The sequence below is a fragment of the Callospermophilus lateralis genome, chromosome 2 (genome assembly GCF_048772815.1).
Source record: "Callospermophilus lateralis isolate mCalLat2 chromosome 2, mCalLat2.hap1, whole genome shotgun sequence".
Classification (NCBI taxonomy): Eukaryota; Metazoa; Chordata; class Mammalia; order Rodentia; family Sciuridae; genus Callospermophilus; species Callospermophilus lateralis.
The window spans coordinates 167,363,747-167,507,146 of NC_135306.1; the positions used below are offsets into that span (position 1 = coordinate 167,363,747).

The 143,400-nt window shown below is 45.3% G+C and overlaps 3 protein-coding genes, 1 long non-coding RNA gene and 1 other non-coding gene across 5 annotated transcripts; 3 read left to right on the forward strand and 2 right to left on the reverse strand.

Moving 5' to 3' along the window:
• Positions 1-13,243: 13,243 nt before the first annotated feature.
• Positions 13,244-17,583, forward strand: Tmem86a (transmembrane protein 86A). The gene is made up of 3 exons (XM_076844258.2): positions 13,244-13,400; positions 15,463-15,727; positions 16,074-17,583. Exons 1-3 carry the CDS (start codon positions 13,380-13,382, stop codon positions 16,508-16,510), a joined length of 723 nt encoding a protein of 240 aa, XP_076700373.1. The 5' UTR covers positions 13,244-13,379; the 3' UTR covers positions 16,511-17,583.
• Positions 17,584-19,086: 1,503 nt separating this feature from the next.
• On the reverse strand, positions 19,087-38,762 carry Igsf22 (immunoglobulin superfamily member 22). The gene is made up of 22 exons (XM_076846984.2): positions 38,654-38,762; positions 35,743-35,874; positions 35,383-35,519; positions 34,092-34,191; positions 33,965-34,004; positions 33,625-33,799; positions 32,894-33,007; positions 32,219-32,381; positions 31,247-31,519; positions 30,084-30,368; positions 29,224-29,348; positions 29,001-29,142; positions 28,585-28,881; positions 27,205-27,507; positions 26,174-26,347; positions 25,840-25,968; positions 24,563-24,859; positions 23,779-23,867; positions 23,389-23,581; positions 22,368-22,667; positions 21,016-21,345; positions 19,087-19,287 (listed from the first exon to the last, which is right to left on the reverse strand). The coding sequence occupies exons 1-22, from the start codon at positions 38,760-38,762 to the stop codon at positions 19,217-19,219; spliced, it is 3,978 nt and encodes a 1,325-aa protein (XP_076703099.2). The 3' UTR covers positions 19,087-19,216.
• On the forward strand, positions 36,385-36,456 carry Trnaa-cgc (transfer RNA alanine (anticodon CGC)). Its single transcript has one exon. It is a non-coding gene; the product is annotated as a tRNA-Ala (tRNA).
• A 3,144-nt stretch (positions 38,763-41,906) lies between the features above and the next one.
• On the reverse strand, positions 41,907-104,347 carry Ptpn5 (protein tyrosine phosphatase non-receptor type 5). Its single transcript, XM_077108555.1, has 15 exons — positions 104,265-104,347; positions 102,167-102,376; positions 81,103-81,179; positions 56,006-56,190; positions 55,371-55,478; positions 55,046-55,129; positions 54,374-54,615; positions 53,058-53,247; positions 50,629-50,713; positions 46,809-46,888; positions 46,509-46,646; positions 45,902-46,012; positions 43,274-43,434; positions 43,071-43,184; positions 41,907-42,692 (listed from the first exon to the last, which is right to left on the reverse strand). Exons 1-15 carry the CDS (start codon positions 104,345-104,347, stop codon positions 42,599-42,601), a joined length of 1,962 nt encoding a protein of 653 aa, XP_076964670.1. The 3' UTR covers positions 41,907-42,598.
• On the forward strand, positions 62,253-80,257 carry LOC143392834 (uncharacterized). Its single transcript, XR_013090418.2, has 3 exons — positions 62,253-63,937; positions 64,775-64,848; positions 79,517-80,257. It is a non-coding gene; the product is annotated as an uncharacterized LOC143392834 (long non-coding RNA).
• Positions 104,348-143,400: the final 39,053 nt, after the last annotated feature.

Consider the following 143,400-nt stretch of genomic DNA (forward strand, 5'->3'; position numbering starts at 1 on the left):
CTTGACATTTGCCTCATCGTGCTTCTCTGGTGTTATACTTCAGGGAAGCAAGGACTCGTCACCGGTAAACAGTGGTAATAAAATGACTTCAGCTTCGAATAATCAATAAAATAATTTGGCCTCTTTTGCGAAGGCATGTAAGTCTTTTAAGCTTCACTGGAAGGAAATACTTAAAAATTTTTAGATTTGGTTTCTCCACATTCTACTGCCATTACTCCAGCTTGGATCATCTCCAGTATTCTCTGGGCTAGTGTAACAACTTCCTGATTGTAAGCAAAAATACCCCCAAATGGGAGCAGACCTCGAATCAACAAGCTGTCTATCAAGCAGTGGAGGAACGGCACATTTTCAGGGGAGAAAATGGCAACCGGTTACAAAAGGGGTCTGTATTTTATAGGTTTTAATGAGAGTTAATCATAGCAGAATGTTTAGTGTGATTTAATCACTTGAGACTTGGGATGTGCCAGGTGGGGAGACAGGAAACTAGTTGTGCAGGTTAAAAATCTAACTCAGAAAAACAGGTGTAAAAACTCAACTTGTAACTCAGGGAAAGAGTTGTGAAAGTTTGAAACTGAATTTGTTACTGGGATAAAAATCCAGAGCCCAGAGCCTATTTGTTTGCCTTCCCCTCCAGGACTCAGTGTTACTGGGAAAGGATGAAAGCCCAGAGCCCAGGGCCTAACGTTTACCTTCTCTCTCCCAGGATCCATTGTCCTCCCTCCTCCCTGGAGGCTGTCATTCCGCTTTTCTTGGGGGCTATTATTTTCTGTATCCTTCCCTGATGATTCTCCTTTCCTTCAGTATGGACCCTGTCACCCCACTGTCCACACAGGTCACTGCTAGTTGTAACATGGATTTAGACTCTTCACTTTTCACCTGCAAATGTCTATTGGTGCAACTAAAAGCAGGATTAAAAACTTGGCATCTCTGCTTCTATTTTGCATCTGTCTCTTTTGCTTAGAGTCATCTAGGGTTTCAGGAACAGGTCTAATGATAAATATCTTGTGATAAGTGGAAACTACCTCCAGGCAACAGCAACTTTCTTATCTTCAAGGCCCTGCCTGACCAATTCTGAGATAATGATGGACAGACCACACCTGATCAAAGTTGCCTGCGTGGGCAGCTGTGCAAACCCTTCAGCTTTGCGAACCCTCAACCCTTACCCTCATTTTCCTTTATGTAAAACCTCAAAGTCATTTTTAGCCCCTCAAAGTCAGGGCTAAAGCCAAGGATTCCCTCTGTCCTCCTATTGTAGCTACACTGATTAAAGCTACTTCTTTTTTCCTTTTACTATTTCTTTTTGATTTTGGGGGCAAGTAGCCAGACCTGATATATTGGGCCCCAGAGTCAGGCCTTGGCCTAGGCCTCCACTAACAGTGATATCTCTACATGAAAATCTGTTCACTCCCTATTTGAAAACCTCACTGGTTCCCTATGGACTTCATCACAAAGTTGAAACTCCTTAGCAGGGCAAGTTCATCACAATCTAGTCCTCAAATCCACATACCTCTTCCTGCTTCTTTTCCTACCATTCTTCCTGGTATCTTAAAATCTAGACTCTCATATCCCTTCTTTGACACAACTTTAAAATCTTTGCAAAATCTACTACTCTGGTAGGCAAACGCTACTCTTTAAGCTATCATATGCCCCCTCCCCTAGGAAGCCTTTTCTGCCATCTTCCTCTGCAGGCAGCATTAATTCCCTTTGGATATTTTTTTCCTTGGTGCCAATTTATTGATTGATTCTTACTTTTGTCTCCCTCATAAGATGCACCCCTTTGAAGACTTATTTTATAACCATTTAATAAGTGCCATTATGTGCCAGGCTCTGTGCTAGGCATTGGTATTTCAAAAATTATGTTTTGTTCTTTGTGTCTGCTTAGCACCAGGCACATGCTTACTGGATGAATGGGGCAGTGAGTTATATAATACAGAGTTTCTCAAAGTTCCATGTGCATATGAATCACTTGGGGGAGCTTGTTAAAATACGGATGTTAGGGCCCCACCCTAAAGCCCTTGAATCAGAACTCCTGGGTAAAGTCTGGTCATCCATATGCTTACCAAGCTTCCCAGGTGATTATGATGCTACTTCACGGTTTGTGCACACTGAGAAGGTCACAATGTTTGTGAACATTGAGAAGCCCCAGAAAAGACCACACTTAAGTCATTCCAGGCAGATAGATAGTAACCCACTCTGAAGTTCAGTTTCTTTAAAAGAAGGAAGTTACATTCTACTGTCATGTAGAGCGTAACTACATGTCATTCTAAAAAGAACAAATTTGAAAAAAAATAAAAGAAGGAAGATACTATTTATTAAATACTATTTCAGGTGCCTTATATTTAGGTGCCTTACATACTTCTTTCATTTAGTTCCCATGAAAACTGTTGGAGGGGACTACTCATCTCTCCATTTCAAAAGAAACCGAGGCTCAGAAAGATTGTCACTTGCCTGGGAGAAATTGTTGGTGCTAGATCTAACCAGAAACTTCTGGCCTCTGAGGTTGTTTCCATGACCAGGCTGCTTCCTCACACTTGTCACAAGGAATGCCTCTTATGCCCACCCCAAAACAGGTGCTGTCCCTGATAATGGTTTCACCAGGCCTGGGAGAAATGAGAAAAGGAAATTCAATTCTTTTCAGTAAAGTCTATTTAAAGAATTGACCTCAATTCTGTGATTATTTTCTTCATTTCTTTTCTTTCTTTCTTTCTTTTTTTTTTTTTTTTCAGGAAGGAAGAAAAGTGTAACAGTGGTTCACTTTATGCTTTGACTATATCTTTGTTGGTCTAAAACTGACATGTTCTTTATTTTTTGCAACTTCTCCCTGAACTTCTCCTCCCTGATCTTCTCCTCCCTAATCTCAGGGAAATGGGATTTCTCTGAATCAATCCCCTCTTTAAAAGAAACGCTGTTCCCTGTGATGGGGAGAATCACAGCCTCTAGGCAGGAGTGCCCTGTGTTTTTCCTCTGCTAGCAAAGCAAAGCAAAGCAAAGCAAAGCAAAGCAAAGCAAAGCAAAGCAAAGCAATAAAACTTCTTTTTCTTTTTGCTTAAAACAGTGTCCTCATTACTGGATTGGCACTGGGGACAAGGACTGAACTTTCATAACAGAAAGGACTCTATTTTCTTCATTTCTAGAGTTAAAATATCTTTTATGAAGCAATGGTGGTAAGTTGATAGTTTGCTTCCTTTTTAAATTCCTTACTTAGCAAAAGTTAAAAAAAAAAAAAGAAATAAGCAATACCAGTTCAGTGTCCAAGTGTTTTTATAATTTGACTGGTTCTGTTAATTCCAGCACATGCAGACTTTTTTTTTTTTTTTTTTTAAAGAGAGAGAGAGAGAGAGAGAAGTTTTTTAGTATTTATTTTTTAGTATTCAGCGGACACAACATCTTTGTTTGTATGTGGTGCTGAGGATCGAACCTGGGCCGCACGCATGCCAGGCGAGCGTGCTACTGCTTGAGCCACATCTCCAGCCCACATGCAGACTATTAAAAAAAAAAAAAAAAAAAAAAACAACAAAAACTCTTCAACTCTGTGAGCCTGTTTCCTAAGCTGGCTTGCCCTGGAGCAAATGGAGATCACTCATAATACGTCCATATACAGGGGAGGTTCAGAAGCTAGTTGCAGGTACTGGGTGTTTTGTGGTGTAGTAATAAGAAGAATGGATCAAATGTTCAGTTCTGGGGAGGGAGGGGAATTGAACTGCTTTGTGCTTCCAACTCAACAACTGTCTTTCCTCTTCTTCATATCCTGGGAGCCATGAGGGTTGGGAACAAGAAGAGGAGTGTGGTCACAATTCCAGTCACTTCTCATTTCCAGTCTAAACCTTATCGTAGTACATGATTACCACATGCTCCCAAAGTTTGCGCTTCTCCGGATGGGAGGCAGGAAGCCGAGCTGGAATAGGAAAGAATTTGGAGAGGGCAGAGGTAAAATAAACAAGAGACCTTTGTACCGGGTGCCTCAGCTTCACTGTTATATTCTCCACTTCTGGTGCATGAGAGCAATCTTCTCAAAAACCCAGCTAGGCCTTGATGCTCCTGTCCAGTTTTTTTTTGGTCCTGGGAGAACTGGGGAGAGGAACATCATTGTGTTGGCTTCTCCAGCTAGACTGTGAACTCCATGAGGACAAAGAAACTTTGGTTTTTTTTTTTTTGTTGTTGTTGTTGTTGTTTTTAGTACTGGCAATTGAACCCAGTAGCACTCGGCCACTGGGCTACATCCCAAACACTTCCCCCACACCTTTATTTTAAAATTTGAAGCAGGAATTTACTAAATTGCCCAGGCTGGCCTTGAATTTGTGATTTATCCTGCTTCAGCCTCCTGAGTAGCTGGGATTACCGGTGTGCTGTACCACACCCTGCAGAGAAGGTCTGCTTTGTTCATATCTATGTCCCAGACAAGTCTAGCCCCATTGTAAAAGTGTAATAAATGCTAGGGACTAGGGGGTGTATTTAGTGGCAGATCATTTGCCTAACATGTGCAACCTTCACTCCCATCACCAGTGAGGTTCATCTGCTTGTAGAAAAGGGGTCTGAGCAGGGCAGATCATCTGCTGTCTGGGGAGATGGGTCTCCAAGAGGAAGACTTAGGGAGGTCTGCACCAAAATTGGCCCTTAGGCACTGAGATTGAGGAGAAAACATTTAAAAAAAATACAGATGTTAGGGCCCCACCCTAAAGCCCTTGAATCAGAAGTTCCTGGGTAAATTAATTCAGGGTCCTGGGGGGCTTGGTGAGTGAAATCCTTGAGTTTTTTTTTTTTTTTCTCTCTCTCTCTCTCTTGTCTAACTGCCTGACACTTCTCCCTTTTTGTTTCTATTTCCTCCTACTAACTTTCCAACACTGAGGAAGGAGCAACCCAAAGGTGCATGTGAGGGAACTTAGGGTGTGAATGCGGGTTGTGTAACTATGGGAACTAAGGGTGATGAGAAAGCTGAACTTGGATGACCACAACACAAGGACTTAATAAAAACACTTGGGGTCAGGTGTGGTGGCACATGCCTGTAATCCCAGCAGCTTGGGAGGCTGACATAAGAGGATTGCAAGTTCAAAGCCAGCCTCAGCAATTAGGCCCTAAGTCACTCAGTGAGATCCTGTCTCTAAATGAAATACGAAAAAAGGCTGGGGATATGGCTCAGTGGTAGAGTGCCCCTGGGTTCAATCCCTGGTTCCAAAAAACAAAAAACAAAACAAACAGACAAAAAAAAAAAAAAATGCCACAAAACCCAAAAACCAAAAAGATTTTTCGGAGCCTGGGACTCTGGAAGCTCGGGTATTGAAGGTCATCAAATCCCACATACTACAGTGAAAGGAATCCCTTCTGGCTCATTCCTGGTAATGAATCTCATTAAGAGAGCCTTAGTTGAGCAAATTTATAGTTAGAAAAATCGACTGGTGCCTCAAGGCCTGACAATGCCCCTTGTCAATCTATCCAAAAAAAAAAGGGGGGGTGGGTGGGGAGAGTAAGCATCTCGGGGTGAAGGACTGTGCTGGATGTGGTACAGCATTAACAAACTCCCCTTCAGACCACCCTTGCCAGGTTTTGTATTTTATATAAAAGGAAACTGAGAGTCAGAGAAGTTAAATAATTTGCTAAGGGTACACAGTAGATGAAAAGCCTGGACTTTAAGCCCTGGGGTGTCTGGCCCAAAACCCACAGTCTAATCAAAAAATCCATAATGTCCTCATGGATCCTGCCCTTCCTGCATGTTATCTCAGGACAGCATGAAAAATTAGCCCTCACTACAGATCTGGAAAGGTGGATTCTGCTAACATCTTTTGTCCATAACTGCTTCCAGGAACCCACCCTGCATCATGCGTCATATTGGCTACTCCAGGGCTCATTTCCCTGACCCAAATGGACTCCAGCATGACAAAGGCATTCTGGAATGGTTGTCTTCAGAGAATGGGTGACACTAGCATTTGGTATTCCTAGGTTGGTTCCTGGAAGAAGAAAGGGCAGAAGGGGCCTGTAGGGAATGCCCTAGGTTGGGGTTTGGGGTGTGAAACCTCACACAGACCATGGAGCATAGGGTTAAGAATGATAACGGGTCATGGTTCTCTGTCTGCAAAGCTTCTGGTTCACCACAGAAGAGAAGCAGAATCACTAGCTGTCACCTGTTTGGAAGGAAGAAACCAAATCACAAAAAACCACAGATCAGCTGGGCCCAGTGGTGCATGCTATAATTACAACTGGTGGGGAGGTTGCAGGAGGACAGTAAGTATGAGGGCAACCTCAGTACCTTGGACCCTGTCTCAAATGAAAAAATAAAAAATAAAAAGGTCTGGGGTTGTAGCTCAGTTGTAGAGCACCACTGGGTTTGATCCTCAGTACTACAAACAAAGCCAAAACCCACAAAACATTTGCATGAATGTGTACGTCTATGAATATGTCTGTTTCTTTCCCTGTTAGTGTACTTGGAGTTTGGGTACATGTGGGTGTAATAGATACCTCCTCAGCATATCTTTTGTATATGAGTACATGTGTGCATGGGCGTAGTACCAGGGATCAAACCTAGGGCCTCATACATGCTAGGGGAGCACTTTACCACTGAGCTACATTTCTAGGCTGTCAACATATATATATTTTTTAAATTAATTATTTTTTTTGCATTATAATTTTAATACACCATTATACAATAATTTATCATATCTCTGATTATATATAAGGTATGTTGACACCAAATTCACATCTTCATACATGTATTTTGTATAATGATGAGGGTTTCCTGTCAACATATCTTTTACCTGTGTATTTGTTCCACTTGTTCTCTTTTTTCTACCATTCCCTTGAGTGCCGTTGCCCCCTCACCCCACTGCCCCAGGAATTGGTCTGGTCCTTCTCTACTCCCTCAAGACCATTTCATGGTTAATCACATCCACAGAGCTTTCAGTAGTATGTCTATGACTTCTAAGTCTACACCGGTCTTCACTTACGGGACAGAGGTATAGATCTGTATCTATCTCCTCCCAAACACCTGCACTTGGCTAACACATATTCAGCTCGCTTTTTAACAACTCATCAACTCACCCCCACCCCCATACACACACACGGCTACCAAAACTAACCTTGTGACACCCTCAACATTTCTAATTGCCTCCCCATATTTCTAGTGATAGGGATTCTGAGAGTTGCTTAGAAGTGCTCTGAGGGGGGAACAGACACAGAGAAATTAGCTGAGATCTCTGGCAGCCAGTCTGGAAAAAGGCAAACAGTTTAGAGGTGGATTACAGTCTCATATGGGGCAATCTAAGTGAGGAGAAATTATCCTGAGGCAAAACAATAGAGGTCAGAGATGGAGGTGGCCACTGAGAAAGCCCCACAGGAGGATGCAGGGCAAGTCCAGAATGATGGTTGATTATTCTTCTGTGCATTGTCCATGTTTCTGGTATATGAGAATCAGAACAAACGAGAGAACTAAGGAACAGAAGATAATTGGCCAAGGTCAAGTCCAATTTCCTTAGTAGAACATTCAAGGGCCTTCCTGACCTGGCTCATGCTTACTTCTGTAGTCTTTCCATTTTGACTCTTCTGCTCATCCAAGTACTACAGGCACTTCTCTGAACTCAGTCTCTCTTATGCCATTAGAATTAGTATCAGTATTAGTATTGATACTGGGGATTGAACCAAGGGGTGATTTATTCCTGAGTTGCATCCCCAGCCCACCCCTCACCATTTTTTTTTTTTTTTAATTTTGAGAAAGGTTTTCACTAAGTTGCTTAGAGCCTCGCTAATTTGCTGAGGCTGGCCTTAAACTTGCAATTCTCCTGCCTCAGCCTTTGGGTCACTGGAGTTATAGGCATGCACCATAACACCCAGCTCTCGGTTGCTTTTATGTCCACATCCAATTTCCTCTGCCAATGTCATAACCTTGGTGTCTGCTTAATTAAGACCAACTCATCCTTCTAGATTTAGCCCCAGCTTCCTCAACTGTGACAGGTGCAATGAATGTTCCTGATATCTTTTTGATGTCACCTGTGACATATCTTCATACCTGAACTATTTCAGTTGCCATACTGCATCACTTGTTTACCTTCCTGTCTGTGTGAACTGTGAGCTCCATGAGGACAGTCTGTATTTTACTCAATATTTTCAACTCCAGCATTTCACACACCTATTAGATGCATAGTAAATATTTTGTTGGATGGATGAATGAGTGAAAGGGCTCAATTCTTACAGAAGACACAAACAAATACAGAGACAATTCAAAGCTGCATGAAAAAGACCATGCTAATAAGTCATTTGGGGTACAGAAAGGAAGGATTGCAGGTGGGAGGGAAAGGGAGGGGGCAGGGGATTAGCAAGGATGGTGGAATGTGATGGACATCATTATACAAAGTACATGTATGAAGACTTGAATTGGGTGTCAATATACTTTATACAAACAGAGATACAAAAATTGTGGTATATATGTGTATTAAGAATTGTAATGCAACAACAACAACAACAAAGTACATGTATAAAGGCATAAATTGGCGTGAACATACCTTTATTCAGATTTATGAAAAAATGTGCCCTATATGTGTAATAAGAATTGTAATGTTTTCCACTGCTGTCATGTAGTTAAAAAAATAAAAAAAATTAATAAAAAGAAAGGAAGGATTGCCAATTTTCAGCCAGCTCTATTCTACTCTCTGCCTCTGAAATATGCAATTCAAAATAAAAACACTGAATAGTAAATAAAATTGATTTTTAGAACAAATAAAATCTTACCCAAATGTATAAAATTAGGAAAAGCTCTTTCTTTTTGGAATGGGCTAGTGGTTTGTTGGTCCTGTATCAATCAGAGTGCTAGCATCTCAAGAATTTACCTGAATAGAATTTAATGATTATCTGCACAGATGTGGACAGGGTTAAAAAAAAAAAAATCAGTTATGGATGAAGAGGCCCTGCCACTGCAGAGAGCAGTAACCGTGCTCTGGGTTATTCTACAAAGAATCAAACAGCAGTTTTCAAGCTGGCAGTGGTTTGCCATGAGTTATTCCATTTTGTGTACAAGTGCTGAGGTAGAATGACTCTACATCTACAACCACCAAGTTAACAACCACCATCAGCCTACCACAACCTAAGAGACAAATAAATTAATCATGCAAATAAAAATGACCACCTGTGAACTTACTGAATTAATCAGAAACATATGGATGCACAGGCTTATCAAACTCATTTCAGAAAAACCAGGTCCATGAGCTTATGGAACACACCCAACCACTGAATGAAGTGACTCTCTCAACTGGGGTCCATAAAAGGAGGCACACTGACCCTGTCATCTGGTCATTTGTCATGAGCCTTGCCCTTAAAATTTCTATAGCAATTAATGTTTTATCCTCTGTCCAGGGGCTTTAGCACAGCATGGTTTCTCCAGCCCATGACAACCTGCATAGGCCCATTCCAAGCTGACATAAAAAGCTGACACTCTGACCTAGAGTAAGTTCCTGTACTTTGACAGCTCTGTGCTCTGAACAAGATCTTTGGCTCATTTGTAATCTTATCTAACCACTTTCAGTGATATTTTGCATTTATATCTGATCTCTGGCTTTGCTCTCAGTTTAGCCTCATGAATCTCTGTGGCTGCCTTAACCCTTTCTTAGCCATTCTGTAACACACACACACACACACACACACACACACATATATCATTGTGCAAAGTGTAATGTGAAACTTGAGTGTTTTAGATATTTGTAGTTAGGATTAGAATAAAAGGGCATGGTGGCCCAAGCCTATAATCCCAGCAACTTGGGAGGTTGAGGCAGGAGAATGGCAAATTTGAGGCCAGTCTCAGCAACTTAGCAAGACCCTGTCTCAAACAAGACAAAACAAAACAACCACAACAACAAAATAAAAAATTGTGATTGCCCAGTTTAGGACTATCAGGTGACCCACAGGTACTCAGTGAGCTGCCACTGTTGAAAGTGGTATAGCCTGTGAATTTATTGTTATTCAGTAAGTTCAGACATTGCGTAAAGACACATACATGTTCAGTCTATGTTAATGACATAACTAGCTCAGGACACCACCCTGGGCCTGCAGGTTCAGGAAGGGAGCCTGGAGCTAACAATGGAGGAGCACAGCTTCTAGAACTGCCAGTTTCTCAGATTGGTTCAGCAGACTTTATCTGTTCTCCTCCCATGCTCAGACTGGTCTCTGACTCTCATTAGCTGAACTCCATTAGAAGCCAGACCCCTAGTGAACCATGGTAATATATCCTATAGAACTTGGACTCCCAGGGCAGGATGTTAGGATTAGAATAAAAGAGCCTGGTAGATCTTGAAAGACCAAGAATGGATCTTGGTGAGAGTACAAATGAAGAATAACCAGCATAGAGGGAAGATGTCTCGGCTTTGTGAGTGACACAAATATATGGTTAGTTTGCCTATTGGGTAATCAAGTACTGAGTCAAACCCTATGATAGATCTCATATTTTGTATATTTAAGTATTTGTGTATGCAAACTTATTAAAATCTATGAATTAGTAGGTCTAGGGTGGGACAAGGACATTTATATTTTAAAAACTTCCCAAGGAATTTTTATAGGCCCTGCTTGTGAATCACTGGTAAAGTCCACCTTCTTTCTCTTTCTTCCTGTTTTCTTTTTCAGTGCTGGAAATGGAACCCATGGCCTCTTCCATGCTGGGCAAGCACTCTACCACTTAGCTATACTCCCAGTCCAACTGTCTCAATTTTTATAATTAGGTAAATGAAGGTTTATAGAAATGAAAAATACCCTGCCTTGGCTATTCTTGGTTTGAGAACTATCCCTTAAGTGACATTGGAGGGTGGAACAGGAAAACTGGAATGTTTGCACCTATCTTCTTGTATAAGTCCTCCATTTTCTTGATGAGGGAACTGAGACTTCAAAGATGGCATGGTAATTATACAACTAGTAAGTCACAGAAAAGGAGGGATAAATACAGTATTAAATACAGTATTTCTCTCAGTCCAGTGTTATTTACAAGCAGCACATTTTGTAGGTGTGTGTGTGTGTATGTGTGTGTGTGTGTGTGTTGTGTGAAAGAGAGAGAGAGAGAGAGAGAGAGAGAGAGAGAGAGAGAGAATACGCCAGACAGACAGACAGCAATTCTAGTCCCCCATTTTGGTAAGGTGGGTCTTCTCACAGCCCCTGACAACAGAGAAAGCAGAAAACAGAGCAGGCAGAGTTCATTGACCACAGGGTTCTGTGGTGGAAGTGCCTGTAGGGGAGGAGCCAATGGCTGTGGGTGGCTGCTTCCCATCCTGTCTGTGACAAGTCTTGACTCACACACTTAATTGCATCAGGTTCTGAATCTCTGGCTATTTTATTTTATTGTGGCATTGGAGATTGTATCATGGTACTCTTTCACTGAGCTATTTCCCCAGCATGGTAGCATACACCTATAATTCTGCAACTTGGGATGAGCAGGCAGAAGGATTGCAAGTACAAGGCCAGCCTTGGCAATTTAGCAAAACTCTTGTCTCAAAATAAAAAAATAAAAAGGGTTGGGGAAGTAGCTTAGTGGTAAAGTGACCCTGGGTTCAACCCTCAGTGCCACAAAATTAAAAAAAAAAAAAAAAAAAAAAGAAAGAAAGAAAAAGGAATTTGAGGCAGGGCCTAAGTTGTCCAGGCTGGTCTTGAACTTGAAATCCTCCTGCCTTAGCCTGCTGAGTTGCTAGGATTACAGGTATGGACCACCACTCCCAGCATGACTCTAGTTGTCAATTTTGTCACTAGCAGAGGGGTATTTCTTCTTTGAGTGGATGTCAGGTCAATAGCACAGGCTTAGTAAAAGGTGGGTGGGGCCCAGAAAACAAAGGACAAGACCTATTGTGGAAGGGGCTCACAGGAGATTTCAGTCTATGCAACTCTCCTGGGACAGTACAGGCTGAGTTCCAGCAGGAGGGCTTCCATGTCACCATTCCAGGATGATACTCCTGATGACTGCTAACTAGGTCTGGTCATTCTTTTCTCCCCAGTTCCCAAAGTCAGAAACCCAGCTTCTGCCCCTCTACTGCAGCAAGTCTGCTGGATTTAAATTTTCTGAAACCAGCAACCCTTTCCTTTCCCCATCCTACACATGTCAGGTGAAATTGGGCAGAAGCTTAGAGGTCATTCACTTATCTCACAGATGAGTAAGTCAAGGTCAGAGAGAAGAGATTCATCAAATCACAGGGCAATCAAAACTGGAACTAGATTTCAGTCCATTTAATTACCTACCAGTCTGCCCATGAGTCTGAACTCATATAGTTCCAGATGTGCTTCTGTAACTTTGGTCTACGTAATGTCAACACTAAATTCACTTAGTTTGTATTTCTGGCCAATTTAGTTTGCACGGCTCTGAATTCTGAATTCTTAAGTGTGCTCAATTCTGAGTGTCATTCCTGTTTTTTTTTTTTTTTTTGTGTGTGTATGTGTTACAGTTGTCTGAGTTGTGAGAGGTGTGTGTCTAAGGGCAATTGAGTATGACTGTTTCTGTGTTAGAATTATGGGTCTATGGGCTGCTGCTTGCCTATGTTTGTCTGTTTTTGTGGTAAAGGATAGAGGTCCAGCCTCAGCCAATTAACAAGATCTCATCTTAAAATAAAACAACAAAAAACTTTAAAAACGGCTGGGGATGTAGCTCAGTGGCAAAGCGCCCCTGGCTTCAAACCTAGTACCAGACCAAAGTAAGTAAGTAAGTAAGTAAGTAAATAAATAAATAAATAAAATTTTAAAAAGGGATGGGGGTTGATTGTGGTAGGGTCAATCCACAGTTGATGGTTTTGTGTCTATACTTTTTCAGTGTAATTGTGATTCTGTATGTGCTTGTGTATATGTTACAATTATGGGTCTATGGCTTCTGTGTACTTATATATATTCTCTTCTCATGTTGAAGGTTATGTCTGCTGACCACTGTGTGTCCATTTGGATGTATCTGTACTCAGAGTTGTATCTAATTGCAGTTGTGTCTACAGGGACTGCAAGTTTAAAGGCTGCAGAGAGTCTGCCTTTCATTGCCTTTTGTTCCTGGGTTATGAGAAAATGTCTCCAGGGCAGAGCCAAGCTCTGTCCTCACCCAGGCATTGGGGGGGGAGGGGGTCAACCTCAACGTCCGGGATGCCCAGGCTTGAGTTCGGGGGCGGGGATGGGGGCGGGGCCTGGGCCTCCAAGTGAGAAACCTCATTTCTCCAGGCAGAAGCGGGGAGGGCCTGGCCGGCATCTCCAGCAGCGCCCCGCCCACACTGCACTTCGGCCCGCTGATTGGCGGTGTCTGTGGTGACGTTGCGGGGTTCGCAGATAGAACTCGGAGCTCCCGGCGCGCGGGAGGGATTGTCGTTCACCTCCAGGCTTTGTTACGTCGTCTCCTGCTCACCTGGCCGCGGGTGTGACCTGGCCGCTGTAACCCGGAGCGGGTGCCAGCCGCGGTCGCCATGGTGTCCCCGTTCACTGTGGTGAGTGAACGAGCCAGCCAGTGTCCCGTGTGGCCAGAGCCCATTGGCCTGATGACCGGGCTGCCGCAGGCCAAGCTGTTTTGGGGTGAGGCGGGACAGGGGTCGCGCTGCGGCCGGCTTCCCGCAGCGTGAGACGGGCGTTGTCACGGCCCTATGCTCCCCAGACCAGCTGTGCCCGCCCTCCGAGCGCCCCCCAACCTCCCGCCCGCTTGCGGGAGGGAGGAAAACACTGGGCACGTGACTTGGAAGCGTGACTTTGTTGACCTGTGTGTGTCTGGCGCGGGTCGACGGGGTCGCGGCCTGGGAGAGGGAGAGGACTGCCCAGGGCCTACGGGTTCTGCGTAGGAGGACCACAGGAAGGCGTGGGAGAGGGCGGAGCGGAGGGCGACTGGGACCGCTGGGGAATCCTGTCCCAAGTTGGTCGTCTCCTCGTCCTCACGTTATAAACAAGTCCGGGGCGCAGGAGAGGACGCCCCTGAATCTAAGCAATCCTGATAATGTGCTAGGGAAGATGGGTCATTCTCTCTTGACATCGCCTCCTTTTCAGACTTTCTCAACTTGAACCTTTTTTGTGTTTCCCCACCCTTCTGTATCTAGTACTGGTCTTCCCACCTAATGCCAGTTTCTCAGAAAATATGGGACTAGGGGAGGAGGATGGAAAGGACAGTTAATGCTCTGAAAGGCCGACAAGTGGATGTTGTGAAGCTGACCATCCCTTCCAGTCTCCTCCTCTGGCCATGCCCTTATCCCTACCAGCCTTGATAAGGAAATTTCCAGGGGGTAGAGGAACTCATCTTTACTCCCTGCTTTCACCTCTGGCAGAGAAAGAGCAGGCTTAGTTAGACCCTGTACCACACATTTGCTTCTTCCTAGTCCCCTTTATCACATCTGATCCATACCCAGGTAACTGGTGGTATAGGAGTCTTGAGTGTCTCCCCAAAGCCCTGTGTTGGACAGCTCACCTAGCCAGAGACACAATCAATTTAGCAGAATGTGAGTGCACAGGGAACCTCAGCTTCTACAGATCACCCTCCAAGACCCTGAACTAGCAGCCCAAGGAATGTAGCTTGAGGGCACCCAGATGCAAAATATCTGTAGCAGTCCCCTCCTCCAGCTTGGTCTGTCCTTGCAGCCATTGGGTACAACCTTTCTTTCTTTTGCCACCCTCCCCCCTAATCCGGCTGAGACCAAGTCAGCTGCTCTAACTTCCTCCTCTCAGTTCTCCATCTCCCAGTCTGTTTGCTGGCTCCAGATCAGAAGCTGGGAAAAGAACCCCCATCCTACCCCCCCCTTCCTGCTTATTTCTGGTGTAGTTGAGTTGCACTTGTTCTCTGGGAAACAAGACTGACAGACATGCACCTTCCTTCCCCTGATACTTGAAATCTTGGTCTTTCAGGGACATTTTTCTTATTTCCAACGAATGAGTCTGTTTCCCTAGCATCCTTAGTACCTTTAGTCTAAGGCAGATAGAGTGGAGAATGAGGAGTAGACCGGCCAAAAAGGAAGAGGAGTTGGAGTGGGAGGAGGTTGTCACTGCCTACCCTCCCACATTCCTTGTGTTGCCAGACCCTAAGCCTGTGTCCTGGCCTCATTATTGAGGATCTTGAGTTGGCCAGTCTGGGTGTCTGTTTCCTACTGATTTCATTCCAATTCCAGATAGCTGGGGTAGTGCTGATGCTGGAAGGTGAGAGGCTAAAGGGGTCCCAGGGAGGAAAAGGAAGGGGACCAGAAGGAGGAGGCATGTTGGGTTGCAGAAGGGGACACTTTCTTAAAGACTGCTTGCTTTTGGCCCAGACCCAGAGCCAAGAGTAGTCAAATGGAGCCCTTTCCCCTCCTAATAAATGGAGCCTCAGGGTGATGATGGGTTGTTTAGACTCTGCTGGGGGTTGGGGCAGGCCAGACTGGGTTTCTGTATATCACCCTTCCCTGTTTGGGGTGGGATGGGGGGGTCATAGGCCTGTCTCTAGGGTGGATATCTGGGTTGAAGGTACTGACTCTGAGCCCCATTATGAGCTTCTGAACTCCAAAGCTCTGAGTGCTGCCTTTGTCCTATATCCTCCAGGTGAAGAGCGAGGGACCCAAACTGGTGCCTTTCTTCAAGGCCACCTGTGTATATTTTGTGCTCTGGCTACCCTCATCCAGCCCGTCGTGGGTCAGTGCCCTCATCAAGTGCCTGCCTATCTTCTGCCTCTGGCTCTTCCTTCTGGCCCATGGCCTTGGATTCCTGCTGACCCACCCCAGCGCCATCCTCATCTTTGTGGGGCTCGTCTTCTCTGCCCTAGGTGATGCCTTCCTCATCTGGCAAGACCAGGGCTACTTTGTGCACGGTTAGTGGTCATAGTAACTGCTGGGGGTGGGGTGGGGGGGGATCCTGGGGCTGGGGGAAAGAGGGTCCTGGGGTTGGCACGGATTTAGAAAAGGGAGCTTTTGAATGGGGGAGTTAGAGGGTTTCTGTGGTGTGGGGTCCCCTGTTGGAGGACTGCCTGATCACTAGGTGAACTCTAGTGATCAGTTCTGAAGTTCTTTAGGGGAGTGTGTGTGTAGGGGTGATCATTACCTTTGTGGATCTTCCTACACTTGTTACTTCCATAGAAAATCTGTTGGATTACTCCCCCCAATACTCATTAATTACTAAGCTTGCCTTCAGCATCCCTTATCCCCTCTTACTCCCAGGTCTGCTGATGTTTGCTGTGACTCACATGCTCTACGCCTCAGCCTTTGGCATGCGGCCACTGGCTCTCCGGACAGGCCTGGTGATGGGAGTGCTGTCAGGCCTGTGCTATGCCCTCCTCTATCCAGGGCTTTCAGGTGCCTTCACCTACCTGGTGGGCGTCTATGTGGCCCTTATCAGCTTCATGGGCTGGCGAGCTATGGCAGGACTGCAGCTGGCTGGGGCAGCCTGGCGCTGGACTGAGCTGGCAGCAGGCAGTGGTGCACTGCTCTTTATCGTCTCAGACATGACCCTTGCACTGAACCAGTTCTGCTTTCCTGTGCCATACTCTCGGGCAGTCATCATGTCCACCTACTATGCTGCTCAGATGCTCATTGCCCTGTCAGCTGTGGAGAGCCGGGAGCCAGTGGAAGACTATAGACTGAACAAGGCCAACTGAGGGACCAGGATCTGCTCACCTCCCTCTCCTAGGGCTGGGGTCCAGACCCTGGAAAGAACCTACAGGAGCTGGATCAGGATGGCTGCAGTGCCAGCCTGGGCAGTCGGTATCACTTGGGAATTGACAAGTTTGAAGGGGTAAGCAGGAGAAGGTTCTCCCTAGCAAAGCTAGAGGTTCAGGATAGTGCCGAGTACTCAGAGAAGCAGCTTCCTTTCTGGAGCCAGAATACATCACCCCACCTCTACCCCATCAGGACTGTCAAAGACCTCCTGAAGGGTAATGGTGCTCAGCTTCTTGACCCGCCCCTTCCCCTACTAGGTGAAAGAGTGTGACTTCATCTCTTATGCCTAGAACAAGTGGCAATGCTGGACGAATCCACTCCCAACTTTTCTGTTCTGTATAGTCTAGGGAAAGAGGGGAGAAATCTGTGTTGAGATGACCCAAGGTCAGGGCTTGAAGTCCTTTCAATAGGCCCATAGTTGGGAAGATTGGATGAAGATGGAATCTCCCTTCCCCTTGTCTATCCTTGTTACTTGAACAATCTCAATCTTTAAGTGTGACTATGGAGGTGAAGGGTAGGCAGGAGAGGAATTTCCTTGGTCTGGGAGCCTGTGGATATCAAGGATGAAAATTGATCCCATCTCACTCACAGGCCAGCCCAGAGCTCAGGCCCCATACCACCACCCTTAGTTCCTGTTCCCAGGGCTAAGGTAAAAACCATGCCAAAGGAAAGGGCCAGGCTGTGTGTGTGTGTGGTGTATATGTGTAGTCTGTCTCCTAGCTAGTCTGTGTGTTTTTCTGCCATATGTCTCTGCCTGCTGTCTGTAAAATCTCATAGGGAGAGGGCCTCAGGGAGCCACTGAAGGGTGCTGAGCCTGGCACCTTTCCTCCCAACATACCCATTCAGTGCTTTCCTCCCTGTCCCTCCTACACTGGGCTCCAATGACATTCTGGGGTCTTAAGACCCAAGGCACATTCAATGCAAGGGAAGGAAGGATGAGGCAACTCCATCCTCTACTGTCCAAATGAAAATAAATAAATAAATAAATAAATTAATTAAATAAATAAATAAATCAAGGGCCACTGGCTTCCCTGTTTGTCTGCCTGTGTAGCATGCACGTGCCTGTCCTGGAGAGTGGGTGGGGGCATGGTGCCAGGGGCCCTGGCTGTCCTCACAGCCTGGGTCAAAGTCTTGGCCAGGGCATCTTGGCGCCAGCCAGGCTCTCTGGTTCTGCTGACACTGTGCTAGTTGGAGTGGGTCTCCCTTCTCTGGTCACATGTGTGCATGAGGAGAGGTAGTTTAGGAGGACGGGGGAGGGTAGTGTTTGCCATTGTCCAAATTTGTCCTTGATGCAATTTCCCTATGCACAGGTGCCCAGCAATATTGGTGACCTTTAGTTACCCAATGTCCTCTACTGCTTCCTGCCTCCTCCCCTCTCCATCACAGACCTGCTGCCTGCTCCAGATGATCCAGATTTCCCTTCAAGTATTTCCTTCTTCTGGGACTTTAGGCTTGAAGTCTTTGAACAGCTGGGAGGAATGGGAATAGATTGGCTGATTCATACTTTAGACATAAAGCCCTGTCAGTTTAACATGTCCTACTACTCCAGGGGCATTTGCATTTTAACAGGTAATGCCCTAACCCTGAAGTAGAAAGGAAAGCCTTGGATGGTGGTGAATATGCCATTGGTAGAACACATTTGTGGGAATGTGATATAGAACACTCAAGTCTCATAGGTGTTGGGTGAATCAATGATATTTCAAACTAGGGTTTCATGGATTTTGTTTTTTGTTTTTGTGGTGCTGGGGATTGAATCTAGGGTCTCGTGCATACTAAGCATGAACTCTACTACTGAGCCTCAAACTAAGGATTTCTTCCCCTGCCTGCATGGTACTAGGGTTGAACCCAAGGACACTCTACCACTGAGATACATCTCCAGTCCTTTTTCTATTTTATTTTGAGACAAGGTTTCACTAAATTGCCAAAGCTGGCTTGGAACTTATGATCCTCCTATCTCAGCCTCCCAAGAATCTAGAATTATAAGTGTATGCTACATGCCCAGCCAAACTAGGGTTCTACGAGATCCCTGGTGGAGAATAGGAAGGAATAAGGAGAGGAAGAAGGCTCAATGACCCTAATTTCAAGTGCAGTAACTTAAAAGATTTTTTTCTTTTAAGGAAGGATTCTGCTGTAAAATATTTGAAACTGGATGATAGCTTTAAACCTTATAGCTTTAATAGTGGGACCCCTGGGCACCAAAGAGGCAAAGTCCTGATCCTTTCAAACCTCAGAGTGTTGAACACAGACCTATTGTGTGTAAAGAAATGGGATTGAGCAGGATGCAGAAAAGGATGAAGTCTTCAAGACTTGCCCTATGCCTGAGGGGAATGGGAGAGTGCAGTGTGGCTGTGGAGGAGAGGAAGGCAAGTCAAGGCCCAGTCAAAAGGAGGTTGGTCACTCCTTTGTGGATGGTTTTGGAGCTTGGTTCATCTTACACTTGAATCCATATTATAGGCCCCTATTGTACTCCACTCTCAGGAGTAGTAAAGGGTAAGCTCAGTGAGTTTATTGTCCTGTCCCTTCACAGATGTTTACATTGACATACACCAGAGAGCAGATTGGGCTTTGTACACTGGGGCCATGCAGAGAAACGCCAATAAGCCCCACATTACAATAGCCTCCAGATGCCTGGGCTGGGCTGGAGCTCACATCAGGTGCTTTGATTTCTTCTGTAGGTTCTCAGTGATGGATGTTAGAATTGACTTGTCATCCTTGTCTGAAAGGTCAAAGCAAATATTTGTTAGTGTTAATGATGCTAGGGGCCAGGGAAACTACAAACTGCTGGGCTTAGTTACTATGTTACTACACGGGAACTGGGAACTGGACCTTGGGACCCTCAGTCTGGGGTTGGCTAAGCAGGGCAGGGATTAAGAGCTGTCCCTTTTTTTTTTTTTTTTTTTTGGCACCAGGGATTGAACCTAGAGGGCTTGATCACTAACTACATCTCAGCCCTTTTTATATTTTATTTTGAGATGGGGTCTTGCTAAGTTGCTTAGGGCCTCACTAAATGCCTGTGACTGGCTTTAAATTTGTGATCCTTCTGCCTCAGCCTCCCCAGTTACTAAGAGTACAGGTGTTTGTCACTGTGCCAAGCAAGTGTACCAGAACTTGGAGTTGCCATTTTCTGGGGGACGGGTACTAGGTACAGGGGCACTCAACTACTGAACTACATCCCCAACCCTATTTTGTATTTTATTTAGAGATAGGGTCTCACTGAGTTGCTTAACGCCTTGCTGTTGCTGAGGCTGGCTTTGAACTCGTGATCCTCCTGCCTCAGCCTCCCTAGCTGTTGGGATTATAGGCATGCACCACTGCCTGGCAAGAGCTACCATTTTTTTCAGCACTGAATATTTAATCATGCATTGTGCCAGGCATTGCCATGTACTATTTCATTGAAGCCCCACAGCCTTATGAAATATGTGAGACAAAAGAATCCAGAAGTTTGCTACGGTTATGTGGTTGGTCAGTGGTGGCATCAGGGCCCTGGGTTTGTGTGCTTAGAATCAGAGTTAAATCATCAGGGATCTCTCTATCTGTGAAATCAAAGCTGTATAGCTCCCACAGTGCCTGCCCTGGCCTAGTTCTGTGCAGTTTAGCAGCCACTCCAGAGGCATCATTATCTCAGTGCCACTGAACTGAGCACTTGAGAGACAGAGCCAAAGGACATGGTTCTTTACCCAAGAAAAGGCATCTATAACTGGATGGAAAGAGGTCTGTAACCATGGAGACCACAACAATTGAGCACCACTCACCTCTGATAGTTGATAGAGTGACAGAGGATGAGGATGGAGAGAGGAGGGGCAGTGGGAGAGACTTGTTGGTTAGGGACTTTATTTTGAGGATCAGGGGAAAGTTAGGGGGGTATTTAAGCAAGAGGAAGCAAAGAGGTTAGTTTTTTTTGGGTTCATTGCTGGCTATGTAGCTATGTGTGGGAAGGAATGAAACATTTCCCTCTATGTGCACACATATGAGCAGAAATAAGACATGCATATGCAAGAGGGAGGGGAGCATTCAGTCCCTCTGCTGTTTGTGCCTTCCATTTGTCCTTGCCCTAGACCAATAATTTTCAATCTTGTTTGCACATCAGAATCACTTGCAAAATCTTGTAAACATACAGAGTCCTTCCTGAACCTTGCTAGAGCGATTGTAGTTGGTGAGTCTGGTGACCATCTTTTCTAAAGGTGGTCTAGGATTACCAAAGGTTGCAAACCACAGCTTACTGAAGGATCACAAACTTACATCTGCAGGGGCCAGGAACATAACAAATGATATTGAGAGGATCCAAGAGTGGTAAGAACCCTGAAAATATTTGCACCATCAGATGGCAGTTAGAATAAATAAAAAATGGTGCTAGCCAAATGAAGAGAGTTGATTAATGGCCCCAAAACTGAAATAACTGCTTGGCACCCCTGCCCCTGACAGGATGGACTCTTCGGGGCCTTACCATAGACGGTAAGTGTGCAGCTGCTGCGGTCCTTGCCAAGTTCATTCTCCACCAGCACGCTGTACTCCCCACTGTCCTTTAGTGTGCAGGTGGGAATGACAAGGGTGCATACTCCACTCGTGGAGTTGTACCAGAACTTGGAGTTGGCCGTGATGTTGACATCGCCCTTGTAGAGGGTCACTGTGGGCCGTGGGTTCCCAAGGAAGGCGCAGGTCATGGTGCAATCCTGGCCTCGGAGCACCATGTGTGGCTTGAGCGGAGTCAGGAAACGAGGTGCGTGGCGCCAGTCCTTCTGCTGGTATGGCTTCAGCTTGGTGTCCAGGTTTTCAACTGTGCAGGAGGGATGGGGTGGATGCCTGTGAGTGGCTCCCTAGCTGCCATCCCTGTCTTAGAGCTTGGAAGGCACCTGGAGACCCAGCCTACATGAAACCCCAAGGACTTGGACCAGATTCTCAGACACCATCAACTCTGGAAGCCTTGATGTTACACTGGTTCCTAAAGGCTCTACCACACTACCCCTCCCTACCCCAAGCCATTCTAGGGTTCTTTGACCTAAGCAGGTTCACAGGTTTTTATACTCTCCCAGACACCAGGAGCTTAGATGTCTTTCCAGTACCAACTCCTCAGACCTGGGTATTCAAGCTGTTATCCTGGCCTCCAACTCCCCTCCAAACTTCCCCTCTGTCATTTTAGCTTCCATTGGCTAGTATTCTGTTCTGTCCCATTTAGTCCCTCATTTCCATTTTTTTTCTGTTATCTCCACCCTAAATTTCTTCTCTTCATTCCTGCTCAGACTTCATTCCTGCTCCTCATAGTCAGTCCCCAGCCCTCACTCCTATAAGCCCCTCTTCAGAGCAGACCAAGAGTCTTTGCTCTAATCCCCTGTCTACCCAACCCTATCCCTCTGCCGTCATCCCCACCTCAAAAATAGGGTATCTACCCATCTCCATGTTTGTATCATCCCTCAAAATGCCCCTAAGATATCTTCTCTAATAAGTACCCCTAACATTGACTTTCCTCAGTGTCCCAGATATTAACTCTTCCATCTCAATGGATCTCTGATTTTGTTTATATGTTTATGGATACTGGAGATTTAACCCAGGGATGCTTTACCATCGACCTACATCTCCAACTCTTTTATTTTTTTATTTTGAGACAGGTCCTCAATAAGTTGCTGATGATAGCTTTGAATTTGCCATCCTCCTGTCTCAGCCTCCCTAGCCTCTGGGTTACAGGTGTGTGCCAGGGTTCTCCAATTTTTATCTCAACTCTTGCGTACCCCTTTGTGACCTTTATGTCATCCCCACCATCAGGGCTCCCAGATGTAATGCAAACCTCAAGCTCCTACTTACTGTGGTCCTTATTGACGAGCCAGGTATCCTTGGAGTCCAGTGGATCACTGTCACCAATTTCATTCCTGGCTACCACTCTGAAATAGTACTTTCTGCCTGGGAGCAGCCCTGTCACTGTGTATTTGTTGCTGAAGACACGCTCAGCTGCCGTGAACCATGTGGGACTGCTGGCATCCCGCTTCATTATGACATAGTGCGCATCACCATCTTCCTGCACGTCAGGGCTGTGGTTCCAGGTCAGAGTCACTGTGTTGGGGACCTCCTCAAACAGTTGTAGGTTTGTAGGAGGCCGGGGGAAATCTGGAACAATTGGAAAGTCTATCTGGGGGCTGAAGTATTATGTCCCTATCCTACCTACTTGCCCAGCCCACTGGAAAAAAGGATGAGGCACTTCTCTTCTTTGATTCATAGGCAGCAGATGTCTAGGAGCTAGACAAGACTCATTCTGAAGTGTTACTCTGACATTTAGTAGCCCTGTGACCTTGGGCAAGTTATTCTTTGAGACCCATTTCCTTATTTGCACTATGAAGAATAACAATGACTACTTGCTTCATAGGAATAATGGATACACTGCATGGCATGGAGTTACTACTACTACTCAATAAAAGTTTATCTTTTCTTTTTTTGGAGGCTTAGAGCTTATTATAAAGCTTCCTGCCCTCTCTAAGATGTCACTCCAGTTATTCATGGATTCATCTCCCTTTGTCCTTCCTGCCCCTCTCCCATTCTCTAGTCTCTCTGCTGACCATATTCTCATGTCCCAAAGCTCACCAAATAAGACTGAAAAAACTGAAACAATGGCTTGGTCCTAGCTGAATATCAACCAGAGGGGCATCGGGCCTTTGAGAACCAGAGGGGAATCAAACCTCATCACTAGGCAAAGGTGATAAAACCTTTGTAGTGTCAAAGAAAGCTTCCTTAACCTAAGGCCCACTTTCCAGCGGGAGGAGCTTAAACAGCAGTAAGCTACATTTGGAATATGCAGGGATACCTCCTGGGGCCTTCTACCTGCTGTCCATACCTGTCACATGCACGTGAATGTCATAGTGTGCCTCTCCAAATTCATTCTGGAGCAAGATTCGATACACCCCTGAGTCAGAGCGCTTGGTGCTATTGATGAGGAATTGGGAATGGTTTTTGCCTTTGGTGATTGTTTCCCGGCCCTTTGTTGTGATACCATCTTTCTTCCAGATCACATCGGGTGGTGGTGAGCCCTGGGTGGTGACAGGAGGTGGTACCATCCATCACCCAGATGGTATTTGGGAGAAGACCCTCTCAAGAAGTCTCCTGCCAGTCTAGTGCCAGGAATTGGGCAAGGGGGAACAGAGTCAGAGGCAGAGACTATGATGTCTACAATAGTCATCTTGGTTATGTGGAGGGTATATGGTGGCCAGGGTCAGCAACAACTCACAGAGAAGGCTGCATGGATGCAGAGAGCTGTCCCAGCACGAACCACCATGTGACTCTTCAGCCGTGCACTGAGGTCAAACTTTGGGGCAGCTGAGATGGAAGAGAAAGAAGTAAGGGCATGGACCTCTTTCCAGAAGATTCAGTTTAAGACTTCCCTCCAAAGCCTTTCCCAACCTCTGCTCTTTCCTGGGCCCATTAAAGGACATCAGATCTATAGATGCCCAGCAACACTGTGAAGCATTTATTTGTTTCCTGTCAGTCTCCCTCTACTACTATGTAGGATCCTAGAAGGCAGGTCTTGTGTCTTGTTTATGTCTATATCCCTGACACTGCCTTTGGCTCACAGTGGATACCATTTGGCACACAATGGGTGCTTATATTTTTCAGCTGGGGAGCTTCTGGGGTTACTTCTAACTCTGTCCAGGTACAAGGCACAGTGAGAAATGAATTTTTTTTTTTTCTCGAGATGCTGAGGATTGAATTCATAGCCTCATGCATGCTAGGCAAGTGCTCTACCACTGAGCTATAGCTATAGCCCTGGATTACTTTTCCTTGTTCTTCTCTTTTTGTTTCTGAGATGGGGTCTTGTTATGTTGTTCAAGTTGCTCTGAAACTCCTGGGCTCAAGTGATCCTCCTACCTTAGCCTCCTGAGTAGCTGGGGCTACTTTGGATAACTCTGTCTTGATTTAGCACCACCCAATTTCCCCCTGTGGGATGAGACCCTTGAGAGGAAGGTTTGGAGCTAGAATGATAGGCCTGAACCCTCAGTCCTCTCTGTCCTTACCTGGTGGTGGCATGGCACGAACCCCTTCATCTAGCTCCACAGGCTCCCCAACCCCAGCTTCATTCACAGCCCGGATGCGGAAGAAGTACTTCTGCCTCTCAGTCAGGCCCCCCACTGTGTAGCAGGTGCCTGAGATGGGGATTTTTGTGCACTTGGACCACTCCTTGCTGTCTTCAGCCCGCATCTCAAGGATATAGCCGGAGGGTAGGTCTCCTTCTATAGGCTCCTGCCAGCCCAGGGAAATACTCGAGTTGGATGAATCAGACACATGCAGTCCCTGCACCAAGCCTGGGGGTTCTGGATAGACAGACATCCAGTCAGTCCCCAACTGATCCCACTCACCCTCCCATTCATCTCCCCAACACCCTCACTCAATCTCAACAATACTTTTACTACTTCACCTGACCATGCCTACTTCCCACCCTCAATATTCCTGGGCCCTAACTTGTACCACTTCTACTACCAACTCCTATAGCTCACATCCTCAAAACTTAACCTTTCACACCCAACAACCTCCAAATTCAATTCTTTTACCAATTCAATAGTTTCATCCTTAAAGTTAATATTTAACATTCCTCACACAAATTCACATAACTCATACATTCAAGCCTACATTCAAAATGCCAACTTTTAACCATTTCTACTATATCCATTTATAGGGAGTACCATGACCTCATCTTCTAAACTCATCCTCCCAATCATTTCCCCAATACCCTCACTCAATCCTCAACATACCTTTACTACCTCACCTGAACAGAAATGTTTAAAGCTTGATAATACCTTTTCCCACACTGACTCCTCACTATTCCTGATGCTCAATCTTTATTTTCTTTCCTTTTTTTTTGGTACTTGGTATTAAATTCAGGGATGCTGTACCACTGAACCACATCCCAGCCCTTTTTAAAAAATTTTAAATATTTTATTGAACTTAAATAATTGAATATCCAGCCATTTTCCCCAGCCCTTTTAAAAACTTTTTATTTTGAGATAGGGTTTTGCTAAGTTCTCTAGGGCTTCAGTAAGTTGCTGAGGCTGGCCTTGAACTTTTGATCCTCCTGCCTGAGCCTCCCAAGTCACTAGGATTACAGGTAAGCGTGCACCACTGTGCCCAGCTGGCTTTATTTTGTGTGTGAATCCTGTCCCTCCACAAGCCTGGAAGTTTCTAATGAATGGAGCCTATATGATCTCTTCTATCAGGCTTTTCCAGGGAAGAAATTCTCTCTGTGCTTTATGAGCTAATTCCATTATGTGTTGAGGCCTGGCAGCCCCATACTCACTAACAGGATCCTTGGCTACCACTGAACTGGATGGCATACTGGGCTGTCCAGGTCCTGCCTTATTCACAGCTATAACTCGGAATTCATATTCTGTGTCCTCCAGGAGACCATCCACAGTATACTTGGTACCTGAAATGGGGAGACGAAGGGTTTATGAGTCCAGGAGCATCCCTGGAGTGAGAGGTCAAAAAGTGAGATATCTTAGAAGAGGAGGTCATGAGATGCTGTTAAAATACTCAAAAGAGTAGGGGAAAGCAGAAATTCAGAGTAGCAATGGGTCCCTTCAGCAAGATTTTCTTTGGTCCCTCTTGAGCTTCTGCTCCTAGGACCTTACCCTGTACGGGGTCCTTGTTGACTGGTACCCACAAGTTACTGCCTTTCTTTCTTCGTTCCACAATATAGCCAAGCACTGGGGCTCCCCCATCCTGGGTAGGGGCATTCCATGTGATGGTCACAGTTTCTTTGGTCACATCAGTCACTTGAGGCTGGGAGGCAAAACCTGGGGGTTCTGTGGAGCCATGGAGAGGGCAAAGGTTAGGAGAGGGGAGCACATAGACTGTTGTCCCCCCATGTTGACCTCTTTCCCCTAATAAAACCTGATTGATACTTAACTTTGGTTGTACTTTATCATCAAGTGGGGTATAAAAGGAAATCACCACTGACAACTAATGAGCTTCTGGGGTTACTTCTAACTCCAGAAGTAACCCTAGCCTATCTAGAAGTCCTGTCTAGAAGTAGGACCCAGTAATGTCTGGGTCCTACTTCTAGATATTCTAATATTTAATTGGGCTAGGGTAGAGTGCAGGCATTAGCATTTTTAAAAAACCCTATGTGATTCTAATACACAGCCAAGAATAATGATCACTGACTTAAACATTCCAATCACGTAACCCCCCACCCCCTGTTGCTACAGTTCTCATTCTACTGTCTTGACACACTGAGTCCTGGAAATCAGTTGGGAGGGGTGTAGCAAGTAATTAATTAGCAGTCATAATTAAAATGTCCATATTGTCAAGGGTTTTCTTTGGGAAAATATGAAGAGAATTTTCAAAATTATCCCTAAAGTGACATTATGTTCCCTTGGATTCTAGGATGGTATCTAGAATAGTAAAAAAGTGAAGTTAGTTCTCTGGAATTGTGCATATCTAGGTGTACCCAAGGGGATATGCTGCAGATGTGATCTGATAGGAAAAAGTTTGGAATTCCTGCCCGAAATTATGTTCTATTCTTCCTCTACAGTCAATCTGTTTCACAGGTCAGTTAGATGATCCTGTGGAATTCCCCATAGTCCAGTGTTCCTCACGGGCTGAAAGACCCCAGCCTGACCCCTGGCTGAGCCCCTGAGTACCAGGCAATCTCACTGACCTATGGGATTTCCTGCAAATACTTCGTCAGTCTCCAGGGGGTCACTCACACCCTCTGAATTGACTGCCAGGATACGGAACTGGTAGGCTTTTCCCTCTTCCACCTTGTTGGTGGAGAAGTTGGTGACTTTGCCATCCACCTCGCCTATCTTAATCCAGGATTTCTTGCCAACTGCCCTCCGTTCCACTATGAACTGTGTCACAGGTCGTCCTCCGTTGTCCTTAGGGGCCTTCCACTTCATGTGCACACGATTACCCGAGAGCTCCAGGAACTCCACTCGGCCCTGTGGAGGCTTGGGGCGGTCTGAGGACAGAGAACAGCTTCACAATAGGGCTTTGAAGCAAAGGATCAGAAGAGGCTCCTCCCACTCACCAGATATCTGGCCAGCCTGAGGCATAAATGGATTCTGAGCTTTCTGGATCTCTTGCTTTTCCCTGTGTCCATTAGCCTTCCTCCTAAGACTTGCCAAAAGAATTTGATCCTTGCCCTCTGAACCTCCTGCCTGGATAGAAATGGGTGGACTGCACCCTCTGGGAACTCTTGCTTTAGCTGGTCCTCTGGTATCTTTCTAGACAAGTTCTCTCCCTCTTTTGAGCTTCCAGAACACCAATGATTTCTGGCATCACATTCTACCCTATAATTACTTGTTTATCCCTCTTGGGTTGAGGTACTGCTGGGGATACTTCATCTCTGTATCTCCAACACTGAGAACACAGAAGAGGCACTCTTCTGAATTGAATTAAACCCAAACCTTTCTACCCCACAGTGGTGGAATTGCAGGCAGGGGAGGTGGTGATAGGGTGTGCATATATTGGAGGTTGAATATAAGTTCATTAAGGCCAGTTCCTCATCTCATTCTTTATCCCAATGTTCAGACCAATCCCAAATCCCAATCCCATCCTCATCCAGATTTCCCATTTTATTTATTTCCCTACCCTTCACCTCCACCTCACTCCATTTCTTTTCCCACCTCACCACTTTACCCAGCGAACCTCACCTCCATTCCTAAAATCCCACCTCTCTTTCTCCTCATTTCCTCCTAAACTTCCATCCATGTCTTTGTTATTCAGTCAAGAATAATACTTAATAACATACTGAAAATTCTACTATGTGCTGTGCACTGGTTATATACTTTAAAACCACTAAAAATTGATAATGTAGGGAGAAAAACATCACCCCGTTCCTGGTGGGAAACAGGCTTGAGAAGCCCACTTGACCAGGGTCACTTAGGAAATTAGGAAGTGGTCCTCTGGTTGTTAGCACTCCAGCCCCATCCCCTGACCAAACAACTCTGTGGTGGTCCTCCTCACCAGCCTGCCACTTGCCCTGAGCCCTGGGCAGACAGTGCCTCCAGATAATCCTGCCGGGCCCTTCCCTTACCCAGCACACTGAGGTGCAGAGTGGCTGTGGCTGTGCCATAGTCATTCTTGAGCTTGAGCAGAACCAGGCCACTGTCTTCACGCACGCAGTTTGAGATGGTGAGCAGTGCCTGGTCTTCCCCACGCTCCATGGACACCCGTTCCTCCTCCGTAACTTCCATGCCGTCCTTGTACCACGTCACTTTGGGCAGTGGCTTTGCCCGGAAAGGCACCTTTATGTGGGCCGTGTGGCCTACCTTCACAGTCACAGGGTGTGCAGCTAGTGCCTCCAGGATTGAGGGGTCGATGGCAGGAGGATCTGTAGAGGAAGGTAGCAGGGAAGTCTTGCCCGCCAAGGATGGGGAGGGGTCAGTGGGGAGGGGTCATGAGCTTGTGAGTAGGCCAGGAGTCCTTGCAACTCCTTGGACAGGACCTTACCTGCGATGAATACGGAGGCTTCACTCTCGGCGCCCTTGGCTCGGAATGTATACTTGCCCTCATGCTCCGGGCCCATGTTGGGGAAGATGAGCTTGTGCACTGCACCCTGCTTCACGATCTGCACACCCGGCAAGTCAGTGATCTAGGGGACAAGGGATGGGAGTGAGTGAGAGCGTGGGCCAGGTAGATCTCCTTCGCCCCTTCCCTGGTTCCTGCCTCCAACCTCCTTGCCATCCTTCAGCCACACGCCTTCCACCTTCTCGTCATTCAGCACTACGCACAGTTCCGCTGGGCTCCCGGTGGCAGCATGAACGTCAGACATCCCGCTCTTCACTGTGGCCAGGCGCTCTGGGAAGAAAGGGTCTGGACTGACTCAGGGGGAAGGAATTCATGGGAAAATGGCTGATGGTATGGTAGTGGGAGCAGTTAGAGATGAGATGTCAATCAAAATAATTTATGATGAACAGATGGGTTGGCCTTGGTCTGTAGATTGCTCCATGGTCAATGTGTGGGGTGCGGGGCTGGTGCAAGTAGGTGTTAGAGGATTTGGGGAAAGGTCAGTGTTTTGGGAAATGGCAGCCAGGAAGACTGAGAGATGGTTAATGGGGGAATTGATTAGTAGAGGATGCTTAGCTGGGACTTAGGATGTGATATTGAAGACAGAAATGATGTACATGCAGGTGATGAGTGGAGTTTGGATGTTTAGTTGTGGTTATATTGGTGGATGGGATGCCTAGTGTCATTGGAGTTGAGGTTGGTCAGGGTCAATGAGGAATGGTTACACTTAGGGAGTAGCGGATGGTCAGGGTTGCTGGGGATGTTCAGAATCTGGAAGAAAAAGATGAAGTTAAAGAATCTGGGATAGAATCTGGGAAATAGGGGAGGATCATGGTCTAAAAAGTTTGAATGTTCAAGGAATGGGGGATTTGAGATTGTTGGAATTTGGGAGATAGGGGTGATCAGAGTGGGGAGGTACAAGTTGGTCATGATCTGGTGAGGTTTGAAGTCAGTAAGGAGCAGATCAGTATCCATTGTAAGGAAATTTCTGGGTTAGTGGGTTGGTAGTGTGGGCTGACGGGGTACCTTCCACAGTGAGGGTGGCTGTACTACAGTATTCAGTGGGATCCCCATTCTGCATGGCCACCACAGTGTACTCGCCACCGTCGCTGAGCTGTGCATCCTCAATGATCAGTTCTGCTCGCTTGCCCTCGTGGTTCATGCTATACTTGGAGCCATGTGCCAGCAGCTGCCCATCTTTCTTCCATCTCAGTGTTACATCCTTGGAATTCAGCTCACACTCGAGACATGCACGACTCTTCTCTTTCACACGTGCATTTTTGAGAGTGCTCACAAACTTTATGGGGATGCCTGTAGACAGAAACACACACACACTTTGGCCTATTCCTAAACTCTTAGTATCCTTTTAGTGCAATTATATGCTGCTTTGCCTTCTTTTTGGCCCTAGAAAATGTAAGAACCTGACACATTGAGTATGTTTGTATGCAATACGTGACCCAAGAAACTGCATGGCAAGGAGAGTCCCAGCTCTGCCCTTGCTCAGTTGTTGATTCCACACACCTCATTTACCTTGCTGAGTGTCAGTTTCCTCTTATGTAACGTGGGATAACAACTTCTACAGCACTGCAGGCAAGATCTCTGATGTTGTACCTGCCATGTCTGAACTTTCGAACCTGCTGTACTTCTCTTGGGGATGTTTTTTTCTCTCCCCCTTCTCTGAAAGCAGAACTACTTTTTGTTCTCCTTGTTAAGAATTGGGCATTACCTCATCATATCAGTATCTGACATTGCCAGGTGGTGCCCCTTTCTTGTGCTCCCATGGCCTCTATAACTGTCTCCATCACAGCAGAGATGATTCCATGTGGCAGATCCCAGGTGTGATTCATGTGAGTAACATGTTCACTGGTGTACCCACCATCATGTACAAATCTCCAAACTAGCAATAATATTGGAATGCTACATAAATGTGCTATATGATATGATGTTAAAGCCATAATAATTTTCATGATATCCCACCTCAAAGGACTTCAGCGTGTCTTGATCCCTAGCCCAAGAACTGCTATTTTAGTTATTTTCACACCTGCCTCCCTTACTAGACTAGGAGTTTTCAGAAAACCGTCTTCCCAGTACCTGTCACATGAACGAATGGACAGGAGGATGTATGATTGCCCTTGCAGAGGTTACTATGGCACAAAGCCCACCCCTCAGGTTCTTCCCCAACCACTCACGGTCAATAGTGAGCTGAGCCTTCTGTACCAGGTTCCCTGCTTGAACAGAGAACTCGCCACTGTCGCTGAGTCTGGCATCCTTTATCTTAAGTGTGTGGGTCAGACCATCCTCAGACACTGAGATTTCATATTTGTCATCCCTCTTCAACTCCTTCCCATTGAACTTCCACACAAAGTTGGGCTCTTTCTTTGAGAGGCGGACCTCAAACAAAGCTGTCTGGCGCTCTGTCACCTTTAGTGGCTTCAGATCTCCTAAGATCTTCAGTGGTTCATCTGCAGCAAAGAATGGGGGAGGTTGAACACAGAAGGGAACATGGATATGCAAGTGTCACTGGTGTTCTGTAGACCACCACTGGGGGGAAGCACCCTTTCTTTCATCCCACTGATGAGCCCTTCTTCTCTGGAGTCTATTCCCAGGGTCTCCTCTCCAGTAATGTTAATAGCCATTTTTTAAAAAAAATATATTTTAGTTTTAAATGGCTCTTTTATTTTATTTACTTATTTTTATGTGATGCTGAGGATCAAACCCAGGGCCTCACACATGCTAGGCAAGTGCTCTACCACTGAGCCACAGCTCTAGCCCCTAATAGCAATTTTTTAAAACCTTCTAGCCAATTTGCACATATTAGTTCATCCATTTATCACATATATTTTATCTGATTCCACGTTTTACAGTTTTATTTTTACTGAAGAAAAGAGGTTAAATAACTTGCCTTAAATCTTACAGCTCATAATTAGCAGAAGCTGGGATGTGACTTTCCAGTAGTCTAGCTTCAGAGTCTGTGCTCTTAACCAGTATGCTACATGTCCCACAGCACTTATTATCTCACAGTCCTCTCCCTTACAGCTTATTTTTTTTCTTCTATTAACACCCATCTTCTTGCAGTTCTTTCATGCATAATCCCACAGTTTCTCTCCAATATCCCCAAGGACCCCTCCCTGGCCATTCCTCTCCCAGACCCACGTTCATACCCAGCACTGTGAGCTGTGCACTCAACCGCTTATCACCCACAGACAGGCTGTAGACACCGGCGTCACTCATGTTTACGTTGGTAATCACCAGCATGTACTTGGTGCCCATCTGCTTCACATCATACTTGCCCAGGGAGTATTGGATCCTCAGTGGCTCAGTATCCTGCCTCATGGAACAGGTGGGAAAGCTGATGAAGGGGTTTAGGAGGAGACTTTCAAAGCTCCCTATTCCCCAAAGCCAGCTTAAGCAGGTGGATGCATTGTCCATCTCTCTAAACATTCTCAGAGGCCCCTATAATCTCTCTAGTCTCATTTATCTGGCTTGAGGGATTCAGAATCCCTGTCTCCCCATAAGGCTTAAACTCTTAATATGTATGAGTTCATAAGATGCTTTCTCCTAGAGGCACAGATCTTCAGTGACCTTATGATTATGTAATCTAGCCTTTCAGTGTAAAGACAGGTAGACTGAGGCACAGAGAGAGAAAAGTGACTGTCTTAGATCAAAAGCAAAGTGATGGAAGAGCTAAGAATAAAGTCCAGCTCCCTGCCTCTTTCAACTGTATGAGGGCATTCTCTTGAAGGGATGGAAGAGAGGCCCTGGCTTACAGATAATGAGAGGGTCTGAGAACAGAGAGAATGCAAAGAAGAAATTATATTGCTAGGGTGGACCCCCACCTTGATCCATATCATCTTGACATTGGGGTCCTTCAGCTCCAGGATGCACTCAAAGGTTACTGTGGTATCAATCTTGGTCTCTATGTCTTCCAGGGGCTTCAGAATCCGGATGGCCTGTAAGATTATTTTAATAAAATGGCAAATGTTAGAGCATCTGGAGTATGCCCAGGTGGTTTCCAAAATTCTAGAGGAGACCCCCTAAGGGACTGGGGAGAAATGAGTAGGCTCATTAAATAACTCCTTCCCCCAGGGTCATTGATCAACTAGAAGGTTTAGGAGAAGAATATTATGGGGGATGAGAAAGGAACTGCTATTTGTGAAAGTGACTTTGTATCTGGGCCTATTACACAGATTCTGTAAAGTGTTGATGCTTAATATGAGTTTGTTGAGTGAAGAAATGAATGACAACAACACAAAAACAAATAAAGGAGGAAAGTAGAGTTTTCATTTTGCAGATGAGGAAATGGAAACTCAAGAGAGATACTCAAGGTCTCACAGCCAATAAAGCAGTAGAGCTGGGATTTGATGCCAGATCTCTATGATTCCAAAGTTCATGCAAGCACACCAGGAAGAGGTAAAGAGAGGAGAGGTAGGAGGAAGTGCCTTGAGTTCCTTTCCTGCTCTTGCAGTGGAAAGTAGGCCTCTGAGAATGTGTGTGCAGGTTGGCTTTAGCACTGGCATTGAAGCCCACGCCCTGGCTTGCAGGTTCCAGCCCCCTGCTGGGCACTGACCTCCACTTCCGCTTTCTTTTTCATCCCTTTGAGCTTCTTGAGCAGCCCCCGGAAGTCAGTGAAACCATACTCCATGCAGACCTTTTCAAAGTCTTTCTTGGGCACCTTGGACAAAATCTCCAGCATCTCTTTCTCATCTGTCACTTTCTGCTTCTTCTTGGGGGGTGGAGGAGCCCTGGAGAAAGAGGGGACCAAGCTGGACTAAGTGCCTCTCATCTGAGGTCAGAGGGAGCTTTCCCAACTTTGAATCCATGAATTCTTGGAACTCAGGGACCTGTTGAGGGGCCTTTGAAGGCTCCAGCTTGGGTGGGAGAGTGTACCCTGGGCTTCCTAGTCTCACCTCTTCTTCAACATCTTCTTGAAATCTAGTTTTTCTTGACCTGAGGACAGAAAGAGGGGCAATGTCAGACAGAGGGGAGTCTAAGTCTATCTTAAGACCAAAGGCCAGGAGGAGGGGGCGGTCTCACCCTCTGTCACCAGCAGGGACACGGTGTAGATGGCATCTGCATGGTCATTGCTTGCAATGCACTTGTAGTTGTCGGAGTCATCTGAGGTCAGTGGTTCCAGCTGGATCAGACCATTAGAGGGCACAGGGAGGGAACCACAGAGTGACTTCTTATAAGATGAGGAAAGAGACTTTCTTTGGGGAGGGACTGAGTGTTGGATGGATTGAGCAGCCTCTATGATTTGGAGGTACCAAGTAATAGCTAGTATGAGGATGCCTGTTTTCCACCTGATTTTCTGGTAATAACATTCTCTGTTTGCTTCTCAGATTCTGTCCCTGGGTTGAGAGCTCCTAGAAAGTGGGGACTTTCTGACTTCTAAGTTTTCAGCACCAAATGAACATTTTCTTCATGTAATACATTCATTTACTCCTTTGTATTAGTGGCTGTGCTGAGCCCCAGGAAACGGTGAATAGGGTTGACTTGGTGCATGTCTGCAGGCGCTTACAGCTGGGTGGGCTCTGGGAAGTCAAGGTAATCATAAGTGCTGCTGAATGAATGAGCTTATGTAAGGGGTGGCCAGTAGGGGGACTCTAGGGCAGCTTGTGTGCTTGTGCCAGGCTGAGTCCAGTTAATGCTGGGATTTGGAAGAAGAAGGAGCCAACTTCTGTCAGAGGGATTCTGTCCTTCTGGGACTTTGGGGGAGAGAGGAGATCTTTTTTTCACAAAGGGATGTGGGGCAGGACCAGAGTAATTATAGGGTCAGGAGTAATTATAGGCCTGCATCTCCCAGTAATCCACCATCCCTTTCCTCCAACGGCCTGAAGCCAGAGGTTGAAGCCGAGTACCAGCTCTTGGGAAGTGATCCGGAGCTGATGGGCCTAAGGCAGGACTTTTCTGGGTCCAAACCTCCCTATGCTCACACTTGCTCTGGCCAATCGATCCCAATCCCGGAGGCGCTACTCCTCATTCTCACTCTGCCCACTATGATTCTGCAGCTTCCTCCCACATCCACTGATTTGATCTCTCCTTTGTCTTTGGCTCTCTCACCTTCTGGCCCGGTCCTTCTGACTTTGCCTTAGCTAGACCTTGCTGTGTGGGTAATTTTGATTCCCTTCTTTGACCAGCAAAACCACAGTTCCCGAGTCGGCCTCTTCCAGCCTGCCTGTGCCTTTAGGGCAACCATGTCCTGTTTTCCCACTGCCCAGTTTTTGGGTTGCCCTTGTGGCTCTCTTTTAGGTGTGAGGAAAGGCAGTCCGCCCTGGGATCCCTGCTTCCCACCTCCTTGGTAATGGACTTTGACATCAGGGCGCACCTTCAGCACGTGCTCCTTGTTAATGCTGTCGTAGAATATCTTGGCAGACTCCTTGATGGGGATACCACTCTCCCTCTTCCAGGAGACGTTGGGTTTGGGGTTCCCCTGCACCCGTGCTCGGAACACAGCTTTATCCCCTGTGGTGGGCACAGGACACATTTTTACCTCCGCCCACAGGCTAGACACTCTGCCTGCTCTCTCCTCTTCCTGGGGATCTGGGCCTGGCCCCAGGCCAAGGGGAGGATACTACTCACTTGGCTCTGCCAACGTCTGTGTATTGGGGAACACTGGGTGGGGCGGGTGAACCTGGGGAAGAAAGGGAAGCACCAGGGGATTGGGGAAAGACAGGCAGTGACACACCCTCAGGTAAGGTGATGGGGTGAGGTTTCTCCACAAACTCAGGGACGCTCTCGCCGGCAGGGATGTTGGAACTCCGGGTCACCAAACTGAAGAACTCCACTGTGCTGGAGGACTTCCTCGTCACAACTTCCTCTGTGGGAGCAGGTGAGAAGTCAGAATGGGCTCCAGGTAGGGAGCTCAGTTCTGGATTGGAGAACTCATTTTTGCTTTAGGGGATGGATGGTGGAGCAGGAGAGCCAATAGCCAGCAGGTACGGGACCCACTTTCGCACAGAAAGAGGGACCTCACACATGCTAGGCAAGCGTCTACTACTGAACCACAACCCTGGCCCCACATAAAAAATAAAAACCAAAACAAATAAAATAAAGGTGTTGTGTCCATCTAATATATATATATATATATATATATATATATATATATATATATATATATATATATATATATATATTAGAGAGAGAGAGAGAGAGAGAGAGAGAGAGAGAGAGAGGGAGAGAGAGACCTTAGTAGATGGGCATTGTTATGTCAAATTGTAGCCACTAGGGGACGCCAACTCCTTTCCACTCCTCAATGGTCAATCACCTCACTGTTCCACAGCCCTGAATCTTATTATTTTTTATTAAAAAAAGAATATTCAGGGACTAGGGATGTAGCTCAGTTGGTAGAGTGTTTGCCTCGCATGCACAAGGCCCTGGGTTCAATCCCCATCACCACACAAAAAACAAAACAAAAAGGAGTCTTCCCTGATGTACATCTATAATCTCATTGACTTGGGAAGCTGAGGCAAGAGAGTTATAAGTGGAAGGCCAGCCTGGGCAATTTAGCAATGCCCATGTTTCAGAAACAAACAACAACAACAAAAACCCACTTCTATTTTAGGATTTCCTTGTTTTCTTGGGCTTCTCTTCTGGAAGTCTTTGTACCTCACTAGCATTAAGATGGGCCAGACCTTTCTGCTTGTGAGGGCTGTAGCTTAGTTAAGCTTGGCTCCAGACTTTTCCCCCTGCCATTCTGTGGATTCATCATTCATTGTCTTGAAAGTAGTGATTTTCCCCAACCTTCATTCTGGGAATGGAGCTTTGGGGTCCTCTATCATTGAGATATATTCCCAACACTTTTTATTTTGAGATAAGTTCTCACTAAGTTGCCCAGGCTGGCTTTCAATTTGTGATCCTCTAGCCTTAGTCTCCAAGTACTGGGATAAAAGGCATGCACCACCATATCTGTCTCAGAGTGGTGATTCTTAATTGAAGGACAGGATATAGTCCCATTTCAGCAGGGCTAGACATATGAATCTCATTATTTGAGTATATTCACTTTTTATTTATTTATTTTTCAGTGCTGGTAATCCAACCCAGGGCCTTTGCACATGCTAAGCATGTGCTCATTGAGCTATACCTCTAGCCTCCAAGAGCATATTCAATGTGGTAATATACTTTCCTATTAGGAAAAAAAAACTATTTTAGCACTATAAACAACAGAAAATCTTCTTAGCTGGTGAGTTATCAACAAATAACAATTGCTCTCATTCATGGGGCATGTTCCTTGTACAAGAAACTATGGTAGGCACATATCAGAGATGATTTCATTTAATATTCACAGCATTCCATGGAAGTAGGTGCCTTTAGCATCCCCATTAATTGGAAGGACCAAGATGAGAAAACAAAACCAAACCATAATCCTATTAAGCTCTCATGGTCTTCTTTGAAATAATGACTGGAGTTCTTAAATAGCTGTGTGGAGGCTGTATCTGGCCTGAAGATGTCTTTTATTTGACCTCTGCAATATGTAGACAAAAAAGCAGCCCTATATCTGAAAACTGAAATAGTTCACATAAAAATTCAGATTGCTGTATTCTCAACACTGAACTGTATTCCCACATTAACAACAGTCAGTGGGAGGTGAGATGTGGCTGTCCTTTAGATGGAGTGTCCTCTCCAGTTTACCCATCCTTTCCCCACATTCATATTCCCTGCATGGACTCTGTTGGTCAGTAGTTTTCAACTCTGGCTACACATCAGAATCCCTGGAGAGCTTTATGAAAATAACTGATTTAATGGTCTGGAGTGAAACTTAGGTATTGACATTCTTTTCACCTTCTCCACCCACTAAACTAAGATTGCTCTATTATGTGACCAGAGAGGAGAACCATTGATATAAATCACTTGAATTTGCAACTTCTGGTTTAGAATTTAGACCTTGGGTCCTGGCTGTTCTACTTACTCTGCCTCATTAGCCAGGAGTGCTTGGTGTAGAATGTTTATCTGACTTTGACCTTGTGCACAGAGGACTTTGAGAGACTCTGTCCTTCTGGAACCTTGAGGGAGAGGCAATGATTGTGAGGATGGCCCCTGGCCATCTTTTAATCACTTTCCACTAGAGACATTGACTAAAACGGTCTGCAGTGCTCTGAGACCCTTTCTCAACTTTCTCTTGGATCTGTCCTGGCCCAAGTCTGGTCCCCAAGGGTTAAGAACCTGAGAGCTTAGGTCACTTGTTTGTGTTCATCCTCTCTCCACTGGTAGCCAAGTCTCCCGTTTCTGAAATGGAACAGTGTCAGCATTACTCATATGTAGATAAGGTGACTATCTTCCTATCTTTCCTCATGTTGAAATTCTACTATGGGAGACACAGTCCATTAGCCTCAGATCTCCTTAAGCAATTTAGATTTTATCAATCTTTCACACACATTCATGTGACTGGTTTTTCTTAATCTGTTTTCCTGGATCTATGGGTGAACATCCAGCTGGATGAAGATTTATCAAGCCCCAGATTAGAAGCACAGGTTGGGAGGGGGTTGCTATTAGTATTGCGGGCTCCTGAGAGGCCCACTAGTGGCAAGGACTGAGGCTACTCCAAGGATAGGTATGGACGAAGAAAGCTGCCCCTTCCCAACCCCCCTTTCTCTACTTGCCTCCCACGATCTTGGTTGTCTGGGAGAAGGTCTGTATGTGGGTGGTGGAGCTGGAGAACTCCATGGACACGTGCTCCTGCAGCATCTGCTGGTGGTGAATGGTCGTCATGGTGACAATAGACTTGAGGACTCACCTGTGAGGACCAGGGGAAGAATGAGGCCACAAAGAACATGGGAGGGAGGAGGAGGGTGATTCAGAGATGTTTGTTCATGTGTGAGTGCATGTGTGTGGGTGGGTGTATGGGCAATGGGAATGCAGAGGAAAGGGTGAGGAGAGCAGGCCTTTGCTCTCTGGCCTCTCTTTTCTTTACTTCTTATCCCTTTCTCTGATTGATTACAAGCACCAATAGGCCTGTCCCCTCACCAGGTAACCCAAAACAATTCCAAGTTCTTAGAAGGGGAAGATACAGGGCTGAGAATAAGTAAGCCAACCAAGTAGGGTCCATAGGGTGTTGAGGATACCTGTGGACATGGGCGCTTCACCAGGAGGTAATGACGCAGGACCTGAGAAGGAACTTCCTGACTAGGCCATGCTGGAACATGCCTTAGAAGGAACCTCTGGATCTTCTCTCTGGGTCCTAGGGACCCCTGGCTTTGGTGGAATGCTAAGATAAGATGACCATTCATTCCCACAGCTTTGCTTTCACTTATGACACAGTAAAGGCAGAGGCTTAGTTTATATTCGTTATAATTTTATAACGTATATAAGTAGAGTTCAACCACATTAAAAAAGAAACTAAAACATCTCCTTCCCACTCCTGGGTGCCCCATCTCCCGTGCTCCCCTGAGAGGTTACTGTATGTAGCCTTTAGGCTCCTTCATGAGAACACGGATGTATGTTCTTTTTTTTTTTTTTTTTTAATGCCTGGCCGTCTATTATACACACTGTTCTGCCCCCTTTCATTTTTACTTAATATTATCTTGGAGACCTTTGCATGCCAATTCATAAAGAATTTTTTCATTCTCAACAGATCCATAGTATCCGATAAATGTATATACCTGCCTCCTTTAACCTGCATATCAATTTTAAACCCTATTTGGTATATGAGGAAAATTATGTCTAAGAGAAATGACCTGTCCACTGTCCAAGCTTACTCAGAACAGGGTCCTAGCTGCCGCTGCTTCTTCTTCTTCTTTTTTTTGTTGGAAATTAAACCCAGGAGTGCTTAACCACTGAGCCATATCTCAGGCCTTTTTAATTTTTTGAGACAGGGTCTTGCTAAGCTGCCGAGGCTGGTTTCAAACTTGTGATCCTTCTGCCTCAGACTCCCAAGTCACTGGGATTATGGGTGAGTGCCACTGTGCCTGGCAATTCATAGCTTCTTGGCTTTCAGGCCAGTGGCCTTTTAGGGAGTCAAAAGTCTTCTCCTGAGCTAGGTTGTTTGAGACTACCCTCCTATCCCACCTCATACAAACTTCTACCTTTGGGTTCTGAGACCACTTCCCTGTCCCCTTAGGGGCTCACAAGTTACCAGCCTGTGCCCCCTTCCAGGGGCATGAGGGAGGCCTTACCTTCTGAACTGACCAGTACCTTCCAATACTTGAATGCTGTATCCACGGCTTGGGGTTCAGCTGGTGCCCAAGCTGTAGGGTGTCCGTCTCCTTCTTCTTTGCCCCAACAGCGGGCACTGAGGATCATCAGTTCCTTAAATACCTGGCCCCCTGGGGGGATCCCTTACTTAGACTCTTACCTCAGCGGGATGGCACACAGCTTCAGGGGTGCGAAGTTGGGGAGGGAAGCAAGCTGGAGGCTGGAGGAAATACTGCAGACCAGGTGGGAGGGAGGCAGAGGGTGGTGGTCCCTAAGTACGTTTTTTGTTCCCTTGTGGTAGAAGTTTTGCTTCTCGCTGCTGCTGTGTGGACTTCTCTGAGCCGAAGTTCTCATGTCAGTGTGTGTACACGTACATGCTCAGGTATATGTGTATGCATAGTCCAGCAGGGGTTGGGAGCAAAGCCACAGGTCCTTGTTTTTCTGGGATGCACTGGGAAAGTTCTAGGGTATCTGCCACTTGCACCAATCCAAGGGGCTGAACACTACCATGTGTGGTGCATGCGCGGCCCAAGCAGAGAGGAGAGGATTTCTGTACAATTTCTGTAATCTGGGTAGAGGGGCACATCCTTTTGGAGGGAGATCTCTATTGGAGGGTAGCTGGAGAGCATGCCCCCTTCTCTGGGACCTCCATGAGAGTTACTTCAGCTACCCTGCTGTTCTTTTCCTTGTCTGTAGCATACCCTGCACATCTGGACCCACGGCCAACCCACTCAAGGTTCTAATATCTTACAAGGCTGGCCAGAAGTCCCACCCTGCACCTTGTCCTGCCCTGGGGTGAACCCCATCTACCTTCAGTGGTGTCACAGCTACTTTTGCTCCATCCCATGGGGAAGGGGATAAGAATAGAGCAGGAGTGTCTGGGATGGCTTAGGATCAGATTCCCTGGGTCCCTTGGGAGGGGCTACTCTCAGTCCAGGCCTTACAAGGGAAATTGCTGGGCTGCAGCTGCTGTTGGGACTGGTGGGGCTACCATGGGATATATGGGCTGACAACAAGGAGGGGCCTAAGTGTGACCTGAGTATCCCCTTTTCCCAGCCCTGACCTCTCTAGCCCATCTGTTGAACCTAGTGGCCTGCCAGACACTGGGCCTTCTCTGGAAGCATCCCACACCTGTCTTTGAGGCTCCCCATGGCCTAGGGCACCTAGTGGGCTAGGGCTGAGAGTGTGTGAGAATATTGCAGAAGGGACTTATTTTCAAGTTTGGATTTGAGTCTCCACAAGGGGCACCAGTGAGCATGCGCGCCCACCTGTGTGTGCCTGTGCTGGGAAGAGGGGCACACAGGCCCATGGAGTGCAGGGGACAGGTAAATCACAAAGACCTGGGAGGCTAGTTTTGCTCAAAATGCTCTGTTTATTGCTCTATTCAATGACCACGAGCGAATTATAAAAAGACACCAAATGTCTCTGTCTGCCGTGGAATAAATATTTAAAGTCATCAATAAAAACACGTGGCTCCAAGATAACACATGTTGCCAAAGAGTCATGCATGCCCAGCTGATGGGCTCTCACCACACGCATGGACACAGGAACACACGCAGAGTGACACACAGCGAGACTTTTGGGAAGGCTTTTCCACAGTGACAGAAAAATGTCTTACACAGATCTGGGGCCAAGTCCCCGTCCCACCCTTGGAGCTCCCCTCCCCAGCCCCCCATCAGGGCCCAGATCTTTGGGTTCCCCACCCCCATCTGTCCCCTTCCAATGAATCCTGAGGGTATGTGACACCAAGAGGTCACCCTGGCTCTGACGCCCATCCCAACCCAGAGACCTTCCCTAGCTGGGATCTCTGCCAAACCCTCAGGAGCTCCCCAGGCCTGGCCTCCACGTTGTCAGCCCCATCCTCTATCTACTGGTACCAGTAACTGGGTGCAAAATGCAATTTGCCTGTTGGGAGAAGTGGGAATGGGGGCCTGAGGCAGGCACCTCTGCCTGGGCTGCTTAGGGGGCTGGAGCTCATTACTCCTTTCCTGGGCTGAGGAGACACAGTGTCCGGTATAGACAGCAGAGATGGATGGACAGACAGAACACCCTGCAGCAGGAGGACACTTGGAGTGAGGCATGGAAACATTTTGGATCAAGTAGCAATGGAACCATCATTAAAAACTGAGGCCCCAGGTCTGCATGGTGGGTCAGGCCCTGGGGCCCCAGGCCTGGCCTGGCACATTCCTCCCCCACCCTGCCACACTCCCCAATATGTACAGAAGGAAGAGCTATGCTGGGGGTAGGGGCCAGGCCAGGCTAAGAGAGGAGGGAGGGAGCAGATCAAAGAGAAGGAAGAGGGACAGATAGGGTCAGGGGAGCAGGCCAGACCCAAGGAAAGGCCCTGGATGACTGGAGTGAGGGCCCAGACTCTGGCTGGGCAGTGCCCAGTGGACCTTGGAAGAGAAGCGTGGTCATTCTGGGGATTGGCGGGACAGCTGCTTCTCATAGAGGCTCATGACATGGTGCACAAACTGGTACTGCTCACACGTCTGGATCATGCCACCCCTGCCCAGCAGAGATGCAAAGTGGGATGGAGTCACTAAGGGATGAGTTACAGGAGGGGGCCCCCGAACCCATGGAGTACTCATCATGCCAGGGGTCTTGCGCAATTTGGAGGGACCAACCCTTGCCAGCCAATGTCCCTGATCTTTCTTGTCAGGGACCCAGATGATAGGTCCCATGCTCTTGGCCCATCCTGTCTGCCAGCTCTATTTCTCTTCCCCTTTCTTCCAGAAGAGAAATCATCTGGATCTTGCCCTTCTATCTGCTGTCCTCCATATTCCTTATCTGCCCATTAGCCCATGTCTGGTGTGTCATCTTCCCTCACCCCTGTGTACCCATCAGGGTCCCCTGTGTGCCCCCACCTCTGCCTGTTGGGCTGACCTGTCCTGACGGAGCTGGCATGTGGTCTTCAGGATGTCCACCACACCCTCCTGCCGCAGCTGCTGGCAGCAGATGCTGGTGGCAATGAAGCAGCCGGTCCTCCCGATCCCTGCACTGAGGGCCGAGGGGACGGGCAGGGTGAGGGGAAGAGTACCCAGGGATGGGGAGGGACCCTATCCCAGTGGGTAGCTAGGAGAACGCACCTGCAATGGACGATGATGGGGGCACAGTGGGGCCCCTCCTGCTGGGCTGCCTCTTCCACCTCCCGCACCAGGTGCAGGAGTGGGGGGGCCCGGTCTGGGGTCTTCTGGTCCGGCCAGGATGTGAACCAGTAATGCTTCAGGCCTCGCTCTTCGGCCCCACTCTGCCCAGGAGACAGAGGCCCACCCCAGATACATGTGAATGCTTTCAGCCCACAAAGCATCCAGAGATGGAGATGGGGTGCAAGGAGGATAAACATAGGAAGGACACAGGAAGTGGAGCCCTCAGCCCTCCCATCTAACCATACTGCCCAGGGACACCAGACGGGCCAAAGTCAGCTTGGTACTGGGGGCTGGTCTTTAGTTCTGCCCCAACAATTCCAGAATTATCTGAGAGAGACCAAGAGCTCCTTCTCTAAGTCATTACTGTCTCCAGATTCCAAATATCCTAGTTGTCCCTTAGTCACATGGCCCAGAGGCCTGGGACTCTTCCTTTCTCCAGATTTTGCTCTGCTTGCCTCATCTCACCATCCTTATTAGGTGTTATTTCCTCTCCACTTTGACCTTTACCATCTCTCCACTGCACTGAGATCCCGTCTCCTCCCTAACCACACAGGGACCACAGAGGTTGAAGTGGTCTGTCCATAACACAAATCTGGAGTTGCCACCCTGTGCTTAAAATCCTTTGCTATGGACTGAATGTGTCCCCCCGGCCCATCTCCCCACACCAAATTCACACATTGAAACCTAATTCCCAGTGTGAGGGCCCTTAGAAGGTGATTCAGTCCTGAGGGCAGAACCCTCGCGAATGGGATTCAAGTACTTAAATAAAAGGCCCCAGAGAGCTTCATCCTTTTGCCATGAACCAGGAAGTGGGCCCTCATCAGAACCTGACCATGCTGCTGCTTTGATCCCAGACTCCCCAGCCTCTAGAATTGTGAGAAATAAGTCTGTCATTTATAGGCCACTCAGTCTGTGGTGTTTGTTATAGCAGCCTGCACAGACTAAGACATCCTTCAATGGCTCTTATTGCTCTCTGAAAAAAATCCATTCCCCCTAGTTCTTAGCTTGGCAAATGAAATCTCTGGCATAGGCTCTACCCTTCCAGGCATATATGTCACCCTGTGTACTTGGATTGGATGCTCCTGAAAATGGTCTGTGGATAAAATATCTGTAGCACAGCACCTGGATGCGTCCACATGCCCACCAGCGCGTGCGCAAACACACACACACACACACACACACACACACACACACAGCTGTTTCTCTGCTGGGAATGCTTTTCCTGCTTGTCTGTCCTCAGTCAACTCTTACTCATCCTTTGAGTGTCCATTCAGCATCACTACTTCGGCATCTCCCTGAGCATGCCAGCTAGCAGAGAGTCCTTCTGCATTCTTATCTATCTCTAGCTATCTCTAGCTTCCTTATCACCTTCTGTGTGCTTCTTGAGCAGAGTTCAGGCTTTGGACAGCTGTATTCCCAGGATCCAACTCAAAACCAAGCGCAGAGCAGGAACTTTTAATGTTTATGGACAAAAATAAATACCCTCAAACCTCAGATGCCCTGTTTTTTTTCCTTGACCAGCCCCATGTCATTGAGAAGATGAGGCAGCCCCCAACCCTCTCATCTCAGTCTTTCTTTCTGGGAAATTTCTACTTGGAAAGCTGTTCCTCAGGTCCTTGGGTAACTTGGCTGTGTCAACTACTACAACCTCTGATCTTTACTCCCTGGCCCTTCATGCCCTACAGAAAGATCTATAGGAGCTGCTAAGGTGGGTACTCCCCTCTGGGGGCTAAGGTACCCCCTGACATCCCTTTACAGTGGAAGAGAGACAGCTCAGAGGGACAAGTTTCAGGCCTTGAGCTCACTTTCTGTGGCTGGACCCTGTGGCGGTCACCACTGATGGACTTCCCAGGTTGCTTGCAGATTGGGTGTCACCTTCTTGGTGCCTGCCTCACCTCTTCTTTCCTTCAGAGTAATTATTAATAGATTCTACTTCCCCCAAACTTGAATCTTATCGTTTCTCAAAACCAGAACTTATTAATCTCCCTGATTCCAAAGGAACAGTCTCTTCTGTTATGCTGATCCTGGAGGAAGTACAGCTCCAGGGTGGGAGGATGCCTTCCCCCACTCTGGGCTGTTTTGTGTTGCTCATATTTTGTGTAGCTTCCTTTTTCTTGACATTTTCTGTTAACCATGGAAGCGCCTGACCCCTGGTGGAGATATTGGGTATTACATACCAGAAGCCCAGCATCCCAGTTGATGTGATGTTTCTAGTTTGGATCTCAAAGTCATAATGAGCCTTTAGTTATAAGGACAATGCTGGAGGTTGCTGAATTCTCTCACCCAGTCTTGGCCTAGGGAGCATTTAAAGCTGAGCTAAAAGTCATTATGAATGGCAGCGTAGAGAATGAGCCCAACAGCATTAAATGCAACCACAGTTTGGGAAAGCAACGGGGTTTGGTCTGGCCTCTCCATTCACCACTCCCTCACCCTAGCTCATCAGTGAATTCTGGGAATGACAGAGACCTTTACATCAGCTACATCGTATTCTTGGGCCTTGTTCTCTGTGGAGTCCTCAATTAAACCCCCATCCCCCATCCTACCAGCCCAGCCCAGCCCCAGTCTCACCCTGAGGGAGATGAGTCGAAGCCGGTAATCCTCTGTGTGAATGACTTTCTGCACAGTGATCTCCACGCCGTCGTGCACCACCTGCTCCTCTGGCCAATACTCAGTGCATTTCTGCAGGGGCCCAGATCAGGTTTGGATATATCCCACCCCTAACCCTGCTTCCCTCTTATTCTCTTGCTATGATTCTTCAGAGCTGAGGAATATACAAGTTTGCTGTTAACATTGGGTGCAAACCTCAGCTTCATCATCTAAAAGCTAATTGTCTTCTCTGAGCCTCAGTTTCCCCATCTGAAAATGGAAATAATACCCATTTGAAAGACTTCTATGGGGGTTCAATTGAATGGGTTACTACTCCATATAGACATAGTCCTGGCAGCCTTGTACTTACGATCATGTGCACTGGAGTGGGAGAGACCAGGTCTAGGCTTTGTCTCTGAGTGTGTGGCACTGAGCAAATGATTTAACCTCACTGAGCCTCACATCTCCTCCTCTGGCCAGTGGAGCGAACACTACCAGTCTCACAAGATTGTCATAAGGATTAATATGAAAACAAGATGCTTGGTGTAGGGCACAAAAAAAGCAGACACTGGCAAAGTGGGGTCCCTACCTCGTTCATCTCCTCGATGTTGGTGATCATGACAATGATGGGCGTGTGCTCCTGCCACACCATGCGCCAGAAGTCAGCGATCGTGCTGACAATGGGTCCCTGTGTGGCGATGTATACCTTCTCCTCCCCACCGTAGCCCTGTGGCCAGCCAAGTCCAAGGTCAATGTCAGAGGCAGTGCTCTCAGGGTCCTGTCCCCATCCCAGGCTTTTCTGGGGTTTGCAGGATCCAGACTGGAGGATGGGGTCCCATCAGCTCAGGCCTCTCTTTCAGTGGGAGGCCATTGGGATGGGGCTACATACCCGGATGTAGTTGGCGTTGATGTAGGAACTCAGAGGATCGTCAGGGTCGGGCGAGGTGAGACACACTCTGCTATGAGGATCTGTGGGGGACAGGGGAGGCTATCCCATCTCTAGCTCACTTAACCCCCCTCATGGGTGCTGCTAGGGCCCACCGTTCCTGGTCTACTCCAAAGCACCACATTTTTTTCTGCGATCCTACAGTTCTTCCTTCTCCTGCACACTAGCAAAATGATGACCCATACTTGGTCCATTCAGGCAGGTGATGATCCAGGATGAAGAGGAGGACAGAGAAAGAGGCCCTGGGTCTCACCTCAATGCCTACCCTCTGCCTCTGAAGCTGCCCTGTACTCACTCGCACCTTGTATTCTGGAGTGAAGAGAGCTAGTTAAGGAAGGAATGGCCTGGGTACAGCGCCTGGGCAGCAGGCAGCAGCTGGAATACGAGAACACACTGTCACCGACTTCTCCGTGAGCTTATAAAGCACTTGGCCTTTCTAAGTCTTGGTTTTCTCATCTGTAACATGGGGGTAAGTATACCTCCTTCCTAGAGCTATTGGGAAAATAAATGAGAAAACAGAGGTGGAAGTGCTGAATAAACTATAAAATTCTTTGTAAATATAAGGGCTGTTAAGATTTGGGGGTAGAAAGCTGAGGAGAATACTGGGAGAAAAAGGTCAAGTTTCCCCTGTCTGAAATGAGACTGGAGGGTCTTTGTAGAGTTGTGAGCACAAAGGGTCTCCTCCCACAATCTTTTTACTTGTCAAATTCCATGGTAACAGATTCCCATAACATCTTGTTCTTCTTCCTGGAGTAGAATTTGTTTTGTTCCAGCCAGAGCCTCCCTGTATTGACTAGTCTTGAGAGGCTGGGATTGGGACGTTCTGTGGGGTGTGTAGGGAAGCTGGCTGGGGGCCTGGAGCATTGGGTCCCGGTTGTGCTTTGTCACCACCTCCTGTCTTGTCCCCTCTATGAATCTCAGTTTCTCCACTGCAATAGGGAGGGCTGGAAAGGCGCTGCCAGTGTGCATATTATGGGGCTCTCAAAGGCAGTGTGGGGGTGTCATTAAGAGACATGACTGAGCCAGAGAGCCTGGTCCAAATCCTGGCTCTATGACTTCCCAGCTTGTCAACATGGACCATTTACTTAACCTCTCCTGCCTTATCTACAACTGGGGATATCCTCCTTCTATAATGAACTCATTTATCTTGTAAAGGTTAAAGGATCTAACATTAATAAATGGAGCCTTTAGATCAGTAAGTAATGTGGGCCACAGGAGACACCACGAACTAGCTGCTCTTGGGACCATTTTTATAAGTTTTACCTTAACTGAGTGGATAGAAAGAAGAAAACCTGGAGCAGCAGGAGGGGATGTGCTTAAGTCCCCACCCGCCTCCAGCCCTTTGCTTGTCCCAGTCCACTCTCTGGATCTTGGTCAGTGTCTCGGGGGTGGGTAGATTTCATGGAGAGGGGCATAGAAGGTTGGCAGGAATGGAGAGGAATGAGGGTGAGCAGCAGAGGAGAGGAGCAGGAAGCTCTGCCTGGGCCATCTCCCTTCGTCCTAGCTGCACTTGCCCAGATTAGGTGCCAGAAAGACAGAAGTGGGCACCGTCCCCTCTGGTCAGATACCCAGGTCTTTGGTATTAAAGAACCACTGTGGCAATGATGGCCCTTATGGAGCACTGACTCTGCCTGGGGCTGTGCATGTGAGAAGGGACTCCTAAAGCAATAAGCCACTGTCCCTCCCACAAAGAAAGCACAGCGTTGGGAGGCAGACAAGTAGTGGCGTGTGAGCACTGGGGCTGTGGTAACAGCGGGGGCCTGGGTGGGTGGGTGAGTTTCCTGGCTGGAGTTGAAGGAACAGCAGAAAGAACAGGGAATCCTGTCCTGTCAGATACAAGTGCACACAGGGCCAAGGCTGGGATTGGTGAGAGATGTGGCTGGAGAGGAACCAGCTGCCAGAGTCTCATAAACTATGCTTAGAAAGGGTGACAATGACAGTGTTAAAGGAGGAGAAGGACATGGTTAGATTTGTTTTGCACCATTCTGATGGCAAGAGTAGAAGACAGACAGGAGAGAAGAATGTGGAGTCAGGAGACCAGTCAGGAAATTACTATGATGATCCAAGAAAGAAATATCAAAGGTCACAGGGCTGCCTGGCATGGCAGGGCTCTGTGGAGCATTTATGTCAATGCAGTCTATGTAAATGGCACCCCTTAGGACAGGGCAACATGGAAGCTCAAACTCCAAAAAGTCACTTTGTGGTGAGGATGGAGAGGGGAGCGAGATTTGAGAGACATTCATTCATTCATTCATTTATGCAGAATGTCTACTGTCTGTCAGGCACTATTTTGGTGCTTGGGACACCATGGTGATAAGAACAGAAATTGTGTCCCTGTATCTTGCTCTTAGTGATTCCTCCGACTGTCCATAGACCTCTCTCTCCTATTAGCCTGGGAGCTCCAAGTGCACAGAATCTGTGTCGTATTTGTGTCTGAATTCTTAGACCCCAGGCAGGGGCTCAGAAAACACAGATGAGAGAAGAAACCCCAGGGTGTTCTGCACCTAAGAGGGGGGCCTCTGCTAAGCTTGACCTGCCCTCTGTCCCCCAACCCAGTCTCTGAGGGTGAAGGATCTGTTCTTGCTGGACACAGATAAGATTCTCTGCTGGGCTGCCTTGGAAGCCTGGAGGCTCGGGCAGGGTTGGAGGTGGCTGGAACCTGTCAGCAATCCAGTGAGGACCACGTGGAGCACGGGCTGACTCCAGTGGCCATTCTGAGTAGCCGGCAAAGCCCTCCTCTCCACTCTGGGGTGCCCCCACCCTTCCTTCCAGGTAGAGCTGGGAAAGGGGAGGGAGAGATGAGGGAGGAGGTGGCAGCCCTGAGTAATGCATCCTGGCCATAAATGGTGCTTTGTTTAACCGGAACTACCTAGAGACTGTGTAACTATAGCAACCACAAGTCGATATTTTAAAAGTTAAAAATAAGTTATGACATCTTACATGTTGTTGGAGATGCTGACAGCGAAACCGCTTTTTTAAAGCTTCACTACTCTACAAACTCAGTGGAGTAGGTTTTGGGGGCTCCACTTTCAACAAGTTACCCCCAGGTTAGCCCAGGTGCCTGGGGCCAGACACCTGGCCCCAATCCCTGTAGTAGACAGCCAGGGGTTTGATGAAAGTTATCTGAAAATGGTGCCACGGGGAGGAAACTGGAATGCACCCCCAAAGGAGAACCCCCTTCTCAGACCTTCCAGGGGACTGCTCCGGGCAGATCCGCTTGGATGCACGGTGTGATGGGACCTCACGACTTGACAGGGGCAACTCATTCCCCTGTGGGGTGGCTCTACCTGATGGAGAACTGACAATCTGATCAAATGGAACAGGAGGTAGATGAAGAGTCCAATTCTGGGGTCACCAAACTCAGCTCTGTACTTCCCAGCTATGTGACTGTGGATGAGCCACTTAGCCTCTCTGAGCCTTAATGTCCTCTCCTTAAAACCTGCCCATTCTGAAGAGAGAAGAGGATGGGGAAACACTTTTCAGTCACTCTATACTATCTAGGAGCCGCCCTTTGTCTCTGGGTTTCTACAGAGCCCAGCACAACCTCGGCCAGGCCAGGCAAGGGCCAGGCCAAGGGCTGTGTGAGAAAATGAACTGACCTTGGCCTCCTGCTAGGGAGGCTTTCCCTTCACTGGTCACCCCAGCCCTCCATCTGTGCCCTCCAGGGATGAGTGTCCTGCCACCCTGGAGGCCCAGTTCTGGGCTTAAGTCTTCCCGGGTGAGGGTGAGCCTGTCCCGTACCCCTAGGGCAATGACTACTCACTGGGAAGGATGGTTTTGTAGCGGTTCTTCCGCACCAGCCCAGGGATGTCGTACTCTTTTGGATCCACAAAGTTCATGGGGATTTCCTGCAGGAGAAGGACATGGGGGTGTGAGCAGCTGTGGGCTGGCTCTTGAAAATGTTCTAACCAGGTGCTGCTTGCCCTCAAGTTTTGTCGGGCTACCTTAAGTGCACTCATTCATTCAACAAACATTTACTGTTAAATGAGTTAGTACTCGTAGGGCATTTAGGATAGTGAATGGCACACACCAAGAGCATGACATATATTATAACTAGTGTTTATTGAGGGCCACCCTGGCACATGGCAAACGCTCAGCAAGTGATGAATAAATGAAGAACAAGACCGAAGTGACAAGGCCAATCGCTGCATTCTTCCATGTTCTCTGTGCAACAGCGAAACCAGTGGCTTCACCGAATTATGTGCCCACCCTAGGCGTCCCTGCCTAGAACCTTGGTGGTGCTGCTTTCCTGCTACACCTGCCCCACCCTCATCTCCGCATGCATCTATCTGAAAGGCCAAGGCCTCTGAGAAGCCTCCTGAGTCTGCAGCAGAAGGGGTCTTCTGCCGAGCCCCCAGGACTGTGTGTGCCCCTCCACCTGTCCTGTGTCCAGAGCTCCATGTCTGCCCTTTGCTCCTGGCATGCAAAGTCTCTCTGTATCTGGCCCTTCTTGACCTCCAGTTGTGCCCGTGTCTTTGTGGCTATGACCATGCCATTCACAGTCCTGCCTCCAGGTCTGAGCTTGTGGCATTCGGCTCACTGGGAGCACTGGTCTCACCCTCCATCTCTCCAAATCATTCCAATACCTTAAGGTTCACCCCAGCTCCACCTCCCTAAGATGTCCTCTGGGATGTTTCTCCAGTGCCTCTTGCCCCTGCGCTCCCTTCTGATCTGTCCACACGGTTTACCACCTGAACACAGTGTCCCATTGTTTGTTGTTTCTCTGCACATTATATGGGCTGTTGTAAAACGCAGATCATGATGCCTTCCAGGGTTGTGAGAATCCAAAGGAAACAAAAGCACACACGTGCAAAACTACCCATGGAGAGGGTGCTCAGCCCATGTTCCTTGCTCTCTGGCAAAAATCTACAATACTCAGGCTGGCGACATAGCTCAGTTGGTAGAGTGCTTGCCTTACATGCACAAGGCCCTGGCTTCAATCTCCAGCAACTGCCCCCGCCCCCTCCCTCCAAAAAAAAAAAAAAAAACCCCAAAAAACAAAACCCAACAAACAAACAAACAACAACAAAGACCTACAATACTCCATTTAACAGAAAAGGACATGGTGGATGGAAGCTATTTCTTCAAGGGGAGAAGGTGGTGGTGGGAGCCTGGAGTGGGAGCTGAGGCTGGCTGTCAAGAAAGCCTTTCCAGAGGCATCAGGTGGAGAAAGATGTGAGGAGGAAATAGGGATGGGGACGCAGGCACAGGGCAGCTGGCCCAACTGTAAGTGCACAGTCCCTGCAGGGGTGGGATGGGGCTGGAGCACAGGCTGGGAAAGGAGGTGGGGATAGATCAAAGCAGGCGGACCCATTTCTTCTGCAGGGTGTCAAGTTCTGGAGAACCTGGAGCAGTGGGTCTGAGGGTGCTGGTGGGTGAGTCATCTGATTGATGAAGTTGATGGAGGAAGTGGGCTTCTGAGCCTCAGCCCCTTTCTTCTTCCTCCTCTTGGAGGCCTCCTGCCAAGAAAGAATGATGGAGGCACCCCATGGGGCAAGACCCACCATGGGCCAGCACTGCCTCAGAGGTGGGAAGTTCGTGTGATTCTGGGGCTTGGAATCAGGAAGCTTACTTTTGCTGTACCTTGTGCAGCCCCATTTCAAACCTACCCTTTCTGCCGTAAAGGTGTCACTGTGACCTGCCATGTTTTAGCTCTTTACTGGCTGTGCGCTCAGGCAGGTGAACAGGGCTGTCATTGATTGGACCCCTCAAAGTCCAACAGCCAGAGGCTGTTGCAGAGGCTGCAGGAGGAGATTAGGACCTAAGCTAGAGCCTTAGGGGTGGCAAGAAGGGGAGGGGACTGGAGAGATGTCAAGACAATGTACAATGCTTAGGGATGTCAGGCAGGAGGAGGGGGGGAAGACAGGAGGAGAGGAAGTTCAGCTTTCTGTGGCTTTCAGAGCAGAGACCTGGCAAAGACCTAGGAACACCACAGCATGCCAATCACCCAGCTGGCTACTTTGCACATAGTGATTAATCTCCATAATCCTATCATTTCATCCCATTTTCCAGATGAGGACACAGAGGCTCAGAGAAAAATCAGTTGGCCCAAGGTGGCAGGAGAGCTGAGAATGAGGTGGTGCTCATTGCTCCAGATGCCAAGTCTGGGCACTACCCACAACCTGGCTGGCTGGATGAGTGACATGAGTGGAGAGTCCACCTACAGAGGGTGGCAGGCACAAGGGGACTCACAAAGAATTCGGCCTGTAGCAGGAAAGGGTCCAGGGCCTTTTCATGGAGCTCCTCTGCTCGGAGGACGCGGGAGGCACTGAGCAGGTACTCGTGGGCTGACTCCTCACGTGGGGACACGAGGTAGCCGAAGCCTTCCTCATTGCAGCCCGGGGTGCACATGTCCAAGGTCAGGGAGACATTGGAGCCCCTCCTGGAAGGACCGAGAAGGAGGAAATGAATCTTGGGAAGGGACAGGCTTTAGCTGGGATCCTTGGGCCTCAGAGGGGAGGGTGGGGGGTTATGGGGGACAGGGAGGGATATGGGAAAAGGAGTGGGAGTGTGGCAAGACCCTGTCATAGGAGCGTGAGACTCAGTCCTGAGGTGAAGTCCTGCACCCCTCTCTCCTGCCTCCTGCAGCAGAGCAACTGGGTGGGCGTTTGGGGCCTCAGATTCCATCCAAAGCAACCCAACGCGGCCCTCCCCTGGGCTCACCTCTGTCCCAGCTGGAGGCAGTTTCATCCTATGGCCCCTAAGCAGCCCCCAGAGTAGACACCTGCCTAGGTCAGAGGAGCAGGGCTCGAGCCTAAGATGGCTCCAAACCTCTGCAACTCAGCTCTGGGCCCAGTCCTGACCGAGGCTGCCGGTGGGTCAAGAAGGCATCCTCCAGGAGAGGTCAGGACCCTCAGGAAAGGAGGACCCAGGGGCAGCTCAGTGGCAGCAAGGATAAACTTCATGTGTCCAGTGAACCACAAAACAGAAAGGACCCCCTCTACACAGAGATGGAAAGTGAGTCCTTATGAGGGGACCAGAGACGCCGGGGCTCTCATGGTGGCAGAGATGAAACAAAAAGCTGGGCTTCCTGCCTCTTCATCCAGCGCTCTTTCTCTGACGTCGTGGGGGTAACTCAGTGGTGAGACCTGGCTTACGCAGTTAGGGTCAGAGAAGAGGATTTCACTCCTCCAAAGTGCTCCGCAGAATACTGAGACACTTTAGAAAAGGGTTCTGTGGCCAGGTGACTTTGGAAATGCCCACACACTGTCTCCTTGCTGATTTACAATGAGCACAGGTACACTAAAGGCCCTGACGAGTCCTGCAGTAAGGAAAGCTACCGGAACTTCCTTGAGCAAAGGAGAGTATACACATGTGCACACCGGCAGATGCCTAGGTGTGCTTGTGTAATAGCACTATATATAGATTTTTTTACACCTGAAGATCATGTATCTACACTGGCTGTGCTGTGACAGCAGCTCTCTCCTGGGCTGTCCGAGTCTACCCTTTGGAATGGGAGCTGAAGGCATGAGGGCCCGTCAAGCCCACCCCTCCTCCACCCCTCCCACCTCTCCTGCAGACCCATGGACTTGACGGTCAGTGAGGCAGGGTCAGCCTCAGGCTTGATGTCCATCACGCAGTCAAACACAGGAGTCTCCGGCACTGGATCCAGGTCCAGGAAGTCATCCTCGACTTTCTCCTCCATCCACTCTGAGTAGGTAAAGGAGGGCTGGCGGCTCACAGATTGGCGCCTGTCCTCTGGGGGCACCGGGGTGGGTGGCTCTGGGGGAGCTTTTAGGAGGTGCCACACCTGGTTGAGAATATAGGGCTTAATGGACCTAGAACCATGCCAGCCGTGGTGTCCTGGGGTGACCACAGGATTGGGCCCTCTGTCCCTCCATGTATCCAGAGCAGCCATGCTCTCCTGGGAGCTCTCTATGAGGAACTCTGATCTTCTAGATGGGAGTTTCCTCCATCTACTCTCCCTCCCTGTCCTCCGGGGTTCTGGGAGCCTCCCTGCCTCAGCCCCTTTCCCCAGCCCAGATGGCTGCAAGCCAATTTCTAGGAAGAAGGCATCTCTTGCCCCAGGCCAGGCATCCTGGCCAAGGGAGACAGATACATGTCCTTGTCCTACCCAGCACCCAGGACGTCTAGTCTGTAGGTCAGATGGGAGCTGGTGAGAAGCAGGACCTCAGGGCCAGAGGAGGAAAGCACTGAGGTTGGGGCAGGGGGCACCTTACCAGGGTGGTGACGAGGACCAGGCCCACGGACAGGGAGACCAGCAGCAGACTGGGGACTCCCGAGGTCCCTGCGCCCAGCCAGGCCTGGGGAACATTAAACAAACAGGTCAGGGTGGTGGTGAGGGCAGAGTTCTTGTCTATTCCAAGGGTGACAAAACTGAGGCTCTAAAAAGCACCTCTGGGGTCTGAGGTGGGGAGCAGGCAGAACTTCAGGGGCTTGGAAACATCTCCTGAACTCAGAGAAGCCCCACTCAGGAGCTGGGGAGGGTGGACTGGAGGCCCCTAACACATCCCCCCACCCCGAGGTTCCCCAGAGCTTACTCACCGCGGGTCCCAGCTGTTTCAGGAGTGTGAGCGAGGAGAGGATGACCTCTGTGGCATTCTGCAACCAGATGTGGCCGTAGCCGCTGAACCAGAGTACCCCACAGGCAAGCTGGGGCATCGGGGGATCAGGCTGAGTTCAGAGCCCGGGCTCGTTGCCCCCACATTCTCAGCCTCACCCTCAATCTGGATCCCCAAGGAGGTTCCTGAACCTTTCAGGTCCAGATGAGGTAGCTGAGGGAAGGGCCCAAGTGCTGTGTACCCAGAGGAGAGATTTCAGGACTCTCCTTGGAGAAAAGCTGACTAAAAGCAGGGACGACCCCACAGGTACATACATAAAAAGGGAAGCCTCCCAGAAAGGCCTCCACAGACTGGAAGGAAGTCCTCAGGATCAGGGGGTCAAGGGTCTGGGGGGCCCTGCAGTCCTGATCCTTGAGTGAGGGAAGACAGGTTGTGAGGGGCCGATCTCCTGAAGCTGCAGCAGAATTCCTGCCCTCCCCTCACATGATCTTCAGGACTTGAAGTTACCCAGGGCCCCTCTTCTTTGTCTCCCCAGGTAGCTATCTTGGGGAGGAAGTGGAAGGCTGTCCCTCAACCCACCCGCTCTCCAGGTCCCCATGAGGCCTGTGACACCCTTACCAGGAACTGTGAGGCAGCGAACAGGCACAGGCTGCTCCTGACAGTGAGGGAGTGGCTCCCGGTGCCTTGAGGTGGTGGTTTCTGAGCTGGCTCTGAGGGTGGTGGGGGCGGTGGCATCTCTCTCTGCACATTGGGGAGCCCTCTGGCCTCGTCCAGCGCCTCCATCACTACCGGCTGGGGGAGACCTGTGCAAGGTGGGACACGCAGGCCAATTACACCAGGCCCTGCCTGTGCACAGGGTTCTGCTGACCCACGGTGGACAGTTCCTTCTGGAGTTGCTGTGGCTTCCTCCCAATCCGGGATCAGTCAGCGTGGCTCCTCTTCCAGCAGTCACCCTCGATTAGCAAAGCAATATTCACCTACCTTCGTCAGAAAGAGCTAAGTGTGGGTGGACAAATTATTTCTCTTTTATTTCTCCAGTAACAGAGTTAAAATGGCAGGAGGTTTTTTTAGAGTTAATATCGTTGTATTTACGCAGCTTCATTCTTTTCCATTTCTTAAGGAAACAAAAAACAACCACCTCAAACTCGATTAAAAAAGAAAGAAAGAAAAAAAGAAAGAAAAAAAAAAAAAGACACAGCATAACCAGGCCGTGACCCTGAACAACCCACCTACGCCTGCTCTCTGGAGTTTTGTTTTTCGTGGTCTGTGTCCTGACTGGGGCTGAAAGCTGGACTGTTAAGATCACAGCCACGTGCCTCCCCCACCTTGGGACCCCCACACTGAGAGGGGGTGGGCAATCTGGGGGGTGTGGAAGAAAATCTTGGTGTAGTAAGATCGATACCACATGTTGGGGTCGAGCTCAGGGTCTGTCCGTGGTTGGTGTGGCCTCAGGAGAGTCACTTCCCTTTCGAATCTCAGTTTCCCCACCTGGAAAGTGGGGGAGGGGCTCAACCCCTGTTTTTCTAATTGTGCTTTTTGGAGCTCCAGGGTTTCCTGGGTGCAGCAGGGGCTGTTACCGAGTGCCTGGAGTTCCTATGCCTGGGTCTCAGCATGGAAGCTATCCCTGTTCCCATTCCATATGCTGGGCTTCTGGTACGATGACTTCAACAGTTCTGCTAACACATCCGACCACCACTGGCTACTCCAGTGCTATCCATCCTGGTGAATCCACATCTTGGAGGTCCCCACCCAAACTCATGCCTCAGTTTACCATCCAGAAGGGCAAGACCAACAAAACGGATGTGTACGGCTTGTTAGCTGGGATGGAGCTGCCCACACATCACTGTGCAGATGGGACAATGGACTTCTTTTCTGGCTGGGATACAACAGAACCAGAGGAGACCAACACAGCTGTTTGTGCATATGCCTCCTCACTCACGCCACAAATACTTCCTGAGCCTCTCACAGCCCAGGATCAACAGCACAGCCCTGATCCTGGGATACACCCGTGTGAACGTAATAGGTTCCCCCTTTCCAGCTGGTTCCTCTTTTTAAAAAAATTTGTTTTAACTAGTTATAACATGAAAGTCAGATGCACTTTGATACATCATATGTAATGGAGTATAATATCTCATTCTTCTGGTTGTACATGATGTAGAATCACACTGGTCGTACAATTATATATGTACACAGGGTAATAATGTCTGATTCATTCTACTATCCTTCCTATCCCATACCTCCTCCCTTCACTCCCTCTACCTAATCTAAAATAACTCTATTCTTCCCTAGCCCTGCCCCCATTGTGAATTAGCATCTGCATATAAGAGAAAACATTCGCTTTTGTTTTTTTTGGGATTGGCTTATTTCACTTAGCATGATATTCTCCAGCTCCATGTGTTTACTGGCCAAAGCCATAATTTCATTCTTCTTTAAGGCTGACTAATATTCTACCATTCATATATGTGTGTGTAATATATATAATATATACTGTATCTATATATCTATATATTTTTTTAATCCATTCATTTGTTGAAGGGCACCTAGGTTGGTTCCATAGTTTGGCTATTGTGAATTGAGCTGCTATAAACATTGATGTGGCTGCATACTATAATATGCTGATTTTAAGTCCTTTGGGTATAAACCGAGAAGTGGGATAGCTGGGTCAAATGGTGGTTCCATTCCAAGCTCTCTAAGGAATCTCCATACCAATTTTCATAATGATTGCTCCAATTTGCATTCCCACCAGCAATGTATGAGTGCACCTTTTCTCCCACATCATTGCCAAAATTCATTGTTGTTTGTATTCTTGATAATTGCCATTCTGATTTATTGTATTTCTCTGTGAAGTATCTGTTCATTCCTTAGCCCATTTATTGACTGGATTATTTATTGTTTTTGGTGTTAAGTTTTTTGAGTTCTTTATATATCCTGGAGATTAATGCTCTATCTAAGGTGTGTGTGGTAAACATTTTCTCCTATTCTTTAGGCTCTCCCTTCACATTATTGATTGTTTCTTTTGTGGAGAAGTTTTTTAGTTTGAAATCTGTCCAATTTATTGATCCTTTATTTTACTTCTTGCACTTTAGGAATCTCATTAAGGAAGTCAGATCCTACACTCACATGGTGATGATTTGGGCCTACTTTTTCTTCTGTTAGGCGCAGGACCTCTGGTCTAGTGCCTAAGTCTTTGGTCCACTTTGAGTTGAGTTTCATGCAGGGTGAGAGATAGGGGTTTAATTTCATTTTGTTACATGGATTTCCAATTTTCCCAGTACCATTTATTAAATAGTCCATCTTTTTCTCCAGTGAATGTTTTTGGAATCTTTTTCTAGTATGAGATAACTGTATTTATGCAGGTTTGTCTCTGTGTCTTCTATTTTGTACCATTGGTCTATGTGTCTGTATTAGTGCCAATATCATGCTTATTTTGATACTATGGCTCTTTAGTACAGTTTAAGGTCTGGTATTGTGATACCTCCTTCTTTATTCTTATTGCTAAAGATTGCTTTGGCTATTCTGGGTTTTTAATTTTTCCAAATGAATTTCATGATTGCTTTTTCTAGTTCTATGAAGAATGTCATTGGGATTTTAATTAAAATTGCATTAAATCTGTATAATGCTTATGGTAGTATGGCCATTTTGACAATATTAATTCTGCCTATCCAGGAGCATGGGAGATCTTTCCATCTTCTAAGGTCTTCTTCAATTTCTTTCTTTAGTGTTTTGTAATTTTCATTGTAGAGGTCTTTTATCTCTTTTGTTAGATTGAGTCCCAGGTATTTTATTTTTTGAAGCTATTGCAAATGGGGTAGTTTTTCTAATTTCTCTTTCAGTAGATTCATCACTGATGTATAGAAACACGTTTATGGGTGTTGATTTTATAACCTGCTTCTTTGCTGAACTCATTTAGGAGTTTTGAAAGTTTTCTGGTGGAATATTTTGGCTCTTTGAAATATAGAATCATGTCATCAGAAAATAGTGATAGTTTAAGTTCTTCTTTTCCTATTTGTATCCCTTTAATTTCTTTCTCCTGTATAATTCCCCTGGCTAGAGTTTCAAGGACAATATTGAGTAGTAGCAGTAAAAGAGGGCATCTTTGTCTTGTTCCAGTTTTTAGAAGGAATTCTTTCAATTTTTCTCCTTTTAGAATGATGTTAGCCTTGGGTTTGGCATATATAGCTTTTATGAAGTTGAGGTATATCCCTACTAACCCTAGTTTTTTCAGTGTTTTGTACATGAGGAAGTGCTGTATTTTGTCAAATGCTTTTTCTGAATCTACTGAGAAGATCATATATTCTTGTTTTAAGTCTATCGATGTAATGAATTATACTTATTGATTTCTATATGTTGAACCAACCTTTCATCCCTGGGATGACCATACTTGATCGTGGTGCACTATCTTTTAAATATGGCTTTGTATGCAGTTTGCCAGAATTTTATTGAGAATTTTTGCATCTATGTTCATCAGGGATATTTTTCTTAAGTTTTCTTTCTTTGATGTGTCTTTGTCTGGTTTTGGTATCAAGGTGAGATTAGCCTCATAGAATGAGTTTGGAAGGATTCGCTCCATTTCTATTTCATGGAATACTTTGAGGAGTATTGGTGTTAATTATTCTTTGAAAGTCTTATAGAACTTAGCTGAGAATCCATCTGGTCCTGGGCTTTTCTTTATTGGTAGGCTTTTGATGGTGTTTTCTATTTCATTACTTGTAATTGATCTGTTTAAATTGTGTGTATGATTCAGTTTGGGTAGGTCATCTCTAGAAATCTGTAGATGTCTTCAAGGTTTTCTATTTTATTGGAGTATAAATTTTCAAAATAGTTTCTAATTATCTTCTTATTTCAGTCATGTCCATTGTGATATTTCCTTTTTTAATCACATTTTTTCAGTAATTTTGGTTTTCTCTCTTTTTCTCTTTGTTAGCATGGCTAGGGGTTTATTTTATTTATTTTTCCAAATAACCAGTTTTGTATTGTCAAGTTTTTCAGTTTCATTGATTTTAACTGTGATTTTAATTATTTCCTGTCTTCTACTGTTTATGGTGTTGATTTTACTTCTTTTTTGAGTTGTAATGTTAGGTCATTTATTTGTTGACTTTTTATTCTTTCAATGAATGAGCTCAATGCAATGAACTTTCCTCTTAGCCCTGCCTTTAAGATGTCCCAAAGATTTTGATATGTTGTACACTATTCTTATTTACCTCTAAGTATTTTTAAATTTCATCTCTGATTTCTTCATTTTCCATTCATCATTCAATAGTGTATTATTTAGTCTCCAGGTGTTAGAGAGTAGCTTTTATTTTTTATTCTATCATTGGTTTCTAATTTTATTTCATTATGATCTGATAGGATGCAGTGTATTATATCAATTTTTTTGTATTTGCTAAGAGTTGCTTTATGGCATAAGATGTAGTCTGTTTTAGAGAAGGATCCATGTGCTGCTGAGAAGAAAGTATATTTGCTCATTGATGGATGAAATATTCTATATATGTTAAGTATAAATTATTGATTGTATTATTTAGCTCTAGAGTTTCTTTGTTTAGCTTTTGTTTGGAAGATCTATCCAGTAGTGAAAGAGGTGTGTTAAAGTCACCCAGTATTATTGTGCTGTGATCTATTTAATTCTTGAAGTTGGGAAGGCTTTGTTTGATGTATGTAGATGCTTCTTTGTTTGGGGCATAAATATTTATGATTGTTATGTCTTATTGATGTATAATTCCCTAAAGAAGTATAAAATATCCTTCTTTGTCCCTTCTAATTAACTTGGGCTTGAAGTCTACTTTATCTGATATGAGGATAGAAACCCCTACTTGTTTACATGATCCACACAATCTAAATGTTTTTTCCCATTCTTTCACCCTCAGTCTATGGATGTCTTTGTTTATGAGGTGAGTCTCTTGGAGACAGCATATTGTTGGGTCTTATTTCTTAATCGAACTTGCCAATCTATGTCTTTTGATTGATCAGTTTAGGCCATTAACATTCAAGGTTATTACTGAGATATTATTTGTGCCCCAGTTGTTTTATTTTTTTTTAATTTGACTTAATTTATCCTTTGATTTGACTGTTCCTTTGGCTTTGTTCCTCTCTTTGCTTTTTTTTGCTTTTTTTTCCCCTCACTTCTTTCTCATGCTTTCTGGTTGTGAGTTCTTTTAACTTCTATTTATCATGAAAGGCTTTTATTTCATCTTCAAATCCAAAACAATTTTGCTGGACATAAAATTCTTGGTTGGCATCCATTTTCTTTCAGAGCTTGAAATATATTATTCCAGGACCTTCTAGCTTTGAGGTTCTAGGTTGAGAAATCAGTTGAGATCTGAATTGGTTTCCCTCTATATGTAATTCATTTTTTTTCTTATGGCCTTTAAGATTTTATCTTTATTCTCTGTTAGTCATTCTCATTATAATGTGTCTTGGTGTGGGTCTGCTGTAATTTTGTACATTTGGGGTTCTACAGGCCTCTTATATTTGATTTCCCATTTTATTCTTTAGATTTGGGAAATTTTCTGATATTACCATTAAAGATATCATGCATTTATTTGTTTTTTATCTCTGCTCCTTCATCACCTTGATAACTCTTAAAATTTGGTCTTTTCATGTTATCCCATAATTCTTGAATGTTCTGTTCATGTTTTTTTTTACCATCTTCTCTGCATGGTCAACTGTTTTCAAGATTATATATTTTTTTCTTCATTGCCTGAAGTTCTATCTTCCAAGTGGTCTAGTCTGTTGGTAATGCTTTCTATTGAATTTATAATTTGGTTTATTGATTCCTTCATTTCAAGGATTTCTACTTATTTTTTTTTGGTCACAATCTTTAACTCTTTATTGAAGTGATCTTTCACTTCCGGTGTTTTTTCTTTGATTTCACTCCTTATATTATCCTTTACTTTGCAGATCAGTTTAACCATATATATTCTAAACTCCTTCTCTGACATTTCTTCTACTGTGTTGTCAGTGGATTCTGTCTTTGGAGCACCTTGGTTTGTTTGGGACGCTTTATTCCCCTGTTTTTTTTTTTTTTTCATTTTATTCATGTGTTTTCCCATCTAGCAGTATGTATCTAAGGCAGCACAAATTCTACCCTGAAGACCTATAGTGTCCCTGAAGTTTCTAGCACCTTGCCTTCAAGGAGGGGAGACCAACATTAATAGCATCCAATGTAAATAACACACAGCCCCAAACCCACGAGATCCTATCAAGACTTCCACAGTTTTCTCTCAACAAACCAAAATAACAAGTTCAATTACTGTCACACTATATACAGCAAATTTGCTAAAAGGTTTCACAATCCCAAATGTTGGAGAAAGAGAGAACAGAAGTGGTGCAGGGCTTGATGTTCATGAGGAAGGAGGACAGAAGCCAGAAGCAAAAACTTATAGTAAGAGTGGAAGAGGAATTGACAGAGGCTGTTAGTGAAAGAAAAGATAGAGAATCCTTGAAAGCAGACAAGTGAGAGGAAAAATATATACAATGAAAAATTAAAAATATAAGCCTACACAACAAAACTGCAAAATACCATCCATACACCAGTCAACAAAATCATGCATGAAAACTGCCTGGTCCCCCAAAGAGTAGAAATACTAGAGAAGAGATTTTAAAAATATTTAAAAACAAAACAAGCCAAAACCACCACCACCACCACCACCACCACCACCACCAGCAAACCCTAAAACCTCAATGGAAAACTGAACAATTGTTTGCTTCAGAGTTCAAAGTTCTCTCAGTCCTGTCTGATTCTTCATGGGATGGGCAGGCCCAGATCAGCCCATACAGACCGAGTCGATATCCCACAGATCTGGATTTCAGATACTCCAGGCTTGGCCATGTTGCATTCCCAAGATCTCAATGCTGTTCCAATTTGCAGAGAGATCACCAAGGGATGTGCTCACATAGAAGAGCCACCCTAAAAAGAAGCTGCAAGATGGCAGTCACCAGCAATCCCAATAGGAAGACTCTAGGTGCAGCCAACCCTGCAGGCACTCTGACCCAGGACCTCCAGGTCCCCAAACTGTGCCCCCAAACAGAGGTGGCTGTTCCCCAAGATGGCAGTGGTGGCAAAGCGGCTGGCACTCTGACTCCCTGACCTCCAGGCGCTGGCTGGAGTCCTAAGATTGAGGTGGCTGCGTGGAACCAAACCTGCCGGCACCCGGCTGTGGACCGGTCAGTGACCCGGCTGCGGAGCGGGTCAGTGATGGCGATCTTCGGCAGCAGCACTGGTTGGTGGTAATGGCGCCTGGAAAAAAGACCTCCCTGTGACAGTAGGAGTGGTGTAGGAAGCAGTGTAGGCAGCAGCCTTGCCCTGAGAGAAGACCTCTGGGCTATGATGGTGACCTCACAAAGAGAAAAGTCCAAGTCTGGGACAGCAGTGCGGGGAGCAGAGGCGTTGGGGTGGGGTGTAGGCTGCAGCTGCGTGCCATGCTGAGAGAAAAGACCTTCCTGCTATGGCGGCAGAGACGTATGTCCTGGAGTGCAGCAGTGGTCTGTTGGCAGCGCTCCTGCCTGGTTCCTCTTCTGCTGTGCACCAGCTGTGGCCTTGTAGCTCCTCAGGTAAGTCTGTCCCTAGTGCTTTGTACATGCTATTCCTTTACCTGGAATATCCCTCCAACACTCTGCTTCCCTCCCTTGCCTATTCCAAGGGAACTCCTATTCATCTGATGGATCTTAATCAAATGCCACCTGGAGTAAGTCCTGCCCTATCATGTACTAGCACCCCATGCCACTCCTTCAGAAGCACAATAGCCCTAGAAGGTGTGGAGCTCTGTTCTGAGTGCTTTACATGCATTGAGGTATTTACTTTTCACAGTTACCCCTATGAGGCGGGCAGTGCCATCACCCCCATTCTACTGGAGAGGAAGAGGAGGGGGACACAGCAGCTAAGAAGTTCCATGCTTCTTAGATTGGGATGCATGTACCCTTGAGGGCAAAGCCACAGGATAAATGTCACTCATCTTCCTGAAGCATAAATTTGATTTGAAGCTTTGGGTGAGGGGAAAATACATTTTAATATCAAAACAAGTGCAGATACACCATAGTATAGGATATAGGACACTCTAGGTGGTAAGTAGGAGAGGTGGATTCAGTTTGAGGCAGTCAGATAGGCTCTGGGGTACATTATACTTGCCATGGTTTGCAAAATGATTTGTGGAGTATCATCTCCTCTACTTTCCTGGAAGTCCTGTGGGGGCAGGGGTGGTATTGGTTTTGCTCATCATGATTATCTATGGCATCTAGCACAAATCTTGGCATGAAAGTCTCCAGTAAATATTTATTAAACGAGGGTATGGTGATGGACAAGTGAGATCCTTAAAAAAAAAAAAAAGTATGTTTTTAGTTGTAGGGGAATAGAATACCTTTTTAAAAAATTTTTTAATATTTATTTTTCAGTTTTCGGTGGACACACATCTTTATTTTATTTTATGTGATGCCAAGGATCGAACACAGCGCCCTGCGCATGCCAGGTGAGCACGTTACTGCTTGAACCACATCCCCAGCCCAATACCTTTATTTTATTTATTTCTTTGTGGTGCTGAGGATCGAACCCAGGGCCCCATACATACTAGGCAAGCGCTCTACTTCTGGGCCGTGATCCTAGCCACAGAAATGATATTCTTTTACTCAGTTTTCTTACCCTATAAAGGGGGATAATAATACACATTTTGAAAAGCTGTTACGAAGAGTTTAGAGACACAGATAAAACACCCACCATGGTGCCTGACATTTATGGTTTGCAAGTACCCAATGAATGGCAGATGATTAAAGATAACACAGGATGATTGCCTTCAAAAGACTCCTAGTCTACTGGGTTAAACAAACCAGTAAATACATATTTACCATACAATACATTAAGTGATATATCTTAAGGGCTGGAGTCTAAGAGATGGGGCGGGCATCTACCCATGGAGGCTATATGGTTACTGACAACCTGTGCAGTCAGCTCACAGCAAGATGAGAGGGGGAAAAGCTGCTGCTAGAAGACAGATCATGTGGGAAGCCAAAAGTTCCCACCACTGATGAGCAGGGGGTGGATTTCTCAAGGGCAAGGTCCTCACCCACACATTTGTCAGGGTCTTGGCCCCAGGTCACCTGGCTTCTATGCCGCAGCTCTGCAATGCACATGCTGTGGACCCTGGGCAATCCCTTCTTTTCCCTGGGTCTCAGTTTCCTTATCTGTAAAGAGAGGGGTGTGAAGTACAATGTGGTTCTTATGTTTCTATCATCTCAGAGGAGAGGAAATGTGGGCCTTTGACGAATAACAACAAGCACACACAATTTTGGACTTTGCTGCTTTGTTTTAAAATCCACGGGTGCTTTATATCCTATACTATGGTGTATCTGCACTCATTTTGATATTAAATTTTTTTCCTCTCACCCAAAGCTTTTGATCAAATTTATGCTTCAGGAAGATGGGTGACATTTACCCTGTGGCTTTGCCCTCAGGGGTACAGGCATCCCAGTCTGAGAAGCATGGAACTTGCCTGCAATAAAATATCATGCAGCCATTATAAATGACTGTGTTGATGAATATTTAATAACACAGAAATTTTGAAAGTATGAAGTTAGAAAGGCAAGGTTATAAAATGGTATGATCTCACTGTATTTGAAAATTAAGAAAGTATAAATGTGTCTATTCAAAGATGGAGGATACCTGATGTAAGATGAGAGATTTGGGGCTAGAGATGTGGCTCAATGATGGAGTGTCTGCCTAGCATTCTCAAGGTCCTAGGTTCAATTCCCAGGACTGGGGAAAAGGAAAAAAAAAAAAAAGGAAGCTCAAGTCTGTAGAGCATGGAGAACAGTGAACAGTGAATGCATGCACATAGTAAGTGCTTAATAAATATTGTTCAAGGTAAACTGGAAGAATATAAGGCAGGTGGCAGGTGTTAACAGTATTTTTGTGGGGGAGATGAGATTAGAGGTGATTTAATTTGCATATCCTAGTTTCCTTCGATAAATATATACAAACACACACATACTTGTAGTGAGAGAAAATATTTTTTAAAAAGAGATGAGAGTTCCTAGCTTAGATATCATGATATCTAGTTAGAATTTCCCAGGTTTCAGGTCCTGACTCCCACCTGTCATATCTAAATGCATGCAATGGGACATTAGAGATCAACAGAGTATGCACAGCTCTGTGTGACCCATCCAGCAGAGCAGTCACTCAGAAAGCAAGCCCCTCTGAGAATGTGATTGTCACTTTTGCATATGAAAGATGGCAGGTTAACTGCCTTGCACATATGGGGGTGTGAGAGAAAATGTAGGCTGATGGGGCCCTGTATACAGATCTGAGACAAGGGGAAGCTTTTTAATTCTTGTTTTTAAATCCCTGGGTACCCAGGCAGTCCTGAGGGCCTGATAAATCTAAGTGATGAGTATTGACTGGGTACCTGATAGAGGCACATTTTTTCAGAGCAGTTTATTTAAAAGTATACAGGAAGATACATTTTCAAACCCATACTATATTCTGCATGTAATCTGGGGGATCCACAGACCTCAGGTTAAGATGCCCTGATCTCAGGAGTGGGCAGTGGGGGGTCTGTTATGGAAAGTGATGGCAGATTTAGAGGTAGAGAACTGAACTAGGAACATGTCTCTTTGATTTTAGTCTCTGCTTATTTGTGCAGGAGTCCAACACACATTTATTGAACATCAACTATATGCCAAGCACTGGGAAAACAAAGATTCGCTTTTACTCTATTTAGGAAATATTTGCTGTGTAGCTACTTTGTCAAGCCCTGGTCTAGATTCTGGGAGTTTAGCAGTGAACAAAGTGGTCCTGACTGCATGGACCACTGTCCTGCTCCTAGGGATGATGTCAGCTCTTCTCCTTGCCCTGCCCTCCCTTCCACTCACTATCTTATTCGGGTGATGATAACACCATCTCATCTTGTAGTGAGAGAAAATATTTTTTAAAAAGAGATGAAAGTTCTCTTGTTCCCAAAGCGCTTCCGTGCACACAGTTGCATTTGCTTTCCTCAGCAGCCCTATGAGGTAGACATTATCATCATCAGCCCGTTTTGTCAGTGAGAGGCGGCTGCTTGTGTCAAGGGCTGGCTTTTCAATAGTTCACAGCGAGGTAGCTGCTTTGCCACGCATGAAACTCTGACTCAGAGGCAGCTTGCTGACAAGCGATTTAATATCAGGCTTGCCTCTTGCACAGGGTGAAGGGGATTTTCCAGGCAAGGAAATCGAGGCTTAGAGAAGTCAAATGCCTTGGTCCAAGTGAGTGCAGACCCTGAGATTCCAGACCAAGTGATGGTTCCATTTTGCCATACCCCTTCTCAGGAAGGGGTCACTGCAGCAATGGCAGGGAGGATGGGGAGAGTCTGAGAGGGAGGGAAGGAGGCCATTTCTGGGGAAACCTTGAGCCCTAACCAGCTGCCTGGGGCTGCTGTGCAGTTTTTGTGTCTGATACCTGGCTAACAGGTCCTCTGAGGCCAAATGGTATAGAGTACTGGAAAGAAGAAGCTCAGAACCCCAGCTCAAAGCTCCAGGGATCCTGGGTAAAGCATTCAGGCAAATGGCCTTCAGATGTCACCTGAGGCAGAGAGGAACACTATGATCCCTCTCTTGTCACCCGGCTCCCAAATCCACCTGCTACTCTGCAGCTACTCTGCCACAGGGCTGTTGCCACTTGAGCTGGAGAACTGTACTGTGGCTGTTCTGTCATGACTCATTCTTCAAGCTCTGGGCAGCCAGCCTACCGGAACTAGAGCGGAAGGCTGGCTCAGCCTGTTCCTGTTTACATGAGAAGGGAGTTTCTGTCCCATTCAGCTTTTCTTCCTTCCCAGTGTGGCCGAGAGTGACCTACCAGCTGAGCCCACACAGTCACAGGGGACCCTGCCTGAAAGAACATCTCACTCAGTCCTGCCAGAGCTCTCAGAATTGCTGTCAGAGCCTGACTCGCCCCGAGGGATATCTTGTCCAGTCTGCCAATTCCTCAAGTGGCAAAATTGAGGCCCAGAGAGGGGAAGTGGCTTGCCCAAGGTCAATGGCTGGAGAATGTCAGAGCCTGGACATCGGCTGCTACCACAACCACCACGGCTAACAGATTCGAATACTTGCACCTGCTGGTGCAGCTCCCAGTGTTTTATACTTTTGAATACTTCCAATCCTCCAAATAACCCAAGAAACACTGATGTGCCTATTCTTAGTTTTAGAGATGAAGAAACTGAGGCCTAGGGGAGTTAAGTCCCCTGGCCAAGGACTGCTAATAAATGGGTATAAACTGAGACTAGAACCCAGGCAGTCTGCCTCCAGAGCCCACCCTTTCAGCCAACACACTAGATGTGACTCCTCTTTGAGCCCAGGACCAGGCCCTCTGCTTTCCATACCATCTTCAAGAACTCTACAACAGCCGGCATGGATGTATTTCAGATGTCATGGTGTTCAAAATACCTTCATTAGACATTGTCTCCTCTTGTTTACAAGATTACCGCTCCTACTTCTTGTGGGGATAAAGGGGACTGGGGAAGAGGGGAGGTAGCCTTGGCCAATTTCTAACAGCTTCCACCTGTGGAGGATTAACTGGCGGGGTGGCTCTGTTAGGTTCTCACTCTGCCTACTCTGAGCCAGGTGCACTCTGAGTCTTGTGCCATTCAGTGCTATTCACAGCGAGGATGTGGGTTGACATTATTGTCTATAGCTTACATATGGAGTCACAGAGGCATAGAGAGCTTAAGTGATTTCCAGGGTCAGAGAGCCAGGAAGTGACAGAATTGGGATTTAAATTCAGGTCATTGGGCCTTCACATTTAATGATTTTTCTCTTATTCCAAGAAAGGTCTGGAAACCCATACACGGGATGAGTTGGGGCAGGTATGCCTACCCTTGTTTTGAGGTTTGCTCAGGTAGGCCCTGAATGTAGAATCAAGGCAGGTGCTTTGGGAGGTGCTGAGAAAGGCTAATGGGTAGAAGGGTCTAGAAGGTATAGGTCCGATCAGCTATTTCTGCCGTCATAATATCACACTGTCAGCAGTGCCTTGAGCTCTGAGAGGGAGAGCCTGGCCTTGATGGGCATGGCTGTGGTCTCTGTCCTCCCTGGGAGTCTGGAGTGGAGATGCCCCATTTTCTGCTGGCTTTGGGATGTACAGCAGGCAAACTAGGGGGCAGAGTTTAGGTGGCAGGGAGAGGGTAGAGTTGCCCAAGCATGCCTTTATTATTTGTAGACATGTCTGGTGTCTAACTGACTCCTAGAAGGCACAACAACCCTGGTAAAGAAAATTTCTAGCTGCTCCCAGCAAAGGTAAACAAATGATAGATTTGGGGTCCTGGGAGTTCATATGGGCTCCCCATAACTCCTCCACCCATCAGTCCTGCTAACCAGTGAGTAGCAAGACCAAGAGATCTAAAGAAGAGGTAGCAAGATGACAAGGGTCTGGGCTGGCAGTGAGTCTGTCTTGGCTGGAAAGATGGCTAGGGCCGGGACCCACGTCTTACACATGTCTGCTTTCCCTGGGCAGAGGATGGGGTGGGATGAGAAACAGACTTGGGCATTCAGAGGATTCTGAACTATTACGTGGGTGCCCACCATTTATTAGCTACCTGACTTGGAAAGTTTTTTAATTCCTGTGATGGTCTCCCAATGTGTCGATTCTTCAATATTACTTCCATCAATAGGTACAGTCTGTGTTCTCCACCCTGGCTGATCTCTCTGAAGAAGAGAATGTGGCAGATGTGTTGTTACAGGACTGTGAGGACAGGTTAGAAAAGCCCATGTGGCCTTTGCTGGATACTCTGGGGCTGCCTGGTGCAGAGGGGTGTTTTCATAGACTGATGTAAGTATTGACTCCTTTAACCCTTACACTGGTAATGACATAAGAAACAGAACTGTCCTTTAAAGATAGGAAAAGAGAAGTGGGAGAGTGCGTGACTTTCCCAAGGCCATCACAACTTATGGAATATCCAAGACTTGGAGTGAGGCCATCTGGCTCTAGCACCTTTCCTCTTACTAGACTCTGGGCTGCCTGCCCTGCACTGGGCCTCCACTACTGCTTCCTCCTCCCTGCTGGGGGAAGTCTGCCTGAGAAGGACAGAGAGGGCAGGAGCCATCTCAGAATGTGTGTTGGGGGGCACAGGGACAGGCCTTTCCCCTTGGCATAGTCCATCACAACCTGGATGGGGGGCTTTTCTGGAGAGAGAAGAATAGAAAGGTAGGACTGGGATCAAGACCATGGGAAGAGAGGTCTGGGAACGAAGGGCATGCACCCACTGCTTGGTCTGAGGGGGAGCAGGGACAGACCACCACTTGCAGACATCAGAGAAGCTATGTGAGGGAAGGCGGCACATTGGGGGCAAGAATGGCACCTGTGCCTGGAAGCTCAAGGCAGGCAGATTTCTGGCAACTTGAACTAGCTCTGGCCAAGAGTACCTATTGACCCTGCAAGTTCCACTGCAGCTCTTCCTGCCCCCACCCCCAGTGGCCTCTGTTTCCAGGCAGGCAGCTTCCTGAAGTGGCCTGCAGTCAAGTCCTACATTCTGTTTGAGTCCCAACTTTGCTATTTTACTACATGTGTGACCTCGGGTAAGTGGCAACCTCTCCGAACCTCAGTCTTGCCTCTGGAGAAAGAGATGTGCTAAAATTTCTCTCATAGGAATTTCACGATACCATGAGGTGAACTATACAGAATGCTTATTAGCCTGGTGCCTGGCATGTACTGAATGTTCAATAAATGGCAGCCAGAGTTTAGAGATGAGAGGGGAAGGGGAGCGAGGGAGAGGCCATAGTGAGGATTTCCCTTTCATATGCCAGGTGAGCTCCCAGGAAGGCAACGGGTGCCGCACCTGGATGTGGGCAGAGGCTTTGAGGCTGCTGGCTGGGACTGGGGTCTGTGGAGGAAGTGGGCATGAACTAGGGGCGGGAGAGGTAGGGCAGCTTTGTCTCTGTCAGTTAATTAAATCCGGAATGCTAACAAGCTTTCAAAACAAAATGCGACTCAAGTGCTCTTTGGATGGGATATAAAAAAACGGTTCTATGAAATTGCAAACAGCTTTGTTGCTGCAAACAAAGGCCCAGTTCTTTGTGCCTTTCTGGAGCGGAGGCCCAAAAGTAAAAGGGTGAAAAGGGTCAATGAAACTCGGAGGGTGCGCCCCTGCCACAGCTGCCCACGCAAAGAACTGAAAGAACCCACAGGTCCTGGCAATCGAGTACCACAGGCCCCCCATGCCTGAGACTTAAGCACAAATGCATGGAGAGGACAGGAAGACTTTAGACAGCATCTTGTTCTACCCTCCCATTTCACAGATGAGGAAACTTAGGTCTAGAGAGTAAGAGGCAGAACCAGGATTGGTAAGTCTTTAACCATCCTGTTCAACCTTTTCAATATGAAGCATAGCATAGGGTGTTTTAACGGGGGCTGTCTATGGGTGTCTGGAAGATCTGAGGCCTGAGGCCCTGTAGCAGTGGGAGTTGGGTCCTAGCTTAGGGTTCTTTGGTGGGTCCTATTAAATGCCCTCAGAATTTTAGGAAAGTACAGGTGACAGCAGTAGAACAAAAGCAGCCCAAGATGTCCCCATGGTAGTAGAACCAACAAATTCCATGTCACCTGGCGTCATAATATATGGCTCTTGGTAACCCAGAAGACTCACAATGCACTTGCAAGGTAGCAAGAGGCCTGAGGGCTCTTTGATCAAGCTGCATGTTCCCCGGCATCTCACTGCCTGTAGGCCTTCCAGGCCTTCTTTAAATTCAAAGAGCTGGTCTTTAGGAGACTTTCCAGTTCTTAAAGTCAACTTCTGGGGGCTGGGGTTGTGGCTCAGAGGAAAAGTGCTTGCCTAGCATGCACAAGGCACTGAGTGTGATCTTCAGTACCACATAAAATTAAATAAAGGTATTGTGTCCACCTACAATTAAAGAATAAATGTTTAAAAAAATAAAAACCAACTGCTGTTTTAAAAAAATCTGCCTCCTTTGATTTAGTTTAATTTAATGGCTTCCCTTTGATCTTAGGATAAAGACCAAAATCTTGTCATAGCCAAAAAGAAGGGAATAGCATGCTCTGGCATGCTAGTCCCATTTGTCTCCCCAGACTCCTCCACGACACCTTCCTCCTGGTTGTCTCTGCTCTAGCTTCTTCCAGATCCTCTGCTGGAACTAGTCTGAAACTAGTAGTTCTACCCTAAGATGTAAATATCGAAGAAATTTTCATATGGTGCCTAAATGAGTATGCAAATCAATGTTTCCTGCAGTGGAGGCATCTGCAGGCCCATTGCTCTGGTAAGCGAGGTGTTCAGGGACATACTGTGGAGCACTTGCAGCCCTCAGGAGCAAAGGATCAAAGTTCTATGGAAGGAGCTTAGGAGCACTCAGTACTGAGTGACAGCAATGAGATTTCACACCATGCACATGCTTTTCAATTTGCAATGGAGTTACGATGGGCCCACAAAATCCACTGTAAGTTGAAAACATGGAAAGTAGAAATGGATTTAATGAATCTAATCTACTAAACATCAAGCTTAGCAACACTGCAGACTCTCAGTTGTTTACTCTTGTGATCTTGAGGCTGACTGGGAGCTGTGGCTTGTTGCTGCCACCCAGCATTGCATTATAATGAATATCACACTGAGTATTGCTAGCACAGGTCAAGATCAAAATTCAAAATGTGAAGTTTGGTTTCTACTGAGTGCATATTTCTTCTGCATCACCTCAGGTCAAAAAAACTGTTAGTTCCATGATTGTAAGTCAGGGACTCTGTATTCAATACACACACTTAAAAATATAAGACAAAAACCATTGCCACCCATCCTGTAAGAGCACAGAGAAACAAAAACGCACATTCAACACGTGAAGTATGCAGAGGAGGGCATAGCAGTGGCAGATAAACAGGATAAATAAGGGAGGGAAACCCAAGCAGTGAACCACTGAAGATGCACCGAGTACCACACACAAGACTTGGGCCAACAATGCTCAGAAAACTCTCAATAAACCCCTCCCCCTCCCCAAGGAAACCCGAAACAAAGCCAGTGAGTTGGAAGTTGGGCCAATGTCCAAAGGGAAAGAAAGAACAGAAGCTGAAGGCCTTTCATCCTATCTGAACCAGGAACTGGGAGAGCTGGAGAGAGGCCCGGGCTGCTTGGGAATCAACACTCCCAGAAGGGGAAACCTTCATGGATTTAGCTGCAGCACAGCTGACTGTCAAGAAGCCCCTGAATCTCCTCTTCCCTGAGCTGGTTCACCTACATACCATCTGAGTCATTTTGTGGATCTCTAGAGGGAGAGGGAATTCCCTGCCTTGATGGCTGACCCCACAGATGCCCCCATTGGGTTACCCAGCACCTATTAAGATCCCTGGGTTGAGTTAGTTCCAGGTTTTGGGGCTGTCAACAGAGCAACCCAACCCAAAGGGAGATGACTTACCCCAGAGGGAACCTTCCCTACAAACTACCACTTTGGCTTAGCTTTAGTAATTTTAATTAGTATTCTAGGGTGACCAATCTTTTTTTTTTAATTTTAAATGATTTTAGAAAATGGTATTTTATTTTCGCATTTTTCTCTTTGTGGTTGACTTTCCTCCTATGTATGTAGACATATCCTAAGAATATGTCTCTTTAGGGGTTCAACTTTTAAGCAATATGGTAGACAGTCTCCAATGATCCTTACCTTCTGGTATTCACAACCTTCTGCAACCTCTCCAACGTGGTACGAGAGCACACAACAGAAATGAAGAAATACTACTTCTAATGTTAGGGTAGAAGAGACAGTGACTTCTATCTTAGAGTCTCCCATGCTCTCTTGAATCTCTCACTCTTGAGATTCAAGATTCAAGCTGCCTTCTTGGGTGGTCATTCAAGTAGCTTATGGAGGGGACTGTCTGGACAGGAACTTAAGACCTCTGGCCAATTGGCTACAAGGAACTGAAGCATCCTATCAGCTCGTGAATGAGCTAGGAAGAGGATGTTCACTCCCAGACAAGTTTTGGGATTACTAGAGCAATCGTCCATTACCCGAGATGTTGGGAGAGACTCAGCCAGAATCACATAGCTAAGCCCTTCCTGGATTCCTGATTTAGGAACTGTGTGAGATAGTGAATATCATTTTAAGCTGCAAAGTTTTGGGGTAATTTGCTGTGTGGCAAAATATAACTAATGTAAAAGCAGTGTTATGCCTTTCTTTGGTTAATGTGAATTTTCCCTACAGGCTGGACTCCTATTGGAGAGAAGCAGGCCTAAGAGGCTGAGTGTAACCAGGGCTGGTCTTGCTGCTGGATGCCAGGATCAACAGGGTGGGCTGCTCGGATTGGCAGAGGGTGGCAATGGGCTGGGTAGGGGACAGAAGCACAATTCTAAATGGTCTTGTCTGTGATGGAGAAATGGTCTATCTTAAGCTAGGTGATGTTCAACAGGGATGTGGGCAAAAAGATCATCTTTTTAAAGGTCTAACACAGTTAGTCACAGCCCATGTGAGGCTGACAGAAGTTTAGAGATGTATAGTGGTTTGTGCAAGATTCCAAGCTCAAAAGGGACAGAACCTAAATTCATTCACAGCCAGGCCTTCTAAATCCAACAATTAGAAACCATAAAAAATGACATGTGAAAAGACTTCATGGTTTACAAACCCCCACTCACATGCATCATCTCATTGAACTCTCAAACGGCCACGAAAAGACGGCTTTTCCCATTTCTCCACAAAGATATCTGTTGGGAAGGCTGGAGAAGTATAGAGACAGGGCTTGCCCAAACCCATCTATGAGAAGTGATGCCCAGGTCTGGACCCTTGGAGCCTGATGCCCAATACTAGGGCAGGCCCACCAGGACGATGGTTCCTGTCCTGGCCTCACAATTTGAAGGGCCCTGCTTCAATCCTCTACCAGGCATCCTCCACCCAGGTGAGGAGTCCCTGGAGCCAGGAGGACGCTTCCCTTTTAGACCATGTTATGGGTATCCCAACCCCTCAAATTCCCTGCCCACACTTCCAAAACCTGATCCCAGGGACTAAGGCCCCTTTTTTTCCGATGTCTTTGTGACGGTCCTCCACGCTGTTGTGTGCATCCCCAGGTTGCTAAGGTGACTGCTTGCAGGAGGTGTGTTTGGAGCTCAGTTGTGCGAGTCAGGGTTCCTAACCACATAATGCAAATGAGGAGATTAACCAGCCCTTAAATGCTTTTTGGGGGAAGGAGGTGGGAGGACCCTGGATTGAACCCAGGGGCACTTTACCACTGAACTACATCCCCAGCCCTATTTATTTATTTAATTTTGAGACAAGGTCTAAGTGGCTTAGGACCTTACCAAGTTGCTGGCCTTGAACCTGCAATCCTCCTGCCTCAGCCTCCTGAGTCGCTGGATTATAGGTGTGTACCTATACCTGGCCCAGTGCTTTTTAGCAAGTTTCTAAAGACATGATCCTGGATCTACCCATCCTCTCAGCCACTTCTTTCAGAAAGCCTTCCTTGGCTCACTAAGTTAGGTCTGCATTATTACTGCAGCCTTCCAAGACATCTTGTATTCTTTGAGAGCTTGTGGGGAACATACCTGCTTGCTTCCCTGTATCACCAGTGCCTGGCAAACACTGGGCCTGGAGTGGATGGCTAATAAATTTGAGTTCATAAAAGGGTCTCAGGCTGCCTTTTCATTTGCCCTTATTGGTTTCTGGTGCAAAACCTCATCAGTGGCAAGGCGGAATGGCTGAGAAAGCTATGACCTGGTCCTTTCTGCTGTTCAAAGGGACTCACTGTGGGATCAGGAGAGCAAAGCTGTCCTCCTCCAGGTCTTCATTTACTTCATAAAGTGGCATCCGGGATGGGGCGGAGGCCTCCTACTGAGATCAAGACCTCATCCCTGCACTCAAGGAGAGTCCTCTAAATATTCATAATGATACAGACTGAGAACTGTGCTGGGCTGGGCTGCGGTCAGCCTTCAAGACACTATGATTTAAGGTGGAGAGTGGAGCCTAGAGTCATTAGCCCAAGAGATCAGCTGTTCCTACTAAAAGGGCAATGCCCTACTCAGGTCTTCAGCATATACTCAAAACCTAGCATAAACCCAACTGATCGTGATTCACTTAAATCTCAGGACATAACTCCAGCCAGCTTCTAGCTGTAAAGGGCCCTGGGAGTACCTTGCTCTTAAGAGCAGTGTTGTCTTTAGACTTGAACCCTGAACTCCCCTTTCTCGGGCCATGCCACTCCCTACAGTGAGAAGTTCACAGGCTCAGGAGATGTGTTCACCTGGAGTCTATGACCACCTAGTGTTCATACCCTCATTCTAGGCTGTACTACTAGAATTCCAGAGTTCTGATCAAATGACCCTTTGCTTGCAGGGATCTTTCCCTCATAACATCTTTCTGAGGGGAGACATTGACTCCTGCTTCAGTATTTTTAGATTTGATAGGTAGCTATTGAGGGGGCGGGTTGTGGACTATGCCTGAACCCATAAACGGATATACCCACATGCATGCAAGGACGCCTTTGCCTTTGCCGTGCAGGATTGAGCACCACTAGGAGCCTTGTTATTTATCTGGCCCCAGTCCCTGCAAATGGCAGGAGCCAGCCTGTCCTGAGTCTGCCCGCTGAAGGCACTGAAAGCAAGACTTGATAAGGTTCTCCATTCCATGTCCCGGCCATGGCTGGCACCTACTGTTGTCTACCTCCTTCTCCTCCCCTGGATCCCCAAGGAAGCTGATGGGTCCCAAGCTAGGTGAGGAGCAGAGGCCCCTGCATCAGCGGTGTTGCTTGCTTTCTTGCGAATGTGAACACCTACACACAGAAGAGGGGGAGTGTGAGTGTGAATGTACCCAAGTGTTTGGGTGACTGTGAGCAAGGAAAGTGAGCAAGTGAGGGAGAGTGAAAGAGAAGAAAAGGAAGGTGAGCATGTGAAGAGTGTGTATGTGAGGGAGAAGAGAAACGTATGTGTGTGCAGGTGTATGAGGCATGGAAGGCAACCCAGTTCACACCAAGTGCCTGCAACAGTACCTGGGAAACATGTATGACGAGGGTCTGGGAATCATCTATGACCAAGGGTCTGGGAATCATGTATACCGAGGGTCTGGGAAAAGACAGAGAATGCAAAGCAGAGGAGGGTGCCTTCTGATCTTCATGCATGTGAGGGAGACAGGGTGCGGGGTCAGTCATGTGGGGAGGGAGAGAGATTCAACATTGGAATGAGAGCTAGCACAGCTGTCCATCACAGGAAGCCTGCAAGGTGGAAGCAGGCGGATGGGGTGGTGACGGAGGGGGCTGAGTGTGTAAGGAGAGGAAGACATGCAGGTGTGTGTCCTTTGGAGGTGCGTGTCCACCCCCACAGGACTCTGTGAGGCAGAGGCAGGCCACGTGCCTGGATGACTACGCGTGGGTATGTGCCACGTGTGTACGTGAGCGTGTGGCTTTGTCAGTGAGAGCGAATGTGAGTTTGGGGCCCATGTGGAGATCCCCGGAGAGGCCATTCTGCAGCAGCTCGGGGCTGTCTAGGTTGCTGGCCATGCCCCAGGGGGTTTCTATTCCAGGAAACTCAATCTTATACGACCTGCCTGATGCTTGCTCAGGTCTGGGTGACCATGGCTGGGAGTGCTGGCCATGTCGCCTTGCCCGGAGGTGTGTGTGGGAATGAATGAGTCACCCAGGCATGGCTGGCCCTGGTTCTGCCTTCTTCTTACCCAGCAGGGAAGACAGTGGGGAGGGGGAGAGAGCACTCAAGGGATGTATTTTACCACCATCATTATGCAATTGCGTGCTGTGTCCATGCATTTTTCTGAAGGCTCAGCACCCCAACTCTCTTGGCCTATGTACCTCCAATCCATTTGTGTCCAAGTTACAGTTTAGATCAGCGGCTCTGCCTCACAAACATTTTTGGCAGTCTGCTCCATACCAGGCTTGGGTCCACAAATTTATGATGCCAAGCCACCCCCAGTCCTTTCCCATCCTGTCTTCCTGGCTTTAATTTTCTCTACAGCACTTATGCCTATTTATCATATTATCTATTTTACTTTTTGTCTATCTTTCCCTTAATAGCAAATGCCTATACAGTGCTTGCTCTGTGCCAGGCCCTGTTCTAAACTCCCTATTGATTCACTGATTCTCCCAACAATTCTAGACAGCAGTGATTATTATTCCTGCCATTTTGCAGATGTAAGGGCCTGAGAGGGGAAGTAGCTTGTCCAGGATCATCCTCCCCATAAGTGACAGAGCCAAGATTGGGTCTGGAGTTCCTAGTCTTACCCAGCACAAAATATTGTCCTGTGAGGGTGGGGAATTTTCTCTGTTTTGGTTCACAGTTGAATCTTCAGTGGTTAGTAATAGTGCATGGCACATGTAGGTGCTCAATTAATAGTAAATGAAGAAATAAGTGAATAAGTGCTGAACAGGGAGGATGCAGAGTGGAAAGAAAGGTGCTTGCCTTCAAAGAACTCACAGTCCCACGAAGGAGACAGATAAATAATTATTGCAATAATAAATACCATGTCAGGATGGCATTATGGGACTCTAGAGAGGTATAAAACTCAGCTGGACTCTGGCAGAGAGGGCTTTCCAGAGGAAGGACACAGGCATGGTGACATTGCCTACCTACTCCCAACTCCTCCCTGGGGAGAAGCCCTGTAAACGCTTTTTGCCTCACAGTCCACAGGGTGCGTGAAGACAACAGTAGTTCTTTGGGGACATTGGAGCAGAACAGGGTAGCAGCAGTCAGCACAATGGCTCTGGAGAGAGACTGCCTGGACTGAATCCTTCCTCTACCAAATAAATGACCTAGAACAGGCAGCCCAACTCCCTGGGCCTTGGTCCCCTCATCTGTTTAACAGGGTAGCAAATGATACCAGCTTCCCTGGGCACTGCATAAGGCAGGTAATGAGCCAGCTTCAGTGGAGATGACTAATGTTCCTTTTCCATTCTACATTGTTTCCTGGCTTTGGGGGAGGAAAGGGAGAGAGTTGGAATTAAACATATTGTGCTTAATACTATAACCTCTCTGCTAAGGATTGATTCCATTTTTTCAGGAATGGCTCAAAGCCAAATTTACCCATGAACCTTTGTTAGGACAAGGACTATGTCTGTTTTATCTACCATTATATCTGAAATACCTAGTAGAATGCCTGAGATGTAGATAAATATTTGTTGAATGAATGACTGATCACATATATTTAACCTCCCAGGACCTCTATGAGGATAAATATTCATGTTGCTGTTGTTTCCATTTACAGATGAAGGACTGGAGGCCCGGCAAGGTTAAGTGACTTGTCCATGAACACACAGCCTGTAAACAGATCAACCAGACTTAAATGCCAAAGCCCGTGCTTTTTCCTCCACACCTCGGCTACTCTCTGGACTCCTATACATCACGTCCCACTTTCTGTGGATTTTTTTTTCTAGCCAGAGGGGCCATCCCTGATTGTAGAATCATCTCTGAATTCTATGACTCATCTCTGAATCACAGAACTGTTTAATAGTTGAAAGGGACTTTTGATGTCATCCAGACCTCCCACCCACTGTGGAAATTTCCTCTCCAGTGCCGTCTTCTCAATACTTGAATGGCTCCAGTGATGAAACACTCATTTTCTTCCTCTGGAATCATTAAGTTCTATGACTGGATCACTTTTAGAGACAGAAAGTAAGTTCTGTATCCCTTGGGCCAACAGGTCTCTCTTTCATTTTTACGTACTGGGCTTACATCCTCCTCCTAAGGCACACAGAATGGGTCTGCTGACCTTCCATGTGATGGCCGCAGATATTGAGACATCCCTTCAGAGAACTCTTTTCTTCAAGCTTACTGTTCCGGTCCCCACAACTCTTCTGTGAGGTGCTCCGTCCCAGACTAGCTCAAAGGTCCGTCCAAAGGGAGCAATGGCTCCCCTACTGGACAAGGGGTGAACTGCACCGAAGGGCTCAAGAGGCAGGATAGCTGAGGAGCTTCCTGGGGAGCCTGGGCACCAGCACTGGTGAATAAAATAACTGCCTTTTCCTCTCTCTCTCTCTCTTTTTTTTTTTTTAAAGAGTCACTGCTTTAGTGTCACATCTAGTTGCTTGTGACATCAATCTTAGAGGGTGTCACATGGAGACTCCATTCTAAGGTTTCTTACCAACCATGAGGTCTCCTTCAAGCTGCTGGTTTAGGACTTCAGTTAGAATTCAAAAGGCTATTTCTTAAGAATTTTTTTCTTTAACCAAAAGCTTTGGAAGAGGGATATGAAAAGCTGTGCTTTGCTATGGGATCATGATGATTTTCTTTTCTTTCTTTTTCACTTGTCTTTATTTTCTAGTATTGCTACCATGGACATTTGTTGTAAGAAAAAAAAATTATACAAAGGAGGAAACATACATTTAAAAATCCTCTCCTTGCCCCTTTCCCTTTATTCCTTCCAAGATTGTTCATCACGACCTGGGTATGTGGTCTCCAACTGGTAGGGCATGCTGCCACCCTGTGGGCAGGCGTGCCTTGGTAACATCTCCGTGGTGACTGCAATGGCTGGGGTTCAGACAGCCAGGCTCCCAACAATGTGGTCAAAGTCTGCCCAACACATCGCTGGTCAGCAGACATGACCCTCTGAGCCCTCCACCTCTCAGCACAGCCATAGCTGCCCTCTCTTCCCGGCTGCCTAGAGAAGCTCCAAACGCTAGCAGGTCAGGAAGCCATCAGGGATGAGGAAACTCCCCATTTAAACCTGGAGCAGCTGCACTGTACCTGTGGACCAAGATCACAGTTAACCAGACTTTATTCCAGCCCCATGTCAGCTGGGGCCCTCTCTCTGCTGGGAGACCCCGGGGCACTTGGATGCTGGGGGAGACTCACCCGGCAGCCTCTCACTGCAGCACATGTCCAGGGCCCCTCCCTCGGAGTCATCAGCGGCGAGGCTCTCTCTCTCACTCCTGCAGCAGGATGAAAGATATGAGACGAGGCTGTTGAGCCTGGATCAGGACAAAATCCCAAGCAAAGATAAAAAGACTTCAGCACTCTGTCCCTTAAGTAGCCTCACCTTATCAGAGGGACCTGAGGGAAAGACCAATCTATCAAAGAGGTTAGACACCTGCAGAATTTTGCCGGTGTCTTCCAGGTAGAATCATCATCATCACCATCTTCCCTAATATAGGGGGCTTACTTTGTGCAAAAGCATTTTACAAACTTTACCATGCTGAGTTCTCACCATGACCCCATGAATCAGGGGTCATTAAACAAGTTCAGAGAGATTAAGTAACTTGCCTGGGATCACAGAGCTCATTAGAGTGGAGCTGGGTTTGAAATCATGGATTCCAAGCTCATGTTCTTATTGCTCTGTAGTTCTGCTTCCTAAATCCTGTGGTTTTGAACCAGGGCTGAGCAAGAAGAGGGGTCTGGTAACCACAGTCCTGTGTCCAGCTCATCAAGATGTGCAAGAGCCGTGGGCCTCAGGCAATGGAAAGCAGCAGGCAGAATTCTCCAGAAAGAGCTAGAAACAGGAGTGATGTATGTATTTTGCATCTTCTAAATGTTCTCTTTCTGAAATTAGAAAATCCTCTTTCTAGCTCATTAAGGTAACTTATAGGATTGTCCTAGTCTAACTTTCCTTCTTTACCCAGGAAGCTGGAAAAAGGTGGTGGAGATCAGTTAGACCCATGCAGGGGATTCAGAACTGATGGACCTGAAGGGCACCTGTACTGCTCACAGGGCCCCCTACTCTGGCAACAGCCTGAAATGCAGGGGAGAACTCCAATGGCCCCATCTGCCCTTCCGGTCTCTGGCCTGTGGCAAGTGTGGGTTGATCAAGGCTGAACACACAAACCAGGAGGAGTCCACCAGAACCTCTCTCCTGCACAACTGTAATGTATTCTGGAGGCCTGGAGCCCACAGCTGCTGGTGCTGAATCATGGTAGTGGTCATCCCTGGAGAGAAGGGCCCCAGAGCGGCCTCATTCCTTCCTGTGCTGAGTCTTGGTTGGACAACATATTCATCAAGACCATGAGATGCCCCAGGATCCCTCAAATAAGTCATTACCTTCTAGCTAAGCCAAGGGGATTTCCGCGCCCCCTGAAACTGACATCAAAACAATCTTTAACACAGATGTACTAGCTCATTGCTCCTAAGATGCCCAGGAGGTCAGCTGTCTCCCTACCCACCTGACAGCGAATCTTGCCTCTCACTGGTCCTGAGGCCTGTTTCAGGCCCAACTGCGGATTTTAAACAATTAAGGGCAGGCAGGCCAGGTCAAGGGTAACTCTTCACATTTTGATAATTTCTTCTCTCAACTGGCATTGTGTTGTTTTAGTTTTAACTCACTCCAACTGGCAGAGTCTCTGAGTCCCAGGGCCTAGTGTTCCTGCAGAGAAAGGGCTACTATCTTCAAGCCAAATGCCTAACTGTAAGGGCTCTCTTTCTTTGATGGTCTCTGGCATCCACTGAGGCTGGCCTCGAAGACCTTCTCCACATGGCCCCAATGCATATGGCCTATAGAGGTTGCCCAGTTCATACCCTGCACAACTGGATGAGGCAGGCTTGAGCTAGAATCAAAATTGAAATTTGTCACATAACCTTCCTTGAAAAAAAAATACTTTCATGGCATTCTTTTATACTTAGAACAAATATAAACATCCTTTGGTACAGTTCACTAGCTCTTGTGTGATGTGGCCTCATTTATTCCTCCAGCTTTGTTGCATGTCCTTCTGCCCCAACATCTACACTGCAGCCACCCTGGACAGGGTCCTTCCCTTCACAGTTTTTTTGCACATGTTTTCTCCGCCTGGACAGCTCCTCCAGCTCTCCCAGTGTTTTTTAATTTTTAATTTTTATTTTACTCATAGCACTTGACACACTTGGGAATTCATTTTAATTTATGTCATTGTTTGATTAACTAGTCTCAGACATTAGACTATGGGCCACATGAAGCCAGGGACCGCCACTGCTGTTTTATTTACCATTGTGTCTTCAAAGCTGAGCACAGTGCCTGACTCATAGTAGGACATTCAAGGTTTCCCTGACATTCTTAAAAAAACCCCAGGACTTCAAACATAGCCATCATCTGAGACACTCTGTGGCACGTCCTTGTTAAGCTACTTGGAACCCTCCCCCACAGCTGCTGTCCAGCACAGTTAGAGAAACGCAATCTGGAAGGGCTCTCACTTTACAGAGAAGGAAACCGAGGCAGAGAACAGGGATCTGACTTGCACCAAGCCATAGACTGAGGTTGTGGCCTCAGGGATCGGGCTGGAGAACTCCTACCTCCGACCGGCCAATCATGAGCTTTCTGTATACCATGGAGCATGCTCGCCCAGGAGGGCTAACCCATGACGGGGTGGGGGTGGGGTAGAAAGTCACCAGGGTATCCTCTGGAAGGGACCCAGGTGTGACTCACACCTGCTTTCACACCTTAAGCTTACCAGGCCTCCAGCCACATTCAGAATAGCTCAGTGCTGCCTGTGTGCAGCGGACTCTATAAATAAGCTTCCTAGAAAATGACTAATTTCATAATCAGAGAAGCAGAAAGAGTAGCACTTCCCAACTGCAGGGGAAATATGGAACAAGGGCCTGCTGCTCTGCCCCGTGGTAGAGAACTCCAGGAACCCCCTAGGGCAAAGTTGCGCATCTGGGCTATTCAGGGGAGGGTTTAGCAAGATTTTCAAAACAGAGATGGCCCATGTAAACTGGGTGAAGAAACCCCATCTCTGGGCACTGCCCTCCTCCCTGCCCATCAGGAGCAGAAATAGCTGCTTATAATGGATTGCTATAGGCTCTCACTCTCTCTCTCTTCTTCCATTTCTATCAGCGGGGCAACAGGAGCAGAAAACTGTCCTGTATCAACAGGCAGCAACTTGCTGGGCTGGCCCCCCCACTGATGCTTTTAGAACCAGAGAACCCCAGAGATGGAGGTGCTCATTTGACAAGCATCTGCTGAGCACCTCCTGCAGGCAAGGCCCAGAGCTGTCCCAGGAAAACAATAGTAAGTCAGGCCACTGCTTACGGGCTCCTGTCTTTTCAAGGAGAGAGTCAAGCAAACATGACTGCACCTGGATGCCTGCTTTAGTTGATGCATACACTAAACTAAAGGGGGAGGCTCAGGTCAGTTTGTGGTGAGGAGCAGGGAGAGAGGAAGTCTTCTCCAAGGGGCAGACAGGACCTGATTCTTTTTTTGGGGGGGGTGGGGGTACTGGGGATTGAACTCAGGAGCACTGGACCACTGAGTCACATCCCCATCCCTATTTTGTATTTTATTTAGAGACAGGGTCTCGCTGAGCTGCTTAGGGCCTCGCTTTTGCTGAGGCTGGCTTTGAACTTGTGATCCTCCTGCCTCAGCCTTTTGAGCCTCTGGTGTGTGCCACCACACCTGGCTAGGAGCTGATTCTTAAAGGATGTTTTTAGATAGATGATGGGTTGCAAGGGAAAGAACTTTTGGAACAGTGCAAATAATAAGAGCAGGGCTTGAAGGCCCAAGATTCATGGAAACTTTGGCACTAATGAGAAGTCAGCTGGTCAATGGGATGGGGAATCAGGCTTCAGTATAGGCACATGAGCAAGAAACAGGCTAGACATGAGGAACCCTGCCCCAGGAGGTCAGCCCTCCTCCACTTGACTGTGAGGCTTCTCTGCACTGAGAGGGGGCGTATACTCCCCTTGCCTGGACTGTGGTGGGGAGGTCTGTAACAGGAAGGTGGCATATGTTTGTAGAATGGACATTAGATTCAGCTGGTGGCATCTTCTCTGATCCAAAACTACTCCCATTTTAATTGTGATAAAATTCACAAAATTTTCATCATTTAAAGGTGTACAATTTGGAAGCATTGGAAGCATTTACTACATTTATAATGGTGTTGCAACCACCATCATTATCTACTTCCAGAAAATGTTTATCAACCCCAAAGGGAACCCCATGTATTCATTAAGGAGTCACTTCCTATTCCCCCCTCCCCCACCCCCTAGCAGCCACTAATTTGCTTCCTATGACTTGCCTATCCTGGATCATTCATATAATTGGAAGCATTTTGTTTGTTTTCTTTCACTTAGCAGAATGTTTTCTAGGTTCATACAAGTTGGTAGTATGTTCAGTACTTTATTCCTTTTGGTGGCTGGATAATTTTCCACTGTGCATTTGTCCATTTCCATTTATCAGCTCATAGATTTGTCAGCTGATGGACATTCAGGCTGTTCAGGCTTTTGGCTATCATGAATAGCATTGCTATGAAACAAACTACATTTTCCCATTATGTTCCCAACAGCCTTATGCCTTTGGGTGATCCTTTCCTTGCCCTGGGCCTGTGTCCTCACCTATAAAATAAGGTGGTCAGACGCTAAGCCCTTTGCAACTCAAATGCTAACCCCTTCATCTGTTCCTTTGTGTCGTGGAGGAAATATTACCTTATAGCTATTCTACCAGTGGGCAGAGGAGCCCGAGTCTTCTTCCAGGATGGGTGACAAGTGAGGAGTTAGGATACTGAAGTCAGGATTCCTGGGTGTGAGACTGAGCCAACCCCAAGCAGATGAGGTCTGTGCCTTGGACTTCATGCCCCTGGACCCCTCTGAACACTGCTGCATGGAGTGCTCACCAATCTCCTAAAGCTCCAAGTCCTCCAGACATCTCTATTCACTGAATCAAACCTCTCGAGGCCTTTGTTCATGCTGTTCCTCTGTCTGCAATATCCCATCCACTCTCCTTGCCAAATCCTACTCATTCTCTAAAGCCCTTCTTAGGCATATCCTCTTCCATGAAGCATTCTCTGATCTCCGAGAAGAACCAAGCTGTCCTGCCTCTGGGTTCCCCACACACCTGGCTTCCACTTCTGTTGTCTCTTACTTTGTTCTGCTGCTATAATTAGCTGTTTATGCACCTGCCTCCCCCACTGGCTTTCTGAGACTCTGGAACATCCTCATTCCCTCCACCACTGCGTATCTAGGCATTCAGCACAGGCCCTGAGCCTATTAATGGACACGTTAAAGGTCAAATGCAGGCCAGTGGCAGGGTCTCAAGGTTGGTAGCTTTGGATTTTCTGGGAGGGCAGACTCTAGCTAAGAGCTTCTCAAGCTAGAGAAGATGGCCAGATCATGGCCAGGAAAAGCCCATAATGCCACCCAGAATGTTCAGCATGCAGGAGCAGAGGCCATGCTGGTTTGGTGCAGAAGAAATGATCAGGCTGGTCACCTCATGCAAGTGAGTAACAAATCACAGAGCATGCAGGTGGAGAAGGCTTGGCCTCCTCAATGGGTGGGCTGTGGGGCACCACACACACTCACCTAGCTCCCTCAAACTTCATTCCCAAGGTGTCCGGATGGGGAAAGGTGCCATCTGAGGCCAGGGTGGGAAGTTTCTCAGCAAAAAGCAAACTGGAGATGTGAATGGAGGAAGAGAGGCCAACTTCAGAACATCCAGATGGAAAAATGGAGGCCCAGGGAAATGACTTGCCTCAGGATACACAGTATGCTAACAAATATTTTCAGGTAGTACACAAAATTCTGAGATTTACCTCTCTCCTGATCTGGTACCCTGCCTTCCCCTCACCATAGGGAGGACCCTCAAACCAAAGCTCTGTTATCTGGTACTTCTGTGTTACACCCTCAAGCCTTCTAATAAATCTCTCTGCTGCCTAGGTTACTCAGTCAGTTTCTGTTGCTGGCAGCCAAAGAACCCAGACTGATCTGTGCAGCAAACTCGGGGAACAGATAGGCTCTGAGCCCAGGACTCCCAATGCTTAGTTCACTGCTATTTCCATCCTTCCAAGCTGCCTACCCTCCTGGCCCAGCTGTCCACTGTCCAGCCATCTGTCCCCATGTCTGAGCAGACTGCAAACTTGGAGTGTTCTGGATCCCAAACACAGGGTCTGAGTGTTCTCTGGGTGGGATGGACCCAGATGAATGAATTCCCTTTCATCCCTACTCTGGTGATGGATTGGGGGCCTGGGCGTGACTGAATCCTCCACCAGAACAGGGATGGAAGGGAACTCATGGGTCCCATGAAAGGGAAAATGGAAAGTCACTGGGCCGGCTCAGCTTGCTGAGAGGCTCAGGCAACAGTTTTCTATCTTTTAAGTGAGTCTGATTCAGGGAGTGGCTGAATCTGATTCGGGATTCATTTGTTCAACATGTCTTTACAAAAACCTACTGTGTGCAGACCACATGTGAGGCCCCTAGGAACATAATGAGCCATAAGCATCTCCTGCAGGATGTAGGTTTAAAAAAATGGTCAGGGCCAGGGGGCATGTCTGATGGGAGACATGCAGTCGACCCTGGAAGCACTGCTGAGGTTCCTAATGATGCACAGGAGTGACGGGGGATGAGGAGCAGGAGTGACTGACTGCGGGTGGTGTCCAGGCAGAAGGGGGGGCACGTGAATGGGCCTGGAGTTGAGAGAAAATAGGACACGTGTGAGGAATGGAAAGACTTCAGTCTGACAAGGCCAGCATGGAGAGCGAGTGTGGCAAAGGACAGGGCAGTTGCTGAGCCGCTCATTGGCGATGTTTTCCTTTTCCCTTCCCTTGTTTCCAGAGAGGTAAGAGATGTTGTCTAGTGGCCCTGGGGGAGGTTTGGTGGCAGGATCAAGGGCATATTCCCCGAGGAGTTGTCCTTCATTTTCTGTGTCCTGTGGGTGCTAAAACCCTTGAGGGGAGTCTCTTGATCAGGATGGTGAAGGTGAGGGAGTGGAGGCCATGTCTAGGCCTAGGAAGCAACAGAGCCAGCGGGTTCCAAGATCAATGCCTGATGTGTGTGAGGGCCATGGCAGGATCACCTGGGAATGGCTTTGAGGTGCACGGAGAGGGCCAGATCTTAGACTAGGATTTCTGTGCCCCACATAGGCAAACCCTACCCAGGGCAGAGACAGCGGACCCTGGAGAGGCCCTTCAGGCTGGAGGGGAAGGAATCTCAGCTTAATTAGTGTGGTTCCCTTGATGGATGGCGGTCATAGCAGCAGGTAGAGACAGATTCCCGGTAATGACTCAGATTGACTTTCCCAGTAGCCAGGGTGATGGGGAGTTCAGAGTGCAGCCTTGTTGCATTTAAGAAACACAATAAGGCATTTCTTCCATACCTGACCAGAGATCTGGCACCAAGAGTGGACTCTTGACCTGGGACTGTCAGGTGTGATAATCCAGGGAAGAGAAAGGGGGTGTCCTGGCTTGCTGGACCACCTGCCCCAGATGCTTGAACTTTCAGACTGTAACTGTCTCTCCTGCGCCTCCATGACCAGGAAGCACAGTCCCCTGCCTGGATGCCATCACCTCTTGCACCCATCCTCAAAATCTAGCTCAGTCTTTAAGCTCCAGCTGAATCTTCAAGTCCCCCAGAAAGCCTTCACTGGGGAAGATCTTTACTCAGTTCCAGTCAAGCTGTGTGGCTTTGGGAAAGGGTCTTTATCACTGTGGGACTGAACTTTTTTTAATTTGGCAAATAGGGCTGATGATGCTTTCCACACAGGATTAGGGTGAGGTTTACCATCGAATAAGAAAAATGTGGAGGTGACTATCATGGGGTCTAGTAATCAGCAAGTGTTCAGAGCTATGCAAATGACCAACAGAGGCACAGCACAGAAGAGGAATGAGGGTGCTGGTGGGGAAAGTGAGAAGGCAGACAATGCACAAGTTGCAGCCAAGGGTCAGGACCTGGCTTCTAGAAAGTGGGCCAGGCTCTGAACTCTGCGTACCTGCCTTGGCAGTCTTAGGATGAGTGAGGCATCTAAGGACTGTGCATAGTTCTTGGGGACAACAGGAATGAGTTTTCAAGCCTGCAGATGCCTGTGGTTTGGTCCAAAGATCTGGCATAATTAAATTTACTGCTACTCCTGTGCCTTGAGGAGGTGGCTGCAGGGAGGCGTCAAATGTCACCATCCTACAAAACCCTTACCTTGGGTGTGGTGCGGACAGCAGAGACACACAAAGGTTCTCTGCACATCTTGGTCAACACACTACAAAGGTTCACTGCTCATCTTGCTCAACACACTAGGACCTGAGCAGCAGAGGCCAGCTGTGTGGGCAGCATCGAGAGAGGTCAGGGAACTCCAGGCTGAGGTCAGAGCATTATGTCCTGACCCCATCTTTGGGGTGGAGAGGCAAGAACCTCACTGTGGTCCAGCTCAGGCTCTCCAGCCTCTCCCTGAGGCCACTCCTACTGGCTCTCAAAACCCACATTCTTTTTCTCTCATGGCTGGTTGGTGAGGATGGAAAGGAAGTAGTGACCAGAAGGAGGAAAGTGGGGAGAATCAATCTTTGGGTCACTTGTGCAGGAACATCTTCCACAGCCCCCTGCCTGATAAAAAGATGACAATGACAAAAGTATCAACAATAGTATCAACAATAGAAAGAGAATCTGTCCCTGGGGAGCCCTTACCATGTAATGTGCTTACGACAGCCCTGGGAGAAACACACTATCATTACCTGCTTTTTTCTAGAGGGCAACATGGAGATTCAGAGAAGGGAAGTGATCTGCCCAGTGCCACACAGCTGGTAATTACAGATCTGCCCGCCACTGCCCATATTCCTAACCTTTTTTTTCTTCTACTTTTTAGCCTTTAATGAAAACCATACTCTTCAAAGAGGAAGAGAGTACCCAGCATAACAGTTGCTATATGTTCTTTTAGAGAACTCTCAACATAATCCACTGGATAGCATGTAAGGGTGACCATATTACAGATGCAGAAACTAATGTCTGCTGGGCTCATACAGTGGGTAAGTTAGTGGAGGAGCTGCCCAACAATCCTGAAGGTGCTCCCTGCTGTGCCCTCCCAGGAACTGAATGACTGGAAGCCCAGGCTTGGACACGACTGTAGGTTTCTCCACTGAAGTGGCACCTCCAGGAACTGGCCTTGGGAGGCTGGTATGGTGGGGAGTGTGGGATGGTGTCTGCTGTGTTCCATCAATGGAGGGACAAACATATTCATTGGCCAAGGACCCACCATCTCTGGGCTGTCGTCACAGGCTGGCTGTATTATGTGGTGTGGTCCAGTCATTTCCCCTGATCTGAATCTCAGTAGCCCCAAAGAGAAATCAAGGGGTAAGTGAATGCCTTTAGGGGCCTTTCCTTACAGGACAGTCTTTGGTTCTGGGACCAAGTGCAAGGAGGCAGATGGTGGAGTGGCAGTGCACCAGCAGAGGGCACTCATAGCAGCAGGGAAACAAGGCCATGGAGCCTAGGTAGAGGCTGCCCCAGTACCAAGCAGAGGGGAAGTCGAGCCCTAGCCTCCTGTTGACGGAGGCTGTTCCACCGAGATTATCTGGTGGACTCGATTATAAACTGTGTGGTACACAGGACCTCAAAGGAAAATCATAGAACTTTGGGGTTCAAAGTTCATCTGGTCTAACCCCCTGCTCCCCAAGACCGCTCCCTCTCTTTACAACCACCCCCCCCCCGGCAGGTATACAGTTTAATTTACAAGGAGAAAACAGGCAGTCATAAACGTGAAAGTGTGATCACACCTCTTATAGGGGTGTTCTGGTATTTCCTTTTAGTGAGATGCTGCTCCTGTTTGCAATGCCTTGGAATGTACTTCCTCTCCCCTGGGAACCACTCTCCCATTTCCTTTCTCTGCCTGGAAAACTCTCCTTTGCTCTTTAAGACCCTGCTCAAATGTCACCTGCAGCAGAACCCTCCCTGTCTCCCTCAGGAGAGCTGGATGCTCCCTTTTTTTTTTCTCACCTCTTCCGATGGGGATTATCTGTTGATGCCTGTGTCCTTCCTCACAAGAGTGTCTGTACCCAAGCCTGGGGTTTGTAATCACTGTGACTTCCCAAAGTGAGGGATCACTGTGAGCTGGATGCCATGCCAACCACTGACCTGGCACGATGTCACTGTTCCTCACTAGAACCCTAGGCAGCAAACAGTCATCTTCCTCCTTCCACACAAGTGGAGATGGGGACACGGAAAGAATGAGTCATTTGTTCAAGGTCACACACTTGACATATTGAGAGGAGCAGACTTCAAACTCACTTTGCTGCAGCTCCAGGTCCAGGATTTGTTTAAGCCTCCAGGTTTAGAGACTCTTGATATGGACCTTCCTGTTTGCCATGTCTACTCTATCTGGCACCAGGCAAATGTTTAAATACTATTTCTCAAAAAGATAAATGAAAAGTGGATAGGGTTTGAGCATTTACAAATGGCTCATTCAAAACACCACAAAAGTGGTGGGCTGTGGCACTGGATGGCCCAAGTGTGAATCGTGGCCCCCCTATTGGCTGGCTGAATTTGGGTGAGATATGTGACTTCCCTGTGTCTCAGTTTCTTCATCTGTGGAGCTAACAGTATGCACCTTTAGAAGTGGTTATGAAGATTAAATGAATTCTGATTTTCACACACAGTTTTTACATGTGATACATGTAAAATGCTTAGAACAGGGCCTAGCATATTCCAAAAAATGTCAATTGGCATTTGCCAATAACTATGGTGTTAGTGGTTCCTCATAGCTGGTTTTGATCAATGAGTGTGAGAGTTTATGTTGCCAGTTTTAGATGAAGTCAAGAGTTTTGCGCCATCTTTCCATGCCTCAGTTTCCTCATCTATAATATGGCCCAGTAGTAATACCTAACTCAATAAATCCCTAGTGAGTAAGCCTAATTCAGAAGTGCGCATAACACATAGCACACTACGTTAACTGTTAGCCAATAGTACTGTCCTTAAAAGAGTTTTAATTCAGTCTCAATGTTGCTTGCCTGGCTCTGGCCCAAACTTAGCACCTGGCCTTCTGCCTTCTGCTCTAACAGGTGGAGTTCCTGCCACTATGATGAGACTTTGTCTGCACTTGCAGCTCTCCCCTCCCTGCCTGAAACTAGACTTCATTCCTCACCTGTGTTGGGTGCACCCAGGTTACATGTTATTTTACATTTGGTCTCTACCCGCATCTGGTTTCACCCCTAGACTTCATGATGCCATCCTTGGCCTGAACTGCCAAGCATTGCCTGTGCCTGACTCGGATCTTCTGCAATGTTTCTGTCTGGCGTCTGTTCTATACTTTGTCACTTTCAAAGCTCTTTCCCATAGGGCTTGGATGCACTTATGGAGGTGAAATTTGAGGTCCAGGGCTAAGTCTGCTCCTACCTGCAACTAGGAGCCCTAGCTCCTGCCATACCCACCCTAAGCTCTAGTTACCCATCAGGACCTCTGTCCCCAGCCTCTGATGAACCCTCCTGTGGTCATACTTGGCTCGGGCTGTGGCAGTACAAGCTGGGGAAATGCTGCCACTATACGGTCTGATGGAATCAAACTGAGTCAGCAAGGTCTGGGTTTAGAAACATCAGTTGGATCTGAGGCTCTTCTGCAAGGAGAAAGACCATTGTGAACTAGGAAAAAAACATCCAGGTGGGACCAGGAATCAAGGTTGAAAAGGGTCTGACCTTCTGAATTCAAATTTAATAAATATAAGCTGCATTCCTACTACATGACCCTTGTGACAAACAAGTGAAGACATAGGTGCTGAAAAGCACTTAGAGGGGTTAGGATCTAACATGAGAGTGGGTGAGTGGTCACGCTGGTCCTGCTCAGGTAGCCAGTGGAGAAGAGCAGAAGGAGCCAGGATGGTGGATCCTCTTGCTGCCTTGTGCTGAAGACAGCTGGAAACCTGGAGCCCAGGGCAGCGGTCAACAGAGATCCTCCATCATGAGCTGAATCAAAATATGACAGATTGACCATCCTGAGGTTGCACACCTTCACACAACCACTGTCCTCTGGAAAAAGGATGGATTCAGAGGCAGAGGGACCTGGTTGAAATGCTGCATCCTGCTATCTTCTCCCCTGGGGCCCTGAGGAGTGTCTGACCTCTTGAAGCCCCAGCTTCCACCCTGTGGGAGCTGCAGGGTTGTGGTGAAGGCCAGGAGGGGAGCGACATGTGTAGGGAGTGCTAGGCAATCCTGAGGCGGACATCCTCCTTGTTATTCCTGCTGACCTGGCTCAGAGCTTCATTTCCGGTCTCCCTCTAAGTCAACCCTGCATGAGATGTCCCTGCTCTTTGTACCAGGCAGTGCTGTCAGCTATAAAGGTCTGTTTCCTATTTCCTCAGGCTCTGCCAGGTGTTCCGGGAGCTAATGAGAACAACACAGAAAGAGGAGCGGGAGGATGAGAAGGGCCTCCCTGGCAGAACTGATGACTCGCCCTCTGGAGAGCTCCAGGCTGTTTCTAGGTCCCCAGAGCCAGAGCCCCCCCCCACCCCCCCGGGAAGAGTAGGTAAAAGAAGTGGATTCCCCAAGCTTTCCTCTGACACGAAATTGGCCCACCCTCTAACCGTGCTCACCCCTGCCTGTCAATATTTGTCTCTCTGCTCCTCCCTTGGAGCTGTGGTCTCCTGCCCTTCCAAGAGTCACAATGGGACAGATCATGCTCTAAGGATCTCTATGAATTATCTCGAGATTATGTAAGTCCCAGACTCAACACAGGTTTCTCTTTGACAATCCTGGAGCTCACCTCCTCCAGGAGCCTTCCTGGAGAGACTCCTTGTCCCCTTGGGCCCCTGAGCTGCATTACTTCACACTCATTGATGCCAGGTATTTGGGGGAAGGACTGGAGCCTTTCCTCACTGGCAGTAAGTTTCAGGGTGTATTTATCATCAGTAGTCAGAGATTAGGCTTTTCTGACTACTTTTTTCTTGGTCTTAATCCTCTTTAGAGAGTGGTTTAGGATCCATTTTGCATAGTTATTTTAATCTGCTTCATCTCGTCCCAGATGTGGAACACCTCGAAAACTTAAATATAGTATATAATATATAATTGTATAGCACATAATCACATAATATTAATGCCAATTAATAAAAATATATGGAAGTTCTAGATTATGGTTTCCTACGTGTTTTTATGCACCCGTGTCCATTTTGTTGAAATATTTGCAGAACTGAAAACCTGGGACTTAATAGGTGAAACTCTGTCTTTAAATCTTGAGGCAAAACCTGCTGTAATTTTGCAGCTATTTCTTTTTTTCCTATTTTTATTGGTGTATTATAATTATGCCTAATGGTAGGACTGGTTGTTATAGCCATCTCTTTAACATTAGGCTCTGTGCTGGGCCTGTGGCAATATGTAGCTGAACCCGGTCCCTGTACTCTGCTAGCTTCCAGCACAGTGAGTAGAGCCAGGTTTGTTAGATGCAAACTGAGGCTGTCTTAGGTGAGTGCCTCAGAGGGTGTGGGAGAGACCTGAAGGACAAGGGGGAGTCACCATATGTGACAAGGACTTTCCAGGCAGTGCACACGGCAAGGGCCAAGGTCTGGAGAGGGAAATGAGCAAGGTATACTGGGAGGAGGGGCATGTGAGGGTGCTGGAGGCTGGGCAGAAGAGGGACTCCAATTGGAGTCCTCTCAGAGGGCTCTGAGCATTCAGCTAAGACACTGATCTTAACTCAAAGGCCATTTTTTTTCCTCAGGGGAAATAAAGCAGGTATTGCTATTCTAGTTGGCATTTAGAAATGTGAGTGAGAGAGAACAGAGTTAGTCCTGTATGTGTGTTGTGCAACCCAATGGGCAGATCTCAAAAACTACTTCATGACACAAAAGGCCACCTACCTATGAGATTTCATTTACATGAAAGTGGAGAACAGACAAATTTATCCCACAATGATAGAAACGGGAGCAACTATTGCCTCTGAACTTTGAGGGGTGATGGAAATGTTCTACATCTTGATCTCAGTGACAGTCATACAAGTTCACACGATTGTCAAAACTCACTGAATGGACCATTTCAGATCTGTACCTCAGGTTGCTTATAAAATTAATCTTAAAATTATGTGTGTTTCTGGTTGTCACTATGACCGAAGGATGCTACTGGCAGATACAAAGGATGAGATCAGGGATGCTCTCAGAGCAAATGACCCTCCTACCCAAAGGCCAGTAGGAGCCCAGTTGAGAAATGCCACTGCAGGCCATAGGGAGCCTTGGAGGAACTGAAAGAGCAGAGAGAAACTGGCTACATATGTGCTTAGGAGAGATGGGGCCAAGAAGTCCAGGTGAGTGACAGGCACAGAATATGACTTTCACCGGCCATACCCAGGCCTTGGACTTGGCTAATTGCAGCCCACTCACTTGATTCTCCCCGTGTCCAAGAGGGGCCCCAGAGGCCCTCATGATATTCCAGATACCACAGGGTTGGAAGGAGGGCTGCTAGGGAAGAGGAAGAGGCAGCAGCTGTTGGAGGGTAAAGAAAGTGCCCCTCCCTGGCCTTACTACCTCCTGCATAAGCACCAAGAATAAAAGTGACCATCTTTCTATGAGACAGAGACTCGTAAGGTAGTGTTCCCTGGGAGTTTGGAATCCCTGGAAGCAGAACTGGCTGCTGCTGCTAGAGAAACTCATTTTCTGAAATCCTGGGCTAAAGAAGAATACAACTGACCTAAATGAAAATGCTCACCTGAGCCCCTCCTTCAGGAAAACTTCTGTGACCCCCACCTTGGGCAGGTGCCTCTTTTGTGTTTCTGTGTCTCAGCACCAGAGCAGCTGCAGCCTAGGTCTGATTTCTGGCTCTGCCTGTTTACTTGCTGTGTGTTCTTGGCAAATTACTTAAGCTCTCTCTGAGCCTGCAAACTGAATATAACAAAAACCTTCTTCACTGAACTGATACCGAAGATTAAGTAAGAGAATGCAGTTAAGCACTCAGTAAAAATTAGTCTTGTTATTATCATAGCATGCATCAATATGGGTCACTGTTGCCAGGTTGTTTCTCTGGCAACTAGACATCAAATTCTTGAGGGCAGGGTCCTCCTGTTCATGTCGACTGCTGAGGCTCCTGTGTCCACCACGATGCCCAGAGCAGTAAATACCTATATGCATGAATGAATTCCACCCACTATGGTCTCCCCTGAGAGCTTTCTTTTTCTACCCACAAGGCATTTTGATCACAATAATTCTTCAGAAATGGAGGTCTGACTCATCGTATTTTGCTCTGTCTTTCCTCCTCTCTATTACCTCCAAGGCCATGCAGAGCTCACACAAAATATACTTTTTTTTAAAAAAATTGATGACTTCTTCCCAGACTCAACTTTTAAGACTTCCCTCAGAGGTCTTTTTCAAGCCAGGCAAACAAAATTCTTTTTTTTTTTTTAAAAAAAAAAAAAAAAAAAAAAAAAAGCATCCAAAGCTGGGCATGGTGTTGCACATCCTAATCCCAGCGGCTCCAGAGACTGAGGCAGGAGGATTGCAACTTCAAAGTCAGCCTCAAACTTAGCAAGGCTCTAAGCAACTTAGTGTAACTCTGTCTCACAATAAAAAATAAAAAAGATCTGGGGATGTGGCTCATGTTTAAGCATCCCTTGGTTCAATCCTTAGTACAAAAACAAACAAACAAAAATACATATAGAATTACCACATTACCATTGGTAGGTATATAATGAGTGATTTCCCAAAAGAATGGTTAATTTCACATGTTTTCTAGTATTAGTAGGGCTGTATGATTTTCACAACTGTGATTTATTTTTTAAAGGCTGGGTAGTACCCCTTGGCAGGTGATGACATACACACACCAACAGCCTTGCAACAATCTGTGAGGTTGACTCCAGGTACCTACATAGCTGCCACCACTGAAGCCCACCAATTCTTCTTGAATGGTTTCCAGAGAGAGGGCAGGGTCAGGAGGGCATTTGTGTTGACTTAAAAAAGAGATGTTGAATCTCTGCAACCACTCACCTCACCACAAAAAGGTAAGGCAATTCAATGTCTTCATTTTGCTATCAGAGTCCTCAGGAGACTGGGCTGTGAACAGCCTATCCCCCATGCTAGCCTGAAGTTAGGAATATGCACCAGGATGCCTGCTCCCATTACATATCTGCCAACTATGGGCTTCCTGCGTGGAGCTCAAGGAGAGCCCTTTCAACCCATGCTGCATCCCACGTATAAAAACTAGAGTCATGGATGCTTCAAGGGACACAGGAATGAGGGTGGCTTTTGTTCCAGGTGCTGCAAGCTCAGGGAAACAAATGCTTTCTTCAGTCTTACATGGCTGAAATTTCTGAGCTTTGCAGATATTAGTGGCCAAAGTGCCTTCCACTTCTCACTAGATGAGAAGAATGGGAGAGATCTGATTTTCCATAATATTCTAGTTTAAGGCAAGGAAGAGTTGTTTTTTTTCTTGGAAGAATATTATTCAAAAATTTTCAGGTTTTTTTTTCTCTTCGGATGACCTGAGTTTCCAATTTAGAGGCGACAGATCTGTTGATCTGGATGGAGTCTGTACTAGAAGGCTCAGAGATTCTGATTCTAAGGCTGAGACCCTATGTCAATTTGCTTATCATAAGATCCAACATGATACCTGGCTTCCTCTGCTCATGGGACCATCTCTTCTCCACAGCAGGATCAGGTGTCTGCCTCATACCCACCAAGACCATCTGAGCACCACGGGGTCCACACTGAATACAAACACTGTTTTGTTCAAAGACAATAACGTGGGCCCACAGACAGTCCAGGCCAGAATAGCTATGGGGATTCAGAGGCCCTAGAAACCCAAGCCCTACCTCACAGAGATAAGGAAAACTTGAGTTTGGGAGATGGGGGCTTACCCCAGGTCACTTGCTTACTGGTAAGTTTAGGATTAGAACATGGACACTTATACAGACAGCTGTGCTGATCCACACTGGCAGGAACACTAGTTCAGAGATATTTCCTGGTGAATTGGTTACATATTTGGTTATCAGGTGCCATATCATTTGAAATGTGAACACGTCCTGGGTCCAGTTTAATGCAGTTGAGTGCTTTACATAACTGGCTGCCTTCTGGAGTTCTCCCATTCCCACTTGTAGATTCATACAAATAATTATTTAAGTGTCAGAGAAGAATTTCTACTCCTATATATGATTTCTCTCTCCTCACTGAGGCTCTTGTCTTTTTGAGTGTTGGATGACGATGATGTCTTCTTTTACAAATATGGGCCCTTCTGAGGGCAATGGCCGAGAGCAAGAGAGTTAAGCAAGGGAAAGGTGAAATGAGGCCAGGAGGATGTGCCTTTGTGCTGGAAGGGGGATGAAGGAAGACCCCAAGATGTCACCATTTTAACTGTTTTACAGTAATTTCAGGTATGTTTTGCTATTTAGTCTTAGTCAACAGCAGTTTATAATATCAAGCCCTACTAAAGGAAATATGCAGATTTGACTCAAAAATTCATATTTGAATCTCAACACAGACATTCAGGTCCTCTAAGCTTTACCACTGTGATCAGACCACAGCCTACTTTGTCCTTACTATGCCATGATACCTTTATATAGTGGGTCATCGTAAGTCTGACGTATGAATTCTCCCACATAAATGTTTATTTCCAACATTCATTAACTATTTAGTGAGCCACTGAGTAGAGTCACGGTTATTTTTCTAGGCACTAAGTACCCAAGGGGAACAGAACTCAAGCTCTCTTGGACCCATTAACCCCATGCAAATTCTCATTTCTCAGGCCTTGAAGAACTTGGCAATACTATTTAAAGGCAAATCTCTTCCTCCACCTTTGCCCCTAGTAACCCTTCATCCTGCTTTACTCTTCTCCAGAGCACAGCTTTCCATTAGAAATATTTATGCTTAGGTTTTATTTTCTGTCTCTCCTGGGAGAGCTTAGGCAGGAAGTTCATCTTTTTCAGCCATGCATCCCCAGAGCCTACAACAGCCTGGCATATCAGAGATGTTCACATTAATTGGAGAATGAATGGGATGAATGAATGAACTGGCTCTTGACAATATGGATGGTGACTGGTGAGCCAGCACTGCAGGAGTGATCGTCATGGTTCCCCGTCAGAGTCATGGTTCCTTTCTAAGCCTCCCCACTCCCCATCCTGCTGGGCTCTTCTAGAATGGCAACCTCAGCCATTCTACTGCAAAGCCTTGCTATCACTTATTCCTCCCTCCCTGTAGTCCCCACATCAAATTGGGTTTTTGGTGACACTGAGGCCTCTTGCATCAATTCCTTTTTCTACCCGTTCTTACAAACACCCCAGTCCAGACCCTCCTTATTTCTCACCTCCACCACCGTCAGCATTTCCTAACTGGGCTCCCTGCCAGCAGGCTCTCCACCTCCAACCTGTTCTCCATGGGGCAGAGTGAGTTTCTTCACACTTCAAAATGTGTCTCCCCTACTCAAACTAAAGACTGACCCCTTAGTTTGTCACTCAGTGCTCTAATTACCTCTGCCCCTCTGATCCAACCTTCCTTCCCATCACTCCTCTTTTAACTGTTTTGCTCCAGTTGGAATGAACTTCTCTGCTCATGTCCTAGAAGTCCTTCCTAGTGGCCACTTCCACTTCTTGAAACGCTCCTCCAGTCTTTCTAATGTACAATATTTTCAGACCTGGCTCAGGTGCCACCTAGCTTCTGTGAGAAGCCATCTGATCTTCCAGAAGGATAAATCCCCTCTTCTTTACTCTTTCCAGAGAGTTATTGTCTCTCTTTTAGGGCAAGTCTCCAGAATGGACAGGCAATATGATACAGAAAAAAGAGTTGAGATTCTAGAGTCAGCTCATCTGAGCTGGAGGCCTAGCTCTCTGGCTCTGACACTCTTAAGGCATGCACCCTTAGAAAGGCTAAAATCAGAGTCTTGCCTTCCCCATCTGTAAAAGGGGCCCGATAACACTACTGTGAGTGTGTTGTGAAGAGTAAATACAAAAGCTAAAGCGTAAGGAAAGTGTTGGCACTATATTGTGTGTACACACACACACACACATACACACACACACACACACACACATATATATATATATATATATATATATATATATATATTATTACTTACATTATGCTGCAAAATAACTGATAAATAAAAGTATTGTTCCTCCTAGGATGGATGTCTTAGGCTGTCTGAGCATTAAATCCAGGAATAGGTCACAGGGAAGGGATTGTTTTGAGGAAGAAGGACTTTAAGGATCTAAAATCCCATGTCCTTGGATGATTTGAAGGAGGGAAGTGGAGGGAATATTTATAAAGCTGGGGCCCTAATGGTATTAATAGTTATCAAATTCTTAAGCTTTTTCTATGCCACAGGTACTGTGCTCAGTATCCTACCTACATTATTATCTCTTAATCAGGAATTATACCCTCATAGAGTCAAAGCAGAGGAAACCAGGGCCATAGTAGTTATATAAAAGTGCTCTTCTCCTTCCCCCTCCCACCTTTCCCCAATACATAGTTCAGACCTGAGAGATATCTTGAAAATCTCCAATCTCACAATCCTATTTTTCTGATGGAGAAACTGAGATGCAGAAAGAATGTGAGCATTTACTGAAATTGTACAGACAGCAAGGAGCCTTGGCCTGGCCTGGAACCCTGCTCTCTGCACTCTCACAGTGGAAGCCCCTGCATGGCAAAAAGCCAGGGCTACTGTTCATTACAGTGTGTCTGTGTAAACCATGTCTCTTGAGGACAATGCCAGGGATCACCCCTGGAGTTATGCCAGTTGGCTCCCTGGCTCAGTTCACCCCACTCAAGAAAAAAGCTCTTGAGACAGAGCCTAAGGCCCCTAGAGACTGAACATTGTCCTTCTACCAACCATTCTATTCAGTCTCATGGAAGGTGATGGACTTCATCCCTTCACCAGACACCTATGCTTGCACTCCCTCAACCCACCTCTGGGGGCACCCTCTGTACCAGGCATGGGGATCAGCTATGGGGACACCCAGCTGCCCTTGACTGAGCCTTGTGCTGAGACACTCTGGAACCTGGTGTAGTTGTAACTAAAGCTTCTCTATAGCTTTGTCAGCAATACCAAGAGGCTGTGCTTAACAAACACCAAGGAAGAAGAGGTAATCTGGTTGGATTAGAAAACCTGGGTCCTTAAGGAGTAGGGGAGAGGGACTGGGAGGGATACAGTAAGTCAAAGTGGGGGAAGAGGATGAATCCTTGAGTGCCACTGGGCCAGCTGAAGACTCTCAGGCTCAGGGACTCTTGGAAGGACTGGGACTAACACCCTGGAATCTCATCTCCAGTCTAGAGCTGTTTCATTCTCCCAAACTAAATCCTAAACCTGGAGTGCTTGCAAAACAGCTCGCCTTAGAGGATGAATGAAACAAATGAAAGGACAATTATTTATTAATTTTTTTGAAAGTAAAAATGGTAGCAAATTAATGGCACTTGCCGCTACAAATGGGGGCAGGGATGGAATTACAAATATTCGTGGTTCTCAGGTTAATTTTTGGGTTCTGTGGTTTCAATGGGAATAGGATCTAGTTGTGTGTGGGGGGAGGGGTTGAGTATGAAAGCCAGGGATCCCAGGTTCTAATGCAGGTTTTGCCACTAACCCTCCGGTGACCTTGGTTAAAACACCTAACTGGGCCTCAGTTTCCCTATCTGTAAAATGAAGGGGTTAAATGAGTTCCCAAGGTTCTTCTGGTCCTGACCCTCTAAGATGTGCGATTCTTGGTTAAGGGACCACCTCCAGGGACCCCTCCACCCCCTCAAGATTTTGACCTGGGCAATCTATGGGTTTTGCAGGAACCTGGGCCTCATCCAGGAAAAAGCAATATGATGGGGGAGGGGAACACACTGGGCTTTTATTTTGCGAGTGGGTGGGACGCGGTGCCTAAAGCAAAAGGGTCGGGAAAGCAACGCGATGATGAGAAGGCTGTGGGAGCTGAGGTTTAGAGGCCAGCAGTCTGGCGGCGACTTCCAACCTCCCTCCTGGGGTTCAGACTCCGGAGAGGCCATGCAGCCAAGAGCCACGCACCAGCCTGGGCCGCAGAGGCTCGACCTGGACCACTGTCCGGATCTCTCCCTGGAGCCGCGCCAGAGCTTCGTGAGGAGTGGCTGCCGCTGCCTCCCGGCCACCAAGCGTCAAGCCCCCTCCCCCGCATGGGAGACCCCTCCCCCCGTCCGGGGGCGCCGGGAGCCCCACGGGGGGGCGTGGCGGGGGCGGGCGCCGGCACCTCCGTTCTGAGCTGGAGGAGGTCTCAGCTTCGCGGCCGCCCCAGTAGGGACCCCGCGCCCTCCGCCTTCCGGCTCCATACACAAAGGCGCCCACGGAGGCGCCGCACTTACCGGGCAGAGCGGGCTCCGGGCGCCGGCGAGCGGGCAGGCAGGCTGGCGGGAGGATGTACGCGCGCGAGTGTGCGTGTGTCCCTGTGTGTGTGTCTGCGCGATTGTGTGTGTGACGGGGGCCGCGCCGAGCTCTGTGCGTCTGCGTGTGCGGGGGCGTCCGTCCGTCGGTCCGTCCACCAGGCGCTCAGTCCCGCGCTCCGTGCGCGCTCCCTTGCCCGACCGCCCTACCAAATGCGCTTGAGCTGCGGAGTCGCGAGCGCAGCCGCCGGGTCGGTTGGGCACCCACAGCCCTGGCTCCGCCCCGCCCCCGGGCGGGCTGGCGCCGCTGGGGGGAATTGCGCAGGGCTCGCAAGGTGGGGGGTGGGGAGCTCCCGCGGCGCCCAGGTCCCCAGGAGGCGAGGATCACACACCCTTAACCTCTGAACCCGTCCCAGGCGCCCCCGCCCCCAGCAACTCTGAGCGGAGTCCCCGCAGGCACCGCCCCCAAACCAAGGTTGTCTGGACAGGGAGGGCGGGGGAGTGGGAGCACCGCATCCATTTCATTCATGATTTTCTTTTCCTGGAGCCCCGGGTCGGAGCTGCGCTGCTACGGCCACCGCCAGAGGGACCCCAACAAGGCAGTGCGTACCTAACCTGAGGTAGAACAGATAGGCAGACAGGATGGGGGTAGAGGCAAACAATACAAAGGGTCAGAGCTGGGGGACGGGCCTGGTAGGGAGACGGTGCACTGTACAGGGGCCGTGGCGCTTCCCGCGAGGTGCTGACACCTGCTTACACGCAGCGGCTGCCCCGGGCGCCCTCAGTGCCAGTTGCTCAGAACCGGTTCCAGGACTCGCAAGAGGTGCGGGTTTTCCCACTCCTCGGTGTTCTCTCTCTGAGGAACGAGGGCGAGTGGACACCTCTTCCTTCACCCACCTGGCATGCTTCGAAAGACGAGCACCTGTTTTAGCTTCGTTGTGGGCACCAAGGGCCTGGACATGCAAGCAGCTGCCCACAAGCTCCACATTCCTCAGGCTGGCACCCCGCTGGCCGGGAGGTTCCCTACACTGCATCCTGAGGGGGGCTTTTTGATGCTTTGAGCTGAACACAGGGTGGGGATCCTAAGGTTTTTTTTTTTTTTTTTGCACGGGGAAGCCCAGGAGACCCACCATACCATTGCTACCCTGGTTCCAGTCACTGACCTCTTTAGCCTGATTTCTGCAATAGCTTCTTTAGTCTCTCCGCTTCCACCCTTGCTCTGCAGTTGATTCTCTGCACAACAGTTGGAATGATCTTTTTAAAACCCAAGTCAGTTAATGCTGTTCCTTTACTGGAAATCCTGCAATGACTATTTAATCCAAGTAAAAGTTAAAGCCCTCATTATGGCCTGCAGGGCCATTGGTGAACCCATTTCCTTTTAACTTTGTAAACTCGAAGTCTCCTTCTTCCTCCCAAGGTCTAGTTACACTGACCTTTTTAATGCATCACCAAAGTGGCAGCCACTTTGTGGCCTCAGGATCTTTGCACTGTTATTCTCTCTGCCTGGAATCTCTTCCCCAGGTAATCACATGGCTTACTCATCTTCCATGTGTCACCTCAAAGAAGCCTTCTGTGACTGTCCTACTTAGAACTTCAGGCCTGCTTTCCCCATTTTCTGTATGGTAGCTGTGACCTTTATTGTGTACTCCCTGCCCCTGAATTTAATGGGCCTTGCTAGCTCCCACCTGCCTCCTCATTTGTCTCCCATCTAGTCTTCCATCCTCACGAAGAATTCTGTTTTCCCATCCCTAGACCTTTGTCCCTGCTGTGGAATGCCATCTCCCATGACTTCCTTACTACCCAAAGTCCAGTTCAAATACTACCTTCTCCTCGGAGTCTCCCTGACATTTCCAGAGACACTCAGCTCTCATTCTGACTGTGATGGAGTTTCCTTATCTTTTCCCTGGGTGGAATGTGAATTCATGAGAAGAACTGGGTTCTCTCTCCCTGACTCCAGCACAGAAGGGCTCTAAGGTATGTGTTTAAAGATATCCGTAGGAGACCCTAGACTGGGCCTCGATTAACATTTTTTTTCTTTTTCTTGGGAGGGACACAAAGCCCAGCTAGATCTCCTTGTTACCCTCCAGGAGTTTCCTTTGGGGACAGCAGTTGTGGGGTAACCAGGCTATACTGCTTGGCTTCCTGGATGTGTGGGTGGGCCATGCTCGAGACCTTGTTTTCCCTCCCTGAGAATATTGACACCATGGTTGAAAGTAAGGCAGTAAGGCTGATTCCCCCCCCCCCCCCCCAGCAGTGTGACTGTAGCAGCTGCCATAAATGAGCACTCTAGTCTGTGCCAGGCACTGTTTTGTATGTTTTCAGTGCATTGCTCTATTTAATCTCCATGGCAAGTTTGGGAGGTAGGCATTTTGATAGGCCCATAATCCAAAAGGGGAACCAGAAAGAGTAGGTGACTTGGTTAAAGTTATTTAAAGGGTGTGTTTTTCAAATTAAGGTCTAGCCAATCACAAAGCCCAATCTCAGAGAGCACAGATGATTTAATAGCAGCAGCCCTGGGGGCTGATGGAAGTGAGAGGAGAAAGCCGGACTTAGGTAGTCCTCATCAGGTCCACCAAGCTGATTCCTGCTGTACCCAGCTCAGGAGTCACAGATGCGGTGGGCTAGGATCTCACATGTTTTTGTCAGTGTTGTCTGGGATTTACTGTGTTATGGTTTGGATATGAGGTGTCCCCCCAAAAGCTCACGTGAGACAATGCAAAAAGGTTTGGAGGAAAAATGATCTGGGTTACATCCTTAATCTAATCAGTGAACCAATCCCTGATGGGATTAACTAAGTGAGCCCAGAGGAATGGGTCTTCCCTCTTATGGACTAAGACCTCTGAAATCATGAGCCCCTAAATAAACCTTTCCTCCTTTACAATTGCTCCGGTCGGCTCTTGCAGTCGCAGCAGCGAAAAAGCTGACTAAAACATATTGTTGTGGTGGTAACTTGTCCTTCCTAAAGGCAACCTTGGAAGGCCAGAGCTGCCTTCCCAAAATTTCCTAGCTGTGTGCTCTGGGTTCAAAGCCCAGCTCTGACTGTCAGTGTGGCTAATGACACCTACCTCAAGAGGCTGGGGTGAGGAAGAACTGGGATGACCTATTTGAAAAGTACTAAGTGCTCAAAAATGATCTTTCTCTTTTGCTTCTTTTCCTCGGAGCCTCCCTGACATTCCCAGAGACACTCAGTGAGTTTCTATCCAGCAGAGATATACCTCACCCCACTTCTACCCCATCCACTCTCTTACTAAGGGGACTCAGATTCCCATAGTCCACTGAGCATTGCCCTGGGGTGCAGTTAAGGAAGGAAGGTCTAACTAACATTTATTGAGGGCTTTGAAAATAAGCTATCCATGTTGCTTCCCTGCATTCTCCCTTTCATCTGCACAAGAACCTTGGCAGGAAGGTACTCTTATTTCCAACCAGAAAGCAAAGCCCAGAGAGACCAGGAGGCTTCCCTGTGGCCACAGCACTCACTGGTTAATGGCAGTAATGAAATTCTAGCCTAGGTCTGACTGCTCACTGAGCTGGCATCCACCCCCTCCCCCCAACCATGGGGGAAAGTGACCCCATTGATTTCTCTTCTCTGATGGGGAAGGAGAGTGCTATGAGGCGTAAGGCAGTGAAGTAGATGTGAGTTTGGGAGGGTTTAGGAGGTGTCTAGGTCATTTTGCATGACTCATTTACCCTCTCTTGTTGGAGGGAGGAAGAGGGGTTTGGGAAAGAGGGGAAGGAATGGTTTGAAAAACCAGAGAACATCTTGCTGGTGGTTTTTGATGGACTGTTAGAAATTAGGGTCAATATTTCTTGATTTTTGGCCTCACTTACAATTCACTCTATTGGTAATGAAATGTTTTGCTTTGGTTGAAAGTATTCTCCTGCCCAGATTTTTGTCTATTTACTTACTTATTTATAACCCTCCCAACCCACAAAGGATTTGAGGTAGCTTACCACGGAAACAGAAGCCATAAGGCAATGCTAAAATATCAATAAGAATAAAGAGTTAGGACCAAGTAAAATGTAAATAGATTTTGAGAGACAAGAGCAAGGTTCAATAATTACAGCTGATTTTTATTGAGTTCTTCCTGTGAGCAAAGGAAGGAAGTGTGTGCGCGCAAAGGAATTTGTGTATGTTATTTCACTTAATCCTGAAAAGAGCCCTGTGAGGTAGGTACTTTTATCGTCTTCATTTTTGAAGCATTGGGAACAGAGGCTCAGAGAAATGAAACATGATGTGCTAAGCCCTGCAGTAAGCAGAGGGCCCGTGTTTGAACCCAGTTTGATACTGGAACCCACGCCTTTAGCCACTGTACTGCCCTGCCTCTCCAAGGGACAAAAGACCACAGATTTACAGTCCACAGGGGCCTCTCAGGTATTGTGATGAGTCTCAAATTTGGTTTTGATCATCTTGGATGCCAAAAGAAATGGAAAGAGTTACACAGAACACATACCCTTACCTCCTTCAAGATTTTGCTCAAGCGTCACTTTCTCAGTGGGTCTCCCCCCCATGACCACGGTTCCCTCTCCTCCCTCCCTGCCCCCCATTTTTATTTTGAGACAGGATCTCTCTAAGTTGCTGAGGCTGGCCTCGAATTTGTATTTTGTATCTGGAGGATACAAAATTGCTAGTATTCAAAATGTGTAGAATGGTGCCCGCCTCTGACCACTCTGCTTCATACTGGAGCCTGCCCCTTCTTGCTCCCTTCAGCTGTCCTATCTGCCTTTATCTTTCCTTTTACAATGGTATAATTTATTTATAAACTATATTCTGTATGCATAGAATATTATATATATTAATTATTACTAACATTATATATACAATGTCTTATAATATAGTTTATAAATATGTCATATATATAACATTCTATAATATATCTTAATCTGTATATAATATAGTCTATATTTTATATCAGAACATTTATTTATGAATTCAAAACTAGAGAATTCATCTACTTAATATACTCACTGTTTTAAATGTCTGTCTTTTCCCGTTAGAATACAAGGCTCACATGGACAGACATCTTTATCTGTACCATTGACCTGGTATGTAGTAGGTACACAATTACTTTTTGTTAAATGCTAGAATGATTATTTCATAGGTGAAGAAATACATTAGTATATCTGCAGTGCCAAAGTAGGTAAGTTTTGTTTTGGACTAATTCATACTTTCTTTCCCTTCACTCCACCTTTCTTTTCTTTTTTTTTTTTTTTTTTACCCTACTCACTTCTGTAAAAGATTTGAGGTAGCTATAGGTCTTAGCTCCAAGAACAAGTCTTCTAGAGAATTTTTTTTTTTTCTGATGGAAGACCCTTAGGGTTCATATGGCCAATGTCATTTAGAGCAAATGGATAAGTGGGATTTATGAACCTCATTTTGGTGAGATCTTTCAGTGAAAGCTAGGCATTATTCCATACCTAAGTTAGCAAAGGTTATACTTTTTAGGGGTCTAGGGATAGCTCCCAAGCACCATATATTAAGGATTTGGGAACTGGGGTTGTAGCTTAGTAATGGAGCACTTGCCTTACATGTGTGAGCCACTGGGTTTGATCCTCAGCACCATAAAAAAATAAATCAATAAAATAAAGGAATTGTATCCATCTACAACTAAAGATAATTTTTTTAAAAAGGATTTGGGGGGCTGGGGCTGTAGCTCAGTGGCAGAACGCTTGCCTTGCATGCGTGGGGCACTGGGTTCAATCTTCAGCACCACATAAAAATAAACAAATAAAATAAAGACATGCTGTCCATCTACAACTACAAAAAAATAAAAATTAAAAAAAAAAAAGGATTTGAGGGTTTAGGACCTATTGTATGGAATGGAGATGGGAAAATAAAAAGCAGAGCTCTTGTGTGAAACAATTGATTTGAAGAAAGAGGGCACCCTGGTATTCCTAAGAGCTTGCCTCCGGAGTTATATTTCCTGGCTGCAAGCCCAAAGGGTGAAGAACTAACCAAGGACATTAGAAAGGTTTCTCAGGAGAAACTTAGCTGAGATCAATTGCTGGGGTGTGTACAGGTTGGGGTGGGGGTTAAGGTTGTGATCTCCCTGTAGGGGCTGGCTACAGATTAGACCAAGCCTCCAAGAGCTGTGAACACCCATCAGTTAGCTCAAGGTGAGGGCCACGTTTGCCTGGGTGACGATCCCAGGAAGTAACATCAGAGAAACTTGTGTCGGGAGGAGTGAGAATCAGAGTTTTGTTTCTCCTATGGTCATTGGGGTGCTTGCAGAGCACATTCATTGAACAGATGTTGAGAGTGTATTGTAAGCTCGCTACTGCTGCAGAAGCTGGGCACACACATTAGAGAGCAAACAGCTGCCCCCCTGCCATGGGAGAAATTTGGATTTTATTCTAATGTGTCAGGAAGCTACTGGAGGTTTCTAGGTGGGGAGAGTGATGAAAAGTGGACACGAACTGTGGGGATATAGAGACCAGCCTCTGGACCCTGGAGTGGTGGTGCATGGTCTTTGGCAGCAAGACACAGAAATAACCCTTGTCTCACCTGAGCATTGGAAAGCTGTGGGGGAGGCTCACAGATGGAGGGGAGCTGAAGAACTAGGCTTGAAATGTGAAAGTTGGGAAGTTTTATAAATTGGCAGGGTCAGGAACATCTCTACAGTCATATCAGGCATCCCTACAAGGACGCATGAACACTGACCTTTTGTCCCTTCTTTTTGCCACTCAAGATTCATAATTCCAAGGCACTTAGCGTTCACTTTGGCCGAGTTATAGATCTGGATTTACTCCACTGGCTAGGGAAGGGAGCACCCCTAATTGATAAAGACTTTATTCAAGACTTTATCCAAAAGGAAACTGGCAGGCTATTACCAAAAGAGCATCCCCAAATGAGCAGATATCCACTATACACAGTGCCACAGAGGGTTGTCAAGGTCAGTCATCATTGTCAAGGTCAGTCATTGTGATCATATGTTTATTTAATACATTCCACAATGTGCCAGGCGCTATTCAAAACATGTTACATATATTAACTCACATTTTGAGGCTATGGAGGTAGGTACTGAGCCCGGAAACTGAAGCACAAAGAAGATATGTAGCAACTAATGTGTTGTCTAGATGTGCATCTGTGGGGAGCCACAGTGAATGACTACGCTCTTTCCAGTCCTGATGCCTCAGATTCTGACCAACCACTGCATTTGCTCTGGCTTGGGCGGGGTCTAGCTTGGATAGTAAGAGGTCTTTTTTGTGGGATATGTCCCCAGGGTTGAGTTACACTCCCCTGTCCCTTTTAGCCCTGCCTCTTCTGCTCTTTTTTAGATAGAACTTTCTAAGAACAAGAGTCCCCCCATTAAAAGCTCACTTCCGAATGTGCTCTTGCTCTCCCTTTTGGGGAGCCTGAGACTGAGAGTGGGGAAGCCGTCCTGAAGCTTGTGTAAAGGTAATTGAGTCTATGTTTTATTTGGTGTCCCTGCAAATTTCACACACAAACGATCTTAAGTTCAGTTGCTGGCATTTGTCGGGGGTGGCATGTATGTGTCTAGATTTGGCGAGACACACAATAGAGACACACAGCTATTAAGCAACAGAGTCCTCAGCTGCTTATATTCATTCATTCAATGAACATTACTTTGCTATCAGGGCCTGAACCTTACTGTGCAGGGTTCTGGGAATTCCCAGGTGAATAAGCTACGTGTGTTTCTCTCTCTCTCTCTCTCTCTCTCTCTCTCTCTCTCTCTCTCTCTGAGGCAGTGCATTAGGTATCTGCTAGAGAAAACCAGGCATTGGGCATGTTAAGGAGGTTGGATTTCATTGTGAGGGCAACCACAGGAGGACTTTAAGCTGGGAACTTGTGTTTTATGAATACAAATCTGATTGACTAGAGAAGGTTGAGAATGGAGATGGAAGGGGTAGTGGGAGGGACTGATATAGTAATTCCCGTGAAATTTATGGATGCTTGGATTAGGAGGATGAAGCTGGAGATGGGAAGAAGTGAGCAGAATTGGGAGATAAGCAGTTGGATTGATAAGAGTTTGCTGACTGGATGAGAGTGGGAGGGAGGAATTTAGAATGAGGGCAAGGTTGTAGAGCTGGGCAGTTGGTTGTGGGGGTGGTGCCATCCATGTGGGGTACAGTGTGAAGGGGAGAAGACCAGCAGGGAACCATCTGGGGAGATAATGAGCTCAGTTTTGGACCAGTTTGAAGTTCAGTGGGACATGGAGAGATACAGGAGGTTGCTGGACCATGATCCTCCCACAGTGACGTGCTGATTTAGAATCCTCATTCAAAAAGACAGTCCAGTCAAACCTTAGAGGTCCCCTACTGTATCCTCACATTAAAGAAAGCAGTGATTTCTGGCAGGTCACAAAGCATATGGACAGCTGAGTTGAAACTACCCCAGGCCAGGCCTTCCTGGGGGGAACTTTCTTCCTATCCAATTGTACCCTAGGCCAAAGGGCACAAGCCAGAAACTGGAGGCTGATCCAGAAAAACCCCCATAAAACAACAAACAAATGAAGTCTGGCAACTTAAAGGTTACATTCTTACCTGGCATTGACCAAATGGAGCTAGCACAGTTGGCCCCTTGAGGGAGGGTGTGTCCTCCCTTTTATCCTCAACACTGAGGCCACCTGTTGTCATTTATCAATGTGATGAGTCTGTCGCTTTTCTTAAAGGAGACTGTCACTATTTCCTGTAACAGCTAATAAGTGTCTTACCTGCCCCCAGCTTTTTTCATTCACCTGGCCTCTGTCCACTTTTGAGTTTGAATCATGCCCTCCACTTGGAACTGCGTATTCCTTACTTGCAAAGTGAAGAACTTGAATAAGATGATTCCGAGAGCCTTTCTAGTTCTGGCTTCTAGGCTCTCCATGTCTACACTACAGAGATGAATTGTGCTATTGACAATGCTTAATTGTTCTGCAGATGGTTTTTGAGGGATTGCTCACCTTTGACTCTTTTGTCTTTGAATTATGTTGTGTTAAGCCCTGGGAGGAGAACGCTTTTGTTTTGGGGGTTCATCCTTCATTTTTGATTTTGAACAGACTGAGTCCTTCAAACAATGCAGCATAGCTGCAGTTGCTAGGAAGACAGAGCAGCAGCAGAGGCTGCCTGGAGACCAGCCCATCAGAAAACTCTAGTTTTCTCTCCCCTCCCTCCTTCTCTCTTCCTTCCTTGCTTGCTTTCTGTCTCCATCTTTTCTACCTCTCTATCCCCTTTCTTTTTGAGTAAACATGTCGCAATCGATAACCCCTTCTACAAAGAGCAATCTTAGTCACTGATAGAATTTAGGTTGTCCTGAAGCCAAAGGGAGATATATATATTTTTTATATTTTTATTTGTATATGGACACAATACCTTTGTTTTGTTTAGTTTTTCTTATGTGGTTCTGGGGCGCGAATCCAGTGCCTCAGGTGTGCTAGGCAAGCGCTCTATCACTGAGCCACCTCTGCAGCCCCCAAAGGGTTGTTTTTAAAGACCACCTCCTTTCCACCAAACAGTCAAGATGCTTAGTGAAATAACCTCCTGGATTTTAATCTAGGATCTGCAACTATATAGTTATAATATGACCTTGGGCAAATAATTTATTTTCCTCTGGATTTTAGTTCCCCATCTGTAAGAAGAGTGGGGCAATGGCTGGATGCTCTTGTAGCTCCTTCCAGCCCTAACATTTTACAAGGAGACTGCCAGAGATGTAGAGAGTAAGGAAGCACAAACAGACGACTTCTGTATGACTGATTCCAGAGCAGCAAAGCCTTGCAATTCCTTCACCTCAAAGCTTTAGTATGCAGCTGTAGATCTCTGGCTTTCTCCTGGGTGACCTGGCTGCCTAATAAGAGGTAAAGGAGGGATTTCTATCCACCCTTCTCACTATCTGCCATTTAACTCAATTATCTGTCTTGCTTGGTAATATCCCTTTAAGAATAATCTTTTTTTTTTAAGAATAAAAAGGGCTGGGACAGAACCTTAATGTGGTATGTCTGCTTATTTATTCAAGTCCAGTATCAGCCTAAGATTCTGTAGGTCCCCAGCCGCAAAGATAAGTGACGATTTAAACAACCTGTGCGCCCCCTGGTGGTCCTGTAAAATTGCAGAAAGGCTCTGTCAATAACAATTGAATTTAGTCACTCCTCTTTGCCCAGCCTACAAGGTAGTATTAAAAAACAAGAGCAAAAGCGAAGAAACAAATAAAAAAATGGGACTAAGTTTCCTGCACAGTAAAATTCAGTTTAAAAACAAGGAAATCATCTCTGAAGCTTGTATTTCCTGAGAGCCGATTATTTGTGGGCTGGTCACCTCCCTTCTCTTTACTGCCTTCCTCCAGGCACAGCTGTCGCTTAGTGAAACAATGGGTCGGGCCTTTTCAGGAGATGATCAGCTTTCTGTTGCTAGAGGTATAGAAGCAGATGTTGTATGAATCCTTTTTGAGTATTCTAGAAGACAAAGGGGTAAGGCTAGAGTCACTTATTCAAATGACGAATGTTCACTGTTTCAGAAAATGTCCTAAGTGACAGTGTGAACACTTGTGAGCAAAATAAAGCACTTGTTTCAGAAGAGTGCATTTTATTGGGGGAAACAGTCTCCAATATTCTTTTCCAACCACATATTCTAAGATTCATCAATTCCAAGTAATTGTACTCTGGTTTGGCAGGACTTTTTAATGAAAATTTTGGCCAAGAGTTCAGGACCCTAATGATGTTCGTATATCACAGTGAAAGTAACAGGGGCTTCTGAAGGTCACCTTGAGGAACAGAGCCCCAGTGCTGGGAGCTGTTCTGGGTCCTGAAAGCGGACTCCAAGGGAGGTTGATTTGAGGTCTTTGTTCTTCAAGGTGCAGATGATCCTGGGAGTCACCTTTGGGAAAGGGGGCATGAGAGGAACATGTGCAGGCATTGGTGTGTGTGTGTGTGTGTGTGTGTGTGTGTGTGTGTGTGTCCACAAATTACTAGAACTAGAAGGCATCTTAGAGATAATCTCTTCAAATATCCTTATTTTATTTTTTATTTATTATTTTCAGTTAAACATGACAGCAGAATCCATTTTGATATAACTATACAAACATGGAATATATCTTATTCTAATTCAAACCACAGGATCTCTTTTTTCCCACCCTCTGGTCCCTTCCCTTTCCATCATTTACTCATAGTTATTATTTTTTAAAATTAATTTCTTGTGGCTGTACATGATGGTGAGATTCACTGTGGTATATTCATATATGTACATAGGAAAGTTATGTCAGATTCTTTCCACTGTCTTTCCTTTTCCTACCTCCCCCCGCCACTTCCCTTCATTTCCCTTTGTCTAAAGACTGGTGCAACCACTCTAGAGAGCTGTATGGAGATTCCTCAAAGTACTAGGAAAGGAACCACCATTTGACCCAGTTATCCCACTCCTCAGTATATATCCAAAGGATTTAAAATCAGGGTACTACAGTGATGCAGCCATATCAATGTTTATAGCAGCTCAATTCACAATAGCTAAGCTATGGGGCCAATTTAGGGGCTCTTCGGCAGATGAATGAATAAAGAAAATGTAGGGGCTGGGGTTGTGGCTCAGCAGTAGAGTGATTGCCTAGTACACATGAGACACTGGGTTCAATTCTCAGCACCACATAAAAATAAATAAATAAAATAAAGGTATTGTGTCCATCTACAACTAAACATTAAAAAAAAAAAAGAAAATGTAGTGTATATACACACAGAGTATTTCTCAGCCATAAAGAAGAATGACTTTATGACATTTGCTGGTAAATGAATGGCTTTGAAGACTATCATGCTAAGTGAAATAAGCCAATCCTCCCCCAAACAAAGGTCAAACGTTTTGTCTGATATGTGGAAGCTAAACCACAATAAGGGGAATGGGAATATAAGTTAAGTGGATTAATATCCTTATTTTAGAGATGGAATAACAGACCCAGAAATCACAATTGATAGTCATTAGCATATTGAAATTTTTGTGTATTGACAAGGAGAACAAGCATATTAGAAAAAATATGAGTAGTGTTATTCCAAATTTGATTAAAAATGATGTGTTTCAGTGAATTCCACCTTTATGTATATTTATAAAGTACAAAATTATAAAAATAATAAATATATGGGAGGAAGGCCAGTGGGATAAAGGCGGGGGAACTGAGATGGGAATGGAGAAGGTGGGAGAAGGGGAGAAAGGGAGGTACTGGGACTGCAATGGAGCAGGTTATATCCCATTGCATGTGTGATTATGTCAAAATGAACCCCACTATTACATACAGCTATAAGACACTAATAAAACATAAAAAATGTTATGCGGTTATCTTTTGGAGGTGCGATTGCAAGGTTTTAATAATTTTTGGTATAATAATTGTTATATTTAAAAAATTCTACAGTGAAAATGAATAATTATAAAATAAAAATAAGGGTTATCAAAATGTTATTCAGTGATTCAAAGGAAATAAATGCCAACCCCAAAGTAGTGGTGCCGTGTGTGTGCGAGTGTGCATGCGTGGGTACGTGCTCATATATGTGTGTATCTCTTTCTTCCACTTTTGTGAATCTTCCACATTTAATTTAATAACTATTATAGACACTGATAGTCTCCACAATATGCAGTTAGCCTCTCACTCTGGATACACGGCAGAATTAGCCTTCTGTGGCTCTTTCTCTTATTGTGGAAGAATATGACTAGTGGTGACTGATGGGTTAGGACCTATAAATGGAAATGGTTGGAATTTCTTCAGGGCCATGGTGTTTAATTTCCACTATGAGATTCTCAGCAACAGTGAATTCCAAGCCTTGTGTCGAGATGGAGGGCCTCTCGATGGAAGCTGTCTGTACAGCTGAGTGCTGAACTGAGAGACAGCTGCCCAGACATGCTGTGGACTTTGCAATTGACTTTCACTGTATGAAGTCACTGAGATTTTGATCTCGTTTATGGTCATAGAGTAACCTATTCTGACTAACGTAGTAAATTGTATCACTTACATACTAAAAAGAATCATCATAATTTCGAACAATCTAATCAATAAAAATATACTATTTCAGAAATTTTATGTTAAAATTTCAGAAATAGTCACATTAAATTGCTTTCATAATGAATAATCATTCTGTGATTAGGTTAAAATCAACTTATATTTTTCTTCAGTGAAGGGATATTGGTTTGTAATGGATAGTTAACTGAATCACAGACTTAATGTTGGGAGGGATCTTGAAATTTCATTTCACACATCCCACAAGTTCCTGTAGAGATATATCTAAACCATCCAATACAAATGAGTTGTATAAATTAATGACTTCCACACTAAGTAGTCTGGAGTACCAGGAGAACTTTCAAAAAAGAGCTTCCTAAGTCACAATTCTGGAGTATTGGTTAAGACAGCTTAGGGTAGAACCTAGGAAATGCCATGTTAAGAACTCTGCTCTGTGATTTCTATCCCAGTGAGATCTTGGAGTCACTGATCTAGAGGATGATGTTTGAACTGTGGTTATCAAATTACTTCAATTTAAGTTCATTTAAATTTGTTTCCACATTGAAATTGAATTGACCTGTGTAATTTCAGGCCAGGTTCTCTAGAAGGAGAATCTGAGGTGGGAATTGGTGTGCGTGTGATTTATTAAGAAATGCTTTTAGAATAAGCTTGCAAGGGAATGGGGAAAGGGGAATAGATAAAGAGAAGAACCCGAGCAAGAATAAGCTTTGGGTTGTAGCTCAGCAGTAGAGCGCTTGCCTCGCATATATGAGGCAGTGGGTTCAATTCTCTGCACCACATATAAATAAATAAAATAAAGATTCATTGACAACTAAAAAAAAGAAGAAACACCCAGGGCAGTACATTCCTCCTTGCCCCCACTGTGCAGCAGAAACCCTGCCCCCTCATGATAAGAGTCAATTGCTCCTGGCAGGATGGCGGGTTGCTGGCATGAAGAGTACATGGCATGATGACTTGGAGGAAGTCATCATTTCAAAGTTATGGAGACTTGTATTTTCTCCCTGGTGTAAGCATGTTTCTTTGAGAACCAGGACCTCTAGATACCCCTGGCCCAGAGTTGCAGGTGTGGGAAGCCCGAATTCCCTGAGTGAGCCCCTTAGAGTGATGGAGTTATGGTTTAGATATGAGACATCACCCAGAAGGTCTTTTGTGAGATGATGCAAGAAGGTTTAGAGGCAAAATGATTGGGTTATGAGATTCTTGGTCTAATCAGTGTATAAAACCCACTTGAATGGATCAACTAGATGGTAACTGCAGGGAGGTAAGATGTGGCTGGAGGAGGTAGGTCACTTGTGGCATGTCATGGGGGTCTATATTGTGTCACTGGTGAGCAGAGCTCATTCTCTCTCTGCTTCCTGATGCCATGTCCTGAGCTGAGTTCCTCCACCACACTCTTCTGCCATGATGTTCTGCCTCACCTCAGGCCCAGAGCAGTGGATCAACCATGAACTGAAACCTCTGAAACTGTGAGCCCCAAATAAACTTTTCATCCTCCACATTATGCTCGTCAGGTCTTTTGGTCACAGTGGTGAAAAAACTGACTGAAACAGATGCTGAGTGGGGCTTCTCCTGCTTCCATCTTTTGTTTCCTGGACCTAAGCATTATGCCCACAGGGGACCCTTTACCTACAATGGACACTGATTTAAGGAAACTTGCCCTCTCAGTTGTATTTGTAAGAGGCCTCTTCACCCCTATGAGTCTTGAATGATGTGGTACATGGTATAATCAGTGAATCCATGTGTCTACTGCTTTCCTCTTTGACCTTTAAGAGTGTCCCTTGGTCTGACACCATGCTCTGTGTAGTTTCATGTTAGTGAATCAGTTACTCTGTGCAGGGATGGGTCCTAGGGCATGGTGAGTGTGGTGCCTTAATACCAATTTTAAGATGAGACTTGCTGTTTTGCTCCAATGCCTCAATGTCTCACTGTGTTCCTGGCCCTCACTCTGTGAGCCCTTGGATAATGGTGCTGGTAGAGGCACTGTGGGGAAGAAAGGCAACTAGTTATACCAGAATGTGTGTCAACCATAGATGCAAGATTCCAACTATTACCCAAATATTAATAGGTGGCTCTTTGACGTCCTGGAAGGATGTTGCCATATTGGGTGGCCTCACGGTTGGTCTTTGTTGCCCACAGATTATACATTATATTAAATGGCTTTGAATTACCGCAGTGAAATTCCTGAGGCTACTAATTTTATCAAGAGGAATGTTTAATTTAGCTCACAGTTTTGTAGATTTAAGTCTAAGATCAGGTGGACCCATTGGTTTGGCCTGTGTTGAAGCAGCACATCATGGTGGGAGCAGATACAGGGGCAAAATACCACATATTGAATTAGGGGTGGGGGAGATAAAAAAGAAAACTGGGGTATCACAACCTCCTTCAAGAGTACACCCTGAATGACCAAAGATCTCCCACTAGTCTTTATTTCTTACAGGTCCCGCCTCCTCCCAATCATAGCCTGCTGGGATCTTAGCACATGGACCTTTTTGGGACACTACTCATATTCAAACCAAAGCAGACATTCAGCAACAGTACAGTAGCCAGATCAACCTTGGTGAGAGTGAGATCGTGTTGTACAGTTTGTGCTTCATTTTCATATCTGCCATGGCTGTTTCACCTATGATCCCATTAGGTCAGCTTAGGGTGGCCAAGGACACAGGCTGGATGACATATACTGGATCCTATTCACTTGATTGTTTCATGTCTTTTGCAGTGTATGCCCTCTAGTGGGCATTAATGTGTAGTACAAGTGTATAGTGCTTGTTGTTTTTTTAATGTTTAATATGATTTTAGAACATTTTCATCACTCCAAAAAGAAACACTGTATCCCTTAGCAGTTATTCCCCATTTCCACTCCTTACCTACTCATGCCTCTGCCCATGAGACTTTTAATCTCTATGATTTGTCTATTCTGGGCATTTTAAATAAATGGAAACATATAGCACATTTTCCTGTATTTGGCTTCTTTCACTGAGGAAAATGTTTTCAAGATTCATCTACATTCTGGGTACAGTGGTGCATGCTTATAATCCCAGTGATTTTGGAGGTTGAGGCAGGAGAAACTCAAGTTAGAGACCAGCCTTAGCAACTTGGTGAGCCCTAAGCAACTTAGTGAGACCCTGTCTCAAAATTTAAATAAATAAATAAATAAAAGGGCTGGAGATGTGACTCAGTGTTAAGTGCCCCTGGGTTCAATTCCTGGTAACCTCTTCCAAAAATTCATCTATGCCGTTGAATGTATTAGCATTTCAATGTTTTTTTTTTTTTCTTGCCAAAGGATAGAACATTGTATGATCTGCCACCTTTTGTTTCTCTGTACCTATTTGTTGTACATTTAGATTGTTTCCACTTTTTGGCTATTGCAAATAATGCTATTATTAATATTTGGGTGCAAGTTTTAGTCTTGACATGTATTTTCATTTTTCTTGCGTATCTGCTTAGTGGTAGAATTTCTGGGACACATGGTAACTCTGTTTAGCATTTAAGGATCTGCCAAACTTTTCCACAGGTGGTTGCACAATTTTACCTTCTTGGCAGCAATTTACGACTGTTTTCACAGGTTCTTTTTTCCTATCCCAGGTACTGCTAGTACTAGAGATCCATGGGTTATATGGCCTAAGTAACGTGTGGCTTGTACTGCAGACTGAACCTGCTAAAAAATCCTTTCTTGCTTGGTTCTCATCAAAGCTGACATCCTTCCACATCACTCACTAAGTGAAATACAGCAGTGTCTCCCTGCATGGAATATGCTGCTTCCAGAACCCAAAGAGCCTTATCAAGCCTTGGCTTGGGCTCCTTTCTTGGTGCCGAGGGGTACATCATCTTGTGTTTTGATTTGAAGGGGATGTCTCAGCATGTCTAAAACATCAAACTCCCCAGAACTTCACAGATGGGGCAGGCCTTTATATTTTTGTAATGTTCATCTCCTGGATATGCCAGAGTACTTGCTGTTTCTTGATTATCAGTTTATATTAATATGATGTCATTAATACAGAATGCTAATATAGTATTTCTGTCTTCACAACATATTCTGACAGAGAGCACCAATGTTGTATACTCTTGGCATGTCCCACCTGAAGTGAAATGCTTCTCATCCTCCTTCCTGATGGGTATTAAAACACCAGAGTTTATGCGACTGTGTTCTAATAATGATGCCAAATCTGGCTCAGCATCTTCAGTTGGTAATACTGTTTGGTAGCTGTCAGTAGTACACCATCATCTGCCACTATATTGCTTTTTATCAGAGTCAGACCATGACAATCAATTTGTGTATCAATGAGACAAACACCCCTGCATCATTCAAATTGTTGAGGGTAGTACCAATATCTGCCATTCTGTGGAGTGCAGTGTATTTATTAATTTTACTAGAAGAGAGTATAGTTTCAGAGGATGCCACTTGATCTTTCTTACTATGGTAGCTTTTATCCTGTAGGTCAGGGACTCAATATGAGGCTTTTGCTAACTGCTATATCAGGCTATTCCAATGGCATACTTTAGAACTGGAGAGATGTCACTCTCTGGTCCCAGTGAGTTACTCCATGTTACTCCATGGACCCAGTGAGTTCATAGAGCTGTGACAGGAATCCCATGTGCCACTTCTCTAACAGGGGGCAATGATGGAGCTTTGGGCCCTTGGATTTCTGAGTTGGCTCAGACTCTGTAAATAAACACACTGAATAGATTGAAATATTCCTCTTTTCCTGAATATGTCATTGTATCTGGTGGTATTATGTTGTTGCTCAAATTGTCCATAATCTTCCCTGAGGGAGTTCCTTTAAGCTTGTTTCTGTGTTTGTTTTACACGTCTCCATCATTTTTTGAGCACTTCCTTCCTTACTTCTAGAATAATAAGAATTTTTCAGGGTTCCACGTTCTTCCCCTGTTCTTGCTCTCCAGTCAGCTATTTTTCCCAAGTACTCTTAGTTTCTTTAAGTGAAGAATGGTATTTAGAAACTGAGATGCACAGGAATCTTGCTGCTTCTAGGCCCATTTATTGTCAGAACTTATATAACTTATATATATATATATATATATAAACTTGTGTATATATATATGTACATTTATACCAATAAGCATGGGTGTTTCTATATGCTTATGTTGAAAATCATTGGTTCAGTCTTTTACTTCTGATTACAATTCAACACCACAGAATTCACTCCAGCTTTCCTTGTCTTAATTGTATTTATCTTTTCCAATAGTCAGAATTCTGGGTCCCATTATGCTCAATTCATTTAGTTACTTCAGAATCCCCCCTGGATAGGTCTAGTGTCCTCAGCCCACTGAACTACCACTTAGCTGGGATACCTATTCATGCAGGCTGTGATCCCACAGGGCTATTTGTTCCCCTGCTCTGATGTTGTCCTTCATATGTTTGAAAGCCCTCTCTATAAAAATGTACTCATGGAGGAATCTCGCTTCTGTTCTTCTTCTCCATCCCCAAACTTTCTATTAGTTTCACATTTATTCTTTTGGTGGTTTTATCCAAACAAAAGTAAACATATACACATGTTTTTTCATTTCCTGTCCCCCTTTTAAAACAAAAGTAGTATATTGATTTTTTTTTTTTTTTTTTGAGATGGAGTCTCACTTTGTTGCCTAGGCTGGTCTCAAACGCCTGGGTTCAAGTGATCCCAGCTTCTCAATTCGCTGGGACTTCAGGCATGTGCTTCCACATCTGGCTGCGAAGATTGCTTATTGAAACATTGTTTTACAGTGTGATCTTTTCCTTACTTTATCTATGTTGGGTTTCATGATCTTTCTTTGCTACTTTTCCTTGTTCTCTTTCTCCTCCTCTTCTACTTTATAACTGAGTTGTGTTTTATGTAATGGTCAGCTATACTTTCCAGACTTTTCCTGTTATAAATAATGCCACATGAATAACCTTGTGATATTTCATTTTGTATTTGTACACCTGCATTTGGGATATATTACTGGAGGTGAGAATGCTGGACTGAAGTCCAGTGTATACATAAAAAAGTTGGATATTTTAAAAATTGCTTTCTATAGACTCTGCACTACTCCCAGCAGAAGTGATTGGTATGGGAATGCTTATTTCATCACAGTTTCACTGAGAGAAGTTATGGTCCAACTTAGGGATTTTAGATTTATAATAACTGAGAAATAGTATATATATATAGTGCAGTTTAAAAAACTTTACATTTCCCTTACTAATGTGGAATTGATCATCTTTCATATGTTTAAGAGCTATTTATATTATGCATGCTGTGAACTATCTTTGCTCAGTTTTTAAAAATTAAAAAAAAATTGTTCTTTTTAGTTATACATGACAGAATATATTTTGACACATCATACATACATGGAGTATAACTTCCCACCCTTGTGGTTGTACGTGATACGGAGTTATACTGGTCATGTATTCATGTATGAACATAGGAAAGTTATGTCTGATTCATTCTTCTGTCTTTCCCATTCCCATCCCCCTTCCCATTCCCCCATCCCACCCCTCCCCCCATCTGGTGAACCTCCACTCCTGCCCCCCCCCCCCCCCCCCCGCCATTTGGCCTTTGGTTTTTTTGGGATTGGCTTATTTCATTTCTTTGCTCAGTTTTATATGGTGGTGTTGACCTTTTTCTTCAATTCTAGAAAATTTTATGTAATAAGGATGTTAGTCCTTTGTGAAAAGTTGCATTTTCTCTTTTTTTATCGTTTGTCTTTTTACTTTGTTTATCATATTCATTTGTCATGCAAAAATGAAAAAAATTCAGTGTAATCATATTTATAAATATTTATTACTTCTAGATTGAATTATAGTTGTAACAACTTAGAGGTGATAAAGGGATTCATCCTTCCTTCTAGTGCAATATGGTTTCAATCTGTAGATTTGGAACCACGATTTTCTTGGAATGTTTCCTAGAGGATGATGTGAAACATAAATTCAATATTTTTTTCCAAATAGTCGTTCAGTTGTGCAACAACATTTAAAAAATTATTTTCTTGGTGATTTATGACACCATTTTTTTTTTTTTTTGTATTGGGGATTGAACCCAGAGCCTCATGCATGCCAAGCAAGTCCTCTATCCCTGAGCTATATCCCAGTTTATGATATCACCTTTAACATATACTGAATTTTCATATATATCTGAGTTTATTTTTAGACCTTCTGTGCAGTTCTATTCATCCTTTGGTCTATTCACTTGTCAGTACCACATTGTTTTAATGTTTGGAGCCTTATCATATCTTTGTGTTTGGCAGTTCTAGGTTATTTCCTACAGTCGTCTTCTTCAGGATTGTCTGTTTATCTCTGCTTTTACATCATTTTCATATATATTTTAGGATCAATTTGTCTGGCTCTGAAATAGAATCCCCTTCACATTCTTATTGGGGCCATGCTAAATTTACACTTGTGGGAAAATTGACATCTTCATGATGTGTTTTCCTATCCAACAACATGATATATCTTTCTATTTATGCAAGTATAGTTTTGTGTTTTTTTAGGAAAATTTAAAAACTTCCCTCACATAGATTGTACCAATTTTGTCAAATGTATTACCAAACATTCTATATTCTTTGTTGCTATTGAAAGTGAGGTCTTCCAAAATCATAGAATTTGGAGGGAAATGGATGGCATTAGAGCAGATTATGCTAAGTGAAGCTAGCCAATCCCTTAAAAACAAATGCCAAATGTCTTCTTTGATATAAGGAGAGTAACTAAGAACAGAGTAGGGACGAAGAACATGAGAAGAAGATTAACATTAAACAGGGATGAGAGGTGGGAGGGAAAGGGAGAGAGAAGGGAAATTGCATGTAAATGGAAGGAGACCCTCAGGGGTATACAAAATTACATACAAGAGGAAGTGAGGGGAAAGGAGGAAAAAATATAAGGGGGAGAAATGAATTACAGTAGAGTGGGTAGAGAGAGAAGAGGGGAGGGGAGGGGGGAGGGGGATAGTAGAGGATAGGAAAGGCAGCAGAATACAACAGACACCAGAATGGCAATATGTAAATCAATGGTTGTGCAACTGATGTGATTCTGCAATCTGTATATGGGGTAAAAATGGGAGCTCATATCCCACTTGAATCAAAGTGTGAAATATGATATATCAAGAACTATGTAATGTTTTGAACAACCTACAATAAAAATTAATTTAAAAAAAAAGAAAGTGAGGTCTTCTCTATTATATCATTTAGCTCCTTATGCCACTATACATGAAGGCTTTTTATTTCTGTGTGTTAATTAACCTTGACAGAATACTGTATCAATAAATATCTTACTGAAGTTTCTAGGGTAATTTTTCCATTGTGCTCTTAAAGTTTCCAGGTATATTATCATCCTCATATCTTCTGAAAATAGAGATAACTTTGCCTCTTTGTTTTAAATTCTAATGTCTTTTAATTGATTCTTTGTATCTGATTGTTTTGCTGAAAATACATTGTATTGAAAATACATTGTTAAAAAGTAATGACAAGGCTGAGTGTGGTGGTGCATGCCTGGAATCCCAAAGGCTTGGGAGGCTGAACCAGGAGGATTGCAAGTTTGAGGCCAACCTCAGCAACTTGTGAGGTTGGTGAAACCTTGCACAACAGCGAAACCCTGTCTCAAAAAAATTTCTTTAAAAAGGGCTGAGGATGTAGCTCAGTGATAAAGTGCCCCTGGATTCAGTCCCCAGTACAAAAAAAGAAGAAAAAAAAAAAGTAATGACAAGCAAGGTGTGGTGACACATGCCTGTAATCTCAGTGACTTTGGACACTCAGGCAGGAGAATGGCAAGTTGAAGGTCAGCACTTATCATGACACTTACTCAAAATAAATAAATCAAAAGGGAGGGGATGTGGCTCAGTGGTGGAGCAGCCCTGAGTTTAATCTCCATCAAAGACAACAACAACAAAAAGACAATATTAGGCTTCCTTACTCTCTTTCTATTATTTGTAACAGAATATATGTGTGTGTGTGTGTGTGTGTGTGTGTGTGTGTGTGTACACACACATTCACATAGATGTATACACATATAGAATGCTTAAATGTCTGTGTATATCTGTATTTGTTTCATGTATACTAATGAAGTAGCCATGTGCTGCATAATGACATTTTGACCAATGACCAACTGCATGTATGACAGCAGTCTTACATGCTTATGTTATGGTTTGGATGTGACATGTCCCCCAGAAGCTAATGGGTGAGGCAATGCAAGAAGATTTGGAGGAGAAATGGTTGGGTTACAACTAATCAGTTAACTAATCAGTGAACTAATCCCTGATGGGATTAACTAAGTGGTAACTGGAGGCAGGTGGGGGTGAGGCTGGAGTTTGGGGGTTTGGCTGTGGGGTATATATTTTGTATCTGGCGGGTACAGTGTATCTCTGCTTTCTGATCACCATTTGAGCTGCTACCCTCCACCACACTCTCCTGCCCTGATGTTCAGCTTCACCTTGAGCCCCGAGGCATGGAGCCAGCCTTCTATGGACTAGGACCTCTGAAACTGTGAGCCCTCAAATATACTTTTCCTTCTCTTCAATTTTTCTGGTCAGGCCCTTAAGTCACAGCAGTGAAACAGCTGGCTAAAACAGCTTATAACTGAGCTGAAAAACTATCACTTAATGATGTCATAGCCTGTGTAAAGTCACAATGTAGTGCATTTCTCATGTGTTTGTGTTGATGCTGTTGTAAACAAACCTGCTGCACTGCCAGTCATATAAAAGTATGGCAGTTATATGTGGTACACAATACCTAATAATGAATAAGTGACTGTGTTACTGGGTTATGTATTTACTGTATTCGTCATTATTATTTGGTGTGTATTCCTTCTACTTTTATAAAAATGTACTGTAAAAGTCACGCTGTGCCTGCAGCAGCCTCATGCACCTCATGTTTACTGTGTCTTGATGGCATCTCTTTTTCTTGGGCTTGATTTATTCTCATGTTGTTTTGTTCATCATTAAACACACAAAATGATTGCTAATGTTGCATTAAAAGGCTTCATGGAGCAATTGACCTGGAAATGAAAAGTGATTTCTGAGTGTGAAGGTAGAGAATCAGTGATGGTTATTGCTTGCCAGCCAAGCGTGGCCCATTACAATGTAGGTATGATCTTGAAGAACAAGGACAAATTTATGAGAGCTGTTAAACGATCTGCATTGTTGAAGGTAATGAGATAAAAAAATTTGTGAAGGGCTTGTATCAAATATGCAGAAACTTCTGATGACCTGGATTGAAGATCAGACATAGAAGTTCATCCTTCTCAGCATAGATCATCACAAACTTTTGTTTGTGACATTGAAAGGAAAGGCTGGATCCCGTTACAATGTTGAATGTACTATTAGCACTGGAAGTGAGTGGTGAGTTCATAAGTGCTGATGTGAAGGCAGCTGAAGAATTTTTAGATAAGCTGATTGTGGAGGAAAATTTATTTGCCGGAGCAAATCTTCAATATGGATGGAACCCCTTTAGTCTGGAAATAGATGTCCATAAAGAGGCCCAGTCAAAGCCAAATTTCAAGTCTTTTGAGGACAGGACAACAGTTTTGCTTGGGACAGTGTTGCAGGCTACAAATTGAAGCTGTTTGTGATTTGTCACAGTGAGAACCCCAGAGCCTTCACACATGTAATAAGCACACACTACCAGTGTGCTATAGGAGCAATAAAAAATCATGGATCAGCTTCTCTCCCAAGATCCCCCATCCCCTATCAATTGATATCCTAGAGAAATTCAGGAGTACTGTTTGGAAACTCACATAGCTTTCAGTATTTTGCTTATTGTTGACAATGTTCCTGCAGATTCTCCTTGTATTGGTTATCAGAGTGGTATGTTTCCCTCTGAATACCACCTCTTTGATTCAATCAATTCATCAAGGACTTAAAGCAGTTTTAAAGGCCCACTCCTGGAGGAGGACCTTTCTAGGATATTGCTGCAACTGAGAAAGACACTGGTGAAATTCTTGAAAGATTACTGTCTGTAAGACTATATCAAGAACTCTACTTAGGCTTGGGGTGATGTCACCAAGGAGTTTATAAATAGCATTTGAAAGAAGATACTCCAGAGGTTTGTCCAGACTTCAAATGATTTGCTAGGATGGTGTTATGGTTTGGATATGAGGAATCCCTCCAGATGCTCATGAGATAAGCAATGGTAGGAAAGTTCAGAGGTGAAATGATTAGACTATGAGAATTATAACTTAATCAGTAGATTAATCCATTTGGTAGGCTAATAATTTGAATGGATTACTGGGTGGTAACTGTGGGCAGATGGGGTGTGACTGGAGGAAGTAGGTCACTGTGGGCATGCCTTAGGGATTATATATCTTGTTCTGATTCCTCACTGTCTCTGCTTCCTGGCTGCCCTGAGCTGGATAGCTTTCCTCAGCCATTCCCTTTCACTAGGATGTTCTGCCTGACCTCAGGCCCAGAGCAGTAGAGCCAGTGGACCATGACTGGGCCTCTGAAACCCTGAGCCCAAAGTAAACTTTTTATCCTTTTAAGTTGTTCTTGTCAGGTATTTTAGTCATGGCTTCAAAAACCTAACCCAGATGAGAATGTTGCAAAAAATCAACAAGGCTGTTGTGGTGGAGATGGCAAACAACTTTAACGTAGGTGTGGATGAGGATGACATTGATGAGCTCCTGGAGGTGGTTCCTGAGGAATGGTCTAATGACTTATTGCAACTGAACAGGAATGCATCGTTGAAAAAGAAGAAACCACCAGAAAATTCACAGTGAAGGCTTTAGTAGAAGTTTCTGCAGACCTCAATGAGCTCTTTAAAAAGTCTGAAAACAGGTCTGTTGCTGTAGCTCAGTGGCAGAGTGCTTGCCTTGCATGTGTGAGGCACTGGGTTCCATCCTCAGAACCACATAAAAATAAGTAAAATGAAGGCATGCTGTCCATCTACAACTACATAAAAAAAAAAAAATTTGAAAAGTTTTAGTATTTGACCCCAATACTAAAAGTTTTCAATTAATAGGTGTGTTCATGGTGCATTATCTGCTTATGAGAAAATCTGTGATAAAAAAGAAAAAAAGAAAGAAACCAAGTGAACCATCATGGATCTATTTATGAAGAGAGTGACACTTGCTGAAGAAAAGCCTCAGGCGCGTCCTTCAGCTGGCATTCAGAAGAAAGCACTGTTCTCATAGGAGATGACAGCTCCAAGAGCATTGTTGTCCTCAAAGACCTTCCAGTGGGACCAGATATGGAAGACAGTGCTATTGAGGATCCTGATCTTTTGTAGCCCTGAATAAATGTCTGTTTTTGTCTTAGTTTTTAACAAAAAAGCTTAAAAAGTAAAAAAAAAAAATTAAGTGGAAGAATTTATAAAATCAGGATATATAGGAGAAAATATTTAACTGTTTAATGTATTATTAAGCTAAGTATAATTACAAAAGTATTAAAAAGTTTAAAAGAATTGAAAAATGTATAGACTAAAATGTTACAATAAGCTGAGGTTGACTTATTATTGAAGAAAGAAAATTTTAAAAAAGCTTAGTGTAGCCCAGGTGTACAGTGTCTATGAAGCCCACAGGAGGGCACAGTAATGTCCCAGGCCTTCACATTCACTCACCACTCATTCACTGAATCATCTGGAGCAACTTTCAGTCCTGCAAGCTCCATAGCATATTTTTCTGTGTTCTTTTTCTATGTTTATATATGTTTAGATATAAAAATACCATTGTGTTACAAATGCCTATTGTGTTCAGTACAGTAACATGTTGTGCATGTTTGTAGCCTAGGAACAATAACCTAGACCATTTAGGCTAGGTGTAGTAGTTCATACCACCTTGCTTTGTGTAAGTACGCTCAGTAATGTTTGCAAATGATGAAACTGCCTAAGGAAACATTTCTCAGAACTTTTCTTGTTATTAAGCAATGCATGACTATATATATCAATTTCGATTTTATTGAGTGTTTTAATAAGGAATTGTTATTGAATTTTGCCATATGACTTCTCAGCATCTATGGAGACAAGCAAAAGATTTTTTTTTCTTAGTGGCCTATTTTGAAAGACAAAATCTAAATAATATCTGTGACCTTCTGTGCTCTAACAATAAAAACAGCAAATCTTCCCTGAGACAATAAATATCTTTTTTTGAGAGAGAATTTTAATATTTTATTTTTTTAGTTTTCGGCGAACACAACATCTTTGTTTGTATGTGGTGCTGAGGATTGAACCCGGGCCGCATGCATGCCAGGAGAGTGCGCTACCGCTTGAGCCACATCCCCAGCTCACAACAATAAATATCTTTGACTCAATGGGGAAAAGTTAAAGTAAATTATGGTGGAGATGTGAAGAGGAGATCCCAACTGACTATCTCAAAATTTTATCCACTTATAGGGTACATGTGGGGATTAGCAATCATGGAGTAGATATGAGATTTTACTTGTGTTCTCAGATGTACCACCAGAGGGTTCTGGGATATGTTATAAGCAACCACAATGATGACTTCATGTTATCTGTACTTGACTCCAAATCCTTATTCAACTTTTTGTTTTGTTTTGTTTTTTGTTTTGGTACCTGGGATTGAAATCCAGGGCACTCGACCTATGAGCCACATCCCCAGCCCTATTTTGTATTTTATTTAGGGTGTCATTGAATTGCTTAGCACCTCACTTTTGCTGAGACTGGCTTTGAACTTGCAATCCTCCTGCCTCAGCTTCCTGAGATGCTGGGTTTACAGGCGTAAACCACCATGTCTGGCTCTTATTCAATTTCTTGATCCCCATTTACTTGTCCTCATCATTGCCCTTGGTGGGCTGGTGGGAAATGATGGTCTTTTGCTTCCTGGGCTTCTGCATCTGTTGGAACTCCTTCTTCATCTATATCCTTAGCTTGTTTGAGTTTCATGTGCTCCTCCTCTACCGGGCTGTGCAATCTCTAGAGGACGTTGTTTGCATCTTCCAGGTCCTTATGGTATGCATGCTATTCTTCATGATCACTGTCAAGTACTCTTTTGTCATGGGCCTCAGCATACTTAAGGCTATTAGCACCTGTCTGTCTTTGTACTATATGTCTGTCCTGTGACCCATTTGATACCACTGGTGCTTCCCATATAGATAACTGCTCTCATGGACCCTGTCCCTGCTGCTGAGTACCCTGGCCTCTGTGGCTTACAGTTTAGATTCTTTAAAGATAGACTGTGGCAGTTTTTTGACTTCATCCCTGCCACTGGGGTGGTCTTTATGTTTATGGTTCTCAGTAGATCCAGCCTGACCCTGTTGGTTAGAATCCAGTGTGTCTCCTAGCAGGGAAGGGTTGACCAGGCTCCTTGTGACAATTCTGCTCACAGTTCTGGTCTTCCTCCTCTGTGGTTTACCTCTGGGTGTCTGCTCATACCTATTCCACTGGGCATTGCTCAATCTCAGTGGTATTGAAACCAGAATTAAAAGCAGCAGTCAGTATAGATAGGTAAAGATAATTTGGGTCAGATCAGATCAAGGAGACCAATTAGGGTCTGGGAAGTTGGAGAAGGATTGAAATGCTAATGCCTTCAGAGCCCTTCCTCCCTGTTATCAAGATAACCTACCCTGCTCCAACCTGTTGCTAAGGTAACCTGTCCCAGGAATAGTCCCTCCCTACAGGGAGTTATAAAAGTTATTAATTAATGTGTCCTGGGCTGCTCTATTTGGTCCTTCCCCCCTGTCCATCTGCTTCTCACTTTTTGGCCATCCCACCTGAGCATCTCCTGGGTCTAGTCAATATGCAGGAAAAAGAGAGATAAGGGGGAAGAGAGCAGGAGAACAAAGGAAATTTAGGATGTACAAAAGAGGCAGAATGCTCTCACTTCTTGGGATGGCAGGATACCAGCTATGGCCCCCTTCTCCCTCGCAGGAGAAGTCTGTATTACCCCTTTTAAAATAAACCCTGCTTTATAAACTTGCCTCAGCGTGCTTCAACATGTGGGTAAGCAGGACTCATCACCGGTAACTGGTGGTATCAGTATTAAGCCTTACCTGATTAGTGTATCTCCTGTTTTGACTGAATAGCAGCACGGACCCCATCATTTACTTCTTTGTTGACTCCTTAGGCAGCATCATTATGGAAGACCCTACTTGGTTTTCCAGAGGGCCCTGGCTGGGGATAGGGATGGGGGTGGGCTATAGATAGAGCAGAGACAAGGCAGCCTTTCCCCAGAAACAAAGATGAATGTCAGCAGTGCAAACAATGGTTATGATAGATTACAGAGTCAGAGAGACATAGGTTTGATACTATGTTTTGTGACTTATGAGCTGTGTTATCTTGTGAAACTTTCTTATTCTCCCTGAATATTAGATTTTTATGGCCTACTAATCATAATGCTAATGTCCTCATAGTGCTCATCATAGTGCTAATGATGATCAAATGAGACATTGCTTGAAAAGAAACTCACATGTAGCATGGCTCATAGGAAATGCTCAACAAATGTTAGCGATGAGGAACATAATGATATTGATGATGATGATGATGATGATGATGATGTCCACTTGCACAGTGCAAAGAATTTCTTGAAGAGAGCCTAGTGATGAGAGTCTCTTCCTGGAATTTAGCCATGTCTTCAGCCCATTAACTCCAGGAAACCAATTCACATCAACTAATTTATTCACAGATACAGGTCCATATTCTCTGATCTGCAATTCCCACATGTCCCCAAGCTCTGAAAACTGAATGTTGGCTTTGTAAGTTTGTTAGTAAAGCTCATAGAGCTAGAATTCTGTGAGGCAGAATGTCATCTTTGTTAATCTCCCTTAGTATGTATAGTCATAACTTTCTTTGGAGAAATATTAGTGTGCTTTATTATGGGGAACTGTCTCAGATTACACAAGGGGATTAAATAATATATGGCAACATTACATATGATTTCCCATATATGATTATATTTAGCTGCTAGTGTTTCCATTAAGAGTTTAGACCTGTGTTTTTAAAATGGTGGAAGTTTGCTCTGTCAGGGTTTGAGGGCCTCTGTAATTCTCTGGGGGGTGGAACAGAGACCACATGGGTGGTCTTAAATATTGGTTGCTATTCAGTGACAGATATTCTTCAATTTAGGATGAAGGTGCACACATCAGTACTGGAATAAGGACTGCTGTAGTTGCAACTTTTGGAAAGTTTTGAGGTTTTACTCCAGAAGAGCATAATCAAAATAAATGACCAAATCTTTTTGTGTGATTGTGACTGGACTCTGTTCTGCCTTCTGCTCATGGAGAAAGAACCCCAGAGAGCTGTAAGAGATAGGGAGAGACATCCATGGTGCAACCACAGCCCTCTTTGATTGGGGGACAAATATCCTCAATCCTCACATTCATCATCTGCTGTGATGAGAACCTCAGACTGTCCAGAAGAGGGAGCCGAGAAAATGAGTCTGTGAGCACACAAGAGGCAGGGCAGTGGTTATGAAATTGGTACTGATTTTTCATCTTCAAGTTTTGGAGATGCAGGGATAGGTTGCATAGTTCAGTGCCGCAGTCTGGCTGGGCACAAAAATCACGAGCCACTGAAGCAGGAACAAACTTTATTTCTGAACTCCACCAGCACACTGCATACACGCTCCCGGGAAAAATGCTGAACCACGCCATGTGGCTCCTCCCGGGACACACTACACCAACAGGAAATCCCTCCTCCGGAATTCCCTCCTACCGCACTTCCCCAACCAATGGGAACTCTCCCGGAGTCCACGAGAGCTCCAAAGTAGCAGGCTGAGTAGCAGGGGTCTAATATCCAATTGAATGCAGATCTTAACATAATCATTATTATCTCAATGGCTTGCTGGTGTCACCTTTCAACCAAAAATGCCATGCGTCATTCCTACTTGGCTATGGCTCTCAGCAGTTCAGCATAGCCTAACTTAATAGAAATGGCTTTTTTTTTTTTTTTCTTTTTGGTGTGTGTGTCTCTTCCAACTAGTAAAAACAAAGGTTAATCAACTTTTTAGATGCTTTGACATTCAACAATCTAGCTTCTTATCTTGGGAGTTGCTGGGATTACAGCTGTTCACTACAGCGCCTGGCAGAAACAGAGGAATTTATAGTGACAAGCTTTCCCAGCTAGGTTTTGTCATTTATTTGACTTCTCACAAATTGCTGCCCCTAAAGACTCCAAGTCCTTTTCTTTTGTCTTGTCACTTCTCTGTAAAGTTGTTGTTCTTTGTTGAAGCTGGACTTCAAAGCCACCTCTTGAGAACTACTATTCCCTGAGTGTCTCCCATGCATATGTGAAATGTACATGTTAATCATCTCTGCTTGCTTTTCTCTTGTTAATCTGTCTTTTGTTACAGGGATCCATTCCTATTGAAAATTTAGAGGGGATTGAATAAAAGCAATTATTAGTCTTCCCTCAATTATTGTTTGGTTTCCTAAGCTATTTTTGTGTCTTTTCTGAAGTGTTTTTTTAAAATTTGCATTTCTTTTTTTAAAAAAATTATATATGCTAGCAGAATGCATTACAATTCTTATTACATACATTGAACACAATTTTTCATATCTCAGGTTGTATACAAGTATATTCACACCAATTTGTGTCTTCATACATGTACTTTGGATAATAATGATCATCACGTTCTACCATCATTTCTAACCCCATGCCCCCTCCCTTCCCCTCCAACCCCTCTGCCCTATCTAGAGTTTGTCTATTCCTCCCATGCTCCCTCTCCCTATCCCATTATGAATCAGCCTCCTTATATCAAAGAAAACATTCAGCACTTGGTTATTTGGGATTGTTTTCTTTCATGAACACTAAGTCTAGTGACTGGTTGGTTTGCAAAGTCTTTAGTGTCCACCTTTGTACTACAACTACTTCCCTTTGTACTACAGTGACTTCTTTTTGTACTATAGCGACTTCCCTATAAAGGGATAATGCCTTGTGAGAAAATGGGAGGCAATGACTCTATCCCATATCCTGTCCAGTGTGGCATATGACCTAAGCTGGACATTCAACATTTTTCTAATAGTAGGTGACAAAGGAGTTTCCTGTTTGTATGGGAATTTTAGAGAAGATGGTAAGAGAAAGGCTTGTTCCCAGAGACCCAGTTCATGACAGCTCTTGGTGTCAGTCCCACTCCAGTCAGAATATTAAGAACCACCTTCTGGCCTGTGATTTGTGTGTCTGACAAGATGTGTGTGCCTTGGCTCTGAACACACAGAGGGGACAAAATGTGAAGCAGCCTCATAGTGACAGGACTCCTGGGTTTGTTTTAAGTCTTGTCTTGGCTCCACTTGGACCTCATCCTTATTCTTTTATGGTCTCTTTGTTTGCACTTTCAGTTCTATTCTCCTGTAAATCTCAGGTGTCTGAAGGGTCCCATGGGCTTTGTTCTCATGGTCCCACCTGTCTGTCCTCTGAGCTCTGCTTTCATAAATACTCTGATTTTCTCACATGAATTAAGGAATCCCATGAGATCATACAAAAACTTGGTTAGTGTAATGTTAAATGGAAATTTTGGTATCCATGGGGATTTTTCTCATTAGTCATCAGACAACAAATATCTAAATAACAATCTTGTTAATTATAGTAGCAATAACACCTGTATGTCTCACACTGAAATAATCACCTTATAGATTGAGCACATTTAACTTTCTAATTTTTTTTTTGTACTGGGGATTTAACCCAGGGGTGCTTAACCACTGAGCCACATCCCCAGCCCTTTTTGTTTTTTATTTTGAGACAGTCTTACTAAGTTGTTTAGGGCCTCACTAAGTTGCTGAGGCTGGCCTTGAACTTGCGATCCTCCTGTCTCACTGGAATTATAGGCATATACCACCATGCACAGCTCTGATCTTTTTTTTTTCTGTGATTAGATGCATGACATTTGGAACATAAATGTTTACTGTTGTTTTATCTATCTTTAGCTTCACTACAAAGGCTCAGCATAATCAAAGTGTTAATTTTAGCTTCCAATTCTGCTCAGTTTGCTGCTGTAGAATTGCGTATTTAATTCACTCTTAGAGAGTTGCTGCAATACTATGGGTTCCTCATCTTGAGACTTCCCTTTAACAGTATATAGGTACCTTCTTTGTCTTGTCTGATTAATTTTTGCTTGAAATCTGCTTTGTCATATAGGAGAATACATACTCCTGCTTGTTTCTGGACTCCATTTGTGTGAATTATTTTTTCATTCTTTTACTTTCAACCTGTGGATGTCTTTGTCTATGAACTGAGTCTCTTGTAAACAGAATACAGTTGGATCTTGTTTTTAATTCATTCTGCCAATCTATGTCTTTCAATTGAAGAGTTGGGACCATTTACATTCAATGTTATTATGAACAGATATCTGTTATTTCCTGACATTTTTGATTGCTTACTATATTTAATCCAGTCTTAATTTTCATTTAATTCATTGCTTTTCTAGAAAACTTTATCCTTTTGGGAGCTGTGGGGTTTGTTTTTGAGTTCTTCAGTGTGTGTGAGAGACATATATACACACACATAAATAAATATATATATATATATATATACACACACACACACACACACACATATATACATTTATATATATTTGTATATATATTTATATATATATAAACATATTTATATATGTTGTTTTTTGCAGCACTGTCTTTGTGGTCAGAAGTGTTGGCTTTTATTTTTTCCATTTTAATTTCTCCTTTATTCTGAAAGGTAGCTTTTCTGGATATAACAATATTGGTTGGCAATTGTTTCCTCTCCAAGCTCTCCTTGATTTTAGGGTCTGAGTTAAGAAATTAGAACTGAGTTTTTTTTTTTAGAACTGAGTGTACATCTTCATGTTCTCTAGTGACCCTCAGATTTGGTCCTCTGATGTTGACCCAGAGTTCCTGTATATTTTGATGATTTTTTTCATTTTTTCCCCTTTATTACATACTGAGTTTTCAAGTTTATATACTCTGTCTTAAAAGCCTGAAGTTCTGTTTTCTATATAATCTGTTGGTGATACTTTCATGTGACATTTTAAATTCATTCATTGTGTCTTTCATTCCCAGGAGTTCTGATTGGTTTACATTCAGCATCTCTATTTCTTTATTAAAATGGCATTTCACCTAGTGTATTTGCTCTCTTATTTTGTTCCTTAGATCTTTTAATTCATTGAACATTTTAATACTCGGTTTTTAATAGACTTTCTCTGGAATTCCATCTATTTTCATGTTTGGGTTCCTTTGTTAGGGGATTGTCAGTTTTGGAATGAGACTTATTTGCCTGTTGCCTCATGTTTTCAGAGGTCTTGGACTTATACATCTTTTGAAATGGATCTCTCTTCCTCTTTTATGTGTTGGTTTTTGGTGTGTAATCTTTTTTTTTTTTTGACTAAATCCTGTGTTATTGGTATCTTTAACTTCACCACAAAGGTTCAGCATAATCAAAGTGTTAATTTCAGCCTCCAATTCTGCTCAGTTTGCTGCTATAGAACTACTATTTAATTCATCCTTAGAGAGTTGCTGAAATACTATGGGTTCCTCATCTTGAGACTTCTCTGTTTTTGCTGTGTGAGCAGACGTTCAGGCCCCCTCCAGCTCTTCCTACTTGAGACCTGGTTGTTGGTTTGTGAACTTTATCTCCCCTATTATATGTATTGAAGTTTGTTGGAGATTGAGTGAGGCTAGTTCATGTGTAGAGTGAGTTTTGCTGTCACTTGACTGAGTTGTGAGTGTAGTTCAGCAATAGGATCTCTCTCCTGTGAAGTTGTGTCCCAATCACCTCCCAGTTCCTCTTAGATAAAGGGGGAAAAAGTAATAGTAATAACGGTAGCAACTGAAATACAGCCTACCATAACATCTATAGTACTGACTGCCATAGGAAGAGGAGTGGTGGGGTCAGCACTTAACATCAGTAACCATAACAAACAGCCCTGAACTTGATCTGTCATTAAGTAGCAGGTGTCAGCTATATCCACTGTCTTATAACTACAACAGCATGAATGGTGGGGGCTAGGAATGATATAAACTAAACAGTTTTAACAGGGAGTAAAATTACAATTCCTTAAGTGAAGAGAAGATGTAGTTAGTAGAAAGGTAAGAGAAAGTTTGAAATGTTTAAAAAGTGAACAGAGGGGAAGCAGAAGAGAGGTAACAGGTGATGAATGTAAAGGAGGAGGAGTAAAAAAGAATTAAAAGTTATAAAATAAACAGAGAGGAAGAGGGAACAAGAGAACTTGGCTGTTAGAGGGGGAAGAAAATAAAGAAGTATTAATAAGTGGAATAAAAGAAAAAAATAAGGACAAACAAAAAATCTAAATGAAACAGATTCATAAAAAAAACCCCCTTCTAAGGTTAAAAAAGGTTAAATAACATGGGGCTGGGGCTGTAGCTCAGTGATAGAGTGCTTGCCTAGCATGTGTTAGGCCCTGGGTTTGATCCTCAGCACCACATAAAGATAAATAAATAAAAAATAAAGTTATTGTGTCCATCTACAACTACAAAAAATTAAAAAGGTTAAATAACAAACAGGTGAAGAAAAAAATTATTAAAATGAAAGAAAAATTATATATATATACACACACTAAGATCTCTCTCTCTCTTTCTCTCTTATACACACATAGGAAAAGGAAAAAAGAGGAAAAAATCCCTAATGATAAATGAAGGGCTTGTCTCCACTTCAGTAGACAAAACTGTTGACAAGGATGTATACTCATGGGTCATGCTGTTGTGCCCTTCTTTGCATTTACTTTTGGGCTATGTATCTCTCAAATCAAGGGCTGGGGGTTATTAAATCTGATCTCTTTGTGTTTCTCACAGAGCTGCCAGCTGATGTGGCCTGGAACTGTAATGCCAGATTCATGGGACCCCAATAGACCTCCAGGAGCCGAATCCGATGCAATCACACAAGACTATTGCAAGCTGGAGCCTGGACTCACAACCGTTCTGATGTAGCGGTCCCAGGGAGTGAGTCCTGGTCCTTTGTTCAGTGAGATTTTATAGGTTTGGGGGGGATAGTCTATGTGTCACAACACCACACAGCAAATCATTCCATACTGTAGGAAAGTGAACAACAACTCTTAACATTGATTAGCACAATTCACTGGCAGGAATAAGTTGGGTAGGGGTGATTGGTTAGTACAAGAAGGGGATTCCTTTGAACTGATTGGTTTAAGCCACGAGGGGCGTATGTGCTAAACTACATGGTTTCCCAACACGTTATCAACCATCATAAGCTACTGGGGGGTCATCTGGCATCCCAGGTATTTTCCCTGTCTCATGCTGATTGGTGGTTGCTGGGGAGTTGCTATGGGTCCCCACCTAGCCTAACTGAGTCAGGGACACCTGGCCCCACAGATCTCTCCTTTTATTTGCAGACAAACAACTCAGCAGGGTTGTTATCTGCCTAGAAAGGCTCTGAGGGTTTTTCCAAGGATAAGGGTCACGCCCCCTTCCTTAGGACAGGCCTTGAGGTAGAAGCTGCTGTTATTTATTTTTAAAAATGGAGTCACATCAGTTTCTCAGAACCAAGGCTGGTTGTAGTAGCTCTCAGCTTCCTGTTTAGATCAGCTTTTTCACTGCTGTGATAAAAAGACCTGACAAGAACAATTTTAGGAGGAAAAGTTTATTTGGGGCCTCGTGGTTTCAAAGGTCTCAGTCCACAGATGGCCAACTCCATTCCTTAGGGCTTGAGGAAGAGCATCATGGAGGAAGAGTGTGGTAGAGGGGATGGCTCAAGACATTGCACCAGGAAGGAGGGAGGGAGGGAGGGAGGGAGGGAGGGAGAGAGAGAGAGAGAGAGAGAACCGACCCAACCTGCTTTCAGTTATCTCTCAGTTAATCCCCATTGGGATTAATTTACTGATTGGTCAGAGCTCTCATAACCCAATCTTTTCACTGCTAAACCTTCTTGAATTTTCTCAGACCTGATCTTTTTGTTGACACCACATATGTAAACCATAACTCTTCCCATCTCACAGTACAGAGGAATACTGACAACTGGAGTTTTATCTGGATAGACTAGTAATATAGAGTTCTTTTTTTTTTTTTTTAAACATTTCAACAGCTTTATTTAACAGCTGAAGAAGCCAAGGCCAGCATCACTATATGACTTCTAATGTTAGTTAGAGGCAGGGTCAGACCTCCTAGGATCAGACCTCCTAATGCCAAGCACTATAATTTTCCCAGTCACCACAGGAATGCCCACATAGAGGCAAATGAAATCATCCTGTGATGTTTTAGTACAATAGAATGCACTTATATGCTTTGATATATCATACACATAGATGGGATATAATTTCTCATTTTTCTGAGTATACATATTTTAGAATCACATTGGACATACAGTCACATACATACATAAAGTAATAATGTCTGTTTCATTCTACTATCTTTCTTTTCCCCACATCCCCTAGTAATATAGAGTTCTAAATGGGAAATTCCAGCAGCTGGAGTTTAGTTCTGCCTGCCCTTTGGAACTTTTCAGAACGCATTTGAGATTAGATCCACACTCCCTGTTGCTGGGCAGACTTCAATCTCTGTTGGATGTCTGGGTCTCAGAGACCTCTGGAAAATTCCACTCTTAGAGTGGGGGATCTGATCTTCTGCAGAGCTCATCTATTCTACTGCCATGGATGTGGATTTCACAGGATCAGACTTGGAGTGCTGATGTGCCTGTCTGACCAGTTTATAGTCTCTCTCCAGCTGGTCATATGAATCACCAAAGATGAAGGGACCACAAGTGACTCTCTCTTCAGTGTCTTCAGCAATCTTCTTTGCCTGTTTCAGGTAACTGCTCCAGGCAACTCTGGACTCCATGACAGACATGTGCTGGAACAGGCTGGCAAGCTGTTATGAGCTCCTGAAAACTGCTGAGCAACTACTTGCAGATGGTTTCCATCTCAATTCTTCCACTCACCTGCTGAGAGATTCTGAGCATCTTTCAATTATCAGCTTGCCCTGCTGCCTCTGGGTCAGTTAAGACCAGCTGCCTTTCTATTCTACAAGTTCCCCTGGGACAAATTTATTCACAGTGTGTGTTTTTTTAAATCTCTTTCTGGCTATGTTCCTCCTCCCTTCCACAGTGAATGGACAGAGCTGCTGCCACCAAAGCTAGTACATCTCTAGTGTATCATTTCTTGTTCTGTGTTCAAAGCTATTGAATTTCTGTCTCTATAATCATAATCATAGAAACACGGAAATTCAGAATGATTATGTGATTATAGAGATACAGAAATGATTATACTGTCCAGGGTTGATTTCAGTGAATCCCGTCCGTCACCCACCTCTCTGAGAAGCAATACGCTTGCTGATTGAATCTTGAACTGTGGAGCAACTGTAAATTGCTCTCTTCCTCTTATCTACTATGTCTTTCTCCTCCCTCTATGCATTTTAAAAATTAATTTCTTATTAACATGTATTAATTGCACCTATCAGTGAGGTTCAGTTGATATTTCCATACACGCATATATCATGCAATGATTAAGTCCAACCACCTTTTCCTACCCCTCTAAACCCTTCCCAATCTTTAGTAACCTTCTATGTTCTAGTAACATATTCAAAGTTGCTGTTTGTTATTTTGCACATTTTGGGTCACATTTTTCTCTGTTTCTATAGATATTGAAACATTTTTACTTGCTTTTTTCTGTCTCATAATTTTTTTTTTTCTGAAATAGGGTCTTACTGTGTCATGCATACTGGCTTGAACTCATAATCTCTTCACTTAGCCTTCTGGGTAGCTGGGATTGCAGATGCACACCACTATTCCCAGATTATTATTGTCATTTTTTTATTTTTATTTTTTGCAGTTTTGTGGTTTGAACCCAGGACCTGTGCATAGTAGGCCAGCACTTTACCAACAGATCTACATCCCCTGTGTGCTCATCTTATAATTTTTTGATTCATTGTTGAACATCTGTGCAGAATAGAAGTAAATGAGGTAGATAATAAAATCTATTAAGTTTGAAAAGGTTCATGCCTTTCCTGTCAAGACATTAGTATGTGGGAGTTGATCTAGTTAAAAGAGTCGGATGAGTTTGCATGGTGTTTGTACTGATAGTTTCACTGCATGCTAAGCCTCAATTTTGTAATGATGGGCTGATGTTGTGCTTAGGATGGGGCCTGAGATGCCAGTAAATTTTTCTCACTGTTCCTGCTACTCCTTCAGCCTTCAGTCCCACCTTCATGTTTGTACTATAATGAACGTCTCTCCCCATGAGCACGGTCAACCCCAGGGTGGACTACTGTTGCTTGCTAGTCAGTGCTAGGCTATCTGTGGAGGCAGAGGTGGTGCTCTGTTGTGCTCGCTTATCCTCAAACTTAGGCTAGTCCTGTGTTTTTTGAAAGTTTAAAGAACATTCATTGTATTCTTGAAATAAACCTCATTTTGTAGTATCATTCCTTTTGTATATTGTTGGATTCTCTTGGCTAATATTTTTATAAGGATTTTTAAAGGTAAAAATTGATGTTTTATCAATTTGTACTCAATCTAGCCAAATTGGTAGTGATTCATCATGATGCAGCCAAATCCAAAACATCTTTATACAAATATTAATGATCAAATTAGGACAGAACCCAAAGGGTGCAAAGGGTGGAAGAAATCAGTGAAGTACATTATAGTCATATTAGTCGATGTTTCATGATGGGACTAAGAACACTTAGAGGAGGAAAGTTTTTTTCTCCCTTGGGTTTACAGATTCAGAGGTTTTAGTCTTTGTTCAGTCAGCTCCATTGCTCTAGGTCTGAGTGAAGCAGAACATTATGGTGGAAGAGGGAGAGAGTGTGGCAGAAGAAAACTGCTCAGATTTTGGGAGCCAAGTAGAGTTCCAACATCTAGTTGTCCATTTAGCTATCAATGGAAGTTAGAACCCCATGATCCAATTAGTGCCTAAAAGTCATCTTTAAATCTTTCCACATGGGGGCTGTGCTTTCAACAGGAGATTTTGGGGGACATTTTGAGGTTCTAACTTCAGATCTAAACCATAATAAGAGTTTAATCCTTTCTCTGAATGAGTTTTTAATGAGTAAAACCTCCAAATCCCAGAAAATAGTAATAATCTGTCATATTTCATATTTGTGATTCTTTTTATTTATCAGGTTAGATTTTTATATCCTAGAGCTATCCAACCAAGATTATATTTATTTATCTATAGCAAGAGAAGGTTAGTAAAACCTCTTTGGTTGGATTCCAATCATCCCATCCCCCAAACTGACATCTCATCTGGATCACGGTCTGTATGGGTGAGGGAAAGGGTCCCCCTCTGGAGGGATGGCCTGGCTGAGAAATAAAAGCTAATAAAATAGTACTGTGAAATAACCACAGGACACGGAAAAATAGTTTCAGAGTGGGGGCAGCGATGGGCCAAGCTGATCAGATAGATGGGTGCAGCTTCTAACAAAGAAAGGAGCCTGCCCCAGGATTATTTATATTGGAACAGATCAAAGGGATTCAATAGAAAGTTCTTTGTCAAAGCAGGAGAGAGGTGGGGGCAGGGGTCACACCCATCTCTGGTGCTGCGTGGGAGCTTTTTGGGCAGAACTGAGATGGAGTTCATATGTATGGGGCCATCTTGACAGTGAGATTGCCGCTATAAGTTCCCAAATACCAGACCTTCCAACTCACTGGATTCAATGCTGAAAAGGTCCATGTACATTTCACAGGTGGCTTCCCATCATCTCAGGCACAATGAGAACCAAAACTATCAGGCAGGGATATATAGATTTAAAAAAAATCTCACAAGGAAGGAAGGAAGGGAGAGACATTGAATATATCTATCTTCACACATCTTTAGGCTGAATGTTCATGGGGTAATTTGGGAATAAAAATATGTCTGTGGGTTGCTGAAATTTTTATGAATCTCCCTAGTAATTTCCAAGGTAGGCCCCAAATCATTTCCAGGAAAATGTTAATGAAATGTATGTAGGGCAGAGATGTTCTTATTTCAAACTGGTTTCTCTAAGTTAAGCAAGAAAATCCAGGTTAATATAAATCCATTTGAACACAGTGGGAAATCACTGAGGCATTTCAGGGGCATGAGACTAAGAGAAGAGCAGGCAGCTGTTAGTATGGGCATTGTTGACTCCCAAAGCCACATCTGATGGACCAGAACAAAGGCTCTTCATTACTGCTCCACTCTGCAGCCTGACATCTCCAGGGTTCCCTGAGGAAGGCTGCCTCCACAACTGTCCTCCTTGGGAGTGTCCTGCAGAGCCTTCTGTTGAAACAGCTAGAGGGTCTCCTTTTCAGCTGCTGCCTAAAGGAGCCAACGAAGGAATAAATTATGAAGTTGGTGCAGCTATTAACAGAGGACAGAACAAGTAAAACCAGATGAAGACAAATAAATGCATCACAATAATTCCGAATCAAGACAAATAGGAACCAACTTTTATAAAAGGGCAGGCTGCAGAGGAGGAAGATCAGAACTATGAGCAAGATGATCACATAGAGCCTGGTCAGTAGCATCTGTCAGGATCCACAAAGGATACAGATTAGCAGGGCCAGGTTGGAACCTGAGAGAATCACAAACAAAAAAATCAATCACATAGTTATGATAGGATTAGTTGTCCTACACCAATCATCATCAGAATTCCTAAGCAGGATACAATAGCAGAAACACTTCAGGATGCTCAGGAGCAGGGACATGGCTCAGAATAGGGCACACATGATGGCTGACGTGTTTCTGGCAATGGCTGTGGTACCAGATGGGCCATAGGATGGACAGTCAGTGCTCACTGCAAATGGCATTGAACATGCTTAGACCTGTGATGTAGGGAACAAATGAAACAATCCTTAAGATGATGTACAGACAGATGAGGGATGAATGAAGGTGATGACATCCTGAAGGGAACCAATGATGTGGTAACAGAGGAAGAGGAAATTGGTGGCAGCCAGATTTAGGATGTAGAGGGAGAAGGTGTTTCTGTGCTCAGGGTACAACTGCGTTTCCTGCCAATCCAATGAGGGTGATGATGAAGGTCAGCAATTCCCAAGTTGGAGGAAGGGGCTGGTAACTTCTATTCAGGCCTCCACCAGTACCCCTGGGAACATAAACAAGCCTCAAATACATACTACATGATCTCTGATTCTCAGGATCATTGTGCTATGTGGGAATTATAGTCTCCATTTTAAAGAGGAGGAAAACACAGGGTTGCATAGATAAAGTAAACTTTTAGGAGCTGGGTATTCCTGCAATATGGATTAAAATCCAATGCTCATTGTCTGCACAATTAAGCTCTCTCTTCTGCACTTTACATCCTCTAAATGACATGGAAATATACTGTAGTTCAAATAGCCCACCCAGTGGACTAGAGCTATGTATTAGCCACTATACTGTCCTGGGCTGGAAGTTTTCTCTCAGGAACAGGAATTGAGACAGAGAGGTGATCATGACACCCCTGTAACTAATAGTGTTCTATCCAAGTAATCCTCCTTAGGACCATGAGGGGAATGTGAGCTCATGGTTGGATAGATGTGATGGCTGGGCTTTGAAATGTCT

Bases quoted from the DNA above. Each gene is read 5' to 3' on its own strand.
- Ptpn5 (XM_077108555.1), bottom strand. From the start codon at position 104,347: ATGGCCCACCCACACATCCAGGAAGCCAAGCAGTATAGCCTGGTTACC. The intron at 54,616-55,045 runs GTAAGGTGCCCC...ATTCTCAACCAG, and splicing joins TGGTCCTCGTCACCACCCTG to GTGTGGCACCTCCTAAAAGC. The intron at 46,647-46,808 runs GTATGTAGCCCC...GGCTGGCCACAG, and splicing joins TCAACGCCAACTACATCCGG to GGCTACGGTGGGGAGGAGAA.
- Tmem86a (XM_076844258.2), top strand. From the start codon at position 13,380: ATGGTGTCCCCGTTCACTGTG. The intron at 13,401-15,462 runs GTGAGTGAACGA...TATATCCTCCAG, and splicing joins TGGTGTCCCCGTTCACTGTG to GTGAAGAGCGAGGGACCCAA. The intron at 15,728-16,073 runs GTTAGTGGTCAT...TCTTACTCCCAG, and splicing joins CCAGGGCTACTTTGTGCACG to GTCTGCTGATGTTTGCTGTG.
- Igsf22 (XM_076846984.2), bottom strand. From the start codon at position 38,762: ATGACGACCATTCACCACCAGCAGATGCTGCAGGAGCACGTGTCCATG. The intron at 35,520-35,742 runs GTGTGTCACTGC...TGCCCACCACAG, and splicing joins CCCCATCACCTTACCTGAGG to GGGATAAAGCTGTGTTCCGA. The intron at 23,868-24,562 runs GTAAGGACAGAG...CTTCCATCTCAG, and splicing joins TCGTGCCATGCCACCACCAG to CTGCCCCAAAGTTTGACCTC.